The 127,092-nt window shown below is 42.7% G+C and overlaps 3 protein-coding genes and 2 long non-coding RNA genes across 7 annotated transcripts; 3 read left to right on the plus strand and 2 right to left on the minus strand.

The window, feature by feature from the left end:
* Positions 1-24,239: 24,239 nt before the first annotated feature.
* Positions 24,240-62,221, plus strand: RASSF6 (Ras association domain family member 6). 3 transcript variants are annotated; one of them, XM_074950402.1, is made up of 12 exons: positions 24,240-24,378; positions 29,380-29,543; positions 30,075-30,167; positions 44,233-44,311; positions 45,905-46,056; positions 48,720-48,811; positions 49,260-49,450; positions 52,710-52,811; positions 55,059-55,110; positions 56,090-56,208; positions 56,300-56,397; positions 58,098-62,221. In XM_074950402.1, exons 3-12 carry the CDS (start codon positions 30,094-30,096, stop codon positions 58,171-58,173), a joined length of 1,035 nt encoding a protein of 344 aa, XP_074806503.1. In that variant the 5' UTR covers positions 24,240-24,378; positions 29,380-29,543; positions 30,075-30,093; the 3' UTR covers positions 58,174-62,221. The 3 variants fall into 3 exon arrangements, with proteins under 3 accessions (XP_074806503.1, XP_074806504.1, XP_074806505.1); XM_074950403.1 differs by lacking the exons at positions 24,240-24,378; positions 29,380-29,543; positions 30,075-30,167 and adding an exon at positions 38,264-38,322; XM_074950404.1 differs by lacking the exons at positions 24,240-24,378; positions 29,380-29,543; positions 30,075-30,167; positions 44,233-44,311 and adding an exon at positions 45,368-45,403.
* On the minus strand, positions 61,563-86,081 carry LOC141986169 (alpha-fetoprotein-like). Its single transcript, XM_074950401.1, has 15 exons — positions 85,961-86,081; positions 84,256-84,316; positions 81,686-81,818; positions 80,421-80,632; positions 78,508-78,640; positions 77,353-77,450; positions 74,632-74,761; positions 73,538-73,752; positions 71,278-71,410; positions 70,132-70,229; positions 67,381-67,519; positions 66,273-66,496; positions 64,246-64,378; positions 63,010-63,064; positions 61,563-61,689 (listed from the first exon to the last, which is right to left on the minus strand). The coding sequence occupies exons 1-14, from the start codon at positions 86,043-86,045 to the stop codon at positions 63,020-63,022; spliced, it is 1,839 nt and encodes a 612-aa protein (XP_074806502.1). The 5' UTR covers positions 86,046-86,081; the 3' UTR covers positions 61,563-61,689; positions 63,010-63,019.
* LOC141986172 (uncharacterized) lies at positions 64,520-73,320 on the plus strand. Its single transcript, XR_012639219.1, has 3 exons — positions 64,520-64,560; positions 67,420-67,557; positions 71,143-73,320. It is a non-coding gene; the product is annotated as an uncharacterized LOC141986172 (long non-coding RNA).
* On the plus strand, positions 84,884-89,235 carry LOC141986173 (uncharacterized). Its single transcript, XR_012639220.1, has 3 exons — positions 84,884-85,022; positions 86,963-87,140; positions 88,279-89,235. It is a non-coding gene; the product is annotated as an uncharacterized LOC141986173 (long non-coding RNA).
* Positions 89,236-101,649: 12,414 nt separating this feature from the next.
* ALB (albumin) lies at positions 101,650-121,174 on the minus strand. Its single transcript, XM_074949930.1, has 15 exons — positions 121,046-121,174; positions 119,605-119,665; positions 118,555-118,687; positions 117,231-117,445; positions 116,357-116,489; positions 114,827-114,924; positions 112,476-112,605; positions 111,323-111,537; positions 110,516-110,648; positions 108,623-108,720; positions 108,103-108,241; positions 107,210-107,433; positions 105,188-105,320; positions 103,832-103,895; positions 101,650-101,846 (listed from the first exon to the last, which is right to left on the minus strand). The coding sequence occupies exons 1-14, from the start codon at positions 121,128-121,130 to the stop codon at positions 103,842-103,844; spliced, it is 1,851 nt and encodes a 616-aa protein (XP_074806031.1). The 5' UTR covers positions 121,131-121,174; the 3' UTR covers positions 101,650-101,846; positions 103,832-103,841.
* Positions 121,175-127,092: the final 5,918 nt, after the last annotated feature.

Consider the following 127,092-nt stretch of genomic DNA (forward strand, 5'->3'; position numbering starts at 1 on the left):
ATCTTATTTTAGAAAATTGAATAACGTTATTAGAGTCTTTCTGTGGGGTTGTGGTCAACACCCAGGACTATCACTTAAAAACTCTGGCTCCCTATAGCCCAGGGGTTGGGGTTGGGCTCTGTCATAAATATAAAGGGAAGGGTAACCACCTTTCTGTATACAGTGCTATAAAATCCCTCCTGGCCAGAGGCAAAACCCTTTCACCTGTAAAGGGTTTTGAAGCTAAGGTAAACTTGCTGGCACCTGACCCAAAATGGCCAATGAGGGGACAAGATTCTTTCAAATCTGGACGGGGGGAACAAAGGGTTCTCGGTTTGTGTGATGCTTTTGCCAGAAACAGATCAGGAATGCAGCCTTACAACTCCTGTAAAGTTAGTAAGTAATCTATAAGTAATCTAGTTAGAAAATGCATTAGATTTTCTTTTGTTTAAGGGCTGGTAAAATAAGATGTGCTGGATAGAATGTATATTCCTGTTTTTGTGTCTCTTGTAACTTAAGGTTTTCCCTAGAGGGATTCGCTATGTTTTGAATCTGATTACCCTGTAAGGTATTTACCTTCCTGATTTTACAGAGGTGATTCTTTTACCTTTTCTTTAATTAAAATTCTTCTTTTAAGAACCTGATTGATTTTTCATTGTTCTTAAGATCTAAGGGTTTGGGTCTGTGTTCACCTGTACTAATTGGTGAGGATTCTTATCAAGCCTTCCCCAGGAAAGGGGGTGTAGGGTTTGGGGGGATATTTTGGGGGAAGACGTTTCCAAGTGGGCTCTTTCCCTGTTCTTTGTTTAACACACTTGGTGGTGGCAGCATACGGTTCAAGGACAAGGTAAGGTTTGTACCTTGGGGAAGTTTTTAACCTAAACTGATAAGAATAAGCTTAGGGGGGTCTTTCATGCAGGTCCCCACATCTGTACCTTAGAGTTCACAGGCTCTAAGACCTACATAATTACTGTTCTGCTTTTAGCATATCACAGATGTCAAACTGGTTGTACTGGGGCAGCTCTGTCACTACCTGGTGAACCTTGCTGCCTGGCCAGTTCAGAGAGTCTCTCAGTGACAAATGCATCCCTGGCATTTATCCTCCACCAAGGTGTGCATTTATTTCCCTCTTGCATCACAACAGCAAACAATACAGCAAGCAAGGATTACAAGGACAGGCTTTCCTGTAGCCCTTTCTCCCTAGCCGAGGCTCACCCTCTGAGCTCCTCTTCAGCTTCCTTTGCTTCCTGTTTGCTCTCTTTATATTCTCCTCAATTGCTGTGTTAACATAGTGATTACCACAATCCCTCACCAGACAGTGTGTAATTGCCTCGGCTGGGCCTGCAGCCTTCTCCAGGCTGCAGCAATGTCAGTGATCAGGGTGCTGCTGATAGCATGCATGACAGAGTGCTAACACCCTTATACTCACATGGGTGGAAACTGAACAGATATCACTGCATCCAATTCCCTCTGCAGCTCTGTTCAGTTCCTCTTTTTGACTGATGTAACAAATAAGATACCTATAGTAATGACTGTGCAAACTTAGTTAAGAGGTACCAATTTTATCTTCGCTGTCTTGCAAAAGCACCTGTCTGGGGTAACCCAGACTTTCAAATTGGGGGGAAAAAACTATAATCTGGAAGAATTGGCTAAGCAAGGGCATCATATGGATTCCCCAGGTAGTCAAGGATGAGGGCTTGTCCCTTCTTTAACACTATATCAACAATATGACTTGCCACCCTCAGTGGAGTGGCAGTACGTACAAACTGAAACGCAAGCTATTGTCCAGTTTTCCTGGGACTGCCAGAGGGCCCAGAGCCACTGGGAACCTTGGAATTGCTTCATAAACTCCCCCAGGCTCATGTCTGCTGTGTGCTTTACATATGGCCTGGCGTTCTTTGGGAAAGCCTGGGAAGTGGGGGTTATCACAGCCCTTGAAAGAATCCCAGTGTGCTTCTGTGGGTCTCAGACCAGATACCAAGATTCCATTCAAAATTTGGATGCCACAGAGGCTATGCAAGATGTGGGGGCTCGTGCTCTGATATTTGTTGGTGCTATAATCAAGAGAGCAGAATCCTGATGCATATGCCATGTGACGGTCCAACAGGCAGAACAGCTGTAGACACAAGAGTAAAAACAGAGCTTGGGTTCAGCAATCAAAGCTCAGCTGAAAATTATATCCTCGGTTCTGTGCCTGCGACACTGGGTTTAACTCCACCACACAGATTTTGCTTCTGGAGGACCACAATGATTACCAAGCATGTGATTTTACAAAAGTGGAGGCGTAGGGTTATGCCCAGTATAGAACACTGGTATTTGAACCTGTCTAAGTGAGCAGTGAAAGAAAGCCTGGCTTATCAATGTAGAGAGCAATTATTTTAATTTGAAGAAATTTGGCCCCTGTTTCTTGATACAGCACAGAAATGCCAGACTTCCATTCTACATCTGACCTTACTGCTTCTTCCCATCACTCCCACCCCCCTGCTCTGGTCCCCTCTTCCCTTTTTTGCCTATTTATGTATGTCTTTATTATGGTGGTGGTGGGCGTTACCCCCATCCTACCATGTTAAGCCCATGTACTATTGTCTGATTTTGTATTGTCTGGTCTTGCAGCTTTGACAAGTTGTAAAGATGCAAAACTGCATGATTTTACTGGTGACTCTGTGAAATGTGCAGTGTTTGGTGACATATACAAGCTGTAGGTCATTTATCTTATATATTGTTTATTGTTGTTATTAATCACAACAAACTCTGCCTTTGCAGTTGGGAGGTTTTCTGAGACTGTTTCACTGCAGACTGCAGAGAACTAGGGGACTGGCGTGTCATTTCAACTTATACCACAAAGCGGTTATGCACTTGCCTCAAATTGGACTCCTATTCCCCCTTCTCTACTCCCACAATTTCTTTTCCCAGGAGATCCTTTTAGCTTCTCTTACAGCCCTGAGGATCCCCTCATTTTCCATTCTCCTCCCTCAGCCCCTGAATCCAAGTATACATCGTGTTCTCGATGTCTCTCTCTGTCATGTTCTGTCAATTAGGCTTCACTGCTATGCCTTACACTCTGCCAAAGAGAAGGAACGAAGGACTTGCATTTCAAGCCCTCCCTCTCTCCCCACAAGTCGCAGTAAGGTACACTGCACCATTAAAATGTGGTGTTTGTGCTCCATAAATCAGCCCAGTTATCAGATGGAATTTGTCCCCTAATTCCGTCAGCTGGTGGATGTATGAAAGGCTGATAAGGTAAATGAATACCTACATGTCAAACATCTGCTGTCCAAGAACTCAGTTTCTGATTGCCGATTCCACACGTTGCATTGTCAAACACAGACAAAGCAAAAGACTCCCAGACTTGATGTTATACTGATGACAAATATTTATTCAGGGAAAGACACATGCATATAATTAACTAACTCCCGGAAACATTATTTAAGCACGTATACAATTAATTATCTTCGAAGTAACTACCCCTTTACAGTAATTAACGATAATTTCCTTTTACTGTTAAACTCCCTTTTATATGTACCTTAGTCTTATCAAATTAATGAAAGACCAATCTGTTAGTACAGTGCGGCAAGATTTTAAGCGTATTTACATATCATTTTGGAACTGCAAGACAGTAATACTAAATAGCTCCTTTACCCAGCAGTCTGTTTATAACTGATATTGTGATCTAATTACCAAAGGCACGTGCCCACTAGAAATTGTGCTTGCAGTTGCACAGATACCTGCTGTTTGCACGAAACCTTCATCTGCTCATACACACTGGTATTTGCATGTGTTAAATAGGCACTGGCACTCCCAGGGCAGTAATTATTTGTGCAGTTTAACCAATGTTGCTGGCAATCCTGTAAGGTTTGCACATACGAAGGCAACAGATTCAATTTTGAGAAAAGAGATTGAACAGCATCATTTCATGTTGAAATGTGAAAATTGCTAGAAATTAACATGTTATTACAATATAAAACTCAATGGTCTATCCTCCCCTTGATCACTTATTTCAGTTTTGGTCTCCCCATTTAAAAAAACATAGAAAATGGTTACAGAAGGCAATGAAAATTTACTAGAGACACAATGGGCGTCCATATGACAGAAGATTAAAAAAACCAGGACTAATTGCTACACCTACAGCTGGTGCAGAATATGGCTGCGTGCTTGCTTGCAACTGTTAGTTCTGAGAACGCATTACAACAGTTCCTGAAACAAATGCCATCATCCAATTTGCTTTGTGATGCAATTTGAAGTGCTGTTGGCCTTGAGCTCTTAACACCCTGTGGCTAAAGTTTTCTCAAGTGGCTCAGTGGTTTTTAGGAGTTTTGCCCAGGCCCTGATTTTCAGACGTGCCAAGCACCCACCATTCCAGCTGACATCAATGCGGGTTGCAGTTACGCAGCACCCTATAAAGTCACCTTTGTGCTTTTAAGATGCCTGAATGGGGCACCCCAAATCAATGGCCACGTCTGAAAAATGTGATCTCTGACTTGGTCCCTAGCCATGTCAGAGATTGTCTCTCTGCTCATAGGCCACAGCAGCAGCTAAGATTACCTGGGTCACGCAAGCTAAAAGTTAGGATGTTATTAGTGGAGGGCTTCTCTCTGAATTTTGTTTCTCCCATTCATCTGGCAGAGGCTGAACTTGAGCCAGGGGGAGGCCAGACTTTGTTCTCGGATGAGTCATGGACGAGGGTGTTAGGAGGGCAGGTGTGTAATTTAGTCAGGTAGAGCGAGCCAAGAATGGTTTGTTTTTAAAGGAATCTGTTTCGTTCAATATTATAGAGGTGCCTAGAGATGCTGTGTTGGACCTGCTTTAAAACCTGAATATTAATAAATGGTCCTTAATGTTCTTTGCCTCTTCCAGCTGCTTTAAACATTTTCCAGTTCAATTGCATTGTGACCTTTGTTACTTTCCTGATGTGTACTGAAGGGCTGGAATGGTCTCAAGGAAGTCCAGGGTCTGTCTACTGTCTGGCAATGGAATTTCAGTGCCCTGTAAAAAAAATGGTAGGTTTGTTTCAATATGTTTTTTCTCTGGGGGAGGGCAAGTAGGTGTCTTTTTAATATGAGAGAGCAGAAGTAAAGTGAATTTTTAGGAGAAATGGTTGGAACTGGCCAGCTGGACAGTGATGCATGACTCCATCCATTCTCTTAGGGCCCAGGTTCATAGATGCTTGGCACAAAGAACTTTCTCTGACTTCAGTAAGTATCCCATGGATGGTGCAGCTACAGAATCAGGCAGTTGGAGGCCAGCCAGGGTTGAGTTCAGAGCACAGACGCAGCAGTGCTGCTCCCTGGCTGGTGAATAATGGCATTGCCAAACCCAAGTGTTCAGCAGTTCAGAAGTAGAGTTAAATAACTTCCAGTCTGTAATGTAGAGGGAATTGGTTCTGTGGGCATGGGTCCCCACGATGTGCATCTGCATGACAACATTACTACTAGTAACTCTGTGATCTGAAAAGAGCAGGAAACATCCAACAAAATACCCCAGGGCAAAGAATGGCTGTCCCCTGTCAACATGTTTAGCAGTCAGGTTGCACTATTCAAAGTTGGCACCTCACCTCCCTGCCAGACATGCCCTTTCATGCTCCCTCTATACTTCCCTCCCAGATCCATAAGCCCGAGTGCCCAAGCCACATTTTACGTCTTTGCCTACTTCGTCTTTAAGCATCTCTTCAGAGCTTCATTCTTCGACTCTCTTCCCTGGAGCTGCAGCAGCACCTCAGGCACCTCCTACCCAACACCGCGTCCCCCAGAAAACCTCAAACTCGGAGCCTCATTGGTCAGTGGCCTCCCGAGCCTCACATTTTCTGCCAATCAGGAGACCCCATTATCAAGAGGAGGAGCCACCTATTTAACTGCCCTCTAAGATTACCTGTAAGCTCAGTGCTTGTCCTGAGGAACAATTTCAGGGTAAGAATGGTAGCCTTTCTCAGAATTGCTTTACAGGTACCTAACTTGTCAGATGCAGGATATTCTACAGCTCACACTAACCCAGCATGATGGCCCAGGTACAGTAGCTGCAGGTATTTGGACATTGACATATAGCCCACTTATGAGCGGAGAGCATAACTTCATGAAGGCAGTAACTAAACATTTTTCTTTAGCACACGCATAGTTTAAAGTTTTCTTCAGGTCACTTTGGCATGTTCCAGCGGTTTTTAATCACCCTTGACAAAGAAGCAGTTTCAAAACTTTTTCAATGCAATTCTTCAACCTAATTGTCCACGTCTGCTAAATTTCACAATTTGTACTAGTTAAACAGGATGTGTTACCCTGGAGGGACATGGGACATGACTAAGGCAAAGTGCACGAGTCTAAGCACAGCACCACTAAAAGAGAGGGTAAAAAGCAGAATTGTCAATAACTGCGATTTAGGATAGCTCAGTGGTTTGAACATTGGCCTGCTAAATCCAGGGTTGTGAGTTCAATCTTTGAGGGGGCCATTTAGGGATCTGGGGAAAAAATTGGGGATTGGTCCTGCTTTGAGCAGGGGGTTGGACTAGATGACCTCCTGAGGTCCCTTCCAACCCTGATAGTCTAGGATTCTATGATAAAACATTGCTAGAAACCCTTATAGAAAATAAATATTGTTTAAATTGGACTGACTACATTATCTGCACGTTAATACTAGAAAAGGGTGAGGTTTCGGCTTGGTTAGGTGGTTACAGATGAGTTGTGTTTTTGAGGGGTTTTGTTTGTTTTTTCCTATCTGCACTGAATAGATATTTCCTTCTCTTACTTTAACAGATGTCAGTTCTAGAACAATGACTATGATGTATCCATCATACAGGTGCGCCCCCCTTCCATGGCCAAGAAGGGGATGGTGTGGAAACTCTTTGAAAGACCCTGACTCCAGAATTAATCCTGGAAAGCCACTGCCACATGGTGAGCTGGAAAGTGGATTACAGGGGAGCGTTGTTGCAGAGTTGTGTGGCAAACAGGAAGGGGAGCAGGCTGCAGCAAGAGATAGAGACGCCCCCAAAAGAGGAGTTGAATCCCCTCTGAGACTCAGGGGGTGAGAGCAATGCAGATCTTACTCCGCATATGACATTTCAGTCTGTTGTGAGCCAGGATTCTTCTTTTATATCTGTAACAATTTTATTACCATCATCATGTATTACTTAATTCTGTAACTACAACTAGAGCACTAATGCAGAGCATTTTGCAATATAACGTACTGAATGATGCTACGTGACTGTCAGGACTTGACTTCACTAGAAGTGGAGTTAGGCCAAGGTTGAGTGCTTTTGAAAATGCCACCCTAGATAGAGAAGACAGACAAAAGAAGTATTAGTGTGCCATTTTACAGATAACGAATGGAAGCACGGATAGATCTAAGACCAACTCCATGAAAACCGTTAAGTACATGGGCAAGCCCACTGAAATCAATGGGACAACTCACATACTTACAGTTAAGCAAGTGCTTAAATGCTTTGCTCTACTGGAGTCTAAGTGACTTGACCAGTGTCACACTGTGAGTTTGTAGAAGAGCCAGGAATTGAATGACAGATCTCCTCAATCCCAGTCTAGTGCCTGATCCACAAAGCCATTCCTTCTCCATTAGGTGCCAATGCAGGAAGGTACTTTAAGCATTTGTTTTTCTTTATGCTCATGCTTAAGTCCTGTTGACTTCAATGGGACTGACGCATGTGCTTAAATGTAAGTATGTGCTGAAGTCTTATACGGAAAGGGGATGTTTTTCCAGAATTGAGGCCTAGAAACATAACAACTGTTAAAATCCTAAAATGTCATGGTGACCTTAGATTTTGTTACTCTTCCCTCATTAAATAATAGACTAGTGTGGATGAATGTTCAGTATAGAAATCTTTGGTTTCAGAGTAGCAGCCGTGTTAGTCTGTATTCGCAAAAAGAAAAGGAGTACTTGTGGCACCTTAGAGACTAACCAATTTATTTGAGCATAAGCTTTCGTGAGCAAATGAACACTGTCAGCTTGTTTATTGTGTTAAATAACTACATTCAATTTTCCAGTAGAGGGCCATCTAAATAGAAGCCAAAGGAGCCAGTATCAAAATAGGTTTCAGAGTAGCAGCCGTGTTAGTCTGTATTCGCAAAAAGAAAAGGAGTACGTAGCTCACGAAAGCTTATGCTCAAATAAATTGGTTAGTCTCTAAGGTGCCACAAGTACTCCTTTTCAGTATCAAAATAGGTTGATCAATTCAGGGCATTCAGTTCCTTCTCTGATGAAATGATAAAGATGAATTTCTGGATTTTTAACATGCATGTGACTACCACAGGTAATCCTGTGACCAGAGCACATTGGAATGTATGTGAGTCTAAGACTAGTAGGGATTGGTATTATATAGAAAGTCTTTCTTGAGAAAAATGAGTAGCAGTTTCTATTGATGTAAAATGTTATAGTAATAATGCCTCATCCTCCTCTTAAACAGAACTGAAAAACGATTGTAGGGAATAAGAAAAGGAGGACTGGTGGCACCTTAGACTCTAACAAATTTATTTGAGCATAAGCTTTCGTGAGCTACAGCTCGCTTCAGTGGATCTTATACATGCAGTCATTCCTCAGTATGACACAGCAAATGTTACAAAATGCGCTGAGTAATACTGTTGTGGACTATAATATCTTACATCTTTAATTCTGAAAGTCCCTTTACTAACCACAGTATACAGCAGTCACTTTGCCCACTGTTGAAATGGAGTGAGACATGTTTAACAACTCATGCTAACACTGTACAACTATGTAGTACAGAAAATGAAGAGTAGCATAACTTATTGAAACAACAATGGAAATTTAGGTCCAGGAAAGCATCCCCCTTCAGGAAAGCACATTAACACACTCAAGTGCTGTCCTGACTCAGGGCCTTTGGAAAGTAGCGTGTAATCACCCAAACTGGAACTTAGCCAGGATGCTGGGCTAGCACATAGTTCTGTGAAGAGGGCCATGGAATTGTTAATGACCACAAGTGGTAAAGAGGACCTTGGTTTTATGGGTCTTCTGGGAGATGGCTTCTCTAATAGAGCAATGCTGTTTAATTCCGCGCAGGGGCATTTGTCCAGTATTGACTCAGAGGATCATTATCAATCCCATCGTAGCCACAGAGATGGGGGTGGATTGGCCGTCTAATGAAATAGGATAGGTGAACTACTGCACTAGTATAGAGGCTGAAAGACTGCTTGACCCAGGAAATCCCTTTCAACCTCCAATCCATTACCTTATACAGTAACTCCTCACTTAAAGTCATCCCGGTTACTGTTGTTACTTTGCTGATCAATTAGGGAACAGACTCGTTTAAAGTTGCACAATGCTCCCTTATAACGTCATTTGGCAGCCACCTGCTTTGTCCACTGCTTGCAGGATTCTCTGGAAGAGAAGCCTCCCCCACCCTTGTGGGGATTAGAACCGGGGGGGCCGGCAGCCCACCCACCCCCCATCAGCTCCCCTAAATTCCCTGTAAGGTATGTGGCTCGGCAGCTGCTCAGCAGCAGTTCAGGTGGCCGTGCTGCTCCTGCCCTGCCCTCTGCCTTGCAGCTGCTCCCGGGAGCTTCCTGCTGATATCAGGATGTCCCCCTGCTCCTGCTCCTGCTCCTGCCCCCCGCGGCTCCGTACCCCCTCTCCACAAAACGGAGGAGGGGGACAGGGCTCAGGGACAGAAAGGAGGGAGCTTGCAAAAAGCTTTTGCTTCCTGTCTGAACTGGCTGATCTGCTTAAAAGGGCAACGTACTTGAAGTGCGGTCAGCGTACTTAAAGGGGCAAGGCACGTCTCTCTCTCTCTCACTCATGCCCTCACCCCCCAGCACTTTGGAAAGCCTGCAGCCGTGCATGTGCCGTCAGGAGGAGGGAGTGGTGCACTTCAGCTGGATAGCGTGGGCTCATCATCATGTTCAGTTTTCTCAGGGAAGTGTTTGCAGCTACTGTCCTGCATCTAATGTGTTTCCTCCCTCCTGCGTCAGTCCGTGCTGCCTTGTAGAGTGTGAGGCTACATTAACAATAGCATATTAACCCTTGAGGGCTCAGTCGTGCGCTAGTTCATCATTTAGCAGCAAGGCATTCCCTGGGAAATATCCTACCGTCTTACTCCACCACCTCAACCAAGCTTCACAATCATTCATTGCAGTGTACAATATTAAATTGTTTAAAACTTATCCTGTATATGTATATAATGTCTTTTGTCTGGCGAAAAAAATTCCCTGGAACCTAACCCCCACATTTACATTAATTCTTATGGGGAAATTGAATTTGCTTAACATCGTTTTGCATAAATTCGCATTTTTCAGGAACATAACTGCAACGTTCAGTGAGGAGTTACTGTATGGCAGACATGGAATATTTCAGACTTGATCAGTTTCCATCATTTTTCTAAATATACACAGAGATTCTTAAAGAACAAACTTCCTGATAGGACAATATAGATATAGGTAGATCTTCCGAATAAGGATCTGACAACTAAGACATGAGTGGTACCCCTGTTATCATACTTTGTTACTGAAATAATTGCTTGTGTACTAGTCCTTTCTTTGGGGAGAAGGTTAGTTGTAATGCACCTATGAACGAGACCCCACCCCCCTGCTGGACAGTTTGATTATTTCCCTAACCTGCCAAGAATTCAGAGTAGACAAAGAAAGGACGCTCCAAGGAGCAGAAAAGGAAATGATGCAAAAGGATATTGAAGAACAACATATCGCAGTCTCGAGCTACTTCCTATTTGACAGATGTCAACATCATAAAAACCACAATCTCCATTAGCACTCACTGACTCACTTGTTGGCAGCTTTTACAGAGGGGACAAAGTAGGAATGTGCTGGAAGACGGCCCTGCCTTTTACCCTCACAGGTGGACCTTGTCGGTCAGGAACTTAGGAACACAGCAATTGCTTTATCGAACCAATATTCCATCTAGTATCCCTTCTCTGATATTGGCCAGTACCAGCTGTTTCCAAGGAAGGCTCAGGTGAAACTCCTCAGGGGCAGGTGATTTCATAACTCTCTTGCAAAATCTCTTCTTGACCTCCATAACTCAGAGGTTAGTTTTTGCCCTGAAGCATGAGGGTGTGATTTGGTTTCCCCCAATCCTTACTATTATCATGCTGGCTAATTTTGCTCTCATCTAAATGTCCAATCCTTTTGGGGAGCAAACTGAAAACATGGTTGGGGATTTTTGCCCAGCTGCTGCCTGGGTTCTACCTGCCCCGGGGCTCTACCTGCAGATACAAAGACAGCTTCAATTCCTGGTACTTGTCCCAAGAACTAAAGTCACTTTAAAAAAGAAAAGAAGAAGAAGAATCAAGTGAAAAAACCCACCAAAAAGTTACTAAAAGCTTCTCAAGCTCACCCATTCATACCTAGAAGAGAAAAGAAATATTTTTTCTACTATAGGATGCCTCCATTTCAGTTCTGCTTGCATCTTGCTTGACGTCTTATATGTTTTTGATATGCAGTCTGTGTGCTTAACGTTAATGGGAAAGTAACATTTCTCAGCCCCTTGGGGGACATAGGAAGTGCCAGACCAGATCTGATCCAGGGTCCGGTGTCCTGTCTCAAACAGCAGTCAGCACAAGATGCCTCAGAGGAAAGTACAAGGATACTAACCCTACAAGGATACTAACAAGGATACTCATCCCAATCCCTAACAGTTAGAGATGCATTTAAATTTTGATGTCTGAGGGGGTTTGGGAGTAACTCAGATAGCTAGAATCAGCCATTAAAACTATCCATGTCTTCTCCGCTGTTCCTGGTTTACGGCCTTCTTAAAACTTTGTGCTCTTTGCTCTCCACAGTTTCCATATTCTCTCTCTTTCTTTGCTTTAAATAAAAAATAATTTATTGTATTGCAGGCAAGCTGTCCCCAAGCAACCGAACAGAACTAATAGCATGCCTTCTGCTCATCCCCTTGATTGCTCTGATGCAGGAAAATTCAGGCCTGACAAGAGACTGGGGGTTCTCTCATTGCAGCTGCACTGATTCTGTAAAGATGAGCAGTGGCAGGTTTTTTGACAACCCTGCTTCCTCCATATAAAGCTAAAGATTCACTGCACTGTGAGCTGGCCCCGCCATGTGGCCCATCTGCTCAACTGCATCCTGATTGTCCTGCTTCGGTGACATGGGGAGATGATTAATAACAAAATAAGAGAGCTTTCTCCTTTGATACCGTGCTACGGCCTCATTAGATTGGAAATTTAAAAAATCAATGATTAATATTGTTTGTTTATATGTATTGCACTTACAATGTTCGGGCGATTTTACAGACAGGGAGGAAGAGAAGCTGCCTGCCCGGGACAGCTTACAGTTTAAACTGCCAAACAAAGTAAAGGAGTGAGGAAGAAGAACAGCGAAGAGCAGTGTGATGGAAACGACACCGTTAAGCACACGTTTGGTTAAGTACCATGATTTTTGCATGCATTGTTTTTAATGAAGCTCTACCATACCTTTTTCACAGAGTCTGTTAATACCCCGGCAAGGTGAGGGCGGGTGGGACAGGGTTTAAAACTCTCCTCGAAGAAGTGTGTTGTCAGGAGGGACTTGGTTGAGGAAAGAGTGGAGGAAAGCCAGCCCAGCCCAGGGAGGGCATGCCAGTCATGAGGGGCAGCCCAGAAGAAGGCCCAGAAAGGAGAGTAGCAGAAGGACATAAGGCCTGTGTCGAGCTAGACGGAAATGATTTTTTTTTTCTTCCTGTGAAAAATTTTGATGAAAACTTTTTAAAAATTGCATTTTCATTAAAAAAAACCACACTTTTTTTATATTTTGGCAACCAAAATCTGAAATTGTTCAGCATCAAAATGGAAAATTTTGGTCAAAATTTGAATATTTTTTTCCAAAATTTCCATTTAATCCAAAAAGCCATTTCTCATCAAAAGTATTTTCACATAATTTTTTTGACTAGGTCTAGTCTGATTTTCCACTGACTCAAGTGGGAATTGCTGGGTGCTCAGCACTTTTGAAAATCAAGCCACGTCTTTAGCTTCCTAAATATGGGTTTAGGAGCCTACCATTTGCCCCCCAGGTTTAAAAATCTTGGCCTGATGGTTTTATAAATTCTTCCTGATTAGTGGCGTTATTTTTTTGATGCAAGTGGAAAGCTAAAAACAGCAGCTCCATATGAAACTCTGTAAAAAGTTGGGACTTGAATGTAGCCTGAATGGGCTGTTGGCTGAGGTGAATTTTTTGGATGGGGAGTTGAAGGAAGGAAGCTGAGGCTTTTAAATAGATGGCTTTGCTGTATGTCTTACAGCAAAAGCCACCAGAGGTCACTGCAGCCCAATAACTGTTTATTGCTGTTTATTAACTACAAGTGGAATGCAGCTTCTTGGGTCACATACTTTTATTTCCTTATGACATGGTAATACCTCCTCAAATATTGTTTAAGAAAAGGAGAGGTTGTGGCTGGAGACTGTTCTTATGAAGTTGATCCTGTAGTGAAAGAGGATGGAGGAGAAGCAATGTAGAGCCAGAGGGAAAGCAGAGAAACAACTGGGTCAGGATACAACTGCCAAACCTGTGACCTCAGTGCATGATGCTAATGCTGTTACCCGGACTCAGAAATCCTCTCCCCGGTCACAAGGTTTCTGGCCCTTGAAGGGGAGATGGGTTTCAGCCCCACCCATGACACTTTCCTCCCTAGTTGGGGAAAATGAAGAAGGTCATGTGATCCAATCAGGGATTGAAGCAGGGTCGGGGGGAGTTTAGCAGGTATTAGGCAGAGGCTCCGTCCAGAGGAGTTGCGGAAAGACTCCTGAAGAAGCCCCTGAGCTAGCAGGGGCAAGAAGCAGAGGAGACTCTAGTCGGAAAAGACTGTTTCCCTGCGGGTGTGACCTGGTCTCCAAGCTGTGGAGGTGGGTGGGAAGACTACACTTCAGCCAAGGCGCTGTGGAGGAAGGGCCAGTCTGGGTGGGATGAGGGTAACTTGAGGGCCAAAGGAAACGTCAAGGACTTAAGTAATTAGACCCCAGAAGGGAGCCTCTTGTTTTGAATACCTTGGAGTGAGTGGACTTTTTAAGGAGCACTGAGGTAAGAGTGTTGCAGGGCCACGGAGGCTGCGAGGGAGTGTTCTGGAGGAGATGAGCCTGTTCTATCTCCCTGTGAGGGGCTGCCCTCTGCCAGGAGCATGGGAACAGCCAAACAAGAGTGCGTGTGGCTGGTGAGCAGCTGCGCTGCGATGGGATGAAAGGGTCAGGTGCACCAGAGAAGCGGGAGGGATCTGTGCACGGAACATTTCTCCCTTGGAGCAAAGGGAGCGCCAGAGACCAAACTCTGACTCCGAGTCTGCCCCTGGGTCACAGCAACTGCATCCTTCCTCAGGGGTTGTGGCAACTCTGTAACTGGTCCCGTAACGAGGTGTGGGGGCCCGTGTGAGGAGTCTCTGTGGCTCCTGCTCCCACTAGCTAAAAACTCTTTTTATTTTTTTTAATTGTGTGTAACTGGAAAAAGGGAAGGAAGGACAGGAATCGCTGGGCTGATCCTACCCTCTTCTGCTGCCAGAGGCAGGGAACCCAGCTGCTCCTGCTGCGGGGTGTGATTAGTGGCTGCTCTAACTAAATGTTTTGCAGAGGCCTTTCTGGAGATAAGCCAGAGGTCTTCCAGGGATTTTTTTCAGTTTGTATTTTTGTCTTTTTGCTCCACTCATTTAACTACAAAATCCTGAGCAGTCAGCGTATGGGGGCCCAGAATAACCATCCCACCCGCAATAGGCTGTCGGCCAAGTAAACACAAGACACTGCAGGAACAGAGACAAAATGGAGGCTGCCACCAACACTGCTGAGGTGCATTTACACCAAATAGTTGCCACCAGCGCTTGCTCCTTCTGCCTTTAGCTGAGCTGGCCTCTGTGTTGCCCCACTCTTGTGGCTGGAAGCTGCCCACCCTGTTTAGTGGAGGAGCTGTCTCAGCAAGAGCCGGACAGTGGGTTATTTGTAGATGTCCTAACACCATCACCCTGCCCGTGCCCTCCCTCTTCTCAGAACATCAGGGGATCCACGGCCACGGACTTCACAGGCCACAAAGTCATCCTAGGCAGACGTAGCTGGGGCCATGGACAAATAGAATTAGGAGGAATTACTCGACATATTTTTCACACAAGTAGTAGGCTTAGATTTTAAGGCAGTGGAAAGGGCTGGAAATTTGCTTTTTATTTTTAAATGAAAGATGAGATTCTCTTTGAGGTGTAAAGAGCCCCAAAGCTGGGTAGCAGGCTTTGGAGCCCCACGGACCTGCGAGTAGGAAATTCCTACATTAGACAAGCGTAAGCAGGTCCTAAAGTATATGGCCTAGTGTTCTGAACACGGGGGTTGGAGAGCCAGTACTCATCTTACCTGCCACAGTGACTTCTTCTAAGGCCTTTTGCAGTCAGGTGCTAACCCTTCTGCTTCATCTTTCCTCTGTGTAAAATGATGAGAATAATGCTGGCTTTTTACAGGTCCTACCTCACGTGAAATTTAGGTCCAGATTCTGAAACTGTTATGCATGGTGAGTAGCACCTTACTCTGAGAACAGACCAAAATCGATGGAGCTGCCTGAAGAGTAGGGTACTAAATATGAGTTAGAGGAACCAGAGTCTGTCCCTTAACGTTTATAATCTACTTTGAAGATGAAATTTCTTTGTGATTTAAACTTTCCGCCAACAAGCTGGTGGTCTTAGACTAGAAATACTCTTCCTTTCTCCTTTCTGTTCTGGCCATGTGCTCTCTGGTTCTAGTCAACGTTATCAGAAACATCACAAAAGGAAATGTTACTTGCTCTGTGAGGTCATCCCAGCCAACCAGTAGTGAGGGGGTTGCAGGAGGCATTGTTGGGCTTTTATTTTTTGACGGGAAAGGCATTTTTGTTTTCTTCTGGAATGTCTGAGGGGACAGACAGACATCGGTAGTGAATAATTAAAACAAGTTCTGCAGTTTCCCAACAAGATGTTAATCTTCATGTAAAAGCCTAAGAATTATGCATGCAGTGTAGCTGAATGGGCTCTATTGTGCAGAAGGGAGGTACACCTTTCCTATGTGCAGGCTGTAGGGGTGTGCCCATGGGAGTGGCATGGGAAGAGAGGAAGTAACCACCCTATTGAAGAAATGCCACCCTAGGTGAAACAACGTGATGTAGCAAAGGCAGTTCTCCAGAGACATCAGAGACCAACGGTGCTGCACCTGTTTGAAATAATAGGGCAATGTGGCAAGAGGATGGTGCCCTCGCATGTGCCAAACTGAGTAGTTAGGCCAATATTTTCAAAAGCAGCCACTGACTTTTGGGGGGTGGGCGGTGGTTTCTGCATCTCCCACTAGACATACCTTCATGGTTCAGAAAGATGTCTCAAACCGAGCAGCCAGAACTGAGGCCCGCAAAGCTACTGCCCATTCTTGGCATGTTTCATGTTAGTGCTTTCTATTATGACAGGAGTTACCAGGTGGCGCTGTTACAGCATTATAATTGCTTTTTCTTAGGCGACTGAGTGGTGTATTGTGTTCCTGGGTGCTCTGAGCATCTGTGTCTGCAATGCGGTGCTCTCCGTCCCGCTGTCTGCCCAGAAATAACTGGATAGAAAGATCCATTGAACTTGCACCATCATCATGCGCTTTCTGGCTGCGAGTGCCGGTCCTCTGCTTCGTGTGCCCTCAGGAATGCCCTGGTACTAAATGCTCTGGTGCTGCTCCACTGTGCACGTTCCCCTGTCTGCAATACCACTGGGGCCTGATTTCAAGCCTGGGGTTGCTTTAGTTCATGCACCTGTTAGAACCTGTGCTGTGTGGGTGGACCTGAGGGAACGTAACATAGTGCTCGCAATCCTGTAGACACTCCCATTTCCCTCCCGCCATCTGGCTGTTCTGTGGAGCTTGCCTTCTGTGCAGAGCAGCTGTGCTAACCTGAACAGTACTGGCTGCATAGAGAGGCAGCACTCTGGATTTGTCCCACCAGAGTTAACTAAGGTCGGGATTAGTTTCTGTGACCTAGGTGCAGCCTGCACAGCCTGCTCTGCAGGAGCCAGGACGACAGGAGCCCTCTGTGGGTTGTGTCAGAACTTTTTCTCATTCGCAGCGGGCAGCTTGTTGAAATTCTTCACTTGCAGGGGCATGTCTGTTGGCTGCAATCAAAGGTATCGCCTGGAGGGCTGAGAACGACAGAAGTAGGTGGATAGAATTCCAGACCGAGGCACACCCTGTAAACAACCAGGAAGAGTCTTCCCCTGTAATTCTTGCACCCTTCTGACTGTCACTTACTGGTTTACCCTTCTTTACAGAGAGTCCATGTCCCAAGACAGACAGTGATTCTGCATGCTACCCTAAAATGAGGTTTCGTAAATGCTTCTCTTCTTGCCTTAGCTATGTTCATATAGCACTCTTAAACCAGGAGGATCCCAAAGCACTTTATAGCCATGAGGCTGAGTTTTGCCGTCAGTAACACCCATGAAATCCCATGGCAGTTGTGTGAGTGAGACTGAGAGCTGCGGGAAGAATTTAGCCCTACAGCGTTTAGAGAGAGCGCATTTAATCTAATGCCACTGAAATGAATCCACCTCTGCAATGGAGCTGTCTGCTAACTGCTACCCATAGCACGTGGCATTCACTATATTGGCAACACTGCTCAGCAGGATGTGTAGGGTTTATAACTTATCTAAATGACATGAACATCAGCAGAATGTACTTGCTTTTTAGAAACCTTTCCATCTGCATTGTGGTTTGGGTAAACATGAAAAACACTGAAGATATGATGATGCAATGCAGTATGTATCTGAATGGGACAACAGAAGTAGCTAGCTTGTGATGTATTTAGTACTATGGTATTTATTATTTGTAAGGGGAGAGGGCTGAAATTCCCCATGAGTGGCTATTAATGCCTTGTTGTAAGGGCAGCACCATATCAGGGAAAGGATAATTTGAGAGCAGACAGCTATAGGCTTCCCTTTACTAAGAGATGGTTCACAGGCTGGAGAATGAATACTTCTGAGCATTTCCCCCCGAAATACATGAGGGTGGGTGAAAATGCTAAGAAAGAAGCAATACTTACAGTTACAGCCAAACATGAGGCAGAGCCACTGAACCAGCCAGCCTCTGATTTGCATTCTCCCCTTTGGATTTCCCTGTCTCTGTTCAAATGCACATGGTGGGTGGGATTTTCAAAAGTGCCTGAGTCAGTTAGGAGCACAGATCCCACTTGGACATATTTGAAAATCCAACTCTAAATATCTGCCTAGCTATATAATTCAACATTAACAGTATACATTTTCTTATCTCTATCTGTACAGTTTTGTCACAAACAGAAGAGTGTTGTACTGCTTAATTAAATGGGTGTCCATATGCAAAGGATTATATGTCAATTCTCCTCTTTCTTACTTCATTTTTACAACAGTGGGACTCTACTCAGAGTTACTTCTGAGAAGTACAGTACATATGTGCTGTATATCGCACAGAAATTCCAAGAGAAGATCTGTAGAACAACAGAACAACTGTGGACTAGGTAAGATGAATGTGCCCTAGTCCAAAGAAACATATGTCCTATCTTTAGAGTCCTGCAAATCTGTGGATATCCACTTTATATCCTTGGATATCCACAGCCGCAGATGCGGATATCCACAGACCATGTTTGCAGATTGCGGATCAAATGCAGATACAAATTTTCTATCTGCCCATCTTTACAACTGGAATGTACCTGCTTCTTATTCTGGACCCAAACAGGAACAGAGTGAAAACCACAGAGCACAGCAATTTGTATTTGCTGCCACTCCTTCTCAGTCCAAATTATTTAACAAAGAGCATCAGACTATCTGCGAACAGTTACAGTACCTTCTGCTAAAAGAACAGGAGGACTTGTGGCACCTTAGAGACTAACAAATGTATTTGAGCATAAGCTTTCATGAGCTACAGCTGCAGTTACAGAGCAGAGAATGGTGCGTATAGTTGCCACTGAAACCCTGGTGTATGGTAGACGCTTAAGAAGGCCTGATTCTCCTTTCAGTGACAGTGGCGTAAATCAAGAGTTACTCCACTGAAGTAAATGGTCCAAGTTCTCTGCTGCATAGGCAGGCATGTCATTCTTACAATTTATTTGGGTACTTATTTGGCCTAAATCATCTACTGTCTGAGCTCTTTCAATTTGTTGATGGATTTTTCTCCCTCATAAAACCCCTGTGAGGTGGGGAAAATGCTCATTCCTTTTAACAGATGGAGCACTGAGACATGGTTGATTAAGTGACTTTGCCCAGAATCACTCAGAAAAGTTTGTGAGTGAGTTGGGAATTGAACTTAGGTCTCCGAAGTCTCAGTCAAGTGGCTTAGCTATTAGACCATCATACTTCCCCCCACATTCATCTGAGTTTCATCCATTTACACCATCATAATTTGGCCCAAATATGTTACAATGGTATAAAAATATCCAAAAAACAGAGGAAAGAGAGTGCATTCTTTTTGTTTAATCAAAATCTTCTCAATCAGTTAAATCTCTGCTTAAGCTGGATTTGTCCCCCTTGAAACTTTGACACTTTATAGCACAGCTTCCCAGTGTATATTACCGTTGTATCCATTCAGTGCACTGGAGCACTCTGAAAGCCCTCATGGTGTGAAGAGCTGTACTTACCATCAGCTATATGAAATTCAATAAAAACAAGTGCAAAGTTCTTCACACAGGAAGGAAATATCAAATGCACCACTACAAAAGGGGGAATAACTGGTGGTAGTACTGCTACAGGAGATTTGGGAGTTATAGTGGACCACAAATTGAATATGAGCCAACAATCTGGCCATTCCGGGGTGTATTAACAGGAATGTCACGTAAGACACGGGTGGTAATTGTCCTGTTCTACTGAGCACTGGTGGGCCCTCAGCTGGAGTGCTGTGTCCAAGTGTGGGCACTATGCTTTAGGAAAGATGTGGGTGAACTGGACAGAGTTCACAGCAGACCAATAAAAATGATAAAAGGTTTAGAAAACCTGACCTATGAGGAAAGGTTTAAAAAAAAAAACTGGACATGTTTAGTCTTGAGAAAAGAGTGAGTGGGGACCTGATAAGTCTTCAAATATGATAAGGGCTGCTATAAAGAGGACTGTGATCAATTGTTAACTGTAAGTAGGATAAGAAGTAATGGGCGTACTCTACAGCAAGGGAGATTTAGGTTAGGTATTAGGAAAAACTTTCTAACTGTAAGGGTTGTTAATCTCTGGTGTAGGCCTCCAAATCAAAGTCAAGCTTTTCAGAGCTACATGTTGCCAGCCATTAGGCTGCTCAAGGGAAGGGACGTGAAATGTGGGTATGTCGATGCTCCTGCTAGGAGCAGCCTTCTCAGCACAGGTCGACGTGCTAGCACACTGAAAATAGCATGTGGAGTTGCAGCTCAGGCTCTCAAACCCACTCACTCCCTGGGCCTGCGATCCTGAGCTCCAGCCCAAGCTGCAATGTCTACACTGCTATTTTTAGTGTGCTAGCTCAAGCCCTGCTAGTGCAAATCTGTCTACCCAGGCTGGAAGGCTCATTCCCAGCTGCAGTGAAGACACCCACAAGGCGGGCCATAGGGTGAGAGGTCATCAATCCATCCCCATCCTGCCATAAACCAGTCTAACAACCAGAAGTACTTTGCTACATAACTGGGTGTCAGTGTGAATAGCCATGAAAGAGCAACATGCTTCTGACTGTTCCTGCAGCTCTGTAAGAAGAAAGGAGCCTGGCTATAGTGTCCCATTTCGTTATGGGGGTGGGAAAGCGCGCCTAGGTGTTACTCCAAAAGGACAATTAAATTTTGTGTACATATTTGTTAAACCCACTCCACAACTCATACGCAACAGGAAGTGCGGCTGATTGGGAGAGGAAGATGTTCTATCAAATGGAATTAATCCATGAGCTTGGTCACCTCTCCTGTGTCTGCTGTTAAACTGCTGCTGCTCTTAATGTTAGCCAGAGAGAGTCTGATTGTGTCTGGGCCTTATGCAGATGCACAGTGGGGATGGAAGGAGTCTTGCCAACCTTTATAAAAGGGCCTTGTAGTCTAGGGACACTCCCTCACTCTTCCTAATAATTCCCCAAAGAGGACTGGGAAGGAGGTGGGGCCATGATCCCGTTACACTGGTGAGAACAGATGGACACCAGAATGTGGGCAAGTAAGAGTATGGTTAGTGGATGTGCATGCTCTGTGTGCCCAGCAGTCAGGGCAACATTCTGCCTCCTTGTTCTCCCCCTGGGCCAATGTAGCTCAGCACCATCCTGAACCAAGGGCTGTGGCTACAAGGCAGACTCTACCCCATTGCTGCTGTCTATGAAAATGAGGCACTGCAGAGCAACTGCAAAAATCTGGTTAAAGATTGAGAGGAGTTATATGGTTAAGCCAGTTGTTTTTAATTCCTTGTCTTCTTGCAGATGTCAACAGAAGAACCCCCATGGTGCCCCCAAGGGGGGAAAAAAATTATGGACTGATCCTCAGCTAATGTAAATTAACTTCAAAGGAGCTATAGCACTTACAATCAGGTGAGGATCTGATTCTATAATTTGTCTTTCTTAGATTTGGATCTGGACCTGATCTGGATACTGCAGGTATCTGGGATTCTTCAAATAGCTGTTTAATAAAATGTTGTTCTTTGAGTAGTTCCCTTCTCAGCAGAAATCTTTGAGAGGAAAAATCTGTCTTAAGGTGATGCATTATGTACTTATAGTAGCATATCTTTGCAAACAAGCTACACCAAATCCCAGGCTGCCTGCTTCATCTTCCTAGGGCACGTTCATTCATTCGTTCTGGCTTTCCAATACAGTATTTGAGTGTGAATCCCTCTTGTTTCTTCCAATTCTCCCAAATTTCATTCACTGCTCTAGTGATCTATTTGCCAGTGACACTGGGCCAGATCCTCAGCTGGTATAAATTGATGTAGCTCCACCGACTTAAGCTAAGCTAGGCGTATTTAGACCAAATAAGGACTTTATTTTTTAAGTAATCCGCTATGTAGCTTAGTGTCTGTACACACATACGCCCTGCACCTTCCACAATAACTCCTGTCTTGTAGTAACAAAAGAAGGATGCAGCATAACTAAACTCCCTCCTTTTGTTTGATATAACTATAAAGCAGGCTTGGGGGGCATGCAGATCCACTGCATGAAAGCATAGTATCTTTCCTCATCTCTCCCCTTTTGCAGCCACAACTTATGATCCAAGATAGGGCACGGCTTCCATATGTGGAGAGACTAAAAAGATTAGGGCTCTTCAGCTCAGAAAAGAGATAATTAAGGGGGCAGATATGATAGAGTTCTATAAAATCATGAATGGTAAGGAAAAAGTGAATAAAGAGACTCTTTTACTCTTGTTTACTCTTTCCTGCAATACAAAAACCCACGGGTCTCCCACAATAAAAATGATAGGAAGTACTTTTGCACACAACACATAATTAACCTGTGGAACTCATTGCCATGGTATGTCGTGATGACTAAAAGTAAAACAGAGTTCAAAAAAAGAACTGGGTACGTTCATGGATGATAGGTCCATCAATGGCAATTAGCCAAAATGGTCAGGGATACAACCCCGTGCTTGGGGTGACCCTCTACCTCTGACTGCCAGGACCTGGGAAGGGGAAGAAAGGGGTGGATCTCTCCAAAAACTGCCCTGTTCTCTATGCTCCCCCTGAAACTCTGGGGCTGGCCACTGTAGGAGGCAGGATAGTGGGCTTGATGGACCCCTAGTCTGACCCAGTATGGTGGTTCTTGTGTTCCTATGTGTTCTAATTTAAAGCTGGTGGGTTTTTTTTATTTCCAGGGTGTTGCCTATTTCTGATCTTCAGTGTTGTTTCAGTGGCATTATTCATGTTTGGCTTTAAAGCAAGTGAGATCAGAATTAGGCCATAGCTGGGAGTGGGGGTTCCACAGTAGAAACAAAAGATACAAACAAACCTGAGCCAAGATCAGGTCAGCCAGGCAACAGAACTTTTTCTCTTTCTGGTTAGAACAATTTTGCATTTACCGAACCACAAAAATAGTTAAAATAAAAGATTTTCCAGGTGACCCTGTGTATATTAAGCGATTTGAGGATTTATTATTATTTATTTTATTTTATGGGCATTTGAGATTGCTCCAAAACGGTCTACCTCAGCTGGTGTATATTGATGTAACTCCATTGATGGCAGTGAAGCTATGCTGATTCAGGACCTGGCCCTAAATTTTAAATATTCTTTTTCCAGAATCACCCCCCCACCCCCGAACCACCAAAAAAAGGTCCAGGCAAAAACTGGACTGTAAAAATGGTAAGTGTGCTTCAGGTTTTCAACTGGGTGACCCACTTAGAATCATTGGTTGCTTGTATCTTCACTTCAGTTCACAGGCATGAGTGTGAATGTTATCCCTTTCCTCATTCTGTCTCGCAGAGCATTGAAATGTTCATGAGTCTTAAGCTGTAGTGTAAACCTGCACTAAAACTCTGGATCTAAGCACATGTGACTTTTGAGTAGCTTGAAATCTAAACCCATAAGTTTTTTTTTATACTGTCTATATCTTGACGTTAGTAAGGCTTTTGATACTGTCTCGCATGACCCTCTCATAAACAAACTAGGGAAATACAACCTAGATGGAGCTACTACAAGGTGGGTGCATAACTGGTTGGAAAATCGTTCCCAGAGAGTAGTTATCAGTGGTACACAGTTATGGTGGAAGGACATAACGAGTGGGGTCCCACAGGGGTCGGTTCTGGGTCAGTTCAATATCTTCATCAATGATTTAGGTAATGGCATAGACAATACACTCATAAAGTTTGTGGACAATATCAAGCTGGGAGGGGTTAAGATTAAAATTCAAAATGATCTGGACAAACTGGAGAAATGGTCTGAAGTAAACAGGATGAAATTCAATAAGGACAAATGCAAAGTATTCCACTTAGGAAGGAACAATCAGTTGCACATATACAAACTGGGAAATGCCTGCCTAGGAAGGAGTACTGCGGAAAGGGATCTGGGGGTCGTAGTGGATCACAAGCTAAATGTGAGTCAACAGTGTAACGCTGTTACAAAAAAAAGCAAACATCATTCTGGGATGTATTAGGAGTGTTGTAAGCAAGACACAAGAAGTAATTCTTCTGCTCTACTCTGCACTGAAAACAGGTGGTGAATGTTTTTAGGATGCATCTGGCCAGTAAATAGCTAGTTAGCATCAACAGTTTGCCTTCCACCATAAAATCAGCGATTAAAGTGTTAACAAGAATAGTCAATCCACTTCCCTTAGGTGTGTAACCCTGAGTAGGGAGTGCTCCTATCAGCTGCTCATAGAAAGGAAAGCAAACACTCCCAACAGGCACCAAGGTACAGGGAGTGTCTCGTGTTTCCAACACTTCCCTGCTTGTTGAGCAAAGTAACAATTAACAGCTCCCTGGACTCTTGCATAAAACTGTTGGAGGCATCTGTCAGGTAGAGTACAGTGCTGTCATGCTTCGTCCGGGGCTCAATAAAAAGGCACGTGAAACTCCTCTGTTACTTTTCAGCTGGTTTTGATCACACATACAGGTAAGTGAGTTTAGCTGGAGCCGCACTTCTGCTTTCTGTTCAATGTGCAGTGTCAGTAAGTGATTGGTATTGCGGCATTGTAGAGACTGCGTGTCAAATTCCTTTCAGCTAGTTAGTGTACTAGAGCAAAGGAGACATGTTAGTGCTCACCTTCAGAAACGATCTTTTATAAGATGACGCTCATACTTAAAGGTAGTCCCTGCAATTCAGGATAGGCAGAGGAAAGTGTTTTGTACCTGTCTTGTAGCTAAACAGAAGCCATAAGTCTCTGGTGAGGTGTCTCTGTTATTTTTCATTAATGCTATTACAACTATATTTTCAAAGGTCACTTTGACCTTACTTTTCCCTGGTAGCAGGAATCCATAAAAAATGCTTCCTCTGCATAAATGTCAGTCATCCATTATTAGAACAGACTAGCTCACGTAAGCCTTTTATTAAAGCCCCGTGTATAATGTTTACTGAGGCAAATAGGACAAGGCATGCTTATAGTTCTATCCCTTTCTGTCTGACACTAGAGCTATTGGGCCACATTCGTCAGTAAACTTGAGGTGCTTTGCACTGCTACAGTGGCCCAAGCTAGCTGTAATACCTGACTTATTCAGCCAGTTAACCTGTGTTTATCAGACCGGTGAGTCTGGCCCTGTGTTATGCACTGAAACAGTTATGGTGGGTTTTTTTGTCGTCTTTCAGGTTGTCCAAACTTATGCAAAATAACACATCATAGGAATGAATTTTATTTTCCATCAGTACTATTGAGGCACTGGGAAGAAATAAGGTCCTTCAAAACACAATCTATGTTGGGTGCTCAGGACGCTACACCTAACTTACAGCATCACAGAACAGTATAAAAGCAGATAAAATCCATTTTATGCTGATGAAAAGTGGATTGCTTTTTACATAACACATTTACATCCACAAATATTAAATAAAACCAAATCAACAAAAACAAATACCAGGATACATACTGAAACAAGAAATAATCCATAAAGTACCAGACCTCATGGAACCAAAGAAAGAAAGGATTAAAGGTCACTCCTACACCCTTGTATCTATAATGTTAAGCCCTGCATCCTATGAGGTATACATTTTGTTGAATGGTCCTTCTAATGTAGGTGGCTGAACTGCACTAGAATCTGAGGCAAACAGTAAAGCTATGTGAATAAAGGAGTCTTGGTTTGGTGAGAGTTCCAAAAACTTTGGAGGAGGGAATAATTTGGGTTGACCAGATTTTTTTTTTTTTTTTTTTTTTTTGAGATTTTTGGTGAATCAGAAGATCAAATTCAGTTTGGTTTGAAAGAAAACACTTAAAAATGAAAGTTTCACTTTTGAACTTTCTTGCGTTTTCTGTTTTTAATGAAGTTGAAGGAAATATTGAAAGTCATTCTGAATTGAAAAATTAAAACATTTTCATTTAAAAATGTCAGTGAAACATTTTGATTTTTGTTGGAATTTTTTGGCAAACAATTTGTAACTTTGACATGAATTTGACATATTTCAGTTGACCTGAATTTGCATTGTTTTTGCCACCCCCCCTCCCCCAAATGTTTTCAGTTAGTATAGGGAAGAATATCTGATTCTCCTCTGACCTACACTGGTATAAATTAGGAGTAATGGCATGTAAGTCAGTGGAAATATACCAAAGTAAAATCGGTTTGAGAGAAGACTCAAGCTCAGTATTTAACCTATTCTTCATCACAACCTCTCTTTATATGTCAGGAGATGAAGGTACAGCTAGATAGCGGGAGAACCTGTAAAAAGATAATACCTAATATTACCAGACTCAAAGTAATGTCACAAGAGCTGGCAACTTTGTATTGTCCTTCCTGCAGCGAACAGTCTCATCTCACTGTTTCCCACTCAATCGTCTTAAGGGCAGCATTATGCAAATGGTGCTGGAAACTCCCTTTGCGCCCTTCTGGGGAGGAGACAAACATGGAGAAGGGAGGTGATATGGAAAACAGACAAACCAAGGCACTGGAATACGGCAGGACAATGGCTGCTTTTGTAGAGTTATGCAGTACTAAGGCTTATGCAAGGGTAAATGCTATCGTCATTTGTGCAACTGCATAATACATGTGTTTTTGTGAGGTGCTGAATGCCCTCAACTGTCATTGACTTCAGTGCGATCTAAGGGTAAACGGCATAAGACTGATATATTGTGTTCCACCTATAGGCATAAAGAAGGAACAGCTAATGGTTTTTTCAAACCCCCATATGCAAGTCACTCAAGAAGCTGCTGTGTTTGGTAGCTGTAGTGTTGGGTTTTAATAAAATTGGTCACAGGAAGGTTATTTTTGTTTCAGCTGAGCTGGGCTACGTGTGGGGAAAGGGTGGGGTGTTTCCTAGATCAGTCACTCTAACTGAACTGGGAGAGGCCGGAGCCCTCCCTGGAGTAAGGCAACAAGGGAGGTTCTGCAATGAGGTGGGCGGTGCTGGCTGCCTAATACATGACAGCACTTGTGTCCTGAGAAAGCTGAGCCAGACCAGATGAAAGCTGGGTCTGGCCTAGATAGATCCAGGCCAGACCTGCCTTAGGAATGTGCAGAGCCTAGAGAGGAGGACCTGGGCAACCGAGTTGCTATGGAAACCAGTCAACAACCCAACTGTCACGTCCTGTTGGAGGCAAGAAGAGAACAGGAACTGGTATGAACCGTGTGGGTTTGAGACTTGAAGTCTTGCGGGTTCCAGATCTGAGTGTAAATGCGTGTATCAAAAGAGGTACAAGGGCTGCCAGGTCTATTTCGCCATGTAGCTATAACACAACAGATTGACTTAAACACCTGTTTCAGAAGAGCATTGTAAGCAGCACTGGCCAGATCAGAGAAATAAAAGTAATGAAAATTTTGTAAAATCTTCTCACCACACCCTTTCTTCCCCCCCCCCCCTCCCCCGGTCGCTTGAAATTTTGACAGTTTCATCCATGTGGGGGGAAATTGTGAAAATATTACTGGTTGGTCGGTTGCCTTGAGTTTGGCCTTCATCAAAATTTGAAATTTGGATGGAAAGTTTTATCAGCATATCAAAATTGAGACAAAATTCAGCTCTATTATGAGTCCCCCTGAGCATATCCATGGCAAATGTCTTCAAGGGAGGGCTTTTGCTCTGTGTGTGTGCAGTGAATGATTAGGCCATCAGTAAAAAATCTTCCCCCATACAAAAGATGCTCTTCACTGTGTAGGAAGCCATCTGCAGCTCTTGGGATCCACTCCTTAACTGAATAAATAACCTGACTGCTAATATATAACAAATAATCTGTTAACTCTGTGATCAACAAAGCAACTCTAGGGCAAATAGTTTAGATTTAATAATTTTACCTGTAGTGCTGGGTGTTAGCGGCAATGTGTCACTCGGCTCTTATTGGTCAGCTACATTCTGTTACATACAAGGGACAAACCTAACTGTGTATTGCTGGCCAGCCAGAGACCCATGCAACCATAAAAATAAAATTTTCTCAAAGTATGAAAAAGGGTTATTTATGCATGGTCGACTCTTTATTTTCTCTTAACTGTTATCAGTGAATAATGGGGTAGCCATTTGGACGGACACACAGGTTCCGTTTGGTATAAACTAGTATCTAGCTAGCAGTGTTAGTTAATAAATCAGATTAAATCAAAGTAAATTACTTCAGAATACATTAGATGGTTCCTATCAAATACACTGAGGAAGAGAATACAATATAATGAAAGTTGTAGTTAGGGATCTCCATTTTCAGTCATCCACCAGAACATTCTCTGTTGTACAGTAATCACTGAGCAGATTTCATTTCTCAGAAGGTATATTTAATTGGACTCAGCATGATCCAATGCCCATTGAAGTCAATGAGACTCTTTCAGTTGACTTCAGTGAGCTCTTGATAAGTGACTTAACTCTGAGTTTGGCGGGGGAAAGTTTCTAGCATGCCTTTACCCATAAAGTTGTTTAATTATAGTCGCTTCTATTCTTATAGGTTAAGTTGTAGGATTTAAATCTATGGGGACATAATGATGCATGCTAATGACTAGCTTTCTTAGACTTACCAACTGTTAGAATCCTTTCCCTACCTTCTTGGTCTAAAATGATGATGATCAGTATGCAGAGCCATCCAGTCCTCTGGTGTCTCCTGCTTTCGTGACTGCAAATTTTCTTTCCAAGCTGCCTCAGATGCTCTTGTATGTCAAGGTGTAGTGGATGGATGGGATAAAGGTATTCTATAAATGGGATGATAAGCCTCTTTGCTTGCTAATATTTGCTTAAATGTATTTTATTTTTATTTTGGATATCTATATACTATAAATGTATCCAGTTATAAAAGATCTCTCTTCAGAGGATCAAATCTTGTCTAAAGGAGAGAGATTCGAGGCTGGCATGCACCAGGGTCTTTCTGATTTTTAATTTTCCCACTTCTCATTTCTGGCCATTCTGAACTTCACTTCTTCTTTTATTGTATCCATTACTGCAGATGTAAAGCTGGGTTCACCCAGACCCTCCTTCGACCTGGGCTTTGTGGCCTCCAGCTTGTCCACACATCTTAATGGAACTGGTCCAGGTTCACACTGGTATAAATGAGAGCAGCATTTGACATTCAGTTTTTACTCATTCCTCAAACAAATGCACACCAATTGGCTTCAATTGACATTTGCCAGCATACGGACTGAGTAAAAGCTGAGGTAAGGATCTTTGAATTTAGCCCTTAGAGATTTGAGAGATTTATATTCGTAACTTTATCTCTTCTTGTCCATGCACCACAACACAAGCCTGACAAATGATACTTCACTGAAAAAGCTTAATCTTCATTCTCTTCAGTTACACCCTACTCAGCCTGCCTTTTATTTCTAATACCGTGGAATGAATTGAGAACAGCCAAAATTCCATAATCATACTTCCCAGGAATTCACTGTTGGAGTCTCATTGGTCTAGCTTACGCAGTGCCGAGACAGCTATATGGAAAGCAATCGATAATGTTGCAATGAGTATCCTTGGTTTCTTTTTAATACCTCTGCTTTTTGACTTTGTGTGCCACAGGACTCCACTGGATCAACTGGAATTTCTACGTTTCCCATCCAATTCCACGGGAACCTGGTTCAGCTTTACTTGCTAGGACACTTTCGCTTTGTGACCTGAGGCAACTTTACATCAGTTGTCCATAAGCTAATCTATGCTGTGACAAGGATTCTAGTCTCGTCCTGGTATTGAGCCTCTCTTGTAAAATAATACTGAAGTATTTTAGAGTAGTTGCTGCAAATCGTTTGAATTAGTAACACCGTTGTAAGCTGTAGTATTTGGGAGTATTACTATACATAGTACATATAGTCCCCTTATATTATAGGAACAGTATGGACTATGTATAGTAATAGTCCTACCTATAGTGGGAATGGCCTCCTTTTATAGTGCTAGCACAGAATATATCATGTTCCATCAAGGAAAAATGACATTATTTTAATGTCAAGTCCCAAACTTTAGGAAAAACCAAGTATACAAAAACAAATTTTCCGAGCGTAGCACATGATTTGAGGACTTGAATAGCTCAGACCTAGGTGAGGGGTTTGTTACAGGAGTGGGTGGGTGAGATTCTGTGGCCTGCATTGTGCAGGAGGTCAGACTAGACTATCATAATGGTCCCTTCTGACCTTAAAATCTATGAATCTATTAAGTGAAACTACATTGCAAATAGAGAGATGTAATGAACAATGATTAATACTTCTGTTCCTGTTATGTAGTGCCATCTAATCCGAATAAATGAAGAAAGTGACTATGAAATCGCAACATCTACCATGTGCTGTTTCCATCAATGAGGACAAGTACATTACTAGGTAACTTTTCTGTAAGAATATTTAATGTCTTGGTAATGATCTGTTCCACTTATTCATTAAGATTAGATTCTGTAAAGGAGAAATGTTGTCTATAATAATAATGCAGATGTTCAGAGCCTGATCCTACTAGCAATCTACTTACAGAATGAAGTCAACAGGCATTCACACATATTGGTCTTACAGAACTGGGCTTTTCATCTTTTTGATTGACTTGTACACAGACATAGAGGCCAACATTTTCTAACATGGGTGCATAAATTAAATTTTGGTGTGTGTGAAGTGGATGCTCGGCACCTCTGAAATCCGGTTTATGGGTCTAAATATGGTTTTATAGGGTTTGGGGGCCTAACCCTTGCTCTTTTGAAAACTTGGACCAGACATCTTTCTCCAAATTGTCTACATGAGAGATGCACAGAGGCCTATCAGGTCATCTGCTCCATCCTCCTACAAATGTACATGTTTGTTCAGTCAAGTCTGAAAAGTCTCCAGGAATGGAGCTGGCATTATGTTTCCCTTGGCAGACTGTTCCACAGTCATAGGGTAGATCTTGCTGTCAAGAAGTTTTCCTGATATTATACTAAACCCTGAGCTTTCTGATGCACAAGGCAACTGCAGAGATTGCACTGTCCTGTAGGACATAGAGCCTCCTCCCCAGGCAGTACCTGGCTTGATATGTGGGCCAGTGTGACAGGAATGGGGTCCATTGCCCCACCTCTTCCCTGCCTTTCTTTGAGCCCCTTTGGGATGATGTACATACCAGGGGACCCACAGAGGGAGCCGTCCCTAAGCAAGTACAGGGGCTGTGACTGTCCTTTTCCCCCACTCCCTATGCCCCCATGCACAGACCCATCACAATCTGTCCCTTAGTGTTTATACTTTTAAATATCAGACCAGACTCAAACCCCCTTACTCCGGTTCAGTAGCACCTTACCCTGTGTGGGCCTGTTGATTTCAATAGCGCTACTCAAGGGAGCTACTCATTGTAAACAGGGACATCAAACCTTACCCATGGCACATAATTATTACCTACCTATGTGCTCCGTGCTTAGTCATCATTCCCTTTATGATAATTCTGCTTTAGGACACCATGCGGTAGGTCTCACCAGTAATTAACCAATTTAAATTTGTGTGAGCACAGCACACGAGCTCCCGATAAGGCACTAAGCCAACCAAAGCCTTTTGCTTCTTGTAAATACACATGTGCCTAATTAACTGGCTGAGGGACCTGGATCAAAGCAGAGGTTTTTCAATCTTTCTGTTACCATGCACGTTTCTCTGCGTTAAGGGAAATGAACATTTGAAAATGAATGGGCATTAAAATAGTGTTTGCTGACTAAAACCACTTCAGATATAACGTTCATATTGTATCTTTCCATGACGGTAACTTTGGATCTGCTGTTATTACACATGCCTCTGTCAGTACTGTCCAGCACAGTGTTCCACAACACAAGCCCATTGTCTTCAATTTGCCCAAGGGGTGGATCAAGAGAGAACAAAAGGGTGTGTGAAATGAGCTAGCTGGCATGCACAGCACATTCTCTTCTCTTGATAAACACCCCTATTAAAGGTGCCCACAGAAAACACCAGCATAATCATGCTGGAAGGGACCTTGAGAGGTCATCTAGTTCAGCCCCCTGCATTGAGGCAGGACCAAGTAAACCTAGTCCACCCCGAGAGCTGTTTGTCTAACCTGTTGTCAAATCGTCATCACTGGAGGTTTTTAACAACCTCCCTTGGAAGCCTATTCCAGTGCATAACTATCCTTAAAGTTAGAAAGTTTCTCCTAATATCTAACCAAAATCTCCCTGGCTGCCCAGTAAGCCAATTCTTGTCCTATCTTCAGTGGACATGGAAAACAATGGATCACCGTCCTCTTTTGTAACAGCCCTTCACATATTTGAAGATTATCAGGCCTCCCCTCAGTCTTTTTTTTCTCAAGACTAAATAGGCTCAGTTTTTTTTAACCTTTCCTCATAGCTCAGGTTTTCTAAACGTTTTGTAATTTTTGTTGCTCTCCTCTGGAATCTCTCCAGTTTGTCCACATCTTTCTTAAAGTGTGGTGCCCAGACCTGGAGACAGCACTCCAGCTGAGTCCTCACCGGAGCCAAGTAAAGTGGGACAATTACCTCCCGCATTTTAAATACAACACGCCATAATATTAGCCTTGTTTGCAAGTGCATCACATTATTGGCTCATATTTAAGTTGTGATCCACTATAATCAACAGATCCTTTTCAGAAGTACTTCCACTATCCAGTCATTCCCCCATTTTATAGTTGTGCATTTGATTTTTCCTTTCTAAGTGTCATACTTTATACTTGTTTTTATTTAATTTCATCTTGTTGATTTCAGACCAGTTCTCCAATTGGCCAAGATTGTTTTGAATTCTAATTCTGTCCTCTGACCCCTCCCAGGTGGTCTCATCTTGCAAATTTGATAAGCATAATCTCCACTCCATCATCCAAATCATTAATGAAAATACTGAATAGTAGCAGACCCAGGAGAGAGACCTATGGGCCCCACTAGATAACCTCTCCCTCTCCCCAGCCCCATCAGTTTGACAGCCAGCCATTGATAACTACTCTTTGAGTAAGATCTTTCAACCAGTTGTACACCCACTTTACAGTAATTTAGTTTAGACCCCATTTCCCTAGTTTGCCTATGAGAATGTTATGTGGGACTGTGTAAAAACCCTTACTAAAATCTAGATCATAACATCTATTACTTCCCTCCTTCACTAATTCCTAATTACTTCCCTCCTTCACTAGGCCAGTAACCTTGTCAAAGAAGTGAGTTAAGATGGTTTGGCATAACTTGTTCTTGACAAATGCATGTTGGCTATTGCTTGTAATCCTATAATCCTCTAGGTGCTTACAGATTGATTGTTTGATCATTTGTTCCTGTATCTTCCCAGGTATGAAAGGCTGACTGGTCTATAGTTCCCTTGGTCCTATTTGTTCCTCTTTTTAAAGATAGGTACTATGTTTGCCCTTCTCCAGTCCTCAAAGATAATGCTAACTCTTCTGAGATTGTTGCAGCTAGTTCCTTCAGTATCCTCGAGTGCATTTATTCAAGTCCTACTAACCTGAATATGTCTAATTTATCTAAATATTCTTTAATCTGTTCTTTCCCTATTTTGGCTTGCATTCCTTCCCCCTTGTTGTTAAAATTGTGACCAGATACTTAACACAATATTATCTTTTTAGTGAAGACTGAAGAAAAATAAGCATTAAACACCTCACTCTTCTTGATGCCATCCATTATTAGCTCTTCTTCCCCTCCATGGAAGAATCTATGCTTTCCTTCATCGTTTTCTTGCTCCTAGTGTATTTATGAGCCTTTTCTATTGCATTTGATGTCCCTTGCTAGGAGTAACTCATTTGGTGCTTTATCCTTCCTGATTTTTTGTCCCTACATACTTGTGCTATTCTTTTGTACTCATCCTTAGCAATTTGACCACATTTCACTTTTTGTAGGGTTCCTTTTTGATTTTCAGGTCATTAAAGAGATCCTGATGGAGCCATATTGGCCTCTTACCATTCTCCTTCTCCTTCTCTTTCCTTTGCATCAGGAGTGTTTCCTCTGGCACCTTTAGTGTTGTCTCTTTGAAGAATGGCCTGCTCTCCTGAACTCCTTTTCTCCTTAGATTTTCTTTCCATGGGACCTTACCTACCAGTTCTCTGAGTTTGTTAAAGTCTGATTGTCCTCATCCCGCTGCTCCCATTCCTTCCTTTCTTTAGAATCATGAAATCTATCCTTTCATGATCACTTTCACCCAAATTGCCTTCTACCTTCAGATTCACAGCAAGTTCCTCTCTGTTAGGCAGAATCAAATCCAACATGGCTGTCCCCCTGGTTACTTCCTCCACCTTCTGAAACATAAAGTTGTCCCCAATACAATCCAAGAATTTATTAGATATTTTGTATTTTGTCATGTTACTTTTCCAAAAGATGCTGGGGTAGTTAACCCCTGTAATGGGTTTTACAAACCCCATAATGAACCTAGGCAGAAGAGAGAGGAGAGTCTCTCCCGCTCACAGGCAATCCGCTTGATTGCACCTCCACACGGCTGCCAGAACTGCCAATCATGGAGACAGGCACCCACAGCTGTGACCAATATAGAAAACAAGACAGGCTGTAAAGGGGAGAATACGGAGAGGGAGGCAGAAAGGCCTGAGATAGCGAAGGGGTGATAGCCCTATGCCAGGCTGCCTCTGAGAAAGCAACCAGGAGACTGCAAGCCCTGGAGTTGAAGGGCTGATAGACTCCATTTAAGATGAGAGTTCATGGACTGAAAACAAACTGAAGAGGGCCAGTTAGGAGAAGCTGGGATCCCTCGGAAGACTACATCAAGAGATTCTGACACCCCCATTACCACCAGGTCTTATGTCTTGGATATATTTCTGTTTTGTTCTAGAAATGCCTCATCCGCCGCCAACTTCTCTTGATTTAGTGGTCTGTAGTAGACTCCTATCTTGACATAGCCTCTGCTTTTTCCCCCTCTTATCCTCACCCAGGGGCTTTCAACTGCTCTGCCTCTCAATTCCTTCTACATCTCAGAGTAAGTGCATATATCGCTGACGTATAATGCAACACCTCCTGCCTTCTTCCGCCGGCCTGTGCTTCCTGAACAAGCTACACCACTCTATACCAATATTCCAGTCATGAGACTTATCCTACTAAGTCTCTGTGATGCCAGTTTAATCAGAATTTAGCTTATGGACTTATACGTCCAGTTCTCCGTGTTTATTCCCCATGGTCCCCCGTTTGTATATAGACATCTAAGATGCTGAGAAGATTCCCCCACTGTTATCCCTGTTGCTGCTTCTATGACCCTGTTGTTTGTAATGGATACTTCTTGTCATAACATTGTTTTGTAATGTGATCAATAATGTCACAATTCAACAAGAAGAGGGTTGATTTTGAAATAGATAATGGAAAAACAGCCCAACTCTGAGGACTGGATTCTGCCCTGCATTAGCTTGAGGAAGACTTCATATCTAAAACTCCATGATGGGGCCATGCTAAGGACTGGAGAGCCTGTTTGGGCTCACAGAAGAGGGCATTAAGGGCCTCGTTTGGGGTCACGGAGATGGAGAAGGGCTTCGAGAATAGACAGGAGGGAGTATGTATTCAAACCAAACCTTTAAGTGATTAGGTTTGATTTGGGGAAAGAGGGTGAAGTTTCAAGCAAATTCTTGTGTATTTTCTAAATGATTTCACCCAACTGTAATCTGAACACTGTTCATACTCAGCAGTTTTTAATGACAAATGTCATTAAGTATCTCAGTGCCCTCACTGAAAGACCCAGCCTCCCACCAAGCATAGGGATGTCTGTGCTTAAAAACAGTGGTTGAGAAAATCAATGCCAGTTACGTGATTTAACCACACAGCTCCCTGTAGTCAACTTGAAAAATCTTAACCACTCTGTGTATACAAATATATAGTAAGTTCCTTATATTTTAATAAGGAAAGAAAATTAGCATCACTTAAATCAAGTCCATTTTGGTCTTCTAAACTATTTTCCAAGGTCCCACAGTCAGGCAGAAAGCATACCGGACAAGTAAATCTGATCGGCTACCAAAGTTCCCCTGTAGGACTTTATTTCCAAATGGTTTGCACAATTTTAGTCACACTGTTTATTGCACTGATGCACCTGATGATGCATCTGATGATGTTTATTGCACCTGATGAGGGTGTTAGTTTTTATTTATGCCAACTCCCACAGACAGCTGTCAGTGGGTGTTTTGCCTGAGCAAGCGCTGACTAAAAGTTGAGTAAAGATTTTTCAGGATTAGTCTCTATTTTAACCTGATACAGAGCCAGTCTCAAAAGTAACCCCCACAGGGTCATGCAATGCCCTCAGTCCATGGCTAAAGTTCTCATTGCTGTCTATAGGACTTGCAGCATGCATGGATCAAGGGCCACATATGGCCCTCAGTGTTAGACCAGAGCTGTTAAACGCTTTCTTTATCCCTTCTCCAGCAAGGAACTGGCAACCTTTACAGAAAGGAACCCATCAACCAACCTCCCAGCTGTTGAGTCACCACTGCCAGGTGGATGGATTATGCACAGATTAAAATGTCATAATTAAAAGCTTTCAAAGCATGAAAAAAAAATTTCATTCATGACTTTTTGGAGATTCTTGCATTCAGGATCAGAAGGAGCTCAAATGCTACATATTTCTGAAAAAAAATGCTGAATTTTACCCTCCAATATTTTTGAGGCCCTGCACCTGCATGGTCAAAGACATTCTTGACCCTAGTCGTCATCAGTCATATGACAGGGAATTTTTTGCTTGCTTGTTTCTGTCATGGTTCAGGGCAACATTGCCTATATTCCCCCTCTGTGGCTCTCGAAGGCACCCACTCCTGACTCCTCAGCCCTCGTTTGGGTAGAGACCTGTGTGTGTCACCCTCATGATCAGAGGTTTTCAGGCTGCATGGTACCCTGCCTACACTGTTATCTCCTGCAAACCAGACCATGCAAACAGACCAGAGTCTGTGCTTTGCTAACTCGCCGAAGGCTATGAGCAGCTGTAATTGCCAGCAGTCACAAGTTACCCCACAGCCCTTTCTAAGCAAGCACATTTATTATTAAGGTGAAAGCATTGCAGAGAAGATGTTTAAAAACAATAAAAGCACCTGCACACATGCTAAAAAGCTTACTGGAGATCATCCCCAATTCCAGCAAGGGCTCTGGTAGGAGTCAGTCCTTCAAATCCGAGAAAAGGTTTTTTCTGTTTATTACAATTTCACAACAGTCTAGTGCACAACTGGTACCTCCTTCCTCCACCCCCAGGAATAGATAAGTCTTTCCTTTATATGGTTTTGGCCTTTGATCATGAGACTCTGGGAACAGTTAATCAGCAGACAATGGTCTCTTCCTCAGGGCACAGCTTCAAAAAATTCCTCTGGCAAACCACTTGACACTGTTTTGTCCCAAAAGTCCATTCTTGTGTGGCCTGTTGGTCAGTATAGTCCCTTGAAGTTTATAACACTTTCCAGGGTTCACATCCCCCTTCCCCCCCCCCCAGAGAGAGGTTAGGTACAATTCTGGCCCACAATAATACCTAAACCATTCATTTAATGCAATGGACCCTAACTATACTTAAACTTAATTCGATAAGGTCTCCCAGGGATATTGCAGGAAAATGTCTTATCTGTCATGGTTTGTTTCACTTCTCTTTGTATTTTAAGCTTTCTATTTATTATTTTGTTCTGGGATGACTCAAACATCTTGCTGTCTTTTCCTGGCTGATAGGACACAAAGGATGAATGGCAAACAAATCCAATTCAATACAGGGAAGTGTTTTCAACATTCTCACTATGATTAAAGGCAAGGACAAATGGCAGCTAATAGTTGCTTGGATAAGCCAAAACCCTTTGGCCCCAAAACTGCTCTCCAGTTGGTGGAGCTGCTGGAAAAATTATTTCTGGGGGGATCACTTTGGTCGGCAGGGCTGTTGATCCATACAATAAGGTCCTATTCCAGAGCCAACTGAAGTCAATGGAAAAAGTCCTATTGACTTTAGTGGACCCTAATGCCTCAATCTAGTACTGAGTAAAGGGCGCACCACCAAAGAAGAGATTAGCTTCAGGAGCCACTTCAGACCTGTCCTTCTTAGGAAAGTACAATACAATGCTGTTCTGTTTAGTATCTTTCAGAGAGACTGTTTTACCTAATGCTTTGCATGTGCAGAGGTGGGTAATACAATTAAATACTAACAGAGGAAGAAACAGAGACAGGGCAAGGAAGAAAATGGGGGTTGAAAACAGACAGAAGAGCAGCGTAGGCTGCAGAGACAGGAACATTGTTACATATGGCAGAAACCTCAGAGAAACCTCTTACTTTACTTGTAGTAAGACAGTGTGAAGGAACAGACAGAAGGGAAAGTACTCCTGTCTTTCATAACCCCACCATGTATTATTTAATACCTTTCTAAAGTAAAAGGCTGCAAATCTTGTATATAGCTAGTCTACACCGCCATATGTTGCTATCACTCTCACCCTCGTCCTCCTTTGTCCACCATCTTTGCTTTCAGTTATACCAGCTTTTGTTGCTTCTCATCTTCAGCTGTAAGCTCTTTGGGACGAGGACTGTCTGCTGTGAATGAGGCAGAGCAGGGACTTGGATCTGGGTCTCCCACATCCCAGGCAAGTGTCCTAAAAGCGGGTCGGGAAGAGTTTCTCTCTCTCTCCCTCTACCCCCTGAACTTAAAAGCTCATGTTTTGGACACAGACAACCCCCACTCCACTTCCAAACTGAAAAGCTCAGTTTTCGATCTGAAAATGGACATTTCACCAGAATTCAGTTTTCATGAAAATGTTGGAAAAGCTTCATTTTCACATCAATGCAGAACAAAAACAAATGTCAAAACCTTAAAAGTTGCCCCAAAACAAACTTGTGATCCTCTGATCGGTTCTACTATCCATCAATATGTTTATCATTTACGCGTGCTTTCTGGTACTTGCAGGCACAAATCACATTGGAGGAACATCCAAGTAATAGTTGCTAGAGGAAAATGGGAAGCTAGTTTGAGACACAGTTCAAAATCAGGCCCTTAGTCTTTCACATCAGGCTTCCCTGTTCACTTATTTACTTATGATCACTTATTCAGGACCATACAGTGTCCTCGATCAATACAGTTAACTCCCATTGCCAACACTAAACGTTCTACTTGCTTGTGAAGGATTGTACACTGCAAGGCCTTAACAATATATAAATATTGCACATGATTCTTCTTTAGGTTCCTGGTCAACTAAGGGTCAGTTCTAATATTTACACAGTAATCTGTTCCTCTGTATGATCCTGTGCGTGATTTAAACATCACTTTTTCCTGACACTACTATAAATATATTCTTGTAATTTTCCACTCCCTCTGTAAATCATCATTGGCAAAGGGATTAATTAAATAATAGCTCTAAGAGTAGGTGTGTGCTGTGTGTTTTCAACAAATGTGTACATACCTTTTGTTTACTTGGGTGAGTTTGCAGATGCTGTGTGTTTGCTTTGCTCACAGGCAGGTTTTTATTAATATTTATTGTGCTTAACGGATTAGGCCCTCTGGCAGTGATTTGCATGGGTTTGTACCTCTGGTTCTGCTTTCAGTTTCAGGTTTGATCAAACCCACAATCTAAAATCAATCATCAGCTGAAACTACCAGCTTTCTCCTGATTCATAAATTCTGCCATGCTTGTTCAAAATCCTCCTCAAATTTGCTAGCCATGTTTAGTGAATCATTCAATGGATGGTTTGAATTTCAAATATATAATATAGCCTGAAACGTAGTGAGTTTCCCTGGGTTTGGGTTTTCACTGCAAACGTTTTGCACAGCTCTAGTCTTAAACAAATTATGGTAAACTTGTGTAAAACCACCACCATCATACTCACCCTCCATCTCAAGGGCCTAGTATGTCAAAAGGGCGTGCCTGTCTGTGGTACTTGTGATAAGAGACAATTTGTCAGATGTGCACTCGAGAAGAAAGGAACATTCACTAGAAAGGGTCTGCACGTGTTATTGGAACCTTCCCCATTCTGGCTTAGAGTATTTTCCTTTTTTCTAGGTTGTGAGTGTGTTTAAATCCTGACACAATGGGATTTAAACACTTATTTCCTCCTCCTGCCATTTTTAAATGCCAGCTACCTATAAATAACATCAAGCAGCAGGACCAGGGGCATTCAGTCTGCTTTCCCTCATATTTTCATTGCAAGATGTCAGTGGAGGAAACTTTGTGCTTGTTACTGATTGGTATGCTATTTTAGGTCTGTGGTTTATTGTCTTTGTCCCGGAAATATTGAAAGGGCAGCTGTCTTCATTCTCATGCCCATTCCCCCTGAATGTGGAGTGGATACATCTTTCTGTAACTCTGAAAGCAAAAGAAAAGTAAGATAGCTCGTGTAGTTATTTGATAGCTCCATCAAATTAAGGCAGAATAAACATACAGTTACCAAACCCCCATTAATATTCCTCTCACCAAAGAGAACTTCTTCAAAGTAAATAAAATTAACCATAGTATTTATTTAAGGCACAGTTTTCCTGCTTGCTTCACTACTCATTAATAGAATCTGGGTACAAAGTGCAAATTACTCTCTAGCACTATTATTGCTGGTACTGAGTCAAACTAAAACAACATCATAGGACCTAATCACATCAGCCACGCCATCAGGGGCTCATTCACCTGCACATCTACCAATGTGATATATGCCATCATGTGCCAGCAATGCCCCTCTGCCATGTACATTGGCCATGTACATCTCTACACCAAAGAATAAATGGACACAAATCTGACATCAGGAATCATAACATTCAAAAACCAGTACGAGAACACTTCAACCTCTCTGGTCACTCAGTAACAGACTTAAAGGTGGCAATTTTGCAACACAAAAACTTCAAAAACAGACTCCAACAAGAAACTGCTGAACTTGAATTGATTTGCAAACTAGAAACCATTAACTCAGGTTTGAATAGAGACTGGGAGTGGCTGGGTCATTACACTAATTGAATCTATTTCCCCGCGTTATGCATCCTCACACCTCTTGTCAACTGTCTGAAATGGGCCATCTTGATTATCACTACAAAAGTTTTTTTCTCCTGCTGATAATAGCTCATCTTAATTAATTAGCCTCTTAGAGTTCATCTGGCAACTTCCACCTTTTCATATTTTCTGTATGTGTATATATATCCTCTTACTATATGTTCTGATGAAGTGGGCTATAGTCCACAAAAGCTTATGCTCAAATAAATGTTAGTCTATATCCTCAAAAAGAACAGGAGTACTTGTTGCACCTTAGAGACTAACACGACTGCTACTATGAAACCTAAAACAACCTTGACTGTCTATCACAGGGCCTTCGGTTGCCCTCACACTAAGGGACCCCTGCACCCACAAATCAGCGTGAGACCTCTTCTGGGTGCAATCACCAGTGCCTTTTATTTACAGTGTCAGCTCCCACCACCTTCTGTTTACAGATGGCTCCAAACTAGCAACCTAGGAAGGGGATAGCTAGCTTCTCCAGCAAGCAGGGACACCCAGCCCATAGCTTCTTTCTTTCTCTTCCTTCCTGCCAGCCCTATATAGCCCCCTGGCTAATGAGGCCCGGAGGTGCTTCCCTTCTATCAATTAGGTGTGACATACCGAGCCAGCCCCAATTAATGCTTCTTACTTGGAGCTGGGCTAACAGAGGGCTGGCTCAGGACCTCCTGGCCAGCACCCTGTTACACGATCCTTTTAAAAAAATTGATAGAAAAATGCAGGTCAATATTCCAGAGGGAAATATGCCTCCAACAGGATGTGTGGTAATCTCTAACAAACCGCCACAAAGCTATAATGTGTAACTGATTAATATACCCTTCTCTCATATCATACAGTGGCTTGTGTGTATAGCAGCCCTGTTCACTGTTAGTATATGTTAAACTCTGCATATCTGCTTCTTCAGTATTGGAGCTAGGGGAGATGACTGCCACCTACACGTGTTTTTAACTTAGAACCCCTTTGCATATGGTAAAAGCACAAGCTATTGCATTATTTCAGAGTAGCAGCCGCAAAAAGAAAAGGAGTACTTGTGGCACCTTAGAGACTAACAAATTTATCTGAGCATAAGCTTTCGTGAGCTACAGCTCACTTCATCGGATGCATGCAGTGGAAAATACAGTGGGGAGATTTTATATATTGCATTCTCTACCTTTTTGTTTTTGAATATCATGAATGAGATCCAGCCCCCATTGAAGTCAAAGGCAAAACTACAGTGGAATAATATTTTGCCCCATATATTTGCCCCAAAATTGTTCAACTGGAGATCCAGATTTTGAATTCTGTCTCTCAATTTCACAGAGATGTGCATTCTCTGTGGATCTACAGTAAAGGTTTTCTTTCCTGTTTGTTCTATAGCACCATCCCAAATAAGGAGAAACTTAACATTTTACACTGGTCTTCTGTACCCTGAATATTGTCACCCAGAGTTTCACAGGCCTCCTGGCTCTACTCCTTTCCATTTGGAAAGTTAGAGGTGTTATTAAGTTTGATATCTAGGAGCAGTGCAAAGTTTATAAATTTCCTAGACTGGATGGACTATGTAAGCTTTATTTCCAGTATTCTTCCTTTTCTGGCTGTGCCTCACTTATTTTCTGGTATACCTCCTCAGTAGTATCAATCTGCCTTACATTTTGAAACAAATGCTATTCTGTGGATCATGGTCTTAGAAAAGGGTCAGGGCTGTGAATTCTGAGTGTTATCTGGGAATGGTGGACACTAATTGAAGCTCTCCTTAACAAACTTCCTAAGTATCAAATTTGAGTTGCTGGGTCTTTAAAGCTCCAACCCCTTTGCCAAATAAAGAGTTTAGAGAACTTCCAACTGGTAGTCATGAGTCCAAGCTGCGAGAAATGAAACTCATTGTTTTGTTCTTCAACCAGATGAGAAAAAGGGCCTGATTCTGACAGCCCCTCTCACACTAGGGAGTACTTTGCTCTGTAAGTAGCTCCACTGATTTCAGTGAGATTACAAATTATCCAGCGTGTGTAAGACTTTCAAAATGCGGTCCAAAGTGTTTTGTGGTAGCTTTAAAAATTTGAGCATAAGAAGCAAAAACAGAGAAGCATTGAATTGCTATCTCATAAAGGTGATTTCTTTCTGTATATGAAGCTGAGATCTATCCTCCAGCTTCAACTATTCTGAACTGTATTTTTCATGTTTCACATCAACCTAGCTAAATAAAAAATGAGACAAATTGTTATTGTAACATTGTTATTTTAATCACACAGAAATAAAGCAATTCAGAGTAAAGAGTCCTTTAGGAACCTTATATCTGTCTCCTTGTATGTATGCATTGCAATAGGGTCTTCCTTTCATAATCACAAAACATGTCTGCAATCATAATTTTGTGCATATAAGATTGTGTGGATAATGTTGTTCCTTTGTATTATTTGCCACATGACATTGTCCAGTACTTTGTGATCATCTAGTAAAGGACCCTGCTGAAAGATAGATGTGCAAAGAAGGCAGAGCTCCAGTCATTCGAGGAACACTAGCTATGAATTTCCAGACTCTTGCATGATTCAACTTTCAAGCTTAACGTTACAATACTGTAGATTTAGAATAGAAGTGTCCTCTCAACTGTAATTTGAGGGTCTCTACTGCAACACCAGTACATAAAATGCTTAAGGGGAAGATTTTCAAAGGCACAAAGAACATTTAGGGTACATCTATATTTTGAGCTATCAGGTGTGATTCCCAGCTTTCATAGATGTCCCTGCACTATTTCTGCTTGAGCTAATGCCTAAAACCAGCAGAGTGTCAGTGGCGGCATGGATGATGACTCACTCTAGCTGCCCAAATACGTACCCCGGGGGCCAGGCAGGATTGTACTTGGGGCAGCTGGCCCGACCGGCCACCAGCGCTGCCACAGATGCACTGCTATTTTTAGGCACTAGCTCAAGCGGAGCTGGCGCGCGTATGTCTCCGCAAGCTGGAAATCACAACTCGCAGCTCAAATATAGATGTATCCTTAAACACCCAACTTCCATCTTCCCTTTGAATGGTTTGAGAAACTATTTATATTGATTTATAAGCAATATTTTAACTAGGACCTGTTCCAGGCTCTATACTAGACAGTCTTCAAAATGTCTTATTTTCTCATGAGCTAGCAAATCCCCCAATTTTAGTGTTCCAATTACCAAACAAGCACTTCTAACTGCAGCAAGCCCAGAGTTCTGAAGACAAGTTTTGGAATCAGTTGTTCCCAGTCCTGTTATGTACTGAAGAAGACGTTTTGTTATTGTACAGTATACTTGTTTTATATTGTTATTGTAAAGTGTCTGTTCCCATTAAATTACTGTATTTGGCCAACATTTCAAACTTGGGTGCTTTAAAATTGGCTGCCACCAGAATTCGTGGCCTGATTTTTCAGAGGTGCTGATTGCCCCACAATTACCACTGACGCCGGTGCAATTGTAGAAGCTGAGTACTCCTGAAGTCTAACAATATTTGAAAATGTTGACCTTGACATCTAGATTTTATGGTACTAGAGAGATTTTTAAATAGTCTCATTGTGATCTCTTCTTCTAGGGATCAACTTAACTCTTTACTGAAGACGTATAACTATTTTTATGCTGACCAAGAGAATCTGCAGCTCTCCTGTAATCAGGTAAGGAATGTGAGCAAACAGAACTGTCTATCTGAAAAGCACAGCAGGAGGGGGTGCTAATGAGCTCTTGGTACATACTGCAGGTGAACTGTGGAACATGGGATTTCAGATACCTTAGGAGTGCATTAGTGGCACATTAATGTATAAGATGGAGTGTGCGTCTTCAGTTATAACATGAGTCTTTACAATATAAAAAAGCAAGCATGACAGCCAAATTGTACAGTCCCATTCTTCAAGAGTGGTGGAGCACTGAAAGTTACAGATCGAGGTTAGGTGAGTCATGAAAAGGGGAGGAGTTATTGACTCAGCAGCAGGAGCTCCCTGCCACCCCACTCCTTAGATCCCAGGGAGTCCTACTCGGAGAGCTCGACAAGGATCCAGAATCCTCAGCTGAGGGAAGTAGGGTTGTGCCAGGACTCTCTGTACCTCCCCCAACCCAAGGGAGGAAATTGCATGGTCATTGGTGCTCAAGTTTGCTGTAACTTTTTCAGCATCCTCCTCAACACAGGGAAACCCCCAATAGGCGCCTCTGGGGTGGTAAACACCCATTTTTTCATGGTTTGTATGTATAAAAGCATCTTCTGTATTTTCCACAGTATGCATCCGATGAAGTGAGCTGTAGGTCACGAAAGCTTATGCTCAAATAAATTGATTAGTCTCTAAGGTCCCACAAGTACTCCTTTTCTTTTTGCGAATACAGACTAACATGGCTGTTACTCTGAAAGCAGTCAGGGTAGATCTTGGTAGCACAATCCTGGCATGGGCCATAGGAGCCAGGGGCTGGTGTGGAGGCAAGGGACCTCTGAGTGAATGGGTCTTGTTTCTGGTGTGTCCCCCAAGATCCCCTGGTTTCGAGGTCTGACTCATTCATCCTCTTCCACAGTGGAGAGAGCCTCCGCTCTTCTGCCTTCACGGGAACACATGGGGCCCTCAGAGAAATAACCTGGGAAAATAATCTGCGAAGGGGGAGCATATGGGCTTCTCAATCTGTACTCTGTCAAAACTCCACGAAGTCATTAAGAGTTTTGTCACAGTAAGGGCGCTACGCAAGGACAACAGGATTTTGGCTTGATGCAAGGCCCACTAATATCAGTGAGTATTGGAGTGGGCCCTTTCCCCTTAATTTACAATGTAGCCCTGCAGTGTGATCCGCAATCCACTCCATGATTGCAAAATCCAGGCCAGGACTTAAGCAGACCCTTTTTGGGGACACACCAGCCCGGACTTGGTTCCTCAGTCAGTGAGCTAGAGTGCCAGGGTTGTCTATATCCACACAGCAAAGCTCTACCTGGGCTCTCCTACCCGAGCTAACTTGAATCCAAGCTTGGGGTGGGTAAGAGTAGCTGTGAAGACAGTGCACCAGGCGTTTCAGGGTTGGATAGTGAGTCAAGTACGTACCCAGGGTCTGTGCCGGGCTTGTGCTAACCAGAGGCTACCCCTTGCTGATACCTTCAATAAAAATGCACTTGTCCTGCTGGCTTCACCATCTGACAGGCGGGACTTGGCTCTTAGTTTCAACTGTTTCCTGCAACTTCACATGGAACCTGGTTCCCTGGGCCCATCATAACACTGCACTCCTGGTTTTTTTTTCAGCCAGAAGGCAGCAAACCAGTTATCGAAGGAATCCTGGCTATTTTTTGGGGAGTACGTTGTCCCATCTGGTTAAAAATCCAAGATGAGAAGCAAATTCCCCCTTTTGTGACTCTGAAGTCGCCGGAGCGTGTGGGTTTGTTCCCTAGTAAAAGGTAATATATTAACTTCTGTAAGCCTCATGCAGGCTGATGTTCCCACAGTCCAACTGTGAAGATAAAACAAAGATGACATTTGCACACCAGATTCTATGAAGGCTCTGCTTGTCTTTTGCCTGGTGGAAACCTGTGCAAGGTTTCATTTGTTGCTTGTTTGGCCTTGTGGCAGCTTCTGCAATGCAGAAAGCAGACACTTTAATGTCATGAATCCAGGCTTTAAAGTGGGATTTAAAAGTAGTTCCAAAAATCAATGACCTAAAAGACCCAATCTCCTATATGGGCTACTTGCATACCTGAGACAGGGAACTCCGCGCCTGTGAACTGAATTCCCACTGCATTCTGCCGTTATGGTCGGAGAATGGCGCATTTGCTTCCCTCCCCTCGAACCGGCAGATCCCCTGAGACAAGTGAAAGTTGTGTGCTTCCTCCTGAACCCTAAGCAGGAGCATCGCTGCTAGGGAATCCTCCTCCATCCTCAACCCCTGAAGGGCCCCTTTGGGAGAAAGCCGACTGAATCAGCATTAATTTAACCCACTAATGTCCCACAGGTTTCAGGGTGATGAAATCACAGAGATTGTCTGTCCCTGCCTCCAGGGCATAATTCTCAAATACAGCTGAGCAACCTGATATCGATAATTTACCTGATGACACTGCCTACAATGCCATATGGCCCATCTGTGACTGCTAGCAGCAGATATCCCCAACAGCCGGAGCTGGAGCACTAAATGGAGAGGGTTCTGAGTTACTACAGAGAATTCTTTCCCAGGTGCCTGGCTGGTGGGTCTTGCCCACATGCTCAGGGTTCAACTCATCGCCATATTTGGGGTAAGGAAGGAATTTTCCCCCAGGTCACATTCGCAGAGACCCTGTTTTCTTTTGTTTTTTTGCCTTCCTCTGTAGCATGGGGCACGGGTCACTTGCAGGTTTAACCTAGTGCAAATAATAGATTCTCTGTAACTTGAAATCTTTAAATCATGATTTGAGGACTTCAGTAACTCAGCCAGAGGTTAGGGGTCTATTACAGGTATGGATGGGTGAGGTTCTGTGGCCTGCAATGTGCAGGAGGTCAGACTAGGTGATCACTATGGGCCCTCAAAATCTATGAGCTGAAATCCAAAACAGGATTTTTTGTTTGATTTTTTTAGATAAAACACCAAGGTCACGGAAGTCATGGATTCCGTGGCTTTCCATGACTTCTGCAGTGGCCGGTGCTGGCTCAGTGGCTGCCCTGGGACAGCTGCAGCTGTTTGGGTGTGGGAGGGGGCTCAGGGCTGGGGCAGGGGGTAGGGTGCAGCGCGTCACTTACCACCCACGGCATGTCCCTGAAGCTCCTAGGCGGAGGGGCAAAAGGGCTCCACGCGCTGCCCATGCCTGCAGGTGCCACCCCCGAATCTTCCATTGGCTGTGGCTCCCAGCCAATGGGAACTGCAGAGCCAGCAATTATGGCAGGAGCAGCACACTCAGGCCCCCTGGCCGCCCCTCCCCTAGGAGCTGCAGGGACACATGGAGCCAGGTGGGGAGACTGCGAGCCTTGCCAACCCTCTTCTCTCCCCTCCAGCCCCCGACAGGACCAGTGCAGGTCCTGGGCCATGCACCGCTGCGTGCCACCCCCACCCCGCCCAGCACCAGCAGGGCTCCCAGGCCACCCCCCAGCAGCCCGGTTCGCTCCCACAGAACACCTGCGGCCCCGCGGCTGAAGTTTTAGTTAGGAGTATATAGTGAAAGTCATGGACAAGTAATGGGCCGTGAACTTTTGTTTACTGACTGTGACCTGTCCATGACTTTTACTAAAAATACCCGTGACTAAAACGTAGCCTTAAGTATGAGCCATCCACTTGATGATATGATCAGATTATTCTTCAAATATAGTTTCTGACATGTTTGCCATTATTTGTTGCAATATATTTTCGTGCAAGTTGTTTACTGCAGTACTTGATCAGTGCTGTAGTTGGTCAAAGACTATTTGTCAAATAATTTAATGAATAAAGGAATTATTTATAGAGAGGAAGTTGGGGCTTGTGGTTAAGGTACTTCATGGCACTTAGGAGAGCTTGGTTCCCACTGGGCCACAGATTTCCTGTGTGACCTTGGACAAGTCTCTTATTATTGTTTTATTTATATTATCACAGTGTCTAGGAGCTGTAGTCATGGATCAGCACCCCATTGTGCTAGGAGTACAGATCTCTCTGTGGATCAGTTCCCCATCTGTAAAATGGAGGTAATGAGGCCTCATTGGCCGGTTTTGTCTATACAGAGTATAAGCTCTTCAAAGCAGGAACTGTCTCATACTATGTCTCTGCACAGTGTCTAGATCATTGGGACTTTCAGCTCAGTTGGGACCTCTACATGTAACTATAAAACCAATAATAATAAAGTTAGAATAATTTGACTTATTTTTTCCATAGTTGACCTGTTCCGCTTAGGCTGATGAGCAACTTGTGGTGCCATTGGTCCCACAATTCATGTTTAGTAAAACATGATATTGTGATGTGCTAAAGTTGCCTACTTTATACAATCAAATGAAAGACTCTAACATGATGTTTACAGTTCTGAACAGGAACGGCTATCTGTTACGTGATGCTTGGCTGGAGCCTAAACTGAATTCACCCCAACTAAAAAAGAATATCAACCTGTAAATATATGCTTGATCCCTGTTTCAGGGGGATGATGCGCTGGGGAGAAGTTCATAATCTCCATCACATTAGCGAAGAGAGACCAAGTTCTTCAGTAGAACCCCCAAACCATGAGAAAGGTCAGTGTTCTTTATATATTCATCAGAAAGTCCTCTGATGTGGCTGCACAGGTACAATTGATGACAAAATGTAGCCCTGTCTGTGGGGAGGAGTAATACGAGACATCTTGGGATATTTAGACCCTACTTGAATACACTATAACAAATAGTAGTGATGGCAATACATCTGCTCATCATCTATATAACAATCAGCCCATAATACTGAATTATGCTGTCTCTACGGAGATTATCCCCAAAGACTCAATGGAATGACATACTGTTACTGGTGGCCAGTTCAAACAGCCGATAACTCTGAGTGCTTTATGAACACTACAAACCATTATACCTTCGTACCAGCGTCACCTATTGGCAAACAGCTATAGAAATGATGCTGCAAGCAGCACTGGGCTGTACTAAAAGGGAGGTGAAGTAGCTCTACACTGTGCTGATGATGTTTTATTTTGTCCAGGTTGCTCCTCTTATGAGAGCAGCACCCTGAAGCCTAGGAGTGTGCAGGAGCTCAACTCCCTGACCCCTCACAGAACCAGAGCCATGAGTGATGCTGCACAAGTGAGGAAAAGGGAAAATTCCCCCACAATAGCAAGAAAAGACGTGGAAACACACAGGTTCTCCATTAATGGGCATTTCTACAACTACGAGGTGTGAACGCTCTCCTGTGCTAAAAGTTACTGTGAATGTGGCAGAGAACTGATGGGGTGAAATGCAGCGATTTGTTTAAGGCTTGATTCTGCCTTAATCATCATCAGGTGAAGTGTGGCATGAGAACCCAGCAGCCCAAGCCTCCAGAGAGCTCCCGCACAGTGCGCTTGGCCATGTCTGCTGCACCGTGCTTAAGGAGGGAGCAGTGTCCTCCCCCCTCTGTGTCTGGCAAGCTCGACTGGCTGGTAAAAAGGGGGCATGGAGTCATGGTTCTGCCCACCCCCCATCCCTCCTTGCCCTGCTCCCAGCACCTAATACTGCTAGGGATGCTGTATGCCCTGGTCTGTGTCTATGTCAGAGAAGGCAGGCCACAGAAGTGTGCCTTGCCCTTGGAAGAGAGGTTTGGAATGGTCCTTCGTTCCTGCGGGATTTTGTTCGGCAGCCTTGGACCAGCCCCCAGGCAAGCTCTGTCTCCTGCAGAGGCAAGCGTTAGCCTTATGGCAAATGGTTCCATTGTGCCAGAGAAGCAGACTGTCGCCTTCACTCCCAGAGCTTTAACCGATCTTTTAGCTATCCTGGGCCCAAACCATTGAGAGCCTTGAAGCAAAGGGCCAAGACTTTGAACCTGACTCAGTAGCCTCTGGGAAGCCAGCATAGAGAGCAGGGGACTATGCATCTTTACTGTGATTCTGGACAGTACCTATACAATGGTCACTCCTTATACTGGTACCGCCCTGCCCTCTTAGGGGGGCCCTGGCTCCCTTATGCACATCCACATGGGCTGACCAGAATCTTTCCCAGATGTGTTTGCTCACTGGGATAGCCCCCTGAGATACGTCTCCCAGTTTTACAAGGTCGACGGCAGTCATGGGACTTATTTCAACATGCAGTAATTCAGCATTGTCTCACCAATTGTAATTGTTGTATACGACCTTAAAATGTTTGTTTGTTTTTAACGTTTTACTCTTGTTTTTCACCTCATTAATTTTTTTACCCGACATTAATTTAAGGTCTATTATCATAGGCTGTGACATGACAGGTACATTAGCTTCAATTTCCTCTTTCAGAGTCCCCAATAAATCCACTTCAGGCTCACTTGATTAAATAATACCCCTGCTTGGGGCCAGTTTATTACCAAAACACAGTTCATTGATTCCTCAACAAAAATCGCAAGAGCAGTCCATTTCCCATATCCCCCATACCTGGTCCTTTCAACCCCGCTCTCCCCAGCAAGTGTCCCGCCCGTCTCTCTGCTGGAAGTCCTTCCGTAGCACAGTCCGGTGTCTTCCTCTTCCGCCACACCTAGGCTCCTCATTGGCCCTCTTCTGCCTGGATGGCTAGCCCAGCCCTTCCAGCTGGAGCTCAACCCCGCTCTTCCCAGCAGGAACCCCCACAGCCCCTCAGCTGGGAGATCATCTTTACCAGGGGAGTGTCCCTCACTCTCCCGGGTCTTCTCACTGTTCCCCGGGTCCAGCTCTCCAACCTGGAGACATCAGTGGGTAATCCCCTCTGGTGCTCCCCTTGCCTTTCAGTCCTCTCCAGTCCTGGTGCTCTGGCTTGGGGAGGTCAGCTGATAAACCCCTCTTGCTGATTTCCTTCCTTCAGGCATCTTCCCCCAGGAAACACCTTCTGGCTCTGGCAATTGTCAGCTTTCCCTTTTCCTGACCTCACTCGGCAGCTCTGATTCACTCTGTCTCTCTCTCACTGGGTGTCTCCAACTCACCAGGTCTTGCTCTCATCCTGGTCTCTTTTGTCCAGCTGCCCTGATCTGTTATAGTCCCAGGTGCTGCCCTGCCCTTTTAATTGGCCATATTGGGAGCCCCTGCTCTGGCCCACAGGCTCTGGACCTATTTCATTCCCCGGGGCCAGGCACACTGTGACAATCTTTACATACAACAAGGTTATAACCATAGTCTTTGGCCCTACTGAACTAAGCTACTACACTTCAACCTCCCTAGTCACTCAGTTTCAGACCTAAAAGTCGCAATTCTCCAACAACAAAAACTTCAAAAACAGACTCCAATGAGAAACTGCAGAATTGGAATTAATTTGCAAACTGGACACCATTAAATTAGGCTTGAATAAAGACTGGGAGTGGATGGGTCATTACACAAAGTAAAAACTATTTCCCCATGCTAATTTTCCCCCTACTGTTACTCACACCTTCTTGTCAACTGTTTGAAATGGGCCATCCTGATTATCACTACAAAAGTTTTTTTTAACCTGCTGATAATAGCCCACCTTAATTGATTGGTCTCATTACAGTTGGTATGGCAACACCCATTTTTTCATGTTCTGTATATAGATATCTTCCTACTGTATTTTCCACTGCATGCATCTGATGAAGTGGGGTTTAGCCCATGAAAGCTTATGCTCAAATAAATTTGTTAGTCTCTAAGGGCAGGTCTTAACTACCCACCGGATAGTGGGTAGTGATCAGGGATTGATTTATCGCATCTCATCTAGACGTGATAAATCGATCCCCAAACGTGCTCCCCGTCGACTCCAGAGCTCCAGCTCACAAGAGGCAGAAGCGGAGTCGACGGGGAAGCAGCAGCGATCGACTCGCCACCATCCTCATGGCCAGGTAAGTAGACCTAAGATACGCTGACTTCAGCTACTCTATTCGCGTAGCTGAAGTTGCGTATCTTAGGTACCCCCCGCTTCCCCCGTGTAGACCAGGGCTAAGGTGTCACAAGTACCCCTCGTTCTTTTTGCTGATACAGACTAACACGGCTACCCCCCTCTGAAACCTGATCCAAATTCAGCACTCATATCTGCTGGGAAAATGCAGACTACCTTCATTAAAAGCCGTGGAATGACCCCCAGAGTTAGTGATATAGCTGAGATCAGAATTTTGGCCTATTGTTTTTAGTGCTAAGAAATAAAAACTATAACATAGGATTTTGCGGTAGAAATGCTGTCATAGTTATAACTATAGTAGCTCAGAATATCTTCATAATATTCTCATTAATTCTCATTATATTCTTTCTTCCTTCCTTTATAAGAAGCTAGAAAAAAAACAAGAACCACGCATTGCATAAGTCTGTTCACAGAAATATGTCACACTGAAAAAAATTGGGACTATTTACTGCTTTTAAAATATGCATAAGTAGATTTCAAGGAGCAGACAATTTCAAGCAAAGAAAGAATAATATACACATGTTGCATGACACAATGCATCATATTGTCCCGGATCGATTTTAAACCAGTGTGTTTTCATCAAATGTCACATTCTGTTGTTGCTCTTGGTTTTTAGACATCGGTTTTCACTCCAGCCTTTGGATCAGAAACTAAAATAAGAATAAACAGTAACATGAAAACAGGAGAGGTGATTGAGCAACTACTGCAGAAATTTAAGGTAATTCTCTTTGTGTACGCGCGCACACAAAAATTGAATTCTGGAAAAGAACCAGAATATAGAAATGCCTTCTGTCGCCGACTGTATCAAAGGACAGAAATATTAAGGAGACTTGCCACAAACAGAAAGTGTAGCAAACGAAGTGTGCTATTGCCACTTTTAAGGATGAAGGTAGGTTTTATTTTCCTTAGGCTTCATATGTGTTTTGAGACTAGTGACAAGTGTTTGATGCGGTCGTTACTCTAGTTTCCAGAGCAGGAGGAACTAGAGAATGACTTCATTAGAACTACATTTACGGGAAGGAAAGCTGCACTGTATCTTCAGCTTTTCCTAGCGAATGACTTCATTATCACCACATTTCCAGTAAGGAAAGCTAATCTATTGCTTAGTGCACATGCCCATGTCTCCCTCTAGTGACAGGCCCTCACAAACATGATTTGCTTATAATTCGTGGCAGTTCATTAGCCCACGCCAGTCAGGCTACAAAATGTATTTTGAAAACTCTTTTTTACTTAAATCTGGATATGTTTATCAGTCAAGGACAAACTGATTTGATTTAAATGTCACAATTCACTCTCTCCAGTAGCAAAAGAGGCTCAATTCTTGGTATAACTAATAGTGCCTCCTGAATCTGCCTTGTTACCATGGCAATCTACCACCCAGGAGTCACTTTATAAGGGTGTTGCTGTGGTAACCACTGTTTGGTGCAGTCATAGCAGGATTGTAGCAGTTAAACCCACGCTGCAGGGGGTTCGCAGAGGGAAGGGATGGGGCTTACACCCTGTGCCTTCCCAGCCTCAGCCCCCACGGGGCAGGCCCCGTGCATGAGGAGCCAACAGTAGCAACTCCAGCTGCCTGGTCTGCTTGCTGCTGTTTCCATATGAACAAGGTAAGCTTTTAATAGCTATTACATTGGGCGGGGTGGAAATAAATATTTTGTGATTTGTGCCTCACCTGCAAAAAAAACAAAAAACGGTCACCAGGTTCCCCTGCTTACAGCAAAAGAAGTTTTCCTTCAGCTCAAGTGGCAAGACCTGTGTTTCAGTGAGGAAGGTCCCATGTTCAAACCTCACTGATAAAACATGGCATCTGGATGTATGCAGCCAAGGAACATTACAGGAGCAGAAAGGCTATTAAAAACAGGCTGCAATGATCTTTTATTCTAGCGTGATTAGAATAATCCTTCCTTTGGAAGTGATGAATTTGCCCTACTGTCTTCAGTCAAAACTCTCATACGTTTTCATAACTAACATGTGCCACTAGCCCGATGCCCAGAGCTTCCCTTATACTTGAGTGTTACATAAAATATTGCCAAAAGAACAGTTCTAAATTATTGAAAATAATCACCTATCTGCAGTTCTTGCCATTTCAGAATCACTTTATACTGGAGATAATTAATAACAACAACAATAATAGTGCCTAGCTTTTATATAGTGCGTTAGAGCTTTCTAATCTGACCTTACTGCTGTACAGCACCCTTAAGTGAGAAGTCAGTGAAATGCAGTGGAACATGATGTGAAATAAAATGCTAAAAGGAGAATGTGGACTTTTATGAATAATACCCATAACTAATGGGACTACCGTTTCCGAAGACACCCAATAGAGACTAAATCATGAGTTAGATGTAAAAAGGACTGAGAATTTCGTAGTGTTATTCAGGCAAATAGGTGGTAGTAAATCCAAATTCTCTACTGCGGTGTCTGTACAGCTGGTAAATCTGATTGTCACAAAAATATTTATATGGAGTATTACAGTGTTTCCAGGGAAACAAGGGAGTAGTGATCCATTACTTTTTTGTGAGATGATCTACTGTGGTGATCCATTACTCTTCTGGAAAGTACAATGGTAGTTATATTAATGACATGATAGCTGGGGGCAAAGGGAAGGAAAATGGTACCTTAGTGTGAAACCTTATCCAAAGTCCAGATAGGGTGACGAGATGTCCCAGTTTTATAGGGACAGTCCCGATATTTGGGGGTTTTTTTATATGGGCTCCTATTACCCCCCACCCCACCCCGTCCCGATTTTTCACACTTGCTCTCTGGTCACCCTAAGTCCAGAATGTTTAAGGGGGCCACCCCTACTAATTTTTCTATCTACTGTCAGTATTGACAGCCCACTGTGAGTTAAGACCACAAATTTCAGGTGCATCCCTTATATCTGTTGATAGTTTAATGATGGGGAAATGTAGCATATATGAACCCTGCCATTCAGTGCATTGAGTCAAGTTTGGTTTTTCTTTGTCAGATTGAAAACAGTCCACAAGAATTTGCACTTTATATCATCCACGCATCAGGAGGTAAATAAAACAGTTTGTTTCTCTGTGGCTCCACGGCTGATTAGACTTCCAATGGGCTTTGGAGGCTGCTCATATCGCACACAAAAGGGACAGGCGTTGGAGTCTTATCTGTGCTCTGCCAATTGGGGATTGCGTTGGTCTAAAACCATTCGTGAAGACCTGGTGCAGTCTCTCAGTGGAAAACGGAACTTAATTTATTCATCATATACTTTGTATATCTAATGTGTGTCAAGTTAACTTTGTTATTTTAGGAAAAGCAAAAATAGGCTTAAGAACCTAATTTTAGATAAAATGCTGCTATAATTTACAATCTGTGAAACCCCACTGAACACTTTGGAGTAGAGGGTACCAGTTAAGTTTGTTGGAGGAAGTTCTATTTGAAACCCATCATATATCGCTCTCAAAGGGTGATAAAATACTTACATGAGGCAGCAATAGCCCAAATCCCTTTCACATGGTGGCTGTCTGTATATCAGGTCTACAATTTTTATTCCTGTCATATTTTACATTGGCTTTCAGAATAAGGAAGATAATCCTGACTCTCAGTTGTCCAGTTTATATTATTGGTTTGCAGAATTATTCACTGGGATTTTATTAAAGAGAAACTAAGGCTAAAATTTCCAAACCAGTGGGCCTGAAATTAGGCTCCTAAATCCATATTTCATCACCTAAATAGAAACTCCTGGTTTCTATTTAGATGCCTAAATATAAGTTTAGGGCCCTAATTTAGGTGCCTGGTTTGGAAATTTTGTCCTGAGATCCGTAGGACCATATGCTCCCATCGATCTGCATGTGGCACTCCCATTTATGTTAATGACATTTGTGTGTGTTAAATAAGAGCAGTGCATGTCCAGAGTATGAAAGTAGTATGTCTAAGCAAAGAATTGGCCATACTATTTGAGTTAGATATTAGTTACTGCTGCTGTATGTTGTGCCACAAAATGAACATGCATATCAATTCATTTGTTTTCGTTCCCAGAAAAGAAAAGGCTCAAGAACACAGACACTCCGCTGCTGGAGAGACTTTTACAGGGTCCCTCAGAAAAGATTGCCCAATTTTTTCTCATGGACAAGAATGCAGAAGAAGTTACCAGTGATGTATGTGATCCTCCTCGTTCTGCATATTTCCCAATACTCTTCCCATTTAACACACCTCACTGATGTGCATTTCTTGTGGTCCCCACAATAGGTTGCTCAGTACCTTAAATTTCATGTTCCTCTTCTGGAATCCTTTCTGCACAAACTAGATGAAGAAGAAGAACGGGAGATTCAACAGACAATTGCAAAGTAAGTAGGAGTAAACGAGGTAGGTTTGCTTTATTTGTTTGCAGTCTGAGAAAATACACTGCTTTCAAAGTCATTGGTAGGTGCTACAAGGTAGCACCTAGATACAGCGTTATATTGTGGCTAGCTCTGCACAGGTGTACAAAAATAGACAGAGGGCGCAAGTAGCCTTTCTCATCCCTCTGGCACACCTGCCAAGTAGGAACCACAGTCTCACTGATTCCCATCCCAGTGTGCAAGACCTGTGGATGTCTTCCACTGACAGCCGCACTGGGCACACTGGCCAGCAGAGCGTGCACACTGCACCCTTTAAATGATGTTGCAGCTCCCTTTGGAATGCACAGCCTCAGTGCTCCCAGAGATATTCTTGCTAAATCCATCAGAATGCCTCCAGAGACTGCCACTGGGCAGGAGCACATCTGCATCACACCCACACCCAAACTCCGGGGCTGTGGCTGTAAATGCAAGAACAAATCCTGTAGTATTTGCATAGCACTTAGCAATGATTTGCTAATGAGAAGAAGGGAGGGTCAGTGGTGAGGGTGCTAGCTTGGCATTCAGGAGACCCAGGTTCAGTTCCCTACTCACCCACCCCCTCAGTTCTCCAGTTGTAAAAGGAGGATTGTAGTGCTCCCCTTTTGAGGATAAATGTATTAAAGCAGAGATACTCGGACTGAGGCTCGGGAGCTGCAAATGGCTCTTTAATGTGTCTCCTCTGGCTCTTTGCAGAATATGATATTAAAACACTGTGTGATTTAATTATTAACCAATAAGGATGCTTTTACTATGTTATTAACCAATTGTAGTTGAGAAAAAAATAATACTTGGTCAGTCATTTTGCTGTGAGAATAATACATGTATATACATAAACTAAATATTTCCCCATTATACGGTTTAAATATGAATAGTACTATAGTAAATGAACCAACGAATTCACATGACTGTGGCTCTTTTGGGTACTGTTGATCACTAATTTGGCTCCTGAACCACTGAGATCTGAGCATCACTGTATTAATGATTATGATCAGAGACTGTAGTAACCCTGATCTGGATAGATCTATAACTCAACACCCCTTAAAAATGCTCTTCAGCTAGCTGACATGAACTTTCCTGATGCCAGCCAGGGACAGACCACAGTCATGGGCACTTTAGAAATGCAGATCAATAGCTAAGGCTAGGTCTACACTGGCAATTGAACGACAAAATGCTTGTCTTTCAGGGATGTTTAAAACCCCCCTTTGCCAACGACAGGTGCCAGCGTCCACAGCACTTTGTCGGCAGGAGCGCTCTCCTGCTGACAACGCAAACGCTGCTCATTGGGGTGAAAGTTTTTTGTCGGCAGGAGAGCCAGCAAACAGCGGCTATGCTGCACAGTTTTTAGCGACACAGCTGTAGCGACACAGTCATGTCACCAAAAGCTGTGTGGTGTAGACAGAGCCTAAACATGTAAAGGACCTGTCACTGAAGTCAACAGAGGTATGTCAGTTTAAACCAGCTGATGATCTGGCCAAAACAAACAGGACAGGGAATCCAGAAAAGTTCAGGCGTTTTCTAACAACAAAGTTGCCATTTTCCATCAGAATTTTTTTCTGATGAAAAATTTCTGACCCATTCAAATATTTAACTGAACATTTGGGCTGAATTTCTGCATAGTTCAGTATGTTTTGAAATGATTACGCTCTCTCTCTCTCTCTTTACCGCAGATACGTTAGGGAGAAGGATATCATACGTCAGCACCTTGACAGTAAAATAGTAATAAAAACGGAGACTACCGTATAATGTCACAGCCTGCAGCTGATAAAACACTTCCTGTAAGCCAAAGGAGACTTAATTTTATATCCTTTATATCCTTGGAAATATTGAGAATGTGACATCTATAGCACATGGGCCTGTCAAGTGGGGTGGGGTGTGTTGCTGGTGACTATGCATCTGGGATTGAAAAGAAACTCCACTGCAATCTGAATGGGAATTAAGAAGAGCTGATAAAAACCATATTGTTCTCTAGCATGGGTACTGCACATTCTGAAAACTCATGTAACTAGAAACTTCAGAAAGGAGAAAAGCCAATTAAAAGGGCACAACTTTGAAACCTGTCCACTTGCACCCCACTAGCCAGAGCATTGTGAAGATAGATAAATATCGTAATCCCCCAGATGGAGTAAGAATCGTACAGAAAATAGTCATCAGCTGTCTTTGTTTGAGAGAGATTGTTTAGTCTGAGTCTGGGGGTGCTCATTAATGGATCTAGGGCCAAATTTACAAAGGTATTTAGGCACGTAAGCAGGTGAGGTAGCTAAATCCCATTGAAAGTCAATGGAAGGTAGGCGCCTAAGTCTCTTACCTTTGTAAATCAGACCTTTAGTGTTTTAGCTTGAATAATAAGATCTGAAAAAGACTCTTCCCCTCATGCTTTGTATTTAATCAATTGATTAAAAATAAGAGATTAATTTTTCACTTGAAACTCCTTTTAAAGTCACTGTGTAATGAGCTCTCTCTAAACATTGTTACAATTGATCAGTTTCTTCAAGACCCCACAGAGGTATTTTCTTTTGGCTAAGAAACAGATTACTTTCCTATTTCCTTATTCCTTCTTCTTGTTTAGAGGCTATGGGGGGCTCTGTTCAGCAGGCAAAAATATGTGCAGGCAGTACGATCCCAGTGAGTACTGCTGGGGCAGACTAGCATAATTCAACCATGTCCCTGAGGATGCAGGGCTCAGGCATTGTGGGGCCACAGCGCAGAGTCTGTATCAGTCTCTTCCTTAATATCATTCACTTGGATCACGCATCCCAAGCATTTTGCTAAGGCCAAACTTGCCAAGTTGTAAATAAAGCCCATATAATTCATATGAATAACTCACTGCCCCCTGTTATCGTGCTGTGTTTGCCTTTTGTCTTGTGGTTTCTATGTCCCATGCTGAGCTGTCATGTACTTATACAGGATAAATTATACAGGACAAACACTGAGGGGTTGCTTTACCATAATGCACAATATGCTGCTGGAGAACATAGTGGAATAAATTACACAAATACAAATAACAACTTTATTCTTGCCTGAGATATTGTAACTTGGACGGTGTGTCAAAAACGAAAAGCACCTGTGTTAATGGGAATTATTATTTGTTATCAGCAACTAGTTTATTTTAATGTACAGCTTCTTGTAACTCTGCCTGTGCACTTTTTATTAAGGTGCTTATTTTTTGGCTAAAACCATTCAGCAGTCAAGAATACTTAGTATTAAATATCTCAAAGCTAGAACTGTCAATTCCTTAAGCCAATAAATGCAGCTGCAGTATTTGAAAAGTTTCATTGCCAAGCCTTAAAAAATGGGAAATTTGAGCCAAAAGGTTTAGGCTTGTAAAGGGTAGGCCACATTTCAATAAAGTCTGGACCAGTTTATGGTTTTGGGTCAAAACCAAGTAAATTAAATGATTGTGTGGTTTCCACCCAAAACCAAGCACAAGTTACAGTTTTAGCTGAGTTTCACATTGCGTTTTCAGTTCGCTTGAAGATGTAGTGTAACCTTTGGCACTGGGTAGATGGCAGTACAAGGTATTAGGTATTATTATATTAATGTAACTGGAGTACAAGCCTTCTGACTGATTAGAAATTATACAATTTACTTTATTGTTTTAAGCTTAATACAAAAAGGTATTTTTTGTAACTCTGGTCTCTCTCAATGGTTTGCAATGTATCCAGTGCATTATATGTTTGAAAAAATTCTAATGAGTTTTATGTAGAATGGCCTATGGAATTCAGCCTAGTAACTGTTGAGTAGTTATTTATGAATACAGAGTATGAAAATGTTGACATATTAAAATATGAATAACTCAGTGACCTTGCTGAGATGTAAAAGCTCATCAATGTACAGGTCATATGGAAAATGGCTGGGAACATATCAGGTCTGGTCCCGCAACACCTACATGCACACAGTTCTTAATTTAGCAAAGCACTTTAGCATTTGCTTAACTTTAAGTAAGTGCTTAAATCCATTGGCTTTCATTGTTTAACCAAATCAGGCCTAAGTAGAGGGGAGTTTTGCATGTACATAAAAGCTGCAAAATTGGTCCCATTGGAATGTAAGTGGCTAGATTTAAGGTACTTTAAATCTAATGGGTCTGTTTTCAGATAAAATAATCCCATTCCAGTGGATAAATTGAGCGTAAAAGTTAGTCCTTACAAAGGTTATCATGGAGGAAAACAGGCTCATATCCAATTATCCTTATTACATTTAAAGTAATGCCTCAATTAAGGGGAAAACTAGCCTATCTACATGGACCTTGGTCACCCTCTCATTGTGCATATTGTTCCAAGTGACAAATTTATCTTCCATTTGGTGCTGCAAGATCACGAGCAGATACAACGTTGCAGCCCATGTTTTCATTCTTGTTGGGCTGATGTGAGAAAAAGGCTGTAGAAATACAGCCCCTCAGAATGACCCTATCAAGTTACACTCCTGTATGTTGGGGCATATGTATCATTTTCAGAAATCACAGTACTTAGCTTTAATGTGCTGTTCCTGCTTGGCAATGAGCCTTTAAAAATATACTTACTTTTATGTCTGTTTTATTTCTACTCTGTCAAACTCGTCAATGCATGAAATACAAATGAAAAGTAAAAGAGGTAAGTGTTCTAAAAAAACAAGACTAAGATATACGGCGAAGACTTCAAAAATATAAGAAACCAGAAAAGAAAAAAATTGGCTGTGATTCAGTAAAGAAGTGAAACACACGCTTTAATTTTAAGAGTAAGTGCCACTGACTGATGAGATTGAAAGGCAAGTACATCCTTTAAGTGTGGTGTTGTCTGATTGAATCCCTTCCCCTTTCCTTCGTCTGTATGTTGTGTATATGTAGGTTGTAAGTTATTCAGGGCAAAGACCTGTCTTCCCAGGTTTGTAGAGTGTCTAACACTTTTGGGCATTATAAAAATACCTATGAAGCCTGGCATGGGCCTGGATAGATTTTCTGCAGTGTCTCCATGACCTGAACTATTAAAGAAACAAAATTACCAGTTTGTAATGGTACCAGCCGTTTGCAAACATGGCAACGATTTTGTAGAAAATTGTTTGAGTGATTGTCCAATGTGATGAATCAACTGGCAGGACAAGGGAAGAGTTTATTTAAAGCTTTATTCATCACTGAATGAAAGGCAGCAATGAGAGATGAAAGTAAGAGCAGAATTGCCTTTGTTTCTTTGAATCAGAGGACTATGACAGTAACAACTAATAAGAAAGCAAGCAAATACAGTAAACAGGGCAGAGATTAACTTTATCTCCATCTTCTTCACAGATGAGCTATGAAAAATGAGAAAAGAGTTACTTACAGTGGTAAACAAGAAAGTGACTTTCTATTTTTGGTAGTGATAAATCACTTTAAATGAGCCACATTAAATCTGAACGTCTAGGTATATCTGTTTGCAAACCTTTGTGAGGAAGGATCTTCTTTTAGAGATATTTGTCTTTTGGTATTTGATGGCATCACATACCCTCTGTTCATTTATATGGATAAACAGGAATGCCAAAACAGCCCCTGTTACAAGTTACAGCAACCTCAGGGAGGTTTCCAGGGAGCCACTCTGCTGCAGGGGTTTGCCAGAGTGTAGCACATTCCAACTCTGCATCCAACATATCCTTCATCTGCCTTTATACCAGCCTTTTGCTCTACATCTGTTCAGGATGCCTAACAAGACAGTCTTCAGGTGCCTTAAGGCAGCTTTCTAGTTCCCCTTGTGCTGTTATAGCATCATGTGCATTAGCAAGTTCAAGTAGTGAATGTCTGTACTGTACTTTCAACAAAGTGCTATTAAAATGCTAAGTTAATCTCTGATGATGATTATTATGCAGTGACACACAGGGTATTTAACGGGGCTAAGGGGCTGGCCCTTACACACTATGAATCAATGGAATCTACAGTTACATTAGCTTAGCTAAAAATTATAAAGGCTTTCAATTCTTATGCTGCACAGAATAAACCTGGAACAAGAAGAAGCCCTACCTCCATGATACCGGGGCCTTGTCTAAACATAGAAGTTGTACCAATTTAATTTAAATCGTTTTTCTACTCAATTTAGTTAAACTGATGCAAAACACTGTGTGGACACTCTTAATTTGGATCTGAGTAGCTTACTTCAGCTCATTTTCCCTGTCCCTAATCATTCTGAGCTAAATTGATGTAAGCCAGGTGTCTATCAGTTTAAAGAGTGTCCACATGGCCTTTTGCACCAACTGAATTAAATTGATTCTAAAAAGCACACCTTTAGTTCAACCGATGCAATGTTGTGTCTAGACTGGGCTTAGTGTTCCACAGCTGGCCAGATGCATTATGGGGAGTTTATACCTATCTTTGAGGCAGGTAGCATAGGTCACTGCAGGAGACTAGATAGCGGATTAATTATTAGGGGTAGAGCCTCACTTGGTGTGAATTGTCACAGCTCCACTGACTTCCACAGAGCTATGGCAAATTACAGCAGCGGAGAATCTGCTCCTTAGTCTCTTCCACCACGGCAATTCATAAGTTCCAAAGCACCCTTCATGGAAATTGGGAATAGACAGTCTCACTATTAAAATACTGTTACTCCTTTATGTAATTCAGAACATATTTCCCACTGCGGTTACCTGTGGTGTTTTATTGTGCCACCAAAGCCTGACTTTTTGCTATCAGTTTTGGACCCTAGGAGAGAAAGACAGAGATTTATCGGTGTGAGAATCCTGGAAGAGAATGTATATTTAGACAGACAATATAAGCAACCTAGCTTTAGGAGCATTTCCTGTCATTTAGAAACATACAGTTGTACGTGCTGTGTATACATAAAGTTACAACATTATCTCCAAGAAATTTCACACAATCCCCATATTCACTTGGATCAACTCTGAAATACTTCAGTCGAACCCAAAAGGAAAAGAAAATCTCACTGTATTTAACACAGTTAAGGCTGCTACTCCTGAACTGAGATTTTTACTGAAAGATGCTGCAGTTCTTAGAAAAGTATTTAAAGTACAGTTCTGCTCGGAAACGGGACTGGAAACAGTGGCCCCTTCTACCTCTGTAGATCTGCTTGTTGTGTGGATTCAGAGTCTCAATGTCTTCTTTTTATTGACAGAAATGAGTGTTTACTGCATTTTACCCCTTAGAGCCTTGCGGAGCAGCTACAGCTTTGAGGGAGAGAGTTGGGTTCCATTCTGGCTCAAGCAGTGGAAAGGGGACTGGTAACTAAATTCCAGCTATGGAATATCCAAAAAAAGGGGAGAGGGCACTCTAAGAAAAAGATGCACAGAAATAGGGTGGGGAGGAGAGAGAAGCAAAAGGAGGTGGTTGTGTGATTTAACAGTGAAATGAATCTCAACCAATATGGAAAAGAATAAGGAGACAGGGAGAGAAATGGAGCTAGGTGAAAGAAATTGAGAAATTCAATCACTAAAAATCTAGGAAACAACTGCTTTCACCTAACTTTGAGAATATACCACTCCTCCCTTTCTCAGAGCTGGGCTTGAGGAGAGATATTTAAATTAGAAATTACCCTTCAGGAGAAACTGTTAGATTTGAGAACCTGCCCTCAGGACTACATCAGTGAAGTGTCCTTCAGGCCCTTGACACTATTAATACAGGGTGTGTTCTGTAAGTGTAAACTTCTGAACATGAGCAAAAGGTTAATACTAGATGTATCTTAGGCAAACTTACATTCTTTGGCATTTTGGAGTTTATATATTTAGATGCGGGCAATATGGTTCCTTCTTTAAAAACCTGAATGGAACCATTCTGGCTAGCCGTAGTCGTTTTTAAAAAGCAGATAGTTACACCTCCCAGGCCTGCCTTCCTTTTTGATTAAAGATACATGAAAAAAAGGGAGCTACCTCTTCTGTAAAGCACGCCTCGTGGTCTTCTGCTTTGCAGCACTTTTCTCTCATGCCCAGAAAATATGTAATGATGGTCTTCAGTTGTTCTTCTGTAATGGTGGGCTTATATTTGATGACCCTGATGAGCAGCCTGAAAGGAGAACAAACCACAGCAATGCCTACTTAGCTTAAAGATATATAGCACATGAATTGCCACCAAAGAACTTCTATGCCCTCAAATCTACAAATCCTTATTTCAAAGTTACGTTATCACCTCCTTTCCTTTGTGTAGTTTCACTGGGCCTGGTCGCTGCCCCATGGACGAACAGGCAGGTAGGTGGAAATCTCTGCACCATTCCTCAGTACAAAGTAGTAACCTTTGCTTGCAAGGTTGATTGGCCCTGAGCGTGTATGCAATCGTGAAAATGGTTTTTGTAGCCACCTGTAACTTTAGCGACTCCAAGGAAGAGAAGGGCCCCTCCCCGCACCAGGACCTCAGAGTTCTGCCTGTTTGGGTGTATGACACGAATAGTTTCGGGGGAGGGCAGACCAGCAGCCTGACTGACATGCTAGACCAACTAGCTACAGGCACCAGATGGCGCCCCTATGGGTGGCATGGTCCATATGTGTGCACTGTCCCCACACAAACACAGCTCTTGGGGAAGAAAGTTAGTTGCCAAGGTGTCCGTTTCCAGCAACAGGATGAGCTGCAGCTCCTTAGTTGCTCTCTGTGGGAAGAAGAGATGGCACACTAAGACCCCAGGTCTCACTAGTTCTAAGGTGTGTCACAGAGCCACTGAGAAGAGAGAAATATTTGGGTTCTTCCACTTTTGGGGGCCAGGGGATGGCTCAGTGGTGCTCATTGGAAGTTGGGAGAGCCAGGTTTAGTTGCCTGTTCTGCTGTTGATTTCCTGTGTGACCTTGGGCAAGTCACTTAGCCTCCAAAATGCCATGTATAGACAATGCCAGACGGAGAGTGGGAGCAAGCCTCCTAGCCCAAGTCGACAGACGGGGTTAGCAGGGCTCACACTAGCGCTCTATAAATAGCTGTATAGAGAGTGCTTTGAAGTTGCAGCTTGGGCTCTGAAGACTAGGGAGTAGGTGGGCTTCAGAGCCCGAACTCCAGGCCAAGCCACAACTACCAAGAATTGTCTATTCAGCTATGCTTAGAGCAGTAGGGCAAGCCTGGCTCGGAGGCTTGTTCCAAAATGCTGTGTAGACATACCCTCTGTGCCTCAGTTCCCCCTGTGTAAAATGGGAATAATACTGCTCCACCTCACATGTGTCTTGGGCTAGAGACCTCAGAGATTGTGAGATGTTAAGATACTACACTTACAGGGCCATATAAGCACCATAAACAGCCCTATTTATAAAGTTGGTTGTCTTAATGTTAGTGTCCTAAATCCATATTTTGGTAGATAAATGCCCATTTTAGGAACTTATGTGCTGATTTAGGGGTCCAGATATGAACATTTAGAGCCCTAACATTTCAAAATGTAGTTAAAATTAGGTCACTCAGTTTTTGAGTGCTCATCTTGAGACCTCTTAAAGGGGCTAGATTTTCAGAACATGCTGAACCCCCTTCTTCTGAGAAAAATCAGACCTCTTTCCAGCCTCTCGTGTTAGGCACCCAAAAATAAAACTATGGTCAGCTTTAATATTTTACACCGGAGGGATAAAATTTTCAGTAGCACCTATGTGATTTAGGAGCCTGAGTCCCACTGGTTTTACCCGTGGTGCCTAAATAGCAATGTAGACACCTAAATTTGAAAATTAGTTGCTTACAATAGAAGGCAGACAAGGAAACGAAGACCAAACAAAAAATTGAACAACACTTCAGGAAGCAGGGGTGGAAATATAGAGAATTGGTGAGGAGAAGAAATAAGTAAATATTTCGGGAAGAACAAGTTTTTAACAAGGGATGTGAAGGAGGAAGAGGAAACAGAAGGTGCTAGAGAGAAAGCTGGGTAGACAAGAAGAGGGTGAATAGTAGCAGGATGGTGATACAGAAGCTGGGGCAAATAGAATAAACAGGCATATCTTACTCCTGCTTCTTTTTCTGTAGCTCTGTCTCTTGAGTTGCACACAAGTCTTCATGGAAGGTGAACAGATCAGGAGTCAATGGTATGGGCACATACTTCTCATCGATTCCCAAGTTGCTAATGCACACCCTTCTGAGAGCATAGGAGTTACTACAGCACTTACAGACATTAGGGTTTATAGACTTGGCATAGTGTCGTCTACATATTTGGCCAAAAATAAGGTCAACCTGTATGGAGAGAGAGAAATGTTTTTTACATTGGCATTTTAAAAAAAATAACAGACACATGCTATCCTTGGTAATTTCATGAGGGTTTCAACCTTATAAATGAAAACCTTTATAATTTAAAGCAAATTCCTTCAAAGAGCACCAGCTCACATTCCTATTGAAAGCTGACACATCAACACAAAATGGGGCCAGATTTTCAAACAGTGGCCTCCATGCCTATGCAATTTTATGCGCTGTCATCTGTGCACACAAATTATGGAATTTACACGTGCACTTGATTTGTTTGCACCAACAGGGATTTTCAGGTGTATGTACATGTGACACTGCAAAAAACTGCATATGCTAAAGTACACGTGCAGGCCAGTTTGTGGCCCTTTTAATAATTTGGCCCATGAGATAGATGTATCAGTGATGGAAGAATGATATAAAGTTAATCATCCCAAGGGAGCAATGTCATAGCCAGGCCATATCTGCTCACAGCCTGGTTCTGCTCCCAAGATATGCAGGAGACAGGTGCTACTGACTGCAGTGGGAACAGGATCAGAATTCCAGGAGGTGTAACTAATGCCCTGACTCAGCAAAAGACATGCTTCACTGTAGCCTGACAGTTTTGTTTGCAAAACGATAGGCCAGATCCTCAGCTGGTGTGAATCAACATAAATCGATTGACTTCAATGGTAATATGCCTGTTTACACCACCTCACGATCTGTCCCTACACCGCAAGGCCAAGTCAGTGACCAGTTGTGCATTTTGCTACCTCATGGGGGTTCTGAGTTAGAGCTTCTCTCTAGAGCTTCTGGGCAGTGGGAGATTGGGAATAGTGGGGAGACAGCAAGATTGCCAGGAACAAGCGGGACTGAGATAAGGAAAGAAACATACTCACGTATCCCTCAGCACAAGGAAATATTTTGTCCTCACTTAGATGGCAGCACATGGCACCAACTGCTGCCATTTCCTTGGTGAAGTGGAGCAGCTCTTTGGATGACAGCTGAGGCATCTTCTTGGTGTAACGGACAAGGAGCCTGAAACAACAACCTCTCAATTACCGGTGGTTCAGCAGGTTAGTAATTGATGAGCCAACTCCTCAGTAGGTGGAACTCCAACCATTCATGCTAGCTGAGGGTCTAGCCCAATGTTTTAAAAGCTAGTTGGTTTCCATTTACAGGGGTGTAAGCAATAAGAATCAGGTCCTTTGTGCTTGCCTGAGAGTTCTCTCACTCACGGCCCAGTTTCTTCTGTTACATCAGGTATTGGAATAAAAATGAAGGTGATGTCACAAATTCAACATAATGGGCCTGATTCTGAAACTTGACAAATACCACCACTCTACCATTGCCTTCAATGGGACTCAAGGGACCTCATCTGTTTGCAAGACTGAGCCCTATGTGACTTCATGGGAGGCTGCCATAGGGCAGAAGATTGGCTGGAAAAGAACCCACTCTTCTTCATATATAATGTTATCATTAGCAAGTATGGCAAGACAAACACTGACTACGGAGTGAAAGGTGAACAGGTTGAGAGTCAAGCCAGGTTTGCTGGGACATTTCTCCTGTTCCAAAGGCGTTTTTAAAAGCAGATGTATTGATTTGAGAGGGACCAGACAGAGAGCGCAGCATATCCTGTACTTCTCTTCGGAGAAGATGGGCCCAGTTCAGCAAGGCACTTAAGAAGATGCCTAACGCTAAGCACACGCATCGTACGAGTGACTTCATTCAGAGTACTCCCATGCTTGAAGACCGGTTTCAGAGTGGTAGGCATGTTAGTCTGTATCAGCAGAAAGAATGAGGAGTCCTTGTGGCACCTTAAAGACTAACAAATTTATTTGAGCATAAGCTTTTGTGGGCTAAAACCCACTTCATCGGATGCATGCAATGGAAAATACAGTAGGAAGATATATATATACACAGAGAACATGAGAAAATGGGTGTTGCCATACCCACTATAACAAGAGTGTTCAGTTAAGGTGAGCTAGAAGAGTACCCAGAAGTCACCTACTACAGGACAGGCCCAACAAAGAAAGTAACAGAACGCCACTAGCCGTCACTTTCAGCCACCAACTAAAACCTCTCCAGTGCATCATCAAGGATCTACAACCTATCCTGAAGGACAATCCTTCACTCTCACAGCTCTTGGGAGACAGGCCAGTCCTTGCTTACAGACAGTCCCCCAACCTGAAGTAAATACTCACCAGCAACCACACAGCACACAACAAAAACACTAACCCAGGAACCTATCCTTGCAACAAAACCTGTTGCCAACTCTGTCCACATATCTATTCAGGGGACGCCATCATAGGACCTAATCACATCAGCCACACTATCAGAGGCTCGTTCACCTGCACATCTATCAATGTGATATGTGCCCCCCTGCCATGTACATTGGCCAAACCAGACAGTCTATACATAAAAGAATAAATGGACACAAATCAGACGTCAAGAATTATAACATTCAAAAACCAGTCGGAGAACACTTTAATCTCCCTGGTCACTCGATTACAGACCTAAAAGTGGCAATACTTCAACAAAAAAACTTCAAAAACAGACTCCAACGAGAAACTGCTGAATTGGAATTAATTTGCAAACTGGACACCATTAAATTAGGCTTGAATAAAGACTGGGAGTGGATGGGTCATTACACAAAGTAAAACTATTTCCCCATGCTTATTTCCCCTACTGTTAATCACACTTCTTGTCAACTGTTTGAAATGGGCCATCCTGATTATCACTACAAAAGATTTTTGTTTTGTTTTTTTCTCTCCTGCTGATAATAGCTCACCTTAAGTGATCACTCTCGCTGTAGTGGGTATGGCAACCCCCATTTTTTCATGTTCTCTGTGTGTGTGTGTATATATATCTATACATCTCTATATATCTTCCTACTGTATTTTCCACTACATGCATCTCATGAAGTGGGTTTTAGCCCATGAAAGCTTATGCTCAAATAAATTTGTTAGTCTCTAAGGTGCTACAAGGACTCCTCCGTCTTTTTCCTATGCTTAAAGGTAGTCCTGTGCTTAAGAACCATGCTGAATTAGGGCCAACAGCAGCAGCGTTGTAGGTTTGTCCATGCTCCCTGTGCCCTAATGTTCGTCAACCCTGACATGGTGGGACTGTAACCTGGGATGAGGTGGTGGTTCAGTCTATCCAAGCTTTGGTCCCTCTCCTCCACAGCTAGATTTTTTGTTAATACATACTAGTGGGGCATATTACAGCACGCAGAGAGAGAACAGGAGCCTATGAGAAAGGGCAAAGCAACTCACTTTGAGCCATACTAAGGCTTTTAAGTCAGAGCTCAGGGTTCAGAATTCAGCCAGACTGAAACTGCACATCTCAGTGATCAGCAAACCTGACCTGTATTATACACAGGAGACCAGGCAGTTTAACAATGTATTTATTACCTTCCCACTTTATGAGTGGAAATATGGACCTAATTCATGAGATAGAATGTTACCTTGACAAAACCTAAAGTTGTTTACACCAGACCTGAGGCTGGTGTAAATCAGCATAGCTCTACTGATATCAGTGGATCCACGCTGATTTACACCAGCTCAGGATATGGCCCCCTGTTATTTAAAACTGGTAAACAAGGGTTGGATGCTCATTAGGAAACTAAAAAAACAAAACCCAAAACATACGCGTTTTGGAGGAAGTATTCTCCCACTGTCTTGTAGAGGTTGCAGTTTGTTGCTAGCACTTCCTGGCTTTCCTGGACTTGTTTTTTGAGAATTTCTTCCTGAAAAACAGTGTAACTATATTGTTAAAGCGGTTATTGTGCAATGCAGAATACTACTGCATCACAATGCAGCTTTGATTATCCACAACTTCCTGTTATCTGACATATAATTATATCTCTGCTGATTGCATTAAAATTTCCCTCTGCTGTCTGAAGCCTCAACTATCTGAACATAACTCGTGCATAGACCATAAGCCGTTACATCTCTTAAATAACTGAGTTGATAATTATTCAGGGCCACATCCCTATGGGTCATGGGGACCCTAACTACCAGAAAGGGGAGCTCCAGGCCGTGCTGAGCAATGTTGAGGACAATCAAGCACGTGCATAAGGGATGCATTAGGGATACTGAGAAGCTCATTGGTTGGAGCCCCCAAAGGCCCCAAAGGGCTCAGGGATTTCACAGACCTGAGATCTCCCTTTCTTGGCACCTCTCTCTCTCTCTACCCATGTGAAGATCACAGATAGGGCAGCACCCCAGCAGTAGTAGCTCCCTAGGAGCCATCTGCATGGAGGTGCAGAGGGATCAGTGATGTGGGACTTAGAGTGCGCCCTTTAAAAACAAGTGTTTGTATGTGGAGAGAGGGCTCTGCTGCTGTCCTCCCCTACTTCCTGTTTTCCAAGAGAGGGGCTTACGTGTCCCGAATGGGCAGGAGTCCCTCCTAGCTACCCACTCTGGTTTGAGCAGCTAGCTTACTCTAGAATCAGTGCCCTGGGAGAGCAGAGGAGAGCTTCCAGTTGCTCCAGCTGCCACTGAATAAGCAGATGCTGTCCCCCCCCATCTCCTGCACAGGGATGTTCATTCCCCAGCAAACCCCACATGGTTCAAATAATGGAAGGGTGAGAAGACTCCATTTGCCTTCCCATAGACTGGAGAGCATAGAACCTTATTACAATTGTTCTCTCCCTCTAGGAAACCATGGGGTGCAGTTCCAGACCAGGAGAGTGGAAATGCTTCCAACTCATGCCTCAATCAGCATCAGACCATGACAGTTTGTGAACTCCGCTCAGGCCTCCCGGTTATTACATGAAGTACAGTGGCACCCACCCCTTTGCCGTAGCACTCGGCAGGGTTACTGGTTGTGCAGCAATTTTCCAGTAATTCCTCGTAGCCTTTACCAACTCTTAAAAGCATGAGATGGGAGAACTCAGGATGGCGTCTTGAGTATTCATAGACAAATCTGCAACACATGAACGACGTCAGCATTAGAAGTTAGGGCCCCTTCAAAGATTCATAGATTTTAAGGCTAGATGGGCCCATTACTATAATCTAGCCTGACCCCCTGCAGAACACAGGCCCTAGCATTCCACCTGGTGAGGCTAGCCCAGCCACTTGTAGGTGAACTAGATAGAGCACATCTCACTGAACAACTCCTGCCATTTGGCTAGTCTGACACGTGCTTATTATAGTCAGTTCGGATTGTTTAAAGCATAGGGGGGAGGGATAGCTCAGTGGTTTGAACATTGGCCTGCTCAACCCAGGGTTGTGAGTTCAATCCTTCAGGGGGCCATTTGGGATCTGGGGCAAAAATTGGGGATTGGTCCTGCTTTGAGCAGGGGGTTGGACTAGATGACCTGTGGTCCCTTCCAACCATGATCTTCTAGGATTCTATGATACGCTTTGATGATAAGATGTTTTTCTTCTCAGGAACATTTTAGGCTATATGGTTGAAGATTACAATATTTTTTTTTTTTTTTAGTTTATTTGAAGTTAGAGGCCATTCATGAAAAATTTGGCCCTATTTTGGCACAGGATTAATGTACAATTTGTATGTGGCCACTGACCATACATGCAGATTTGATTTATTTGCAGGGTTTATGGTAAAGATTAGCTTATTTATTTATTTATTTATTTATTTTTGGTGTGCAGAGCTATTAGTCCTGATCCTGCTAGGTGCTGAGCACCTCCTGGTCATGAAGTTAATCTGGTTGTTACTAGAACTGGTTGGGGAATGGCTTCTATTTCCAATGAAACATTTAGAAAATGAAGATTCTTCAACACTGGCTAATTTTTTTGATGAATTGTTCAAATTTTTATCAAAAATTAAAATAACTAACCCGTTTTGGATTTTGAAATCCCCAACAATGGCTTTTCAGGGGGGTTTGTTTTTGTTTTGGGGAGCGGGGAAAGAATCTGAAAAACTGAAAAATGTTGAGGAAAATGGAAAAATGGAAAAAGACAATTCTTCCTGCTCTAACTATAAGACATTTTTGAAATGCATAGCTTGGCTTTATCCATTTACATCACATCTAAATGCTTGTGAAATTCTTTCCAACAAGGAACCAAGTCCTCAGATATGGTGTAATTCAGGTGAAATAATCGGCTTATACTAACCCAGAATCTGGCCCAGAAGATGTTGGCTTTCACATTCATAAACAAAAGCATTGTATTTCATTTGACCTAAACAGCTTCTGGGTGTACATCTGGGATGTGATCATGCTTCCATTAAAACCAATGGAAATTTTTGCTATTGATTGCAATGGGCGTAGAATCAGAGCCAGAATTGGACTAAAGCAGACATGTTTAGATAAAGATCTGGGTTTGGTTTAGGCAAGTTTATGGCTGAATTGGGGCTAGCATTGGAATCTGGGATTGGAATGGACAGCACTGGAAATTTAAGATTTTCACCCTGTTCTTGGTCATGATCTACCAACCCAAATAACGGAAAACTTATGAAATCAGAAGTTCCACATTTGCTCCCATCCCATTCTCAAATTCAGCAGCATTGAAGGTTGTGGTTTTTTCCTTTCTCTAAAAAAACGATGGAATTAGCTGTATTCAGGTAAACCTCAGTAAAACCAAATAGCTCTGTGTTTATATTTGTGCTAATGTTTTTAAATATTCTATTAAGCCCCCTTCAGAGCCAAAAATAACATATTTCAGAGTAGCACATGTACTCCTTTTCTTTTTTTAAAAATAACATAGTATTTCAGTTACTGGATGATGGAATTATAGAACTATGAGAAGAGCAGATCTTTCATTGTTTTAGTCATGTAAAAGGCTTACAGGTGCATTAATAAAAACCCAAGACAAAAGTAAAGGCAAATAGAAATAAAGGCCAATATTTGAAATAAAAACCCCTTGAAAATTAGGCATACTATTTTTTTGTTGTTGTTTCTTTGCAATAAACCTACTCAATGCCTAAACCAGACTTAAGGGTCAAGATATGGGCTTCTACACTGACCGCATTCCCACATACAGGCTTAGCTCACAGGTCGGAGTTTTGCAAGCAAAGCTGGCCTCTAAATTGGAATGCTGGGCCTGCAACGCTTAAATGACAGTGAGAGTAGATTGAGAGCTGCATTACTTGGCCAGGAAGGCATCTTTTTCCTTGGCAAAGTGCTCACACACATCTTTGTCTTCTATGAACTCCCTGACTGTGGGAGACAAGTCTGCAGGTCTGTCATCATTTTCCAAGTGAACTATGCATTCGCTTCGTTCCACCTCTGACTTTCCACAGCAGTCGTTGAGTTTCGTTGATATGGTATCTTTGTGGGAACAGGCATACTCTGTCAGCTTTACCTGTAAAGAAATTTAAAACCACTGATACTTCTATCTGGGTTTTCTCATTGTTTTGCAGTGGGAAACCCCTCCTTCAATTGTGACTTAATACAGTAGAGCGTAAAGAAGTCCCCAGGTGAGATAAGGGCCCCATTAATATCTACCTCCTAGCAGTTTCAGTGTTTTTCATCTGTACCGCTCAAGGTGTTTTTTGTGGAGGGCATGGGGTTGTTTTACAGATGGGGAAACTGAAACACAGAGAGGTGAATTGAATTGCCCAAGGGCAGACAGTGAGTCAGCAGCAGAAGTGGGACTAGAACCCTAGGCTTAGGCCACTGCTTTATCCACTAGGCAACACTGCCTCCGATTGTACTAAGCACTGTACATACCCATAGTAGGAGGCAGTCTCAGCCCTGAAACTCTTAAATCTAAATAGGCAAGACAGACAAAGCGTGGGAGAAAGAATTGCAACATGCAAGTAGAAGATGCCTTGAAGGTATTTAGGTGCCTGACTTCCATGAGATTTAGACACCTAACTACCTTTGAAGATGTGAGACAGAGAGATTAAGTGATTTGCCCAAGGTTACACAAGAAGTCTGTGGCAGAGCCAGGGACTGAACACAGTTTTCCTGAATCCCAGTCTAGTGCTTTAGCCACAAACTCATCCTTGTGCCTTATGCTTTCTGCCTATTTCACTGCAAACAGAGTCACATGGGATAATTTAGCAGGAGGAAAAATTCTCATCTATGTATAAATCCTTCAGGCTTTAAACTCCTAATCTGGAGAACAATTAACAGATGCACAAAAGATCAGCAAAAAGGAACAAAACTAGAAGGAAGAAAACCCACTATCAGACCTACTTTTTTAAACATAGAAGTGGTAAATAAGTTATTCTTTTACCCTCTCGTGTATACAGTCCATCATGTCACTGTGACAACACTCCGTGTGTATGTGAACAACATCTGTTACAAGTTTGTTAACAGTAGCAAAATCAGCCTTTGGAAATTTTTGGCTGATTTGAACAAGTTTCCTAGAAAGAATAAATACAAGTATTGTTTAAAACTTAGAATGCAATAATATGGTCCCTAGCAGTTTATTATGGGTGGGATTTTCAAAAGGACTCAGCAGTGGCCTGCCTCTGCTACCACTGAAGTTAATAATAAAACCACAATTGAATTCAGTGGTAAGGAAATTTGGCCCCCAACTCCCACTGAACTTCAATAAGAGCTGGTCACTTAATTCCCTTAGGCCTCTTTGAGAAAAAGACAATGACGTTATTCATGAGTATAAAGCTGAAGTTACACATTGGTGAATCAGACCGATAACTGGTACAGAGTGACCACAGAAACACTAGTTGGGCTGCATTCTTAAGTCACGCCAGCGGTCTCCAAAGGTCTGGGCTGGTATACATGAGAGCAGAATTTGGCCATTATTTTAAAGCTGGTTTCCTCCTAAAAGGTAAGGATTTAAGAAAATTATGCTACACTTATATGTGCATTTGCATGCCTAATTTGCATTCCCAATTACACATCCCACAGGCCATCTGCATGTAAAAGTTGGGGTGGTTGAGTGTACAATCATGGTAACTATGTGTTCAGGTGTTTTTGTGCAGCACATAAAGTTTGCTGCGAATCTGAGCTGTATGTTCTGTTATAAAATGGACTCCAGTTAGAGTATACTTGTTGCTCAGAGGGCAAAGCAGTAACATTGAGTCCCTGCTCTTTACACATATCAGCCTCCATCAAATGAATGTGCACAAAAATGATTTATTGTGATCTAAGTAATTTAAGTGGGGCCTGCAACCACTAAAGCTCTGTGGACTTTCATTTTATGGCAATCCCCTTCCTTTCTCTTTGGTAATCCCTAAAGTTGCCCATGGCTGCTGGTAAGAAAATGGAATGGCAAGATATAGTCATATCTGAGAGGATAATGTTTTCCCCTGCTTGCAGATGGAATTTAGGGACTTTAAATAATTCTGCAAAGAAACACTTAGAGCTTAGGTTCATCCCGTCAACCATCCTAGTACACAGTGGCAGGAAAGTCCACAAGAAGGGTAGATACTGTGGTGCAAGGTGACTCCACTGATGGGCCCTGAGCCAGCCAACACAGCCATATCAGCACTGGCTGGGGAGAGGGGAAGATTAGTATTAGTCCTAGCAGGATGTGCCTGTTTATTACATCCCCTATACAGCCTACAGCTTTAGAGCTTCATTCCACTGGCAACTAGAAGCCTCACGGTGCTACCACACCCTGCCCCAGAAAAGGAGCAATAAAGGTGGGTCCTCCAGGCCTGCCTAGAAAGGCTGCAGGGAAGCAGCCAATCAGAGCGTAGCAGGCTGAGACAAAATTAGAGCTGCAGGGGCAGAGCCACTCCTTTCCTTGGTGGGGACTAGAGAAGCAAGGATGGTGCTTGTTGCCGGAGCTCAAGGAAGACTCAGAAGATGGGTTTGGTGCTGCTGGCATGCCATGAGGAAGAACTTCAGTCCTGAGGTAAGGGTAAGGGTAAGGGTAAGGGTGAAGGTGAAGGTGAAGGTGAAGGTGAAGGTGAAGGGGCTATGTGAGAAGTGACCCAGGGAATAGCAGCAGCAGTAACTATTACAGGAAGCAACACATGGCTACTATTTATAGGATCCTTGGGTTGGAACCCAGAGTAGTGAGGGAGGCTGGGTCCCCCCACTGGCAGGGTGGCCTAAGCGCCAAGAAGGGGACAAGGCTTGTTTAGAGGCCCAAGTGAAGGGCAGGACTTAGTCTCCAGAGAAGAAGCCCTAGGGCACTGCTCTATGCCATACCTTTAAAGCTAGCCCAGAAAGGGCAGAGGACAGAGCCCAGAAACCTGGATAAAGACGTTACCGATTGCCCAGAGATGGGGCTGAAGACCTTGGAGAGAGCCAACCATTTGTTGGACTTTGTTACCTCGGAAGGGGGTTGTTAGTTCAATGCATATTAACTGTGTGGCTGAGCCACTGAAGACCTACCTGATGAGGGCAACAGCCGATGGGGGCACCGTGAAAAGAGAGAGAGTGAGTGCAGGTCCGCACCTGCTGACAGGAGGCGCTCATGAGAGGCCCCTGTCATAGAAGATAAGTTTAAAATTATAGAGTGGTGTGTCCTCCACTTCCTAGAAAGGACCATAGTGTGTGCGGGGAGGGATTCATTCAAGCTCTGATGCGATTGGAAATGCACCTCCTCTGAGTGCTGCTTGTTTAGGCCTCCATCACCAGGCTGCACAATGCTACATGGTGTCTTGCAGGGGAATCCTCCCTGAAGCCCATCCATCCTCACTGGCACAGGCAGATGCAAATTGAACCCCCTTGCACCAGCTCTAGCCAGCCAAGAAACACATGGGTGCTAAACCATCCTTATCTCTGTCTCCTCCAGAGACCACTTGAGAGTGGTTGCCAAGGAGAAGAGCTACAGTCTGGAGACCTGGCATAATTTTTTTTAACATCTCAGGGCCCTGCCTTGTGTTCTTTGTACATCTCTTTCACAGTCCCTTCAGCTCACTTTTGCTTCTAAAGATGAGCAGTAGGCTTCTGGCAGGTGTACAGTTTTGTGGGGGAAGGGGTCTTTTTTCCAAGTAACCAAAATGTTGTACATTGAATAAACAAGCTACAGACTTACAGAGCCTTTAAGGTTCTTTCTCCAAACTTCTTCAGGATCTCACATGTTTGTTGCTCTGTCAAGCCACTTTCTTTCACTGGCTTCATCATAGATGGTGCCTGTTATAAAAATGAGGTCAACCATTTTAAAAAAAAATGAATGAAGAAAGCAGAATCAGAAATAGAGAATTTTAACAGAAACACAAAAGGGCCTTTTCCTGCTTAGCTATAAAATGTCCAACAAAGCAAAAGGAAGCTGGATCACATAGTTTTCATTCACGTGGCTGGATCACCAGCCCCTTATTTAGTTAGAGTTTTGTGAAATCCTGCCCATTAGAAACCCTTTTATTGAACACTACTCTGTGTTTTTAAACTGTGCAGTTATGGATAATCTGATGTGACGATATATAGTACATATGCCTCCTTCTTAAGAGCTTCATTTTGCAAAGTGCTGAGAGCCTCTTAAAGTACTCTACTATACTGCTGCCAAAGATGTTAGCGGAAGGTGAAGGTTCTCAGCACCACGCAGTATCAGGCCCCAAGCCAGTCAAATGCAGCTATTCTAATAATACAATTAGCGTTCTCCCATCCTACTGCACCAATATCTGTCTGACAAAATAGGTACATCTACCTGAGATTCAATAGTGAGAAGGGCCACATCGATGCTACGCAGACAGGCAGAGATAAAGAGAGAGAAAAGAGAAGGTACTTTGTTCATTTAGAATAACGGGAAAGAGGAATTATAATAACAGAATGTTGACTGAGATTTTCAAACACTCTGGGTGACTTAGATAGAGAAATTCCATTAATGTTAGGGGAAGTTGTCTAAATCCCCTACACTGCTTTGAAAATCTCAGTCACCAATCCTAAAATGGTGTCCTCTCTTTGAAAATAAACTTTTTGTTGTTACCTTGAAGGCAGTGGGAGCTGCCAGGGCTCAGCACCTCTGAAAATCAGACCATTTTTCTTAAGAGTCGAAGGCCCCAATTCAGGAAAGCCGTATGCACACGCTTAAGTCCTGTCCTGAATGGAGGTGATTGCTGGAATCGGGGCCTAAATAAGGGTTGAGGTGACTAAAATGGAAAAAGCTGTCCTTCAGCTCTGCTTCAAGCATTTCTCTAGTTATAGGAGACCACTAATCAAAACCTGAAGTAACTGTACCTATTAAATAGAATACCTTTTCATTGAAGCATGCAGCCTTGTCATCAGCTTGGCAGCAGGCTTTCATCATCTCCTCATAATGACCAGCAGCGCTAAGAATTGTTGGGGAATAGAGGAAAGGATGCCTTCTGGCAAGTTGATAGATGTATCTAAAATGGAAAGGTACCTTGAATTAACTTTGAGCATAAGCTCCCAGGGCAGAGTCCAGATGGTTTGGGTGGGTTGTAAAGGGTCATATGCACTTACGCTGCTCTATAATTAATAAATATACAGCAAAGCCTGTTATAACAGCCACCCCAGTCCATGCTATTTTCCTGCCATTATAACAGGGAACAGTAAAATGCAATGGGATTTAAAATGAAGGAATTCTGTTGCGAAGGGTGCTAAGATTTTACTAGAATTTAAGGGCTCAATCCTGCAAGATGCTGAGTGCTCTAGGCCAGATCCAGCAACACATTATTGAAGCACATACTTAACTTTAAGCATCTATGACTTCAAGGGAACTTCTCATATGCTTAAAGTTAAGCCCAAATACGTTGCTTGATCAAACCAGTGTGGTTGGCACCTTGCAGGACTGAGTGCCATGAAAGATGACCACAGTTAGCAGGTCATAGAACAGGGTTCATAATAGAACAGTAATTGACGTTTGTTCTGGGGTATAATGGCCCTTTTGGAGCAAAGGGGGGCAGAAGACCCCATTCTGGGGAGTTGAAATGTAAAAAGGCCTTGAATGGGATAATGGGGGTGGGGGAAGGAGCTGAGATGCCAGTTAGTTACCTGCCAGCACCTGAGGGGGAAAAGGTATGTGCCAGGCTTAAGTAGTGATAACGCCACCTGGGGAAAGAGCTGAATGGAGGTTCTTATAAAGGAAGGAAACTCAGGCATGCAAAGGAACCTGCTGGAAAGATCCAAGCAGGAAGAGTGTGAGGAAAGCAGGGTGGCCAGGGGAGACCCTGACTAAGCAGGGGAGAGAAGTAAGGGGAATTGGAGAGAGTGGGTAGGGAGGGGCCCAGAGAAGTTTCAGTGCAAGTGAAGGAGCAGACTAGCTGTTCAATACAGGGTCGCTGGACCAGAACCCAGAATAGATGGTGGGATTAGGTTCCCCTACTGTCCCCAGGGAAGGGGGCATACAAGCCCCTTGCAAGGATTATTGAGTGGGAGGGCTGCAGGCTGAGCCACAAAGACATAGCTTCAGATAAGGCAGAAAGATTCTTTTTTTCTGTTAAGATGTTTCTGGGGCTTCTAGTAGGGTTGCCAACCCTCCTGGTTTTGCTGGGAGTCTCCCGGAATCAGGCTCTATCTCCCAGAGGCTACTGAAGCCAAACCGGGAGATTTTAGGCAGGGGGTTGCCGCATGCTGCCCCTGCCCCAAATGCCAACTCCGCAGCTCCTATTGGCTGGGAACTGTGGCCTATGGGAGCTGTAGGGGCGGTGCCTGCAGGCAGGGGCAGCCCACCTCCGACTAGGAGCCGCTGTCAGAGGGATGTGCCGGTCACTTTTGGGAGCCGCCTGAGGTAAGCGCTGCCTGGCCGGAGCTTGCACCCCTCACCACTCCTGCACCCCAACCCCTTGCCCCAGCCTGTTGAAAGTGGGTGAGGGTGAGGGAGAGTGAGCAATGGAGGGAGGGGGGATGGAGTGAACGGGCGGTGAGGCCTAGGGGCAAGGGTGTTTGGATTTGTGCGATTAGACAGTTGGCAACCCTAACTTCTAGTTTGCACAAATGTGACTCCAGAAAGGTTGGACTTAAGATGGTGACTCAGCCAGAGGGCCAAGTCACTGGCAGAGAAATCTCCGCAGGGCAGGCATCCCCAGAGAGGAGAGAGTAGCTGTGGCATGCCCACCCACAAGGAGGCACCTAGCAGTCAGTTTACAGAGCTGAGAACCACTGCATGTAACTCATTCGATTCTAATATAAAATTAGTTTACTTACAAGCCCATAAGTGCTGCTCGATTCTCATGGTACTGTTTGCATGCATCTTCAGGGTCTGGTTTTTCAAAAGGAGGAATGAATCCTGGTGTAGAATTTTTATGGGATAGAAAACATTCATTTCTTTCAGGGTCAGCTTTAGCACAACAGGCAGCTAACCCATATTTCTCAGGAAGGCCTTGCTCATGGCAGATTTCATCCAGGAAAATGGCAGTCTGTGGAAAGAAGAAACATTTCTGTTTGTCAGTAGTTGCACTGTCTTTCCTCTTGTGGAAAGAACATTTAAGACCACAAACCATTGACAGAGCTCTAACTAACACAAACTGATTATTTTTTTCCTTTTTTATTCCTTTCTACTTTGACTGCAATGGGAATTGGATTGGGCCCTAAACTTGTAGGCCAGGTTTATCAAAATTGGTGCCTACTTTAGGCTCCTAAATCCACATTTTGGCAACTAAACAAGTGGGATGATTTTCAAACATAAGGAGCAACCAGCAGCTCCCACTGAGGTTCAGATAATCTTCAAATCTTTACCCAAACAAAGATTGTTTGTCCACCTCCATATTGTAATATCAAGTATGACAAGATACAAAGCCATATGTCTTGTGCATCTCTGATTAGAATTGAAACTGTCCGATGAAAAGCATCCTCCTCCCTACTTACAAAATAAGTTCAAGGAGCAAAATTCAGATCCAGATCTCAAGCTCCCCACAGAGCTGAGATGCTCGGATCCAGGGTTTTGGTTCAGCCCATTATAACAAATAGGAGGCATGTGCACAAATCCGATCCAGATTTGGATACTGAAACAAAATTTCAAGGCTATTTGGATGCAGTATTTTTGTTCAGACCCCATCTCTGACAGAAAGTGAGACTGTTATGAGTCAATTGCTAAAAACAAATTAAGGCTCCTTCCTTGCTGGTAATGAGTGGCACCAGCTGCTACTAAATTTAATTGCATTGACCTTAGATGCCGAATTTCTGTCAAAACAGACTTTTTTAAAGATACAGACCAGGATTTTTCAAAAGTGACTAATGATTTTGGAGGACTTCAGTTTTTCAGTGCCTTACTTGAGATGCCCTAAAGTGAGCCCTATTTTCAGAAAGTGCTGAGCACTCATCCTCTGAAAATCAAGCTCCTTTGAGGCACCCCAAGTTGGACATCCAAAATTGAAGCCCTGAAAATCACGAATCGCTTTTGAAAAATCTTGGTCATGATAGCAATACAATGACATTGTCTTGGCCACGATACCAATCCTATCTTTGCTTACCAGCGGTTTCAGACATGCTGCGTCTTCCTTACTGGCGACACATTTTTGTGCGAAGTCTGTAACATCTTTTACCATTTTAGCTGCTTCTTCATAAGTGCTTTCCTGCACATTCTGAGCAAACATGACCATGGCACTGCAATAAGATAATACGGTTACACACATAGCTAGCTACCAAAAAGCAAAATGGATTTCTTCAAGCTGTGTGAGTGCTACATCTGATCCAGAGATCAAAGACTTCCTCATAGGAGCTGGTTGTATTGGCAGGGCTGGAGGATAGGTCTAACATAGAACCTGAGATGCAACTAAAGACAATGTTTCCTGACCTACTGAACCATGGTGGGAAAGTCAGTGTGGAATCAGACTTACAGTCATGTTTTTCCATTGTGTAGTGATGATGGCGGAGAGGGGGAAGGATGGCTGGCTCAGTGGTTTGAGCATTGGCCTGCTAAACCCAGGGTTGTGAGTTCAATCCTTGAGGGGGCCATTTAGGGATCTGGGGCAAAAATTGGGGATTGGTCCTGCTCTGAGCAGGGGATTGGACTAGATGACCTCCTGAGGTCCCTTCCAATCCTGCTATTCTATGAAGATCCATCTCAAACCTACAGGACAATGAACCTACAGGCCAAAGAAGCTCAATGCTGAACCACTAAGGCAGTTTAAATGAATTTGCCTTTCTGTAGCCATGGTAGAGCTCAGGCATTGCAATAGAGACTTCCATTCCCCCATGTGTCCATTAGCATGGCAAATCAGCCTCTTAAGTTCATATTAGTTATATATCATATTTAGTATTTCATAGAATATCAGGGTTGGAAGGGACCTCAGGAGGTCATCTAGTCCAACCCCCTGCTCAAAGCAGGACCAATTCCCTAAATGGCCCCCCTCAAGGATTGAACTCACAACCCTGGATTTAGCAGGCCAATGCTCAAACCACTGAGCTGTCCCTCCCCCCTGTTTATTTCTCCCTCTGATCATTAGGGTTATTTGTATGACACCTTGCTCCTACTTTTTGTCGGTTCTGCTCCCCCTCGCCCCCCACCTTCTGAAATGACAATCCTCTGCCTCCTAACTTCTAATTTTATATTTTATATATCAATCAAATTCCACCAAGACTCTTGCCGTTACAGAAAACTGATAGTGTGAAAGACCTTCACATCAGCCTTACCAATGATCCACACTCATTGTTCCCAGGCAAGGCAAAAAACCCTGAGAGCTCTACCAATATATCATGGAGGGATGGGTATGCTTTCTTGACTCCAGATTTGGCTGTCAGCTTAACTCTGAGTAAGAACCATCCTAGTTAACCATCTAATCCTACTTAACTATGATAACTGCTGATGAACTCTCAGACATGGATCCTGCTATTATGAAAATGCCCTTAAGTTATAAACATTGAGAAACACAGAGAAGGTGAAAATGTTTGACTGTTCATCAAGCTTTCAAAGAGAAGAATTTTCAACAGTTTTTGTTTTTTTTTCCATAAAGCATCAGCTGCACTTCATAAGGAATCTGTAAATATCTGCACTGCTTGGAAGAAACAAGAGCTTGTCAGAGCTTGAACTTCCCCTGTCCCTATGCTGTCCCTAGGCAGCAGAGATCTGCATTGGAGAGAGTGGTCTCCAGCTGGCAGTTCTCTTTCCTCCAGGTATTATTGCAGAAAGGCTGTAAAAGTCAGTGGACTACAGTAAGGGCAGGGAAGAAATATTGGCAGGATTCTGCACAGTTGCATGGATGTCCAGGCCATCTTTGGAAACAATGTAATGTGCCTTCCAAAAACCTTATTCTTGTTGAACTTGACAAAACCTAACTTCCCTGTAGTTTTGATTTTGGCTTGTCTCTAGCTGCCGTGTTTCCTATTAGCCAGAAATAGTCTTTTCTTTTAAAACTCTTGTTCCTTTTATCATTGCCGTTTGAAGTATCTCCTGGAGGTGAGTTTAGGAACTGGTGGGGGTAATGGGTAGTTAATACTTGGGACTAGATGGTGCTGTTAGGCTCAGCCCTGAGCCAAGGGTGGTGTATGAGCTGCACTGTCGCAGCAGGCACTGTACTTCATCAACAGCCCTCTGAGTCCTAATTTCTCCCATGCTCCTCCTTCTCTAGAGGGACAGCAGCCTGCTACTGGTGTATAGACCCTCCCCTGTGCCAGCTCACTGAAGCATTCCAGCACTTCAGTTGGGGGAAGGATGCAACTAAGGTTCTGCCCACTCTCTGCTGCTCCCCACCGCCACTCCCTTCCTGCTGGCTCTAGCTGAAGACTAGCAGGTGCCCAGGGCCCATTGACCTTGGCTGTGGATACGCAGGTGCCAGAGTAGTCTGCATAGAGTTGTAAGGGACAGATCTTATTGCCCCGCTTCCTCATAGGTGGGGGCAAAGGCCAAGTCATCTCATTGGTCTCACTTTCTTTGATATTTGCTCTGACTTATTTTGCTCTGAAAATCAACTTTTAGTCTGCCAATTTTTTAAATGTATTTTTTTTCAGCATCTGGCTCATTCGTTCTCTTTCATTTCCAAATTGGATAAAAATACACTGTAAGGCTCACACTTTTAGCAGGATTTTTATCAATCACACTTACACGCCTTTAAAATTCTCCTCGTGTAGCTCTGTAAAACAATGGCCAATGGTGTCTTTTTCGTCTGAAAAAGAAGATAATTTGGTCTTTGAGTCACCAAATGTTTCATACACATATTTTATGAAGCATTTTTTGATCCATAAAGAAAGATAGTTGAATAGTTAGGGTGCTACCCAAACCCAGAATCACATCTCCGCTCTGTCACAGATTTCCCGTGTGACCTTGGACAGGTCTGTTAGCCTCCCTCTGCTTCTGTTCCCCATCTGGGTAATGGGGACAATAGTGCTTCCCCACCTTACACGGTTGTTATGATGAGAATAAATATGCTAATAATTAAGTGCTCTGATACTTTGGTAATGGTAGGCCAAGTACTTAGTACCTCAGAATATCTTAAAACCTTGCTTAGTTATTTAAAGGGATCTTTGATCACTGGCCAGTTTGAGTTAAAATGGGGAATTATGTATTTAAAGTTAGAGCTAAAATCAGCACTACATGAGTGGCTAAAACGCCTTTTGAAGTCAATGGTGTTCACCCTCATACACCCAGGGTGAATTTGGCCCAATGAAGCAAAATGGGTCTTAGCGGCTAAAGCTAGCAAGCAATTTTTTTTCCCTTTCCTAGTGGGCCCAGTCTTGGACATATGGAAGACAGTGGTTCAACCGCAGAGGAGCGAGTGTCGTGATTATCTGAGAATGTAGCCAGAAAGAAGTCTGTGATGAAAATCTAACTATTTGCCCATGGGCATTTGTGGAAACCAGACTTTCAACCAGGTATCTCAAGACTGCCTCATTTTTCTAGGCATCTTCCAAGATTCTTAGTAGGCACTTTTAATTACAGAGGACTTGCCTCTGCATTCTATAAAGTAAGTAGCTCCCAAGATAAAAGTACAATCAACATGAGTATGATGAAGCTGTGTGTGTTTAAAACCATCCTGGATATTGTACACCTCTAAGTAAATATTATACTGTCCCATATATTACACGGATACTCAAAGCATTAATAAGCCACAAACCGGAGAATGATCACATGATTTTGGAAAAAGGTGGCACAGAAAATATCTTCTAGATTTTAAATATTAAGGGCTAGATTCTGCCACCTTTACTCACTAAAACTAATTGCACTGCTCACAGAATAAGATACCAATCAACTTAAGCAAGCATGGCAGAATTGGGCCCGAAATATTCACCCAGTTTGTTCTTCAAAACATATTTTAAAAAACACTAGATAGCGCTAATTAAGACACTTACTGACAGGGGTATCAAACTGCGCATTACATATAAAGTCCAAATCCTGTTTACCTTACTCATGCAAATCTCCCACTAGCTCCCAATGATTTGCATGAAAAAGGTGAGCATGATTTGGCTTGAAAAGAGACTGTGTATTTGCAGAGTCTGACTTAGAACCTTTAATGTGTTCTAAACCATGTTCACAAATCCAGTAGGTAATCATGGTCATTGTATTTGAAGTGTAGTAGCCTATTTTGAGAAGTCAGACCCACTGTGTGCTTTTGATCTTGTTCCTGTGTAGTCAGAGCCATTATATAATTGTGAGGTACTATTCACATGTATCAATTATAACTGTTAACTTTTTATATTACCTTTTTGTTTTAGAATGGACAATGACCATATGAGATCCCCAAATGACCACACCAAGTTGTGTGTTGATGTTCTATGAAAGCTTATAGTTAATGTACAAGAAATATTCTTACCTACATCCCGATATCTTCTGGGCAGGGTTTTTGATTCGGTAAAGCTTAACAAGAAAATAAAAGAAATGAATGTTCCCCACTTCATGGTGTCAGATTTGAGGGGGGCTGGAATGTAGGTGAAAGGTAGAAAGACAGAGGAGAGAGGTGTTTCTTTTATACTCTTCTCAAGTAATCTCTGGTTAATGAAAAAACCCTTTTGCTGTCGTATATGACATGAAACTTTTGGAATATTCCTGCTAATAATTAAATAGATAAAATTATTTGCTTATTATGTTTGTTAACTGGGCATCTTGTCACAAAAAGGCCTTGTAAATTCATTAATCTTTCAGAATTTAGACAAATAGACTTTTGTAAATTACCTTATCGCACTACAAACAAGATGTTTAAACAAACTGTTTTTTCATTACTGTGCTCTTTATCCTGTAGCCGATATGCTGGTGGTGGTGGAAGAGTCTGTATATGTTCAAAGGTGAACTGTTCTGCTAGCAGTGCATAGGTGGTGCCCTGTCAAGTGAAAGACCCCGAGTTCAGAAGTAGACTTGTGACTCTTGCCTTCTAGATTGCTGAGCAAGCTCTTACCCCAGCTACAGTGCCACAGTGGTGGAAAATTTGGCGTAAGGTACCATGTAAGATACTCGATCTCCAGAATTATCCATTCACACTAGAACACATTCAAAAACTTGAAAAAAAGTCTCTAACCTTCTCCCAGAACTTGAAACAAACCTGATCTGAAGGCTGCAGAATGGAGGGGAAATACACACTCACAAAAAATCCTTTTATTTTAGTGACTTCTGTTTCATTTATTCATGCTACAGTGGTCACCATTAATAAATAAAGTATTAGGAGACACATAATGTAGTTTTGAAATTGTAACAAGAAACCAGATAGGAAGGGCTGGAGTAGGAGCTCTGCATCGAAAAAGCAAAGCTGTAAGAAGCAGAGATAGCGTAGCTTTCAGGATTGTTTTCAATTTTTCTAATGAAATTTCTCATTCCATGCTAGGAGAAATCAGACATGATATCAGAAGCTGACTGATACTGAACCAATATAAAAAAGAAGAGGGGAACACACCAAAATCCAGCCCTCCCCAAACCTTTCCATCTGAGAAGCCCACAGAATGGCTAACAAGGAAGGGGAACATCAATAGATGCTGAAGCGCAAAGAAGCTTCATGCACAGAGGTGAAGTAACAGCTCATTAACTTGAGCTGAAAGTATTTATAAATCATTGTTCTTTACTCGGGAAGGAGACTAACTTAAAATGATTGATCATTTCATTGCACTCATTTTTGGAATGAACAAATGGGTGTATTTTTTTTCCCAAAGAGATCTGCAGAAAACCTGGAAGCCATTGTAAGGGCCCCTGTATGACCAACCAGAGCACTGTGGCTTTTGGTATCTGTCAGGAAGAATGCATAGGAGACCACATGGTAGTGGGGATTTTAAACAAAGAACTTTCAGAAATGCTACATTAATGCCTGACGTAACTCTACAAGAGGGGGTACGAACTGCTGCATCAGCCTCAGTTACTCAAAATGGAGGTCACCCCATAAGAAACAGTAGAAGCATGGCGCAAGAAGCAGCAAATAGAAAAATCCCATGGCAAAAAAGGGAACCAGTTTAAAATATACATCTTAAGAGCACTGGGCCCTCTGAGCACACACATGACAGGGGAAGCACAGGCCAGGTGAGGATAACCAGTGGAAGCATGCACAGGAAACATATGAAAATCACTGGGGGCATCTCTGTTAATGCAGAGGTACTGTAACACAAGGGCAAATCATGCAAGACTAGGAAGATCCAACTCAGAGAAGCACAGCATTACCCAGTGGGCCTTGAAAAGAATAGATAGCTCAGTGTGAGGGGGGGGGAAAGGACACATCGGTTTGGAAGCCAAGGACTATTCTACATTTGTTCAAATTCAGTCTTTTGTCAGACCCACAGCAGCAGGTCAGAGAACAGTTTTCTCATCCAGAAGAAATAGTCACGGACGGCAGGCCATGTCTTGCCTTCTCTGAATTCCCAGCTCTTGGGATGCAGTGTGATTTCACGCATGTTACACCCAGCCCCGAGAAGGCATTAGAATGCTAATTTCAGTGCATTAGTCCAGTGGTTGTTTTCATTTGGTTGTACCCTGGCTGAGGATCTGTGCATCCGGTCCTATGAACGACACCTTCAAACTGCTTCTTGTGATGAGATAGCAGACTAGCCTACACCATTCCCCTTCAGTCCCAGCCACTCCTCGGCCTGTTTCTGTAGCTTTCCTTGTCATTTCCTCATCACACTTATGGTTTCTTTCTCTCTTGTGTTTGCTCCCTAGGATCCATAGACAGACTATGAACCAAGCCGGTCCATTCTGGGGATTCCTGCACACAGCATGGGTTCCCCCAGCCCAGATCTTAGGCAACCAGGAGTACACCAGAGGTGAAGGGTAGCTGGACAGCCACCAGACAGTGAGCAGGGGACTCGTACACTGGGTAGATTGTTCCTGTTCTTATTAGGCAAGGATGCATGGAAGGGCTGAGGAAGGCTGTCAATCAGCCTGTCACACGCACTTTAATGCTGCTTATGCTCCTGCCAGGATTTGGCTCCGGGACTCTCAGTTGGGCACCTTCCCCAAGCACTAATTCCAGTGTCGGGAGTGGGGCACGAGACACTCCTTTTAAGTTCCTTTCAGGTGAGGTGTTTGAATGGTTTAGATGAGCACTAATGAAGTTGTACAGAACAGTGCGTGATATAGATGCCTGTTAAACTTGTCAACCATAGAAGCACCTGTGCTGAAGAACACTCCTAAGGGCGGATCCAACCGACAGATACCTTCCAAGTAAAGGAGAAGACAGATTAAGTCCTATCTTGCCTCTGACTAATGAAATGAGTCTGTCTGGGGTTTACACCCCTCTCTTCTCCCAGTGTTGCCTCCCTTGCTGTACAAACTGGAAAATCCCTCTAGAGGAATGTGTATTACCTGCATGATTGATGTGATTTAGTGAGTAGCACTCTTTCCTCTGCATCGCTCCTGAACCAGTGCTGCAGCATGACGTGCAAGGGAACTTGGCTCTGACGGTGATCTCTTTCAGGTGAGAGACCCAGTTTTCCACTGCCCTGCAGATTGTATTGTCATTTATACCTGTGCAAAATGCCCCCAGCCCAGAACTCTCCCCTCCCTTCTGCCATGGGCAGGGTTTACGCCCACTTTGCGCTGGCACAGATGACTACACAGGTGCAAGGCAGTGGAATCAGGCCTGAGATGTATAACTCAGGTCCTGGGTATAATGCTCCCCATATATAAAGCACACACTCTTGGTGTAGATGTCTTGTATTTATGGTTACAGGAAACTACGAAGAAAGAACAAATATAAATCTCCATCAGAAAGAGAGCTGAGTATGTTGCTGACTCTGTAGTCCTCTTGGATCCCTTACATCCCTGCCTCATGGGAGGCCGGCATGCAAACTTTCTGGCATTTAAAAGTGCACTGACCAGAAAACAGAACTCCGTGTGCTACAAAAATCCCATGGCCCTCTTTGCAAGTGTAAGGGGGGTTAATTTTGACAAGCTGGGTTTGAGTAATTAGTTTCTCTTTCTGTAGTTAGGAGAAGGTATATTTCACTTTCTTACACTCTAGTGCAGCATTGCTCTGTACTGTTTAAAGACAGCTGCTTTCAAAGCAGAGAGGTGATTGTATTTCACAGACAGGTGAAATGAACCCTGCACACAGAACAAACAAGTTTAACCAAAATGTTTCAGTAACCTAGTTCAGCTGCATGGTTTCAAGGACATCTGAAATCTTTGGGAAAGCAGTTTGAGTAAGTCAGGGAGCAATATCCCACACAGTACACATGCTTGGGTCTGTGGATGAAAGGTGTTCAAATGTGTCACACTTACATAATTAAAATGGTCACTATTTTTATGCAAGGGCTATAAGCTTAAACCCCATTTGCCATGTGTAAAGAGCTGCTTATGATGATCTCTTATTTCTCATCCTTTGTCTAAGCAGCATAATTGATCTTGGTTCTGCCCTCTCTACCGCTGTTACCAGACATCACAATTTTCTAACAAATCACTAAATTAAAACCAAGAGGCAGGCACGAGGGGGAATTAGTTCTCCTGTGTTATACATCAAGCCACTTTCAACTCCTCTCCTCCCACAATGTCTTTTTAGCACTGTGGAATTTCCTGAAGCAATACAGATTGCATTCTTCCAGATGCTGAGCACTCCTCAGCCCCCACTGAAGGCCTGATTCAGGAAAGCATCTGTAGGCAATACAGCCCTTAAGCACCTGCTTAACTTAAAACAAATACTTAAGTCCCATTGACTTGCATGGGACTTAAGTACATGGTTGACTTTAAGCATTCACTGAAGTACTTTCCTGAATCAGGGCTGAAGTCAGAGTAGGAAGTGCCTCACTCCTCTAAGGAGTACTCAGTTGCTTGTAGCGTCCATCCCTATAAGACTTTGGTAGCTCTTTGGTAGCAATGATAGTAGCACAGAGTAAGCCCCATCTAGGTAATGTAAAATAAACTCCGTTTATATATCCCATCACAGCTATCTTTGTGGCTGATGGACCTCAACCCCGACCCATCACAGTCAATGGGCAAGAAGTTGAATTTGTCAACTCATTTGAGTATCTTGGCTCCAATGTCACCAAGCAAGGAGATTGTCTTGCTGCCATGAAGTAAGGTGACACTAAGTATTATCTAAACAAACACCCATCAGGGATGGTCTAGCTAATACTTAGTCCTGCCTCAAGTGCAGTTGACTGGACTAGAAGACTTCTTGAGGTCCCTTCCAGACTTACAATTCTATGAAACATTTAATCAGCACTGCTATGCATGTTATGCTCACTCTTTGGAAGCCTCTGTTGTATTAATGCCACAAGTGAACTCGGACTATGACATGTATCTACCAAGCAGCAATGGCTTCTGTGCTGTGTGGCTCCACAAATGCACCTGCTGGATGCTTTTGACATGAAATAGCAATGATCTATTGAAGGCATATGGTGGTGTCATGATGTAATGAATGAGGATGTCAGGCATTGGACCAACCAGCCTCCAATGTCTTCCCAAGTGACTTCATGTTGGCTCAGGTGGCTTGTCCATCTGCTCGGTATGCTGGAGACCATACCAGCCCACTACCTTTGTGCATTTGTCTAACAAAAGCTGGATGGAGTAGACCTCGTGGATGGCCTCGCACATGCTGGAGGGATGTCATGACCCCTGACCTCTCATGCCTCAGCCTTAAAAAGAGCAGGCTGCAACACTGGCGGGAGACCAGGCTCTCTGGAAACAGATGATCCAAAGTGTGCACTCTGTTCTCCATGAGCAAGAGAATTACTGAAATGAATGAATCTCTGCAATTAAACTGTCATGTCATGTTCCAGGCTGATGGTACCAATGGCTAAGGTCCTCACCTGGGAGTTGGAAGACCTGGGTTCTGTTCCTTGCTGTAGTATTAATCTGCTGTGTGACTTTGACCTCTCTATCAGTTTCCCAGCTATAAAAGAGAGGTAATGATACTTACCCTTCCTTGTAAAGTAACTTGAGGATGAAAAACTATATGTAAACTAAGTATTGTTATTACTAATCCAATAATCCATGAAAGTAAAGGGTCAATGATTATTTTGTTGGAGCAAGACCTGCACGATCCTGCAGCATCTAATGAGTAAATGAGGTGAGAACCTGCTGTAGAAAGTCTAAGTCCCTAATTCAGACTCTCAGGGAGTCACTGTGAATGCAATTTGTGTAAGATGTTGTCATTATAAGTATTGGAGAAATGAATGCTGTTAAACCACTTGGTTTGCTGTCTGCTTTACAAGACGTCAGTTAAACTCCTCTGCTCTCCTTTTCCTCCTAATCAGCAGTAAGGAAAAGTCCTGTATGCCTCAGGCATTTTTTAAGCTGCTTCACGCTGTCTGAATGGCAATCTGCCTATCCACAGTCAATGCTCTCTTTCAGTGGGGGGCGGAGGAACATACCTACAGTCCTTACCTGTACTGTCTGGAATAAAGGAATACGTCATGTCACACAATGAGCTTGGAAGTACGTCAGACAGTTTGACACTTTAAACTGTTGGGGACAGATATTCAGTTGGTGTAAATCAGCATAGCACTGTTGACTTCAGTGAAAGTATACCACAGGGGTGGCCAACCTGTGGCTCCATGCGGCTCTTCAGAGGTTAATATAGGGCTCCTTGTATAGGCACCGACTCCGGGCCTGGAGCTGCAGGTGCCAACTTTCCAATGTGCCGGGGGGTGCTCACTGCTCAACCCCTGGCTCTGCCACAGGCCCTACCCCCACTCCACCTCTTCCCGCCCCCTCCCCTGAGTCTGCAGTGCCCTCGCTCCTCCCCCTCCCCCCCAGAGCCTCCTGTATGCCACAAAACAGCTGTTCGGGAGGTGTGGCGGGGGGCACTGATCGGCGGGGCTGCCAGTGGGTGGGAGGCACTGGGAGCAGAAAGAGCTAATGGGGGGCTGCTGGTGTATTACTATGGCTCTTTGGCAATGTACATTGGTAAATTCTGGCTCCCTCTCAGGCTCAGGTTGGCCACCCCTGGTATACCAGTTCATGCCACATGAGGATCTGGCTTTTAAATACTTACTTTGTCAAATGTGTTAACTGCAATGTCCTGAGAACATGTGAAATGGCCCTTAAACAACACGAGATTACTGCAAAAATGATTACTGATTAGTGCTAATGCAACACTTTTTTAATTGCTTGGATGGAAAGTGAATTACAAATTCTGGAGTGTTTTGGAAATAACACATTGCAAGAGATGGGTAAGACAGGGAGTGGACTTCCTGGGGAAATCAACAGCTCTTGAACAGCATCAGTGCTCACAATGTTAGGCTTGTGGGGTCAGGGGACAGCTTGGAAAGGAAATATAGAGTTCAATGAAACTGATGATACAATTTGCATGAAACTTCTCACATTTTTTTCAGTGCTTCATTTTATGTCGTTTATTTGGCGGGGTTGGGGTTTTTTTAGTCCCCATCATTTCACTTTTCCCAAAACTTCAAGGAGCCTACAAGCCTTTTGCAGATTGGCCTGTTAAATCCTAAATCCATTTCTAGCTCAAGGTAGCACATTTTAAACTTCACATGAAGAGACACTCCCTGACAGCCATCGTTAAAACAATAGATGGACAGTCACATGCACGTTTATAATACATTCTATACACAGAGACATGTGCATGTACATAATAAATACCATGTGACGTAGGTGATCAATCAGACTCAACCAAAAGCAATGTGAAAATCTGCCACATAATCTTTTCAGGCGTCTTAATGAAAACACACACACACACTCATCAAACAAATCTGAATTTTATTAAAAGTCTCTTCTGTTTTGCAACCCCAAAACTGAGCCTATTTCAACAAAACCTTTTCATATGAATATTTTGTCTGTGCTACTTGAGAGATACCTCTCCTAAGAAAATGAGTGAATTAAACTACTCCTATGTAAAGCAGAATAAAATAATAAATCCGTTAATTTAGGCCTCAGTTCAACAAAACATACATGGTTAAATTTAGGCATGTACTTAAGTCCTCTTAAAGTCAGTGGTACTTAAGTACATGTTTGTTTAAGAGTTTTGCAGGATAGGTAGGGACTTAAGCACATACATAAGTGCTTTATTGAATTGGAGCCTAAGGGTATGACTACACCACAGAGCTATAGCAGCATACCATACATAACCCTGTAACATAAACACAGACTGCAGAGACGGAAAGGGTTGTTCTGTCTCTGTAGGAACTCCACCTCCCAGAGCAATGGTAGCTAGGTGAACAGCAATAGTGTTTCATCTGCCTATCTGCGTATCCACTGGAGATTAGGTTGGCATAGCTACAGTGGTCAGGGGAGTGTGGATATTTTTAGCACCCCTGAGTGCATAGCTATAGCAACCTAAGTTTTAAGTGTCGACCAGGCCTCAGACAGAGGAGGGAATAATATTCACCCTGTTGATAGACCTGGTCAGAAAACAAAATTTCTACTTCACAGGAAATTCCAAGATTTGAAGAAAAAAAAATTCCATTCCAAACCTTAGTGAAAACAAAAACATTGAAATTTCCCACAAAACAAAATTAAAAAATAAATTAAATTGGGGGAGGTCAATCTAAATCTTTGGTTTTAATAAAATTGAAACGTTTTATTTCCATTTTTACAGTTAAAATGCATACTATAAATTCCTAAACAATCACTTTGAAACAAAAAAAATTAAAATATTCCATTCCAAAAATTTCAAAATAGAACATTTTCACCTTATGAAAATGCTTTGGGGTTTGTTTGTTTTTTTCCTTTTTTCCCCCAAAATTGCTCAAAATCAACACATTTAGACAAAGTAATTCACTAGCCACAAATCAGCATTTTCTGATGGAAAATCATTCTGTTCAAAAATTTCTGAGCGGTTCTATTTGTGGCCCAGCACTGGAAGCATGGCCACATGGAAGTAAGTAGGCATAGAGCTGGTTGTGGGAGAAGTGAACAAACAGCACATCAAGACTGGCACTGATGGAGCAGAGTGGATAAGAAGTGATGCAGAAAGAGACACGGGCAGATAAATAGGGAGGGTCAGCGTTTGGCAGGCTCTTGAAAGCAAGAATAAGGCCTTGAAGCCAAAGTAAGCACTAGATGAATGGGATTAGAGGGAAAAATATTGTCCTCTATTGAATCAGGGTGCTGACTTTGTGCATCTGACAGCACTTTGTATATCGTCAGCGTCACTGTTTCCCCTGTAGGGTCAGTCACTAGGCATGTTGCCCTGTTTGTGTCAGTCTTTCATACAGCAACTGGAGAGAGCATTTTTTAAAAAACAAACAGGAAAATGTTACTATAAAACACCAAAATTGGTGAGGGGGATCCAGAACAGGGTTACATTTTTTTAAAAACTGCCTAGATTTCAAGTTGATAGCACCCCTCAAAGGATGGTAAAACTGTCATGCATTTTCCTCATGTCCCAAATATCAGCCTTTATTCAGGCAACTAAACGTTAAAATGACATTGCAGACCTTATGCATTTTGGCCAGTGCACACGTGTGGACGAAGGGCTAGAGGTTACAGGCCTCTCCCTATGTCTTCCGAGGAAATTTCAGCCAATCAGTGGCTGAGTTTGAACTCAGAGTCAACATTTAGCCAGCAGTGTGCCCTCCTCCCACTCTTCCTAGCACTGGCGGAGAGTACAAACTGCTGTCCTGCGCAGAGTTGTGAATACTTCACATAGCCAAACGCTTTATTATTGCACTAACAATGTGAAATGGCTCCTGTGTAAATCATGCGGTTGTTTACAAGAGAAGGGATGCGGAGCAGGGAGATAGGCCTTGATGGGTTGCATATCCAACGCACACTGTGCAATGGCGAATATGGGCCCAGAGGCCCATTAAATCAGCTAGGGTGCACCTAGCCTGGTCGAATTAGAAATAAAGCCCACCTGTAGGGGTGCTCCTCTTTCCCCTGCCCCCATAAAGAGCTGGGTGAGGGAGACCCAGAGAACAGAAGATGGAGAGTTTTTGCTCTCTGGGAAGCAGCCTGAAAGAAAGCTGAGATGGAGAGAAAAGCAGACAGGCTTCTCCGGGGGTTAGCTGGAACCCTGAATGGAGCCCTTGCGTGAGGAGCGGGGTTTGTTGACTGAGGTACAAAAGCCTGTTGGAAGACAGTCTAGAGCGGTAGAGGCACGCCTGGCCAGCTGAGCCTAGCCAGTCCAAAGGTTTGGGTTTGTATGTGTTTCTTTTGGACTCCGGTAAAAGACACTGTGGCCCTAGAAGGGGCAGGGCTCTGCAGTGATCTGGACAGAGGGCCAGGGTGCTCTTTTGGCTGGAGCTGGCCAAGTGATCGTGGTAGGAATCTGAGGCAAGGGTGCTGCAGTGCCACAACCAGCTAAGGGGGGGGGGGGGTGTTGAGACAGCAGCTCTGCCACAGAAACTCAGGGATTTTGTCTGCACCTCCCTGCAGTGCTGGTTCAAAAGGGAACAGCAAAAGAGGGAGACGGTGTATCTACTCCAAAGGGGGATTATGAAATGACCTCACAGGGGTCAAGGTTTATCATCTGTGTCTCCAGAACAGATTTGCTCAGGTTCCCAAGTAAAGGATATCAGTTGTGGTTTTTCCCAAGCTGCGAGCCCTGCAAACTCAAGCTGGGCTCTTACCCGCTCATGAATCAGCATTGTAACAGGGTGGCCTGCTGCTTCGAGGGCCTGGGGCCAGTCAGCCCTGTTCATTCAGCTCTATCCTACCACAGCTGGGCAGGTGTGTGACTCAAAGGAGGAAGAGGAAGCTGCGGGAGAAGGTGGCCAGAATCCCCTGGAGAGGGTTCGCTGGGTGAGGGGGGGAAGTCTTCTGTGTCTAGCCCTGAGGCAAGAAAGCCCTAAGGATTACCACCATAGGGGGAGCTGGCCTAAGAGGAGGAAAGCCCAGCATTCAGGCTGGCTCGGGAGGAGAGTGGACAAGCTCCTCCGTGTGGGGCAGGAAGCTGGGCTCAGGCTAGGAAGTGGCTGAGGGCTATAGCCTGCCAGAGGCCCTTGGTAGGAAGCTAGACCTGGCCTAGATGGTTGGGTTGATTGGAACCCAAGAGCTGGCAGGCCATTGCTGCTGGGACCCTGCCTGTAAGGAAGGAGGCTGAAGCCTGAGCCTGGTGGGGCTGAAGACTCTCTTGTTTTGATATTGTTTCTGGACTTGGAGTAAGGGACACTGTTACCCTGGAACGGACTGAAGGCTTTAAAGTAAGTTGGTTGGAAGGTCAAGCCTAGGGTTGCCACGTGTCTGGTTTTTGACTGGAAAGTCCGGTCGAAAGGGGACCTGTGCAGTCTGGTTACCAGGGTAACCACAATCGGCCTCCATTGCCAGGAGGGCAGGAAGAGTGACTGCTGCAGGAGGAGCTCAGTGGATGGGCAGAAGCTTAATCTGAGGAACTGGCTCCCAGCTCTGCCGAAGAGTTAGGTACCAGCGCCGCAGGGGAGAGGGATCCTGACAGCGCGTGGCATTTGAGGCACGGAGCCAGCGGCCGGGCTTGCCACCCACGACTGCCTGTCCTGCCTTCTCAGTCTCCCGGGGTCCTGATGGCCCCTTGCTCCAGGGACAGCCGCACTTCCGCCCCGCCATGCCCCAGTTAGGCCGGCAGGCTCCACGTCAGCTTCTCCCAGCCTGGCTCTGCAGGTGGCAGGTTTGTCCCGGGGTGTGGAGAGAGCGACTGACGTGTGGGGGGAGCAACAGAGGTGCCTGTAGTGTCCAGTTTTGAAAAATTGGAAAGTTGTCAACCCTAAGCCGACTCTACAGTGGGAGTAGACCAAACAACATGGCGGGGAAGCTGAGGCAGAGTGGCTGCAATGCCACACTGTGCCTTGAGGGGGCTCTCCAGGATGGTGAGTCTCTTACAGTTGCTATTAATTGTAGGGTGTTTGAAAACTGTGTTAATATTACAAGCTATCATTTCAAGCTTTAAGGGCTTACCCTTGTCCTGCGTGCAGGCTAGGGGACTTCCCTAAGGGAAGTGTGCAATCTGTGTCTTCTGCAAAAGAGCTAGCCTGGAGCAAGGTGAGTTGAGGTGTGCCTCTTTGCCAGAGGCCAGGTCTACACTGCAAACTGAGTGATGCAGTTATACTGACCTAACCCCTGGTGTAGACAGTGCTATGTTGATGGGACAGCTTCTCCTGTTGACATAGCTACTGACTCTTGCAGTGGAGGATTAACTACGCCAATGGGAGAAGCTCTCCTTTTGGTGTAGCAGTGCCGTCACAGCTGCACTGCTTTAAGTATAGACCTGCCTTTAGATAGTAGCCTCCTATGCCTCTGTCTGTACTTGGTTGTTGTGTGTGTCAGGGTTCTGAACTCTTACAAACAAAGTAGCGTTTCATTGCAACCTTTCACAAAGAGAATTTGTTTTGTTTCTAACTCTCTGTGTATATGTGGTGAACCAAACATTAGTAAAGATCCTGCAAGCTAAATTACATCCTCAGTAATACCAGTGCAATCCCATTGTCTCCCATTTTAATTCCTCACTAAGTGCTGTGCAAACTCTTGTCACCCATACATAGACTGCAAACGCTCCACAGTGTATGAAGGCTCTGCGTTCTGTCAGCAACATGGTGGCTGCTGAAAGAAACGGCTAAATACACTCCACTGAGGCTTTGGCCTCATCTCCATGAGAAAGTCACACCAATCAGCCCCTGTGAGGATGCTGTTACTTCAGTTTAAGTGAGGCTTATTTTGGTTTAGCCGAGGTCAATAGCTTATGTGTCTTAGATGTCTCTAGAGGCCTGAGCATTCGGGGACTGAGCTGGTTTCTCATGCTGTTAATAATAGTGCTGGAGCTGGACCAGCTTTCCTGCCAAAGCTGACTCCTCTGTGCTCATTGCCCATAATGAAAAGAATGCTCCTGGTTCCCATTTACACTGAGGCCCCCTTTATACCATTCTGGTAGCAAAAAAAGAAGCCTTAAAATGGGTGTAAATTACTTTTACACTCACTGCGAGACCATTTACACTGCCAGAGGAGTGCAAAGCTGCCTTCGAGTAAATAGGAACCATGCTCAATGTTTAAAACATGCAGAAATCCCATGTTTCTTCTGAGTGAGTTCTCTCTGCCTTCCTGGGGCAATGCCTGCTTCCCTTTTTATGACAGTACCAACTATGTACCCCCTGCTAAATTCTTGCTCCATAACCATGTGCTGCTTTAAATACTGTGTGAATGCTCTGATTTGGTGCTGCTGCGTGCTCCTCATCCTCTAGTCTAGGCAATACTAACCATGTGCTGTGGTTTGTTGAGCACACACTGAAGTTAATGGAGCTCAGCCAGCTGAGAATCTCCCCCATTCTATTACTGAATGTAGCTGCATGCTTCTGAGCAAAGTGAACTGCAGTGAACGGGTAACACCCGTGCTTTCTTCTCCGTACTGGCTTGCTGTTCACTTCCAGATGCAATCCAAGTTGTTGGTGATTTCCTTTAAGGCTATAAGTAACCTGAGACCTGGCTATTTGAGAGCTTGCTTCTTACCCTATGTTGCCATGCAGAGAAGAGGAGCTGGGAGGCTCTTGCTGATGGTTCCTAGTGTGAAATACTATCCTGAGCAACCTGTTTTCTCTCAGTTGAAGGCCTTTAAAAGTGCTCCTTTTAATTCACCAGAGCCCAAGCTTGAGACACTTCAGATCAAGGAGTTCTTATTTCTTTAGCCTAAGTCTAATTTTGGGGACATGCTTTTCTCTGTTAGTCTTGACAAAAGGATGGTGGCTTTCAGACAGATTTATGTACCACCAAGAGTGCTGAAATGAATTGTTATGCAGCAGCAAAACTGACTGAAACCTCCATTACCTTGCACTAGCCCTGCTGTATGCATTACTGCTAACCCAAGCATTCAAAAATCATAGGCCTGGCTCTCAAAAATCATGAAACTGGCTTAATATTTGGTGGGGGGAGGGGTTAATTGCATCCTGGGTTTCGAACCTTCAGGTGCTCTCATGCCATGGTTTCAGGTTACGTTTGCAATCATGAGGGCTAGAAGCTTTGTGGTTTTTTTGTTTTGTTTTGTTTTAAATAAAAGCTGAGGTTTTCATGAAACCATTTGTCTGCCCGAGCTGGTGCTCGAACCCCACCACACATCACAAGCGTTGGCCACAGTGACATTTGGAGGACATGACTAGAGCTTTCGGAACAGGAACTTCAATGCCATGCAGTTTACAGAAGCGGATAGTCCACTCAGCCAACCCAGGGGCCACATAAAACCACCTTGTCCCGCGTTTGGTTCTGTGCCGAGCACAGCTCAACCAGATCTGGTATGTGCTCCTGTTTTCTGACCCGAGAGAGGGCAGAACAGAAGAAAAGTCATAGTCTAGGCAATTGGATAAGTACATGGTCACTGTGAGACCCACAGCAAAGGGTGCAAGGGACAGAATGATCACGAGCTGGTGAACACTGAGAAAATTTGAAGAACAAGCAGACGGTTCATCATGGGGACCCTACCTCAGAGAGGTTTTGGGGAAATGCTCCACACAAATTAAAATCAATAGGGCTCAAGAATTGGTAACACACCTCGAAGGGCTATAGCACAGCAGCAGAATTTCAGCAGGTGTTGTGGTATTGTATCATTCTGTAGATCTTTGTAAAACAGCATCTATTTGTTAGTGACAAGTACCTCATAAATGCATACACACTAGTAATAGCTAATGCAAGTGCTGCCCGTCTTCAAGCCAGTCTCATTTGCTGTGATGTAAAGCCCTCTTTGGGCATTCTGGGCCACCGCACAGGGAAATGTATGGGCACGTACGTGTAGAAATGAGAATCTTCCATCCTTCTGTCCTCTCTGCCTGTTTTTGTGATACTGCTATTTGACCCCACTCCCCTGCCCCCTGTACCACATATATTAGCCCTTATAGTTCCACATTGAAGATCATCCAAATCTGAATAATTCCCTTGTGTGGAGCTGGCAGGATTACCTCTAAAAATAATATCCATTGTGAATGTAGCTTTCCTTTCAGTTTGTGGCTCATTCATGAATGGATCCTGACTTTTGTGAACATATTTGGCATGCACCAAATAGTAGTCTAAATCAACAATTGTCAGCCTATGGGTGGTCAGCTAACTGTTCACTTAGACCCTTAACTGTTTGCAGCGTGAAACTTCTTAAACTCGGAACAACAAACCGTGACCAGCAAAGAGTGAATAATTTACTTCTGGTACAAGCCTTTGGATGAATAATGATTTGTGCTCAAACTCATGGAACTTTCAGGAGTCAGCAACACTTTTTCGTGACTACCTTGTGGTTGTATACATAGACTTAAATACAGAATCACATGAAGCCATGAATAATAGTGACCTGGACTCAGGGCTTTTGTTCATGAATCGGCTTTTTACATTTTCAACCAGTTCTGCCTTTGTCTCCGAATATCATCTGACTGAACATCTCACTGCTCTCCTGGGCATGTCCTCTGCAGCCTAAGCAGGTGAAGAACCAGGGCTTCTGAACTTCAGTCAGGGTCAGTTTTACAGGCAGGTAGTATTGCCCATATTACATGTCAGAGCTGAGGGTCTCCAAAAGAGACATCAGCCTGAACCAGATGGGAAAACATGTGACAGTATTAATATGTACTAGAGGTGTTCTAGTAAATGTACTAACCCGCAGCTATCTACTAGAACAATGTAAAGCTTCAGTGGTTTTCAGTCAAACAGAGTTTTGTGACCTCTGTGCAGTGCAAGAGCACTGATTATGGTGTATGTTTTGAATGAGGCATCTCTGAACTTAAAACCACATTTGCTGTCTGTGGCTGTGTTTAAGAGAGAAATATATGAGCTGCAAATCCAGATCTTTATCCAAATTTTCCCCAAGTTTAGGAATATTAGGAGCCATCTTTACTGATGTAAAATGTTTGTTTTGTAAAAGGCCAGATTCTGATAGCTTTATTCATGTTAACTAGACTAGAATGGTTGGACTAGAATCATCTGGTAGTCCCTCCTGACCTGAAACTCCTGATATTCTACATATAGCCTCTTTAATCAATAGAACAGTTCAGTTAGTGTTACTGACTGGGGTAAGGGTCTCAATATCTGGCCCAAAGTAATATTGCAATCATTCATTATAATGATTGTTACACTAAAATTTTACAAGAGATGGAAAAGAAGGGACAAGGGGGATCCATCTCTAGTATGTAAGTGTTACAATATGAAACCACTTGACTATAGGGTGTTGCAAACTTTTTGTATCACAAAATTAATCAAGAGACTAAGACAATGAGGACTTGCTTACAATTTGTACTTATTGTTAACAGCTGAGAAGTTTCTGAAGAATCTGTGGTTCATAAAACATTCAGTATTTTTTTAAACAGCATTCTAAACCACGTGTCAGTGTCGGGGGGGCAGGAAGCAAAGTACAGGAGAAGTTGCACAGATGAATTTCACCTTTCTCCATTGGTGACCTGGGTAGAAGGAGAAACAAAAAGGATGACTCGGTAAAACTAAAATGTACATCTAAACCACCAGTAATTGTATATGACAGACAAGGTGGGTGAGGTAATATTTTATTGGACCAACTTCTGTTGGTGAGAGAGACAAGCTTTTGAGCTTAGATAGAGCTCTTCTTCTTTTCCCAAATCTGAAGAGCTATGTAAGCTCGAAAGCTTGCCTCTCTCATCAAAGAAGTCGGTCCAATAAAAGATATTTCCTCACCCACCTTGTCTCTCTAATATCCTGGACCAACACAGCTACAACAACACTGTACACAATAATTCTGTCTGTCTGATAACCAAAGGTGACACAATCCATTTGTGAAAGTACATGCGTGGTAGTTAAGAGTTCTGTTCACATCATCTGCTTGGTTTTTTTGTTTTTTTGTTTTTTTTTTAAAATACAGTTTAAGATTGCAGGATCAGAGCCTCTGTACTCCAAATTATTCACATGCTTAACTTCACACACTATGTGCTTGATTCTGTACCATTCAAGTCAATCAGAGTTTTCCATTAACTTGAATGTGAGCAGGATCTTGCCCTATGAAATCATTTGGGACTGCTCACATCACAAAGTTAAGCATGTGAGTAACTCCTTGTAGGATTCTCAGTGTTGTAAAAAGAAAAAAGAAAAGGAGTACTTGTGGCACCTTAGAGACTAACCAGTTTATTTGAGCATGAGCTTTCGTGAGCTACAGCTCACTTCATCGGATGCAGTGAGCTGTAGCTCACGAAAGCTCATGCTCAAATAAACTGGTTAGTCTCTAAGGTGCCACAAGTACTCCTTTTCTTTTTTCTTTTTACGAATACAGACTAACACGGCTGTTACTCTGAAACCTGTCAGTGTTGTAAGTCAGACTTCCATTGTCAGCTCAGCATAGGAATGTCCTGAATACAGCTACATCTGTGCCAGAAGACCAAGTTAAAGCACAGAGCTTCCCAACTCAGTTAGAGCCTTGATCACATCCACACAAGTTGTATTTGTGTTCTATCTCCAGTCATGGAACAGGGTTAAACTACAACCCACATTTAGCCATCTTGTAAAGGGATCAGTAGAGAATCATATTGTAACTATATATGCAGTTGGACAGGTCTACCATGTTTCTAAAACTCTATGGATCATGTTGCCGTAATATCTGAACACCTTACAAATATTAATTTATCCTTCTAACATCCCAGTGAGGTACTGTAAGAACTTCTCCCATTTTGCAGGTGAAGAACTAAGGTAAGGAGAGACTGTGACCTGCCCTCAATTTAGGAATAAAAACTGGATTTCCAATTCCTAAATCCCAGTTCAGTGCCTTAACCCCCAAAACCATCCATTCTCTCTTGCTTTGATCAATATGCAGTCTTGATGATGGTTGTATGGCTATCGCAACTAACCTATCTGGGATGATTTAGAGGTCCAAATACAAGTCAAAATCATGAATGAGATTTACAGTTCATAGTTTGGGTTTTTCAAAAGAGCCTAAGGGAGTTAGGCACCCATCTCCTTAGGTTCCTTTGAAAATCCCAGCCTGATCTTTGCCCTGGTCTAAAAGGTGAAATGTATGAAAATTACTATGAAGGGTTCTTTGTCAGCATGTATCATTTAGATTAAGAACCCTAGAATTTCAGCAGAATGTTGATTATTCTTCGGATTGGGCTCGCCAAAGTTAGTGAGATGTTCAGTGATGATAAAGGAGTAATTAGGAAACCCCTTCTGAATTTGGGAAGAAAATTTTGGCACATTCTCTGTAAGAGCAAAAACCACATATATAAGGGGCCAGGACCATCTTTTTGTTCTGTGTTTGTACAGAACCCTAGAACAATGGGATACTGGTCCATTAGTAGGCCTCCTAGGCACCATGGTAACACAAATAACAACAAGGGAGATATCTGACATTAAATTATGAGCATATTTGTTCTGAGCAGTTAAATGCACAGAGATCCCAATAGATACATATTGTTGCTGTTACCTGAAATGCTTTAGACTCCGACAATTCCTAAAATGGCTTTAATTTCAGCTATCAGTTTTGGATCCTGGAAAAAGATTACAAATATTTACAAGAGAGAATCAAAGAAAGGAAATTGCATAGTATTTGAGCAGGGAGCTTCTATAAGCTAAATTCTACAGCCTGTGTTACACAGGAGGTTTGACGAGATAATTATAATGGTCCTTGTCCTGAAGGGCTGGAAGATCTGTGGCAGCTTTGCCTGGGAGAGGCTTGCTGCAAGAGTTCATACTTTATTCTGCAAATTCAAAGTGATAACACGTTTATATAGAAATTTATTTCCAAAAGATTAATATCCTATCTGCCTGTATTATGTCCTTGCATTTTTAATGTACCCACCTATGTGGTATCTGAGTAATGAGAAAAAAAAATAAAATACATAATTAGTCTAAAATACCCCAATTCTATATTTCAGTTATACGCTCATATGAACATATTAAATATATGGATGATAATAGAAGTAGCATTAAAGGATAAATCATTATTAAAATTGGATGGGGGACCATTTTAAAGGGAGGGTATGTGTCATGAGAGCCAACTGAGTAATTTAAAATAAGAATATTTGACAAATTTTAATACTTTCTCTGAGTTGTCTGTGAGTCTTAAATTATTTTTCCAATTTCTGTGAATAATTCTTAGTAGGTCACTCCCAAGTAGCTTTTTCCAAATATTTGATTTTTGAATTTTGAAATTTGAACTGTTTTGACTGGACACAAGTCACGTTGCACACTTCTGTCTCCTGACTGGATAAGCATAAACTTAGAACTTGCAGAAATTGCTTTCTGACACTGTTCTCCAATATTTGCTTAAAATTAACAGTCTCTGTGATTGTCTGCCTGAATATTCAGCAAAAGCAAAAATCAAAAGGAGTTGGAGGGCTTAGTCAAAGGAAACTTGTTTAAAAGTTGGAATGAATGTCCACAGAACATAATTTGCCCAGCTCTTCCACTTTCCATGTTATTATTCAGACCTCTCTGCAATTATACAGATACAGTTTTCATTTGTAATCCTTAAAACTCCTATTTTGGGTATCCTAGAAGAATCTTTAGCACAAAGGGAAAATGTTGGATGCAAGCTCAAGCACATTTAAACATATCTTTTAGATTAAATAAATTCTCTATGCATGCATATACACACACACACACACACGTATGTATATATATTGCTGTAGAGTATATCATCTAGGCAAAATTATTGCTTCTTCACACACAGAGCCATTCTAGGTTGCTGAACATTTGATTAAAATGTATATATTGACATTTTCCATGCGTGCCTTTAATCAAGAATATACCCTTGAAATACATGAAAATAGTGAGATACCTCTACCCCAAAGCATGCCTCATGTTGTTCAGCTTTGCAGCACTTTTGTACCATGACAGTAAAATCTGTAAAGATTTTCTTTAGCTGTTCATCTGTTACAGTGGTCTTTAGTTTAATGAGGTTGACAAGCAATCTGAAACAAACACAAAATACAGCAAAGTAAAATTAATACTAGTTATTGTGACTTGAGTTACCAATTTGTAATATCACATTTCCCTGATTCCTGTGCAGATCCAGGGCCTGTTGTGGCTTTACAATATGCTCCATCTGGGCCTGAGCTGATGTTCAGTGAAGTTTAAGGGAGTTTTTCCATTGATTCCAATGGACTTTGGATCAAGCCTAAGTGCGGAATATAATAAAACTATGCAGAGGAAACTTTAAATAACCACTAGCCCTGCTTCTGCCACTCCACCTACAACTCCAGCCTCATGACACTGTTTGTCCACTGCTCCCACAACCACCTTCATCCCTTTTGCAACATTGCCCCTATGTCTGGAACAAACTTCTTGCACAGATTGACAAAAAGCCACCATCAAAGTCCCTCTTTAAGACCTAACTCTGCTAGGATGACTATGTGAAACTGGCCAACATAGACCTTTTTTTTGTATTCAGAGAAAATAACACCTTACTTAGCATAGCACAGCTATGTATTGGCTCATGCTGAATAACCATGTCCTCTTATTGATGTTATCACTGCCTAAAGTCGTTCTCACATGCTGCTGGATCCTAAAACATAGAAAATTCTTCCTCTTTAAAAAACAAAAAAACTAAGCTATATGACAGGTTTCAGAGTAACAGCCGTGTTAGTCTGTATTCGCAAAAAGAAAAGGAGGACTTGTGGCACCTTAGAGACTAACCAATTTATTTGAGCATAAGCTTTCGTGAGCTACAGCTCACTTCATCGGATGCTCAAATAAATTGGTTAGTCTCTAAGGTGCCACAAGTACTCCTTTTCTTTAAGCTACATGAGTTGACCGTGAAGTGAATTAACTGGACTATTGGAAATTATTGCTCAAAGTTTCAGTGCAATGGGTCAGATCCTCAGGTGGGGTATACTGGTATAGTCAGTTGACTTACACCAACTGAGAATTTGGCCCACTGAATGCCTACAATTGTGAAAATAGTAGCTGCAAAGCCCTGGCTAGGTATAAAATTCATCACATTAGTAAATGATGATGTGTTGACGACTCGCTGGTAAGACTACCATAGTGCTATTGTAGCAAATGATTCCACACTGTGCATGGAAAATTTTAGAGACAAGGTGTGGGCGAGGTAATATCTTTTATTGGACCAACTTCTGTTGGTGAGAGACAAGCTTTCGAGCCACACAGAGCTCTTCTTTAGGACTGGGAAAGGTACTCCCAGCATCATACAAAATGCATGGTGGAACCGATTGTTTAGAAATGAGCAGTTACAATATGTGCAAGGACCATTCAAGGTAGAGTGGCCCATTAACACTTAGCAATCATAGGACAAAAAGAGGGGGTTAGCGGGTTACAGATTGTTGTAATCAGCCATAAATCCAGTGTCTCTGTTCAGTCCATAATTTTTAGTGTCTAGCAGAGTAATGAATTGAAGCTCCCAGGCTCGTCTTTTGAAGGTGTTGTGCAGGTTGCCTTTGAGGCTGAGGACTGAGAGGTCAGATAAGGAGTGATCGCTTTGTGAAAAGTGTTCACCCACAGGTGATAGTGTGTTTTTTGTGTTTTATCATTTTCCTGTGCAAGTTCATTTTGAGAGCGTAGTGATTGTCTGGTTTCACCCACCTTACATTTTGCTGTGACTCTGGGAGTACCTTTCCCACACCTGAAGAAGAGCTCTGTGTGGCCCAAAAGCTGGTTTCTCTCACTAATAGAAGTTGGTCCAATAAAAGATACGACCTCACCCACCTTATCTCTCTAATATCCTGGGACCAACATGGCTACAACTACACTGCATATGGAAAATTATGTTAAACTGTGACTCTCCTTCTCTACCAGAGCTTAATCCTAAAATCTGCTGTGAATTAGCAGACAGACATCTTACGTTAGCTGTTTTATATGCTGTGTTTCAGCAGGAGCAGTGCACAAATCTTCATGGAAGGTGAAAAGTTCAGGGGTGAATTGAGGGGGCTTGTAGCTTTCATCAGCTCCCATCTTGGTGAAACATGGTCTCCTGTCAGCATATGAGTCATCACAGCAGTGTGTGACTTTTTCATTTATAGGTGTAGCCTCCTGTCTCATGCACATATCCTGAATCACCACGCTCAGCTGAACAAAGAAAGAGGAAGAGCAACAAAACAAGGTTCACAGCACTCTTAGCTTTAATGCTAATAAAAGCAATGCATGTTCCTAATGTTGCAATAGTATAGGCAGGGGTGCTGGCCGCTTTCACTTCTTGTTAAGCAGAGCTCCCATGAAAACAGAATGAAAACATTCAGTCATTCTGGAACTTCTCAGACTTAGACAAGTGATTGTCCTAGACAAAAGTTGCCCTTTCTAAATCATGGTCTCTCCCATTGGGTGCTCTTTGCTAGTTTCACAAGTGGCATCACTTCCTAGCAAGATGAGCCCACTGCCAGATCTAGACCCTTGTTCAGAAATGCCTAAATCTTTAAACTGCTTTCAGATAAAACCTATTTCACAATGTCTTCATGGTAACCAGCATTTGGGGAGCTCATCTCCATTGCAAATGGGGCAGATTTCCACTTATGCATTTGGAAGCCTAACTTTAGGCTTCTATTTTTTAAAAAAAAAGATATTGGCCAATGTCTCCATGAGAGAGCGTACTTTGTACTTCCTCCTTAACAGGATGTTGAACCTTCGAGAACAATATTGCTGCTCTCTCTGCATTTGGGCAGAATACCTAGAGTTGTAAAGGTGCAGTACACAGAAAACACATCAAAAAGAAAGCTACAGTAAAGAAAGAAACGTACTCACATTGTCTTCTAAACAAGGTATGTGTCTAGCTTCAGGTTGCTGGCAGCACTTGCTACCAGCAGCGGCCATTTTCTTTGAGATTTCAATCAATGTTTCAGGTGACACTTGAGGCATTTTCCTGGTGTAGCAGCCAAGGATACTGAAATAAAAAATATTCTAGATTGTTCAACTATGAAGAAAATTTTTAAATAAAGCACCTCGATAGGGCTGTTCAATGAAATACAAATATATCGGTCCAAAGCTGAACTAATTTTTTGCATTCTTAGCCGTAGTAACAGAAGCAGCAATGAGTCTACTATTACATACACTATGAAAGCCTACATTCCTGTTCATACCATAACTTCTAAATACTCTTCTTCTTAATTGGAATAATGGCATCGTCTGCACTGCCAGCTGAACAAACGCTAATGGTTAAATTGTACCCTTGTCTTATTCATTTGGGTCTGGAGAATTTCACCTTTATAAAATCCCGAACATTCACTATATAAACATGGAACCATTCCAAAACAAAGAAACATACGCTTTTTGGAAGTCATCTTCTCCCAAGCTCGCAAGGAGATCACAGTTAGTTTTTACTATTTCCTGAGTCTCCTGGATGTGACTCCTGAGTTTCTCTTCCTGCAAGTAAATATAATCATTATTAGAGGCAGGTTGTTTATCTAAGGCTCTCATTAGAGCGTACACCCAACTCACAAAGGAACTCCTATCTATCCCATTTAGGCCCTTTCTATTCATAAATATTGTATCATTTCTGAGGTACACCTATGGCCCTCATCACCAGTGTGTCTGAGACCCTTGCAATCGTTATTGTATTTGTCCTCACAACACATCTGTGCGGTAGGAAAATATTCTCAATATACAGATGGGGACCTGAGTCACAGGCAGTCTAAGTGACTTGCCCAAGGGCATGCACCAAGTCTGTGGCAGACAAGGGAACTGAATGTTATATCCTGAGTCACAGACTACTGCCCTAACCACTGTATCATCCTTCCTCTTGAGAATGACCTTTGACTTGTAGGAACTTGTTCCTTATTCAGAATTATTCACTCCTAATGTGAATGTTCATTTAGACAGTATACATCGTATTTCCTCTGTCTATGAACGTTCTTGTGAAAATATTTTTGCTCACACAGACATCTGTGAAAAGTGAACAGAAGGTTCACAAATGCTATAGAAGCAAATAGGTGGGTTTTAAATGGAAAAAAGTGTTTGTGCACCACTTTAGTTTTAATGCAGTTTTGTCCAGGTTTGCAAAATCATAGCGCCATAGATTTTAAGGATCAAAGAGAATAGTATAACCATTTATTTTGATGTCCTGCCTATCACAAGTATAGAATTTCACCCAGTAATTCCTGCACTGAGTATAACAACTTGTGGTTGAACTAGAGCATATTTTAGAAAGACATCCAATCTTGTTTAAAAGTCTCCAAGTAATTAGCAATCTATTACCCAAGGATGTAAATTCTTCCAATAGCTAATTATTCTCACTGCAAAAATTTGCAACTTATTTTCAGTTTAAATTTGTATAGCTTCATCTTCCAGCAATTGACTCCAGTAGCACTGTAACAGGAGCTTATGCAAGTTGTCACCTTCTAACAAATCCACTTCCATTCTGTCTAGTTAGACTGTCTCACTGAATGGTAAGCTCTTTGGGAGAGAGACTGTTTATATACATTTGTACAAGGCCTAGTACAATGTGTCCCTGATCCCCACTGGGGCCACTGCCATTGCTGCCATTAGTCCTATTAGGTTAGCATAGGATTTTGAAAGTGGATTCAAATCCATCCATTGACGGGGGTGGGAGGGGAGGAAACGCTTTGACTTACTACATACAAGATGTCTGGAGTTTTGTTTTATTTTTGTATCTTTTTATTAAATCAATTTAGTGTTAGTAAAAGTTACAGGGCTTTTAACTTTGGAGATTGTTCAATGGATTAAAAAGAGAACAACAAAATTAAAGGCAACATATGTTGTTCTACTAACAAGCCTTAACCCTCAATTTGAGGGACCGTTTCTGGAATGACAGAACTATCCATTCTCCGTGTTCACTGAATCTTTAGCCCCTCTGCAGAAGTTAACATATAAGATGTCTCTATGAGGTTGCTTTTTTGATGTGCATACATGTCCATTAGAACTTAACTTAATGATCTCAGTCATTTTACATGGGCTCGGGGTGCTTTATGGAGTTACTCTAATTCTTCATTCATTCATTCCAGAAAACCATAGGTCTTTGTCACGAATGACAAACACAGAAATGCTATGTCATCTATGCAAATCCCAACTAATCCCCTTTATTAATCCCCACTAAATCCCTAACCATCAGAATCCTATCGGTCACAATCAACTCATGAGAGTTCATCACCAAAACATTCTAATGTTTTCCTGTTATGTGTGATTGAACAGTAGAACTTACTGCGTGACTGTAACATTCAAAAGCACTCTCTTTTTTGCAGCACTCTTTCAGGATGGATTCGTAGCCTTTAGCAATCCGCAAAAGCATCTGACTAGAGAACTCAGGATGCCTTCTCGAATATTCATAAAGAAATCTGTAACATGAAAACTGCCAACATTAGAGTTTAAGAATGTAGTAGCCTCTCACAAGTAACATGATTACATGCTTGTCATGCGTACAATTTTTCCCAGTTTGGCTACAGTTCTCCTGTGCACAGGTGGTGGAGCAGCAGCCTGACTAATAGAATACAGTTTTTGGAACTATAAGAACAGTCTGTCGACATGGCTGCTGATGGAGAAGCTGCGGCCCAGGAACAAAAAAAACTTTTAAAATTAGATATTACAGATGAAGCACATGGAACTCCTGAATGTAAAGGAATCTCATGCCACTGACTAACTGAAGAGAAGCACTGATGACCTCCGATTTATCTTCAAAAGGATGGTGGTAAATACAATGTGTCGCAAAATGTGGGAATTACAATAGAGGAAAATGGATAGAATTTCAAGATGCCATAAGCGATAGGTCAGCCACTCAAAGAACCAGACAAAGGAATCTCTCCATTATATACTTGATTACAATACTCTGCAGGACAGATCCTCAGGTGGTATAAAATGACATAGTTCAGAGACGTCACCAGCAGGACATCTGGCCCTTTATATTTTAGTCATTTCAAATAAATCTACTTCTGGCCTATCAGTCCCTCTGTGTACATACAAACGTAATGAGCTAAGGCCAGACACAAGAACATGTGACATTTGCTATACGTACTCTGCCATGAAGACATCTTGCCCTGCAGTAAAGGGTTTGCACACCTCCTTGTCTTCTATGTACTTCTTAGCTAGCAAGGGCAAGCCTTCAGGTGTGTCATCAAACTGTGCCCTAACAACACACTCACTTCGTTCCACCACTGGCTTCTCACAACAATCTTTTATTTTACTGGAGAAGATGTCTTGTTTAGAGCAGATATAGTTCACAACCTCTGCCTGCAAAAGGAATGATACTGTGTCAGTTAAAAGGCCTTTATAAGCAACTACTTATTTTTAGTTTCCCAGTTGCTTTTCTTTTTCCAGTTTTGAGGCCAAAGTCAGAGCTGAGCTTGCCAATTTGTTAAGGAAATGGGAGACTCACTAGAGAGGGGAAACAGTTTTTTCAGGAGGCTACACCAGAAACTCCATTAGGTTGCTTTCTGCCTAGTGAAGAGCAGCCAGAGCTAATGGAGTTCCCGCTGTAGACACTGCTGTCTGCTGAAACATGGTTGGAGCCATGGCAACCCTGGGCCAGCATGGGGTGGTGATGTCCCTTCCTTTGTCATTAGAAAGCTAGAGGGGGTGAACAGCCAGGAGAGTCTGTGCCCACTAGAACACATGCCTCTCCAGTACCCAGAATAGAACCCGAGATCTCTGAGTCTCCCCGTGCCTCCGCTGTCGGCAACTATCAATGAAACCCACTGGCAAAGTGTCCCATCCCCCACGCTGATTAATGATCTACTGCTACTACTATCAGTTACTCCATAAATTCAAGTGGCAGAGGTCTTTGTGGTGAATGGAAAAGTTCCAATCCAACATGACAAACTATGTTTAAAAAATATTAACATGGAAAAAATAGTATGTAAGTGTCACGTAATTAAAGACTGTATTATAATACATATACACAAGCAGGCCAAATTAAGGTGGCACAGGCAAATTTATTCCTGGCATTTCCTAACTTTTTTGAATGTTTGACTTTGCAACCTTACTGTTCTTTTAATGTAACAGATCCAGAGCTGGTGTAAATTGGCCCAATTTACACTAGCTGAGGATCCAGCTCTGACTTTTTAAGGTGCCAACCAGCCAAGAGTGTATAGGTGTATCATTGTAAGGGAACAGGCAGTGTTCTGATTTTTTCAAATATGTCATTACGAAGCAAAAGCAATGTAACTTACCCTGTCATCTGTACATTCGATCGTGTCACCAGCACAACACTCCACATGGACATGTGCGATATCCTTTACAATTTTGGAAATCTCTGAAAATGAAGCCTTAGGAAATTTTTGGCTAATTAAAGCAAGAGTACTATAAAGGGGAAAAAATCAGAAAAATGTCTGATTTAAAGCTTTGTATTGAAAATGAAACTTGCAAGTCATTACAATTTAGGTTACTCTAAATCATGATGGATTGGTTTAAATAAAGCAATTTTAAATCATTTACTTTAATCACGACTTAAATCAGCAAACAGAAGAGCTTGAATTAAATCAGTGATTTTCATCTTGTTTTGTATTTGTACTTTTTTAGGGTTTCCACTCTACCCCTAAAGAAAGTCTCATTGGCTGGTAACCATTAAAACATGTTGATTTGTAACCAAATATAGCATTTACACTAAACTTGGTCATCTTCTGACTAACTAGGAGGATACACTTTATCTATACACATTTATTTAAGCAATTATATAGCTAAATGTACATTTATTCAGAAACTTAATTTTCACATTTTTGATTGTTAACAAATGATGAATGATGCATTTCTTATTTACAAGAAGCTGATTAATTTTGTACTTGTGATTTGTGTCAAGCTCTATTTGGGTGGAAATTCAAATTCAGTTAAATGCACAAAAACAGCATTTTACCTTGTTTTTTAATTAAATAAAACTAATGATTTTAGAACTAGTATATCTCATTCTCTCACACCTCATTTCTGTTCATAGATTGGAAGAGGAAAACAAGCTTTTCTGCTGTTTGTTTGTTTTTGTTTTTTAACTCCCATTGGCTTCTTAACTTTAAATGACTAGTCAGTGAACTGAACTGAAAACAATATTCTCACTGCACCCATAGAAGAGGATTCTGCTGTAATTTCTTGATTAAGTTTTTCAACAAACTGGTTCCAGGGTCTTATATAGTAACTACTACCAGGTGAATGGCTTGACTTTCTTAAAATCTTGGCAGCAGCCATGTACTGTTTCATATATATTTTATTTAATCTAAATGTTTTAATAGATTGTAATACATTTAGGCTTTAACATAAGATGCCATAATTTCAAATTTAATTTTAAATAGGATTATTTTTAAAAACTTGTATTTAATTTAAATGAAATACAACTTATTTTTTAATCATTGAATTGTATCCACCCTGCTTTAAATTACGCAGGGTTAAGGGAAATATTTCATCACTGGGAGTCTTTAAATTGGTTCTGTGCGTGTGGCTCTTCTAAAACAAATGCACTAGTTCAACTTCAAGGTACTGGGCTACTTGCAGGAATCACTGGGTATAATCTGTCTCTTCTGTTATGCAGAAAGTTAGACTAGATCATTAGGCGGACCCTCTACTGACCTTAAAATCTATAAATCTGCAACTGAACTACAGTTCTGCTGGGGATGGGGCTCCCTTCTGTCTTCTGGAACAGGCTCCGGATTCAGGGACTAGCAGAGGAGGGGGGTTGTGGAGCTATAGGCGCTATAGGCCCCCCCCCCAGCACTGCCCAGCTCCAGCTTCTGGCCTCCAACCTGGGCAGGGCCTCTGGCGGGGGCAGGTGGAGCTACCACTTACCTAAGGAGGAGCAGGGGATGGGATGACGGAGAGGGGCAGGGCCTCAGGGGGAGGTGCAGCCCCTCCAATTTGCTGTCTAGCCCACCTCAGCCATCCACCCTACCCCCCCAAAGAGGTTGGTGCTGTCCCTGTCCGGATTGATTGATTTTTGTCATTTACAAAAGTGCCCATCACCAAAATCTCCAAGCTATATATATATATATATATATATATATATATATATATATATATATATATATATAAATTTGAAGAAAGGTAGATTAAGAACATCAGAGTCTCTGATTCTGAGGTGACACCATCCTATGCAACTCCATAGCTGAGCAAACAGTTTGGCAAAATGAATTCTAGAGATGGTTAAATCTGCCTTTAGCCCATGTGGCTAGCCTTTCACTAACATTCACCATTAACGTAAAAAATATCATTCTTCCTTAGTGTGTGTCAATATACTAAAACTAACCCACAATTCCATTATACATTGAAATCAATGGGAGCTTAGCAGAGAAGCACAGTAGGAATTGGCCCATATCTGGGAAAACGCTTCCCTGGCCTAATCTTTACACTGGATTTCAGAATGGCTGTCAGTGCTAGTTATTCCTTCTGCGAAAAGCACCTCCATATGCATTAGAAGGAGGAGCATCAAACTCAGCACATGCAAACAAGTTACTGATTTGTTTCTGATGCTTTTCTCTGATGTGTCTTCAGGTCTTATGACAACCACTCGATTTTTATTCTAAAGTAGGGGTCAGAGACTTACTTTGCCTGGAAAGTTCTTTCTCCGAACTTCTTCAGGATTCCACAGATGTAGGTGCACTTCTTGCTCAGAAGTAGGACTCTTTCCTTTATCAAAGAAAGCTAGAGTAATAACAAGCACATTGTTAAACGAAATGATCACATTTCATGGATTAGAAAAGAAAAGGCTGGCAGCGCCAGTTTAGAAACACAAAGGGCTCTTTCCTGATTAACTAAAAGTCCAAGCAAACCTAGAGTTCATTAGGCAATCCTTAGCTCCAGCCCTTTATTTTGTGTGTGGGTGTATTGTGCACCCAAATTCTACTACTCGCCTCCTGTGTAAGAAGCACCTTGCTCTGCAAATAGCTCAGTTGATTTGAATGGGACTACACAGCCCTATGCTCGTAGGACTGTATGCTACTCTCTGTGCCACCTATCTGACCCACCACATTGAAATAACTGGGAGTGAATAATCACTGGGTCTGAGTATTAGTAAAGGCAGAATTTGGCCCATAGCATTCTAAAAGTAGGTTAATGGCTAGAACTTCCCCATAAACTGTATGTCAAGGGAGATACTCTGCTACAGATCCATACTGGTATCAAATCATGAGAGTGCATGCAGTTGAAAAGAAAGCAGAACCAAAGCTGTTAATGTTTGATGTCCTATCTGCTCAGGGCAGGAAGTACAGTGACTGCTTACCCCTGCATGCCTGGACCTAAGGTGTGTCTTACTCCCTCTTGCACTCCTGTACTGCATGCTGCTCCATCACAGTCTAGACCCAGGCAATAAGCATGTGATTTTTTTCCTAAGGAATGTATATTGCCCATATTTAGTACAGCTGAGCAATAATGATCATGGATTGACAGAATGGGTTGGGAACGGGATAAAAATCTTGCAAAATTTTTGATGGTAAAAATATATACTCGTATCATGAAATTTCAAAATGGGAAATTTTTCAACCCTCTGACTGTCTGTAACATACTGATTCGTTCATGAGCAGATAGTTTTCTGTGAGAGGTCAGGTAGTATTTATTCAGACGAAGATCAGTTTTCACACACAAACATGCAAAAATGTGATTTCCTTCCCCCCGCCCCCCCACCACACACACACACACACACACACACACATTTTGCTGCATGAAGCCACCCACTTTATGAAAATTTCACAACAAGCAAACTTTCCAGACAATTAGATGACCTGGAACATAACTATAACTATTTTCATATAATTTTTATCAATATTTCCCCTGCCATTTTCACACACCACTACATTCAATGCCAGTAATCTGTCATTTGTGTGCATTGCTTTAAAAAAAAACAGATTAGTGTATACAATACAAGGGGGGAGAGAGGCAGATTTTAATTTCAAAAGCCCTAGAGAGTATTGTAAAAAAAATTGACAGAACAAAATTATTTGAAAAATGTTATTAAACAAGATTTGTTTGTGTCCCCTTAAGGTTAAAATTGTTCAATAAACAGAAGTACAGTTAAGAGCAGAAGGAAACTTTTTAATAGTTAGCAATATTTGGTTTTTCACACTGTAAATCTGAATACCTTTCCATCCAAGCAAATGCTAGCGGCGGCCTCTTTGCAACAGTGTTCAATTGCATGCTCAACGTCAACAGCCAGAGCAAGGATTGTGGGGGCATAAAGAAATGGGTGCCGTCTTGAGACCTCATAAATGTGACTGAAAAGAAAATGCAAAACAATGTGTGTTACAACCAGCAACAAATAGCCTCTAGTCTATAGAAAGCTTTTATAAAACAATTCTATACTAAAAACAAACCAGTTCGAGCTCTGGTAACTACCAATGATACATGCCCAGTTCTCAGATGTATTGCAGATTTTTGTGTGAACTCCTTACATTTTCAGCTGCTCAGATTTTTGTTAACATTCTTTATTCGTTTATTTATTTGGGGGGGCAAAACTTGCAAAATTCCCTGATTTTTTTTAAAGGGAAATAAACAAAAAAAAACCCTTCTAACGAGGTTTTTGGGGAGAGCAGACTGCAGCTTTTTTCTCTCTCTTTTTAACATTTCCCTGTCTCTCTTCAGTAACAAAATGAGAAAAGGAACAAGGGGCGGGGGGGGGGGAGAGAAATCCAAAAACCAGAAATGAAGGGGGGAAAGGTTTGCCAAAAAGCAAGATTTCAAAGAAAATTCTCAAATGAAAAAATTCAATCCAGTCCAGCAACTACATTCAGTGAAAATTTTCATTAAAATTTCTAATTTTGACCAGCTGTATATTCTAAAAACTGCATAAGTGACCTAGTCGAGTGTTCACAATGTGTGTGTGCAGCGGTTTCCGCACACACACAGAGGCAGTTTTTCTAAAATGTGCTCCTGTGTGGCAGGATAGCACAGGCAGCATGGTGAACACTGCTTTTCTCCACGACTAAAAATATCTAATATAAAATCAATGTTCTTACTGTGCCATAAACGACTCTTTGTTTTCTTGGAATGCCTTGCACATTACTTCAGGCTCGGGTCTTTGATATGGAGGAAGGAACCCTGGAGAAGAATGTTTGAATGACAGGAAACACTGATTTCTTTCGGGGTCAGCTTTGCTACAGCAGTTGGCCATTTCGCCATATGCTTCACGAAGCATGCCTATTTTGCAGATTTCATCCAGGACAATAGTAGGCTATAGGGGAAAATACATTGACTAGGGTCAGAGTTAAGGTTGTTCATGGAATGTCTGATGTAAATTTTCAGTCATCTAGATTTTTATAAAATACATCTAATCTGAAAAGAATTAGAATTCATGAGCCAGAATCTCACCTGGTGTACATTGACACAGCTCCATTGACTTAATTAGAGTTATGCCAATTGAGATCACCTGAAAATCTGGTCCTATATTTATATTACTTTAATTTACCATTTTAATGCTTTATTATTGGGATGGATTCACTGGAGGTTTGACTTAGTAGGCTCTAGAACAAATCCTGCTCACCTTATGCAGGTAGCCTCACTGAAGTCAATGAGCATATGTGGGTGAATTTGGGAAGCAATTGTTATTCCTATAGTTAAATATTAATTTGGGCAGCCTTTGAGATGAAGCCATAGGTTTCCTGTTAGTTGAATTACCAGTTAGAATCAGCTAGAATACAGTTCCAAACTGGCACATTAACTATAGTGCTGCCTATGAGCATATGTTAATGTGGCTGAGCCCAAGTTGCAAATTTCAGGTCTGGTTCCAAATTTCAAAGCATTCAGAATTCAGGGGTTTTCAAATTGGGATTGACTTGACTGGGCAAGCATCTGTGGAAATTTAATGCACTCAGGCTAAACATTTTCAAAAGTGCCTAAGGGCCAGATTTTCAAAGTTATTTAGGTACCTGAAGATGCATAGATGCTTAGGTGCCTACTACTGGGATTTTCTAAAATGCCTAAGTAAGCTAAATACCTATATGCATTTTAGACACCTAAGCATCTTTGAAAATCTGAGCAAAGACTTAAGACCCTGCATCCCATTGAAAATGAATGGAACATAGGCTCGTAAGTCATTTAGATGCTTTTGGAAATCCCACTCTCAAAATGTAAGAGAATCAAGCACCATGTTTCAGAATATATATACAATGGAGAGCAGCTCGCTAGCAGTATCAAAACCTGAGAGTCTTAAAAGTTTTGTGATGAAATACCAATAAGTGATTTTGGTTCACTATTAAAGATTGCTACTGAGTGCTTTATCATAATGCTGTATTTGCAGTGTAAACAGAGAAGAATCACAATAACAATGGACTCTTTGCCTACCACTGGTTTCAAACACTCCGGGTCCTGCTCATTGGCAACACACTTGTGTGCAAGATCCATGACATCCTTCACCTGTTTGGCTATGTCTTCATAAGAACACTTGTAGAGATACTGGGCAAATGTGATCAGGGCACTGAAACACAAAGCATATTTTTAAAGACGTAGATAAGGGGGGGGAAAAAAACTTCCCTGAAGTGCTAGTCTTCTTCTGGATTCAGAGACTTTGCTGGTATCTTTGGTACCAGAGCTGTAGGCTCAACAAAATTAGTGAGGGCCAGATGTTCCAGGGGCCTCAGTACCAGTGTACACAAACTTGTATGCACAATCGTGCAAATGGCTGAGAGCAAAAATTGTGCATTCAAATGTCAAACAGATGCCTAAACTGAGAAACCACATAATCATATTTCCACAATCAGTATCCTTCCTTGTCCATTCCTCTTCCTAGTGTATGGTTTATCTTAACACTTCTCTAGCAAGACCATGACATAGACTATAAGTGCCTCAGATCATGGACTTTTCTTCTGTGTGTTTCCTGGGACTTGTACCCAGCACACGTGTAGGTGCTATAAGTTAATTATTATTGTCATTGTTGAATAATGAGATCTTCTGTTATCTCCATCATGCCTAAAAACCACATAGGTCAAGCTGACTTGTCTCAAATAAACATCCTTTTGATCTATAAATGTGACTCCTTCAGTCATCCAAAGGGAATCACACTACCACTCTACTCTTAGGCCCTAGCGGGTCACTGAGGGACTCTGACTAAATCTTGCAAGGAGCAATGTATTGTGTTGCCACAAGGCCAGACAATGATACTGTCGCTCACTCCTGAGCATCAACCAAATGTAGGATTGTGACTGCTTCAGCAAGCAAGTTTTATCCATATATTATCTAACTGGACATTTAGAAGGTTAAAATTTCTGTCACATTCTTTGTTTATATGTCTCGTGTATTCTGTTGATTCATCTTGATGGGGTTTTTTGGCCAACTAAAAATGTAAAATGATGAGGATGATTATCGCTACAGAACATAACTCGAATGGTCACTTACGCTCCTTTAAAAGTATCTTCTTTTAAATCGTTGAAACGGTGGACAATCTCACTCTTGTGTTCTGAGTGGCAAAAGAAAAGAGAACAATGAGGATCATTTTTTACATTAGCTATGTATAGAATCGTGCCCCTATAGCGAATATATTCTGGGCATTTGGGGTGGGATTTTCAAACATGTTCACCGTTCACCTAACTCTTGAACTCAATGGCAATTTTCCCACTGATTTCAGTGGGATCGGAGAAAGGCCAATGCTGAGCACTTTAGAAATCCCACCACTTGCTAACCTGCATTTCTGCTAACCCTGTATTCTCCCTCTCTCTAATCTCATCTCATCTGGCCCATCTATTCCACTTGCCATTGGCTACCCTGGCCTCTTACATGTGCTAATCTATCCTAAGTAAAATATTCCCACCACTGGCATTTTTCTGATTTAGTGTTTAACTGCATAAGTATGTTCCTATTTCAAGTATAGGAAATAACTACCATGAGTATGTCTACACTTCAGTGTAGACACTACCTGTGCCGACAAGCTGGGTTCTCTCATTTGCATAGATAATCCACCTCCCCAAGAGGTGATAGCTCAGTCAACAGAAGAATTTTTCCATTGACCTAGCGCTGTCTACACAGCGACTTAGGCTGGAATAACTCTGCCACTCAGGGATGTGGATTTTTCACACCCCTGAGAGACATAGTTATGCCAACCTAATTTTCCAGTGTAGACCAGGCCTATAACTATTGGCAAGTGTGGACTTTCAATGACAACCATTGTACTATTCAAACTAGAGATGAGATGAGGACGATACATTTTGGTTTGGGGATCTGTTGGAAGAGTTTTTATTTTGCAAACTCAAAATTAAAGCCAGGTTGGGTTGGATTCTTGTTCCACTGTATGCAAATCACCATTGTCCTCAGTGAGTGGAAGTGTCATATAAAAGATTTCAGTTTGGCCTATCTGCAGTGAATGTAGCTTATGATTATACAGCATTGTTCATTCCAAGGCTCTTTGCAAGGTGTGTGCATAAAGCAATCATTCATCTACCACTGTACTTCATCCACCTCTGGGGTGGAACTTGGCAGCCATTCTGCCCTAATAACACTACTCGGTGATTTTTTTGAAGCAGTGAAGAACAATTACGCTAACTGAAAGTAAAAGAGAGACTTTCACTAGATAAAACGTAATTACTACAGGCGTTATCTGGAAGGATATTGCTTCAGGCCTACCTAAGATTATGGGATTTCTGCATTCCTTTTTGGGGTGTGATTCTAAGCCTCCTGAAGTAAGTGGTAATTGTTTCATTAATTTCCATTGACTTTGGATCATGCCTTTAAAGTTCAGTTATGAAATGGCAAAATTAACTTCAACCAGTCACCAAAACAATTATAAAATACAAGGTTTGCAAAGACAACATGAAAGCAAGTAGCTAATATAAATCTTTCTTACCTGCATCTCTAGCAGATCTTTTCAGATCTCTGGATATAGCAAAACTGAAGAGGAAAATAAAAGAAATAAATGCTAGCCACTTCATGGTTGCAGCTTATTTTTTGGGGATGAATTATTCAGGAATGGTAGAAAGACTGATGGAAAGAGCATTGATTAATATACTCTTCTCAGGCGGTGTCTGTAAAAGATTAACCATACACTAGACACTATCCATTTGGCCTGAAGATTACAAAATGGGAAATATCCTTGCCAAAAATGAATTTGATAAAATTATTTGCTTATGAAGTTTGTGACCTGGAACTTTTTGTTTTGAAGACCTGGTAAATTCATTAGCTTTCCAACACCCAGACAGAAAAAGATTTGTGTAAATTACCTCCTCAAATGACATAAAAGGGATTCAAGGGATCTTATTAATGTATCATTTAGCCTAATCCCATAAACATGCATATTCGTAGCTAATATTTATACAAAAGTGATCTGGACTAATGGTGTGCAGGTAATGGTTGGCTAGCTAGGAATATTAAGTTCAGGAATTAATCTGCAATTGCAGCTATCTAATAAACTATTTTGAAATTAATTTTTTTTATAAAAGATGAGGTACCAGACTCATCAGGAAGCACAGATGCTTTGCACTGCTCCAATGACAGACATACACTGGACACTTAAGATGTATTTATGGTTGCTTTGCATGAGTAGAGTAGCAGAAAGAAGTCAGAGCTGCTGGTGAATCTGATTCTCTATTTGGCTAAAGAAAAATATCACAGGTTGATGTGACACATTGATTGATTGATACATTGATTCCACATTTAATTGGCCCCAGAATTCTCAGAAAAACAAAAACTAAAGATGTGGAGTGACATATCCTGTGCTTGTATTCATATTCCAGGACACTTATGGAAACCAAGTTGAAACTGAACCTTAGAATGTACATGTCCCAAGGGAGAAAGAGCCCCATTTCAGACAATGTATCTCTGTTGTCTAGAAGATGGGATTGACCCTTCCCCATTGTGTAGGACCAAATAGCAGCCCACAACTTCTGGGAGATGACCTGAGGTAACATCCAGGAGGAAAGCTGGTCAAATAGTAAAAGATGTGAGTTGTGCAGTTTTGACGTGAGTTTGAGTTCTACATTTCATGGGTTTGAGTTATTCCTGATGATCTGAACAACTGGCAGAGAGTTGTGAAAATGTTTGCAAGTCACTAGTTTTAACACACATCAAAAAATGATTCATCCCAGGAGTGCTTTATTTCTTATTCACAATTCTCCCATTATAAAAAATGTCATTCCACTAGTCAGAGAGATTTGGAGCCCAACCATGCAATAGGAATGATGAACAGTGATCGGTTTGCAAAGAGTTTTATGACTGACTGACGCATAGGCTGAAAAATATTTGTCCAAACTATTCAGTGAGTATTTTTGAATAAGAGAGCTAGACTGTCAGATGGTGTAAATTAGCAAAGCTCCATGGTGGGGAATGCAGTGATTTGCACCAGCTGAGGATTTGGCCCATAGTTATTTTAAAATAGGGATCAGTTTATGAATGGAGAAGGGGGCTGACCTCATAACAAATATTATCCACAATGAATAATGCAACCATTCCTAGCCTGATTACATAACTGACTTTCTACTGGACCCCTCAAACTCTTTGTTAATCACCCTTTAACTTTCCTCCAGTGACGTGGTAGTCTGACCTAGAGTGGGCAACCCTTTGATTTTGGCTGGGAGGAATGAAATAAGGCACTGGTGGAAACAGCCTTAAGCATATGCAAAGTAGAAAAAGTAGGAGAGTAGCACACATCATGGATAGGCTTGAAAGACTTAGATTTTGATCAGTAAATGTTGATAAACGTCGACTTCACTGTACAGACACAGCTGACAAAATATGTCCCTCAGTAATCATTTAAACTTTCAGATAGGCAAAGGAAGAAAAATGCTCCTTGAAAACTTATTAGAGTTTGATTTATTAAGGCTGTTTACTTTGTATATTTTGACAATTTGTCTTTTAACAATTATGAAGATATAACTTTTTGAGACAACTGTCATTAAATAATGATTAACTGACACCCCCTATTGTCTGACACCTCCCGCCCCCAAAGTCTCCTGCAACTGTGAACATTTAAATCAATAAAAATAAAATGCTGAAAAATAAACATTGAAATTATATAAAAAAAGAAAAGGAGGACTTGTGGCACTTTAGAGACTAACCAATTTATTTGAGCATAAGCTTTCGTGAGCTACAGCTCACTTCATCGGATGCATTCAGTGAAGTGAGCTGTAGCTCACAAAAAGCTTATGCTCAGATAAATTGGTTAGTCTCTAAGGTGCCACAAGTCCTCCTTTTCTTTTTGCGAATACAGACTAACGCGGCTGCTACTCTGAAACCTGTCATTATATAAAAAAAGTAATTCTGCCAAACCTAGTCATGGATAAATTTAGTGCTTTCTCTTCAGGATTAACATGATGACTGTGCTAAATGCCCATTTGTCAAATGTTCCATATTTGTACAGAAAAGGTAGGAGCTAAAACAGCCAAGCGACAAGCTCTGTGTAATTCTAATGAATATGATCAGCCTATCAATACATCTTCTCCAGCCTCAATCCCAGTCTGTATGCTTTCCTCTCTCATCCCAAAATGGGACTCTGAGCTGTCCCTCCTGCTGGGAGTTTTTAACCCCTTAATCTACCCCCATTATCCAAGTCCCTCCTATGATGGGATGTACCAAGGCTTTTCTGCCCCCTGCTGGCGGCATCACCACCCTGACACACCCACATGGAGTGGGAACATCACCTGGGAAATAGGGGCAGCAAGTTTAGGTCTCCAGGCACTGCCTAGAGAACCACTCAGGCCCTGGTACTGGTGGAACCAACAAGACTTAGTCCTCCAACAGCTGGGAGGAGACCCAGCAGGTGAAATAAGAATGCTTGCCTTTTTATTATGAAGTGCTGGGTGGTGCTGGACCAGAACAGAGTTGCTCCCCAGTGCTAACAAAAAACATTCAGGCACTGGTCAGAACCTAATTATTCAATGGCACCTTCAAGTAAAAACCTGTGACAAACTGGCAGTGGTGACGGTGCTGTTTAGAAGGCTAGGTGGCCATTTTTTGTCAAATTTCAATTAAGTGTTACAGGAGTAGCAAAGGGCTTACTCCACACCTTGCTCCTGTAAGCTTTAATACCCCCCTGACTCCTCTCAGTCCTCTTCTCAGCTTCTCTTACTCTCTTACCCTAAAACTCACTTCTCCCACTGTGTGGTGGGGAGTGCTCCCCCTACTGGTCCTGCAAGAACTGAATTGCTCCAGGTGAGCCTAATCAGACAACAAACAGGTGAGCGTTAGGCTGGAGGCAGCTAATTAGAGGGAAGCTCACCTGTGAAGGAACAGATGGGGTTTCTACAAAATCCAGGAGGCTGGCACAGAAGGTAGTAGGTTACAAACTAGGCAGATGGGAAAGGCTGTAGGAAGCTAGGTAGCTGTCACTCCCTGGGAAGAACAGTCTTGGAGCTGGTACACCCAGAGAAAGGAGTGGAACTAGGAGTTGGTAGGACGTAGTCCAGAGAAGGAGTAGTGAGGGCTGGGAGAGTAAAGCCCAGAACTGCTGAGCTGAGGGTCCCTGGACTGGAACTCAGAGTGGAGGGCAGGTCTGGGTTCCCCTACCAGCCACTGAGGGAGTGGTATTGGGGCAGTGAATGGCAGACTGCCTAGGACTATTGGTGGACTGAACCCCAGAAGGGGGAACACTAAGTGACCTAGCCAGAGGGCTAAGTCATGAAGAGGATGCTGTGGGTCAGGACCCACAGAGCTAGAGAAGCTGCAGACCAGAGTTGGAGTGACAGCATGCAAACCGTTGATGGGGATGATGACCTCAAGAGCTAATCCCCAGAGTGTCCCAGAGGAGGTGCCTGCACAGTGGTGAGTGGAGCATTCCATGACACACTGGAGTAATTTCTGTTAGCCTTCAAACATAATATGATATCCCTTTGGCTATTAAAACCCTTGACTTTTCAACTACTGTCCCCACTACTTTTCTTCCCTTTGCCTTGAGAATGAGGTCTTCTCCCTCTGATTTGACTTGCATTCCTCTAACTCCTTCTGGGATCTTGTGCAGTTGTTACCATCCCCTGCCTTACTCCACTGAAATTGTTCTCTTGGACATGATTAGGAAGAAACTTCCCATATGGGCTGGTAATGCCATAATTGTCTGCTATTAAGTCTCTTGTAACTTTCTCTGACACACATAGTTCTGGCCATTGTCCAAGACAGGACACTAGACAATATATACCTTGGGTCTGCTCTGACATGGTACTTCCTATATTCCTCTTTTCTTATGTTTTTTTCAGTATTTGCTTAAAATTTTCTGGTTTGGGGAATGTTCCTTCTTGTAAGTGTAAAACTTTAAAACTAATTTTAACTGTTAAAAGTCATTTACCATGAATAGTGTAACAGTTGTTGCTGGGGAGTTACTTGAACTAGCTGCGTTGTTCTGTTCTTTGACCTGCCTTTCCTCTGCACTTCCCTCCAATCAATCCATGCCAAAAGCATCTTCTTCTCTTGTCACTCTGACCATATCAATCCATCTTCAAACACTGTATGGTTGCTGGTTTCCCCTGATTTTTTTCTCTCATGCTGACTTTCATGATCCTGCACAGTCTATCCCTTGCTCTCTTTATCCTTCTTTCTTTCTCGCTCACAATATTCAGCCCTCGCCCGCCTCCCTTTGTATCCGTCTCCCACTGTGATTTCCATGCCTTCACTATGCCCCTCGTGCAGATGGTTCCATGCACCAAGCAAACTCTTTGCCTTCGAATTCCTCCTCAAAACACATTTGACTCTTACCCTACTTCCAGTTCCCACTCGCGCACCATGAACTATAGCTGTCTGGATAGTTTGTATTTGAGCTGGTGTGACCCTCTCAGTGGCATGTGTTACACTTCCTGCTCTGTGCCCGTCTACGGAGGTTGCATGTTATTACAGTCCCCAGCTCTAGAGCCTTGGCTCTTTAGTTCAAACTACAGCAGCTTAGGGTCTTACCTCTGATGGTCTCTGGTGCAGTCCCTGGTGTCTGCCAAGAAGGCAGCTATCACACTGGTATGTTTCAGTCTATTCTTTTCGTAAAGTGCCAACCATAGAGTTGGTGCCCTCCCTCCCCCAAAGTCAATAACAATGACAACAACAGTGATTTGGGTTCTATATAACCCATGACCTAGAGGAAACAGGCTCCACAGGCTATTATCTGGCCCTTTTAAGAACCAGACCATAAAATATATACTTACTCAGCAAAAGACATAAACTAATGGCTCATGTTCCCAAGTCATCCTTGAGTTCATGGGGTTATGAATATGTCCCTTACATATTGATAGGAATTTCCTGAATAGGTAGGGTTGCCAACTTTCTATTCGCACAAAAACAAACACCCTTGCCCCGGCCCTGCCCCTTCTCCAAGGCCCCGCCCCTGCTCACTCCATCCCCCCCTTCCATCTGTTGCTCACTCTCCCCACCCTCACTCACTCACTTTCATCAGGCTGGCTCAGGAGGTTGGAGTGTGAGAGGGGGTGAGGGCTCCGGCTGGGGGTGCAGACTCTGGGTGGTGCCAGGGATGAGGGGTTTGCAGTGTAGGAGGGGGCTCCGGGCTGGGACAGGCAGTTGGGGTATGGGGGTGTGTAAGAGGGGGTGAGGGCTCTGGGTGAGGGGGTGTGGGCTCTGGAGTGGGGCTGGCGATGAGGGATTTGGGGTGCAGGAGGGGGCTCTGAGCGAGAACCGAGGCATTCGGAGGGCAGGAGAGGGATGAGGCATTGGAGGGGGTCAGGGGCGCAGGCTCCAGGCGGCGCTTACCACTACTTCCAGGAGCTGCTTGAGGTATGTCCCCCCTCCGGCTCCTACGCCGAGGCATGACCAGGCAGCTCTGTGCGCTGCCCCGTCCTCAGGCACTGCTCCCATTGGCCGCGGTTCCTGGCCAATGGGAGTGTGGAACTGATGCTTGGGGCAGGAGCAGCATGCAGAGCCCCTGGCTGCCGCTACGTGTAGGAGCCAGAAGGGGGGACATGCCGCTGC

Source organism: Natator depressus, chromosome 4 (assembly GCF_965152275.1).
Source record: "Natator depressus isolate rNatDep1 chromosome 4, rNatDep2.hap1, whole genome shotgun sequence".
Taxonomy (NCBI): Eukaryota; Metazoa; Chordata; order Testudines; family Cheloniidae; genus Natator; species Natator depressus.

What these genes read in the sequence shown, in the direction of transcription:
- RASSF6 (XM_074950402.1), top strand. Translation starts at nt 30,094, where the DNA reads ATGAAGAAAGTGACTATGAAATCGCAACATCTACCATGTGCTGTTTCC. An exon ending in AACTACTGCAGAAATTTAAG is followed by an intron (nt 52,812 to 55,058) that starts GTAATTCTCTTT and finishes TTTCTTTGTCAG; the next exon opens with ATTGAAAACAGTCCACAAGA. An exon ending in TATCATCCACGCATCAGGAG is followed by an intron (nt 55,111 to 56,089) that starts GTAAATAAAACA and finishes TTTCGTTCCCAG; the next exon opens with AAAAGAAAAGGCTCAAGAAC.
- LOC141986169 (XM_074950401.1), bottom strand. Translation starts at nt 86,045, where the DNA reads ATGAAGTGGGGAACATTCATTTCTTTTATTTTCTTGTTAAGCTTTACC. An exon ending in CTGCATGCTTCAATGAAAAG is followed by an intron (nt 77,451 to 78,507) that starts GTATTCTATTTA and finishes TTTTTATAACAG; the next exon opens with GCACCATCTATGATGAAGCC. An exon ending in TTCCTTGTGCTGAGGGATAC is followed by an intron (nt 66,497 to 67,380) that starts GTGAGTATGTTT and finishes CTCTCCATACAG; the next exon opens with GTTGACCTTATTTTTGGCCA.
- ALB (XM_074949930.1), bottom strand. Translation starts at nt 121,130, where the DNA reads ATGAAGTGGCTAGCATTTATTTCTTTTATTTTCCTCTTCAGTTTTGCT. An exon ending in AAGATCTGCTAGAGATGCAG is followed by an intron (nt 119,666 to 121,045) that starts GTAAGAAAGATT and finishes TTTGCCACTCAG; the next exon opens with AACACAAGAGTGAGATTGTC. An exon ending in GAAGATGACTTCCAAAAAGC is followed by an intron (nt 108,242 to 108,622) that starts GTATGTTTCTTT and finishes TTTTTATTTCAG; the next exon opens with TATCCTTGGCTGCTACACCA.